Source organism: Camponotus vicinus, unplaced genomic scaffold, assembly GCF_025532165.1.
Source record: "Camponotus vicinus isolate PSW18456_S1 unplaced genomic scaffold, iyCamVici1.0 SCAF_1, whole genome shotgun sequence".
Classification (NCBI taxonomy): Eukaryota; Metazoa; Arthropoda; class Insecta; order Hymenoptera; family Formicidae; genus Camponotus; species Camponotus vicinus.
Window position 1 is genome coordinate 24,509,001 of NW_028141945.1, and position 144,179 is coordinate 24,653,179.

Here is a 144,179-nt window from a genome sequence, read left to right on the forward strand (position 1 = left end):
GCATATGATCGAGAAAACGAAAGAAAAAATACGAGGGAGTGCAATAATAATAATGCGTATATGTATAAACTATTATCACAGGCATGAAAAAGGGAAAGAGAAAAGCGATTTTGTCTGTCCTTGTCGATAAAAGTTTAGATGGCAGTGCCCTTTATCATGCTATCCGTTAACTAATTTTGTTTGGTTTTACTCTTTTGATATCGATACTGTACACGCACGCACGTACACTAAACAGTTCGATCATATATCTTTTTATACAAGCTTCTAAGATCATTTCTTTTACTTCTGTATTATTCTTTCATGTTATCCCAAGTGAGGACGCTGTGTCTTTTACACAGACAAACTGCAAAACTTATATATTAAAGCAATATTGTTACGACGTAATGCAAAAAGTCGGTAACACGACTGTAATTAACACTGTAATTATAAGTAACTTTGCTTGGTTTTTTGCATGAAGTTATAGCGTCCTCACTTCGTTATTCTTAGTACTTTAATTGTGGAAAAGGATTTATCTATCTGTGCAGCCAATAAAAAGATATATCATCGAACTGATTCTTCGCATTTTGTCGGTAAAAAAGTGGACTTTAGGATCCCCTTAATTCGATATAATTGCGAAGCCACGAGATTGTAAATTGTAGTATTCGATGTATTTTTGTTACACGAAGACTGTAACGCGTACATTGCTGCAGGTTGCGGTAGTGTATCACGTAACGCTTCTTATCGTATAACGTTGCAAGAAGCTTGTCTTGCCGCTTGCCGGGCGGCTTGTCGCGTGTCAGACAAAACGAAAGGTCAGTGTGTGTATCGTGAAGATGTTGCGGATACTCTAAATCTACCTCCAGAGGATATAGCCTGTAGGCGAATCTAGCGCGATAGATGATGCGTCAAAATTCGACACGTCATCAACCCATCGAAAATCAGCGTAAGGCAACGGTTGACACATTGCCCATCCGTATAAATTATTGACGTCAAAATACATCAAATACGACGATGGTTTCGATGAGTCGTACGACTCCATGTACTTATTAACATGAGCGTATCTGCTTGAACATTGACTTAGACCGCCGCGTATACCACGTTCGGTAAACATAACCATGTCGATATCTGTAAGCAACTCGAACGTAATTTTCGTATATTTTAGCATCGTGTCCCACGTATACCCGGGAAGAGTATAGTAATACGCGGGGTCGAGTCCGTAACTTTCGATACATTTATCGCGAGTTTTCAAAAATATCGACTAATAACTAGACATCGATTTTAAGATATAAATCGCTATATTCGCCTAGCGCTCGAGTGGAGAATCGCGTCCAGATGTTCTCGACGTGCGCGTAATCGCTCTCGGATATAGTTTCATCGGACAAGGAATTGTAAAACGATTCGCGCGGTGGTAAACACGTATCTTGCAACCTGTTTACAGAGTCGATGTATTCGTATGGAAAGACACCTTTCCGTGTTAATAAATTGAAATTTTCTCGATAAATTTTGAAATTCCGATTTTAAAATATTGAGTTTATCTTTATTTAAAAATGATGCTAATTTATCGAGACTCGATGCAAGATATTTAAAGGAATCGATAAAACGTAAATTTACATTATTTTTTGATTTTTCTTCCTTAATGTCAACATTTTTCGTAAACGATATATATTTCTCTTTCGTTATCGGAAATAAATCGATTCTCCCTTCGTAGCTATTTCCTTAATCATAAAATGCGAATCGTAACCAAATAAATTGTAAAAAACTATGGGAATGCAGAAAGATTCTTTATAATTTAGGTTACAATTTGAATGCGCGGGACCTCTGTACCGCCTGGTCAGATGGCAATGATCGTGTACACATGTATCGTCTTGCGCGAACGGTTTTTCACATATATAACATTGAGTAGCGTTATTAAATTTTTCCCACTCTTCGGATGTTAAATCTACTATGGGGACATTAGTGGTTAAAATATTTTTTACAAATTGCTAAATTTTTAAGGTCTTCGACGAACCATGCTATGCAATCGGCATTGCGACAAGAGTGCTACACGGATAATGATTCGTCGTACGAGCAATGTATAATAAGCTATACTGAATACCTGATGGTGCTGGTACACGTTCTTTTCTTCCTCCATTTTGATCAAAACGCATTCCAAATCGGCGTATACGATGAATGGAAGCCGCTCCTTCCGATTAAAGTTTTTGAACTCGAGCCACTTGTCGTTGTTGCTCGGTAATCGGATAGCAGTCATTCATCTTTCCGCAGCCGACAGTATGCGACTGCAACTTGTCATTCGAACTAAAGTAATGCAGGCATCTGTAAAAGAAAATTTTTTAATTAAAGATTTATATATACAGGGTGATTCATTTTAATCTTAACAGGCAAATATTTTGAAAAATATGCGAGATACGAAAAAATGTTTCAGATAAAAGTTATATGGTTTCAAAGGAGACATAAGGTGGTGTCATTAATTTGACCTTAAATAGTTACTTGAAGGTCACGTGAAGGTCACCCTCAATTTTTTAAACGGAACTGCCTATTTTTTATTACATATTCTTATAGCTTATCTCGAGAGCTTTCCAAAACACTATAATTAAGTTAGTTTTCATTAAGTACTTTCCGAGTTATGAGGCTTGAAATCGTTTCTTAATTTTACATAAACCGTAAAATATTTTGTAAAATATTCTTTTTTCGATTATACCTCACCTTAATATTTTTATGTACAAAATAATGAGAGGAATCAATTGGTGTAAAGAAAACACATAGTTATTTTTAAGAAAAAACATATAATTGTTAATTGCAAATTACATATGTTTTTTTCGAAACATGGCGGCTCTTCGGGGAAGAGCCGCCATGTTTACATAGAAATTATTGAAGAAGATTGGCACCAAGAAGATTGCAACCAAGAAGAAGAGGAAGAGGAGTAGGAGGACTTGGTAGCTCCAGGAGGCTAATGTATATATTTCTTTTTACAATTTTTTATTATTAATTATTAAGATAAAGTAAGTCTTTTTTCTCTGTTTTAGAAGCGGTCTCCTCTATATTTGATATTTTTTATACTTTTATATTTTATATTAATTTTTATAAATTTTAAATTTTTAAAATTTTAATTATATTAAACACACACACACACATGTATATACATTTTAATTAACTTATATTTAAAAAAGAAAATTGTAATTATTTACGCGTCTCTCCTTGTGCTATCCTTTTCCCATCTTTTGCGCTCTCTCTCTCGCGCTAATTATAAGTCTCGCTATCGTTCTCTCTCGCACGCGTTGTCTTGCGCTATCGTTTTCTCTCTTTCGTACGCGTTCTCTTCGCGCTATCATTCTCTCTTTCGCACGCGTTGTCTTGCGCTATCACTCACTTTGCGTCGTCCTTCTAGCACCTATTATATTGGGGGAGAGGGGTATACCGCGAGAGCACAGAGCTATTTTGTTTGCGAAAATATGTCCCGACGCGATAGTCATCCCCAAGATCCAATCCTCTTCAAAGGAATACCGCTGTTTATATTGTTTATCAACCGGACATCGGCATATGTAATACAATATTGTTTATACTTGCGACAAAACATCCAACACGTGCGCCGAAACAAGCGTCCCTCGCCCCGCACCCCCCGCGCCTTCGAAATCCCCTCCGTTCCGCGTGACGTCATTCCCCCGCGTCTCGAAATCCCCATCGCGCCTCACTCCCCTTGAGAGGACCTGAGTTAGAACCCGCCTTATACACCTACTATCAATTAATAGCACATAATTTATTTTGTACTTGGCTAATTATATTGATACATATCATTTTAAAAATTTTTCATTTTTGTCACTCTTTTAGATTTTTTAAAACATTTTTCATGTACTTGACGTGTTTTTTTTTTACTTTCGTGAGATTTCCTCAGTGGAATAACTTTAACTTTACTTTTTCATTGTTTTCATGAAATTTGAGTTTTGTTGAATGATAAAATCAATCGAAAATCAATCACAACATCAATCAAATATAAACTAAACATAAAAAAATTAATCCAAAAAGAACTTACCGTTAATACAAACGTGCTGCTGATAAAGTTTCCTTATCCAAAATTTCTCGCTGAATGTTATCTGATGTAATCTCTTACACGTGGATTGAAGACTCACGATATCCTGTATGCTGATGTTCTTGTTTTTCAAAATTGTAGTATTATTTCATCGAGCAAATCTGTTATCCGTGGTCATCGTAAAATTCAACGGTTTACAAAAAGCTCCCAATCGATGTTATTTACTTTCGCACTACTAATTTATATACTTATATGTATAACTAATTAGCGAATAAGAGCACAAATTTTCGTGTATTCAGTATGATCGCAATGCGGCTGTAACATGCATTTCGTTCGATATGCTTCTGCAGACTAAAGATGTATTTTTCTTAGAAATGTCAAAGAATTTGGTTTACCAACCAGGACAAAAGGGATACAGATTCCTCAGTCCTGATCGGTCAAAAAAATCAGACAATAGAAGCAGGTACGTAACAAATTTTTGGAAAAAATACCTTTTTTCGCTTCTTGGAACCTATAGTTTTATGGTCTTATTTCAATGTCATTTTAATAGAATTTTTTTGCTTTTTTGAACGTTATTTATATATGTGTGCTGCGATCATATTTTCTATCTTAGGATAATCTTATAAAAATTTCTTCCTTCTCAATTTTATTATATTTACGTTATAATTACTTCTTCAAGGAAAATTAAAACAATTAATAAATGAATCATGATCGCGAAATTGCGAAGAATCATCGAAGTGGACAAATGTAAGTATACGCAAATCTTTATATGGTATAAACTCTACGATAAAAATTTTCAATTTTAATTTACGAATACATTCAACATTGAAATCTATTTTCGATCTTCTTACACCGCTTTTCTTTTCAAAACAGATAAAAGAGAAATCAATTTTTTCTTTTTTTACATACAAATACTTTGCTCATTTGTAGATTTTATATCGTATTTATAAATTTTGAAAGATTTTATTTATTAAATTTATTCTATTTTTATTTATATTCTATCATTTATATAATTATTTTATTTAATTATTTTATATAATTATTTTATATAATTATTTTATATAATTATTTTATTATAATTAATAGAATATAAATAATATATTATATTATTATAATATATTATATTATTTATATTCTATTAATTATAATAAAATAATAATTCATAACATAAGGTTTTAACATTACAATCTTTTCCTCATTGTTCTGCCTAATGCATTTCTGACGTCGAATTTTTTAATATCCGCGATAAATATACACACTTACACTGGTATACACGCCACTGTAATGCTCCTCTCTTCGTATTATTGAATAAAATCATTATTAATCATAAAATTATTACTGTTTATATTCGACAATTTAACAGTAATCTGTATTTATCAATCTGCATTTAACAATCTGTATTTAACAATATCTGTATTTCTTGTTTCTTAAAATAATTCTCTCATTGTTTAAACTTAAAATAAATCTCAGATTTGAATTTTCAAATCATCTTAACATCAATTATATAAAAGTTGAGATTATTATAATTTAATTGCATGTTTATATTACAAATTGTATATTTAAGACAATAAACTATAGTGATTAGAAAATATTTTAAGAATTGCAATAGTAATCGTTTGGCTAAACTTTGGCTAAACTCAAGCTTTCATATAATACAATATGAATACCTTTGAATTAGAAAAAATATCGAAAAAATATATATATTCAATCTTTAAATTATTGAACCATTATTTTGGTGGACATATCAATATAGCTCATCAATATATTTAATCAGTATATTTAAAACAAAACGATAAATTTTATATTGTAAAATTGAATGATAATAAAAGATATATAATTTATAAGGATTCTGTTAATATTTATACCTGTTACACATAACAGTTGATCATGTTTGGTGAGAATTATTAAATTTTGTAATTATTTGATACTATTTGAAAATTCCCTACATCTACAGATGTGATATAGTATCTTACAACAAGCTAGTATATCTCACAACAAAAATTATTATCCTACAACGTCTGTTGACGATCTCCGTAATATAACCTTGAAATAAACACAAACACACATTTGCACTAAGAAGTTAAATATGTATCGAGCAAGAAGTATTTGTTAAACTATATTTTTGAACAAATTTATATAGATATTTAAGAAATTATTATTAACTGATTAACCTGCCCTCATTGTCCAGTCTAAAAATTACATGTGATTTTGTGTAAAAAAGATTAGATTTTCTCGTAAAGAGACCAAACGCAGATTCAAATAAAATAGGATAATACCGACCCTAAACGTCCGTTTACTTGTTTTTGGGCCTTACAGTTTGTTCGATCCGAATGATTCACCACTGACTGGATGACTTCGGGAATACAATTGTTACGCCCTCTTTTCGACTCATGTTTCTCTCGGTTTGGACGTAACATATTTATAGAAGCAAATAATATTTTGTTATTTATATTTGAGAAAAATATTCTTTAGCGTAAAAGATCTCTACTAACGACACTTTGCGTCGAGCTTATTAACTTTACTAACGGTACTTTGCATCTCATTTGACTTGATTGATACATTTTAGTAGATATATCGATATAAGGTCTAACAAAAGATATACACAATAAAGATGAAAGATCATACTCGTAAAATAATGTTATTTATAAAAATATTATAAATTTTCAAATCATACCTTGTTGTAACAGATTCTATTTTTAGAGAGAATTATGTAATGCGATTGATGGAAACTATCTGAGATTTTATGCATAGGAATTGATATAAAAATTTAAAAGTTTTCGTCAATTTTCTTTTGAAAACCCATTTATATAATACCAGCAAATTTTTACATCATAATAATGTTTCTTTCCTTTATTTTGAGGGAAATATTATTACTGTAAATGTGATACGATAATTCCAATTGCAAATCTGATTTTGTCCTTCTTTTCCTCATTTTCAAACCTTTCTTTTAATTATCTTTATATTACAATCTTTAATTTGTAAAAATATAATAACAACATTCAAATAATATCAAACGATTTAAAATAATGTAATGATTTAAATTTTAAATACTTTTATAGTTAGTATAATTTCTTTGTACATTGATATATGGACAATAAAGTATATTATACGCTGTGTAATATCATATCTCTAATATTTGTATAATTTTTATGTAATAAAAACATTTTATATTATGTAAATTATTCTATATAATATTCTATATAATAAAATTCTATATATATAGAATTATTATATAGAATATATATAGAATATATATAAAATATATATATTCTCCATATTTATATTTTAATTGATTTATGAGTCGCACATACCCTTCTTTTATATCATCTCATACGTATTTCTTTCGTTTTAATAATTTATATGAAAGCATCCAATATAAAACAAGCAATATAAATATTCCTCTACATCATTTACACTTGAAATTAGAATTGTTTTTTTTATAAAATAAATTAAATTGAATATTATATAAATTTAAAATAATTAGCAAGATTTTTAAATATAAAATATTATATTAAATCAAATAATATTTGATTTGATAGAAAAATAAATATATAATTAAATCTATTAAATCAAATATTTGCTTTTATTTATAAGTATATTAAATGAATTTCTTTGAACAAAAAAGAATTAAGATATGTGATATTAATATTCGGGTAATAAGAGCCTATCGCGGATGTAATTGCGCGAAAATTTTTCTTTGATACAATGATCAAGACTTTACTTGGAATAATCTCTTGGTTTGAGATTTAATTCCAACAAATTCCCCTCTAACCCCCCTAGATGGAAGTAGGCGAGAAAAATATCGGTCCGAAAGTCGCTGAATCGGGAGAAAAGAATTAAGTTATATTCACATTTATTGAATTATATTTCGAAGTATGAAATATTATTATTACACATTTGAATTAAAAATGTATAATGCTAGAAGCTAGAAGTACTTATAAAATATTCATTTAATATTATTAGTTATGTAATAGAATTGTTATTTATGTGTTTATATAGATTATTATACATTATGTATTTTATATACATTTTTCCTTGAGATATTGCGTGTACATATGGTTTGCGAAAAAGACATACTGAAGACAAGACTGTGCGGTTCCTAGAAGAAAGACATAAAATAAAAGTTAAAACATAGATTTAAAATTATAAGGCAGTCATTCTACTCAAGCTCTTAGAATTTGCATGAAACTTTTTTTTTTAATTATATACATCATATAGTGCTTTAGGAATTAAAGAAATCTCAACTCATTTAGAATCTTAACTCATTAGGATTACAAATTAAGAGCACATAATTTACTTTGTATTTGGCTAATTATATTGATACATATCATTTTCAAAATTTTTAATTTTTATCATCTTTTTAGATTTTTTAAAGACATTTTATATGTACTTGGCCACACAGCACATGATATCAGAATTATTTTTTACATGAAGGATCTATTTTTTTATTCTAAATACGCATACAGGGTGACCGTGGTATCACGTGCCCAAAAGAAAAACCATAAGTAGATCTCGTTAAACCGAACTAAAAAGTCATATACCATTTTGAAATACACCACGTATAATTCGAGATATTAATTAAAAAAGATGGGCCAATGCGCGTGACTAGAAACGTGCGGCGGCGAAGGCGGTCTCACTAAGGGTGCGGACCCATGCAGCGGAATAGCGGAACGCGGAACGAGAGCGAAACCAATCGCGAGCGTTTCGCGTTTTTCAGCAGCTTTAGCGGAATAGCTTTTTCGCAGACTGCGTAATCAGCGTAATATACACATATTGCATGTGTAGCATGTAATCTCAAAATACATAAGTGCAATAAAAATAATAGAGCAATAAGCGGCAGTAAAAGAAAAAAAACATGAGTAATATTCAATTATCACAATTAGTAAGTATATAATATTAAAATTAAGAAGAATTATAGTTATAATCAATTAATAGTTAATGCCAGTTTGCTTTAAATGAATAATGTTTTGAAATATTTGTTTTCTGTATAAAGAAATATTACATTTAGGAATTATTGAATATTTTATGAATCACAATTGAATTATTTTCATATGTATTGTATTTGATCTTATTTACGTTTTTCATATACTTCATATATGTAAAATACTCGGGAGACTAAACTTACTTTTGTATATAAAATTCTGTAACTTCATACTTACATATTTTCCATTATCTGTATGTATTAAATGTATTAACAATTAATCTGTACAGAGCAAAAAATGCGGATACTGTGGTTAGATTATAACAAGTAATATGGAGTTGTTACAACATTCATGTTTCTCTGAATATGACGAAGCTATAAACACAATCGTTATTGATGAGAATATTGTGAGTATAGATAAGTTTATCGTTATTTATGATTCGTGAATTATCCGCTGAGCGGACAGTATTAAAAAGAAATGCTTTGTGGCAAGAGGTCTGCAATATGATGGGAGGTATATAATTGTAAAATTTATACAAAAATCAATTGGATGTTTTATACAATCAGTATTCTAAATTTTTAACTGTATACTGATTTTATTGTATTTCATGTATTATATGTATGTATTGAAATATATAATCTTTTGTAATAATATCTTCAATACCACAAAGAAATCATGGACGTTGCCAAAAAAAGATGGAAGTACTTGAAAGACTGTTATGCAAAGGAAAAGAAAAAAAACAATGAATACATTCCAAGTGGGTCGGCAGCTCCTCCAACACGAAAAAGTGCTTTTCGCTTTTATGAGGCCATGAGTTTCTTAAGCGACTGTATGGAAACGAGACAGTATATATATCACCTTCTTAATGACTAAGAACTAAAAATGTAGTTTTGTTGATCATATCAAGTTGTATTTAAAAAATTGCATGCTTTATCATTATTTAATTTTTTAATTCAATATTTATTTTAAGTTTTAAAAATTAAACAGAAAATGTCTTTATGTTGTATCATATTTTTAAACATGTATTTTTTAATACTTTTTAAATAAATTTTTACAATCTCTGAAATAGTAGTAAGGGTGATTGTATATTCACGATAAGTTATTAGCTAATTTTTCAACTTTTATTTTTTTTCTTTATTTCATTAGGACAGTAAGTACTCTGCCTAGAAATTCATCGATATCATCTTCATCGATATCACCGTTATCACCGATATCATTCGCATCAGATCTCAATATATCGAGAAATACTGCACCGATATTGCTTGCGAATGCAGAGGAATGTTCTACATCAAGCTTAAGTAGCAGTTCTAATTTGCATTCATCGAAAAGTATGTACAATTACTCTTATATGTATAATTTATCCTAAATGTTTGTTATAATTTTGTTTCATGTTAACTGTAAATGTAAATCATATTGTAAATTATAAAAATCTATTTATAAAAGCGCCTAGATATATATATTCATTTTTCAATTTTAAACTTACAAGAATCTGAATTCAAAACCGAATGTTTCAATAAGTTTTTGTTTGTTGGGTAAGATAGAAACTCATTTTTTAAATTAGATATCAATCTTATGTATTACTTATATGTTCCTTTCAGGAAGAAAATCATCGAAAAAAGATGAAGGCAATTTAGAAGCCTTCATTGCGACACTGATGACCGAGCCAGTGACGCAAAATGACCCGACATCTGGCTTTGTGCTAAGCTTAGCCGAAGGGCTTCGTCGGCTCCTTATAAGGAGAGAGCAAAATTGCAAATAGAATTTCTTAGCAGGGTAATGGAAATTCAGAACAGATTAGGTAATAATTGCACATATATTAGTATATGTATGTATATAATAAGCATATTTGTATGTATAGACAATAAGTAATAAGTATATTCGTATGTATATAGACTTATATGTGTTCTGCTTTTTTTTCGCATCCATTCTACCAAACAAATATTTTCATTTCAGATTCGGAACTCTATCCATCATAACATTATGATGTTAGTGACAAGTTTATGTGATAATTTTTTCACTATTTTTAGTTATGTTATAATTATTTTTTCGTATTCACTGTTTCATTACAATTATTTTTTTCATTTATTCATTATTACATACATATATAAAAAAATTGAAAAGTTATATAACTTTTGTAACTTTTACTAAAGTTATATTATATAAAGTTTATTATATACATATGTAAAGTGTTACTACATATATAAAAATTAGATATTTATATATTTTAATAAAATAAAGTTGCTTAAATATAATTAAATAGAATTAATATATACAATTAAATATAAATTAAAAGTACAAAAAATAAACAAAAAACAAAGAACAAGGACACATGTTATATGTATTATGAGAATATAATATTTAAAAATCATTGTTCAGGCCTTATCCCACTGTCATTCGATTGCACCGGTATTCATAAAAAAATCAGCATAATTCTCTCGCACTTGTGTAGCATATTGATCTGTGAGCATATTGGCATGTGAATCTGTATTGAGCGCATCCATTTCTGTAAATGCACCTGCGTGAATCAAGTTCCCTGGCGAAAATAAGAAACTTTATAAAGCGTTAACAACCGTTGAGTGAGGGTTTTCTGAGAGTTTATATGCTTTTCAAACTTTGTAAGAGCACTTACATAACGCTGTTGGGTTTTGAATGCTTATCAAACGCTGCAGTGTTGCAATTTTTGTTCTACAAACTCTTTATATAATGTTACATGAAAGTTTTGCAATGCTGAGGTAACATTTTTCAGAGTACGTTCAGTAAACGTTGATACATCTTCGTGTACAGAGTTTACTCAGACTTTTCAAACGTTTACGATTACGCTATAACGTACAAACGTCTTTTAAACGCTAAAGTGTTGCAATTTTTGTTCTACAAACTCTTTACTAATCGTTTTTAAACTCTCGACGAACTTCCACAAACGTTCATGTAAACGCCAAACAAACGTCTCATTTTTGCCAGGGTTCGTATTATCTTCTGTGCTGTTCTTAGAGTAGATTCTTTTTGCTGAAGGTTGTGTCGCCTCATATTGTATAATATAATTATGCAAAGCTGTTGTAGCTTGCATAATTTTTACCGCTGTGGTTAAAGAGGTGTTAATCGGTTTCCGATAAATTCTCCACCGAGCTGCAAGCAATCCAAAGGCACTTTCGACTACTCGCATCGCTCTGCTTAGACGATAATTGAATACTTTTTTCTTTACGTCAAGGTGTTTGCTTCGAGGAAAAGGTCGCATCATGTACGGTGTTAAAACAAATGCATCGTTGTCACATTAAACGCAATACTAACACTCAATCAGTTATCACTAACCATAGATTGAATTTCGACCATGATTTTAATTGGGAGGATGTTAAAATTTTAGACCAGGAGCCTTTCTTGAGCAAAAGACTAATTTCTGAAATGTTATTTATTAAGAGACAAAACAATGGTCTAAATCTGTAGACGGATACCGAACGTTTACCCGAAATTTATTTAAACATTGTTAATAATTTACCAAAAATTTAATAGTTATATCTTTTGTACCATATTTGAATTTTTGTGACTTTGCGCATGTGTATATTTATATATTATTATCGACTCGCTCTGACTCGTTTATAAAGTAGCCTCGTTACGTCTCGAGGACTAGTCAAAACTTTTGTCGTTGAGATGATGGTCGGTCTCTCTTCACCTTTATTGTCTGCCAATGTTTTCGATGTCTGGAAGTAAGTGAATTTTTTAGTGTTCCTTTATACAATTTTAACTCCGTAATTTTTTAATTTTTTTAAATTTTAAAACTCTTATTTATTTATTTTTCTACATTTAGTCTACTTATTTCTCCTAATTTATTTAAGCTATTTTATTAATTCAAATTGTTGTTCGGTTTGATGTAATTTATTTACTGAAAGATTCGGATTGTTTAAATTGCAGACATCGTCAAAACAACAATGAGACACCGCATCATTTAACTGAAACGTATTTTTAGACAGCACACTTATGCTTGACTCCAAATTTGTAATATTATTTCATTACCTAGTTCGTTTAAATTTGCGCTGAAGATGACCCAAAAATAGGGTCGAAACGTTCGTAATCCACTCACATGTATATTTATTATATGTATATTTTTATATGATTGTCTTTTGTACAATAAATAACGGTGTAATAATTTCGACACTAGACTCGCATTGCTACTTATACCAATTTATACTTTTAATTTTATATTCACGAGTCCGACATTTTTAATAGTAAATTTTAAATATTCTTATAATAATAATGTATTATTGATTACATATATATATATATATATATATAATCAATAATACATTATTATTATAAGAATATTTAAAATTTACTATTAAAAATGTCGGACTCGTGAATATAAAATTAAAAGTATAAATTGGTATAAGTAGCAATGCGAGTCTAGTGTCGAAATTATTACACCGTTATTTATTGTACAAAAGACAATCATATAAAAATATACATATAATAAATATACATGTGAGTGGATTACGAACGTTTCGACCCTATTTTGGGGTCATCTTAATTTTACATAAACCGTAAAATATCTTGTAAAATATTCATTTTTCGATTATCTTACCTTAATACTTTTATGTACAAAATAATGAGAGGAATCAATTGGTGTAAAGAAAACACATAATTGTTTCGAAAAAAAAAATGTAATTTGCAATTAACAATTACATTTTTTTTTTCGAAACAATTATGTGTTTTCCTTACACCAATTGATTCCTCTCATTATTTTGTACGTAAAAGTATTAAGGTAAGATAATCGGAAAATGAATATTTTACAAGATATTTTACGATTTATGTAAAATTAAGAAATTATTTCAAGCCTCATAACTCAAAAAGTTCTTAACGAAGAGGTACTTAATTATAGTGTTTTGGAAAGCTCTCGAGATAAGCTACAAGAATATGCAATGACAAATAGTAGGTTCCATTTAAGAAATTGAAGGTGACCTTCATGTGACCTTCAAATAACTCTTCAAGGTCAAACCAATGATATCATCTTATGGCCCCCTCGAAACCATAAAACTTTTGTCTGAAACATTTTTCTCTAAAATGCTTTGTTTCCGAAATAATTGCGTGCGTTAATTAAAATGGCTCACCCTGTATATATATATATATATATATATATATATATATATATATATATATATCAAGAGACACGGTAGTGTCTACTTCACTACAGCTATAACATGGACGTGGACACAGCGAGTGACAATACATCTATCGACGACAAGATAGATGACTTTTGCGAAAATCCGACGCGGGATGCATTAACGGAAGGTCTTATGAGTCTCTTGAATCCTACGGTGGATCAACTGGACGAGAGAATTCGCGCCACAAGGTGACGTCAAGTTTTCTGTTCAGCGCGCATGCAATAATAGTAACATTTATTTTTCGCGTTTCTTCTTGCAAATTTACGTATATTTATTATTCTTATATTTCTTTCACAGTACGTACTATTTATTGCAAAATATATGTTTATTCATCGAATTGTAACGATAAAAAATTGCGATTTACTTACACAAGCAACATATATATCTTATTGTTACCTATTTTACAAGAATTCTTGAGCATTTTGAAAATCATTTTCAATTTTCATATATAATTATTGGAATGTTATAAAAAATTGTGCTTCTATCATGTACTACAAGTTGCGTACAAAAGTTGCGAAGAGTATTATTTTTTATGCATAACTATTCTCTTTGTTATAGGATATGTCAAATAGAGCTGAAGCAGCGGATTGTTATTACTTAACATTGATTACTTTGCAAGTTTTATAAAAGAAATTTCTTACAATTGTCACCGTAAATTATGGAAACTCCAGTAGTTAATTTATCAGATGAAGAACTCAAGACAGTTTATGATCCTTCTGAGGATTCGTATCTTTTAATAGATGCTTTGGAAGAAGATTTAGACATTCTGCATGCGATGAAACCTGTGATTTGTTTAGAAATAGGTAGTGGTTCTGGTATAGTCATCACAGCTCTAGCAATGGCATTGAAAAAATATAATGCTCATTTTATTGCAATTGATATAATCATTATAACATAGAATATTGAAATTCAAAATTTCAAAATTAAAAATAATTTATGCTTTGCGAAAGAAAATTAAAAATGAAAAGTAGTTTATGCAAAAGCATAGAAAGAAAAAATAAATACTCTATGCTATGATGATATTACATACACACGCACACGCATGTACACATATACAAACATATTTTTATATCATCATAACGTAGAATATTTAAATTTTCAAAATTAAAAATAGCTTATGCTTTGCAAAAGGAAATGAAAAATAAAAAGTAGTTTATGCAAAGCATAGAAAGAAAAAACAAAAAGACACATTTATAAAAAATATTCTATGTATGATGACACACACACACACACACACACACACACACACACACGCACGCACGCACGCACGCACGCACGCACACACACGCACGCACGCACGCACGCACACACACACACACACACACACGCACGCACGCACGCACGCACGCACGCACGCACGCACGCACGCACACGCATACACATTTAAATATTAATAAAAATTAAAAATTTTATTTCTATAGCGGGCTGAGGTTCTTGGATTGGAACTTCGGCCTCGGGCTCGTCCTCTCGACCGTCCCGCTCTAGCCCATCGTGCACGCGGTTGTTCTACAATAAAAGAAATATTTTAATGTTATTTTATTTGAATATAATATTTAAAGAAGAACTGCACGGATTAACTATATTGAAAGTTAATAAATCTAATTTTAATATATGTACATTCAGATTCATGAATTTAACATTACGCAAAATACTTTTAGCCTTTTAAAATATAAAAATAATTATTTGTGAATTAAAAATTTTTTTTGTAAAATATAATTTATACGACACAAAAATTCATGAAAATACAAATTTTAATTCTATAGAAGGCTAAAAATACTTTGGGCAATGTTAAATTCGTAAATCTGAAAATGTAATAGATTTATTAACTTTTAACATAGCTGATTCATTTAGCTGATTCCTTTATAATTAACGTGCCAATTATATAATTCAAAATTATTTACCTCTTACTTGCCCCGCTGTCGTTATCGGTGACGACGGCGGCGGTGGCAGCGGTGACGACGCTGACGGCGATGGCAGCGGTGACGACGTTGACCGCGGCAGTGGCGGTGGTAGTGATGCCATCGTTGGTGGCGGCGATTCTTTTTGTGTTTCCATTAATTTTTGTGTTTCCATTAATTTTTGTATTTTTTTTTTAAGTATTATATTTTCTTTTAAAGCCGCTTCAGCCTCAACACGTAAAAAGGACGACAATTCAATTTCTGGCTCCATTTCTTCCATATTGTAGGTTCTGAAAGAATGGAAACATATAAAATATATATTATAAAATATGTTTAGAAATGATAGTAGAAATGATAGATAATAAATGATTAATCTTCATTTTAATCTTTTATTGTAATGCATATATGTATTGTGTGTGCAACACAAATATGAATTACAATAAAAAATAAGTAATTACAATAAGTGAATTACAATAAAAATAGTAAAATAAATTTTTATTCCCTTGTTATCTATCATTTCTTACGCATATGTATTAATAATATAATGTGTTACACTTACTTTTTAGGATTTTCTTCATTTTCCTTTTCGTTAGATCTGAAAATAGAAATGTATAAAATATATTGTACAATATAAAATATTTTTGTATTACAATAAAAGATTAAAATAAAAATTAATTCTTTGTCATCTATTTTTATTATATATTTCTATATTTTTATTATATATATGTATTACAATATGTATTACAATAAAGTGTTAAAATAAAAGTTAACCAAGTATTGTGTGTGCAATACATATGCATTATAATAAAAGATTAAGATAATAAAATATTAAAATAGATTATAAAACATTTTTATAATGAAATAATAGATTGTTATCTATCATTTCTATAAAAAATTTTATAATATTTTATTATTTTATATATTTTATTATTTTAATCTTTATTGTAATGCATATGAGTTGCACACACAATACTTGGTTAACCTTTATTTTAATCTTTTATTGTAATACATATATATGTGTTATACGCAGAAGTACATATAGTTACGTATCGCAACAACTAATGGTTAGTTTTAATTTTAATGGTCTATTTTAATCTTTTATTATAATGTATTTGTATTGCGCATGCAACATATAGTAATATATATGTATTATAACAATCATTAGTTATTGCGATGAGTAATTATATGTATTTGTATGTATAATACATATATGAATTATAAGACATTTAAATAAAAGTTAAACAGTATCATGCGTGAAACATATATAATAGAAGATTATAATAAAAGATTGAAATAAAATATATAAAATAATAAATTATATTATAAAATATCTTTATAGATATTATTAATAATCATTGCTTACCTTTTGTGAGTTTCATTATCATTAATTGCTGGTTCTTTTTCGTTTCTGGAACTGTAAATGTATAATATAAGTTATAAAATATTTGTATAAAAATGATAGAAAACGTATTGGTTTATCTTTATTTTATTCTTTTATTGTAATACATATGTATTGCATGCACAACATATACATATTACAATAACGAATTAAAATAAAGATAAACTATTTCATTTCTATAAAGATCTTTTATAATATTTTATTATTTTATATATTTTTAATCTTTTATTGTGCATATTTGTTGCGTGCACAATATTTAGTTAACTTTTATTGTAATGCATTTATATTGCTATATGTTGCGTGCACAATACAAATGTATTATAATAAAGGATTAAAATAATCATTAATTATTGCGATGAATAACTATATGTATTTCTGCGTATAACATATATTTTATGTATTATAATAAAGGGTTAAAATAAAGATTAGCCAAGTATTGTGCATGCAATACATATGCATTATAATAAAAGATTAAGATAATAAAATAATAAAATAATAAATTATAAAATATCTTTATAGAAATGATAGATAAGTGATTAATTTTTGTTTTTATCTTTTATTGGAAGTGAAAATATATAATATAAATTATAAAATATTTTTATAAAAATGATAGATAACGTTTTATCTATCATTTTGGTTTATCTTTATTTTAATATTTTCTTATAATATGTATCACGCGTGCAACATATAATGTGTGTATTACGATAAAAGATTAAAATAAAGGTTAACCAATATTATCTATTATTTGTATATTAATAAAATTTATTATATATATATATATATATATATATATATATATATATATATATAATGTATTTATATTCATGCTTACCTTTTGCGATTAGCCATTGTAAAAAGTGGATGACTCTCGATAAAGTACTTATAAAGGAGGTTAGCCAAAAGAGAAAGGGGATTACCCGATTAGACACAGTACGATTAGACACAGCCAATCATATCGACCGATGCCTAGGGTAGCACGATCAAGCACGATTAGCCAATGAAAGCCAGTTGTGTCCAATTGTACTGTGTCTAATCGGAGGTGTCTCAAAGAGAAAGCACAATGGTTGCCTTTTATTCCATAAACATAAAACTAATTAGAAATGAATCTCTATAAGGCCATCTGTTCAATCGGCAATCACTTGCGTAAACACAATTGCACGTATAAAATTAAATGTTATTAGATTTGGTGATCGCGCCCCCATCACTTTGTTTTTAAGCGCCAAATCTGACAATACTGATGCATTGTCTGCTCACGTTATCATAGAGGGCGTGATAATTATATTATTGTAATCTCTATATTGTTGATAATATGTGTATATATTATTGCCAATGTTCAGAAAGTGAATATATTAGCGCTAAAGAGTAATAAGAACGTGATATTTTTCTCTTGGATAACATTTCTAATATTTTAATTAGGTAATTATTTTACATTACATCCATACTATTTATTATAAATAAATCAATACATATAAATAAATCATTAATGCATATGATCTTATACATAACAATATAAAATAACTTGTGATATATGCAGTGTTACAAAATACTTTGATCTATTTGAAACTAGAAAGAATTATATATAAGATATATTTATGATATGTATTGTTTATTTATTATTTAGTTTTATTAAACGTATGTATAGATATAGGGTTCAAAATTATTAATCTACTTTATATATTGCAGGAAGTTTGGTTATAAACAAATATCACACTGGTTATATATAATATTTCTGGATAATTTATCAGGTAATTACCTCTCACATTACTTTTTATACATACAAGTAGTATTGATTTATTAGAAATAAATATAAAAGATAACTTATATATATGTTTTACATAATGCTTTACATAATAACTTTATCCGTTAAAAAGTTGCAAAAACTGTATATATTGTTCGTTTAGTTTTAATAAACGTATGTAGATAAAATTTAAAATTATTAATCTAATTAAAATATTACAGGAAGTTTGATTACAAACAAGTGTCGTTATACACTTTATTGTGGACTCAGTCAGGTAATTACTTTATTTTATTTTTTACACATTGTATCCATAGTATTTATTTGTTATAAATTGGTATATATTTTCACATATACAACATAACTTATATAATACATACTTTACAAAATAATTGAGTTTGTTGAAAAGCAATAAGAATAATATGTTTCTATATATTATAAACATTTTTATTTAATAAAGGTATGTAGATAGGGTTCAAAATTATTTATCTAATTTAAATATTGCAGGATTTGCTTATATAAAGAAGTGTGGCTATATTCTTCTGGTAATTCGTCAAGTAATCATTTCACATTACTTTTTATACATTTGAACCCTATCTACATACCTTTATTAAATAATATATTCCATAAATATTCTATGATTTTTATTGTTTAAAATTATTTCGTAAAGCATGTATTATACAAGTTATTTTGCATATGTAAAAGTATATACATTAATAATTTATGTCTAACAAATAAATACTATATACAGATGTAATGTGTTTGTAAATTTAATTTTGCAAATATATTTTACTAAGATAATTTGTCATATTGTTATAGTTTTATCGAAATACTATTTAGAAATTAAATGTGCAAATAGTTATAAACATTTTTTAAAAGATCAATATTTTTATATCTATTTTTATAAATATATCTCTATAATTGCAAATCTTAAATTTCATACAATTTCAATATATTTAAATATACAAAAAAAAAGTAATAGCTTCATTATCTTAAAAACAACTTCCTGTAATATTTAAATTCATAAATTATAATGAATTTTAAATCTTACGTATTTTAGAATTAAATAATGTTAAAATAATTATTAAAATAATTATTAAAATAATTTTAAATTGCACATACATTTGCTTGTTGCAAAATTTATTGCAAAATTAAATTTCTATATATTGGATATATTTTAAGTGATATAACTTATGAATTGGATATTTAAAGTATTGATTAAACCTTCAGCCGTTGCGCACGATCTTTAACAAAATACAATACTTAATTGTTTAATCTTTTCGATATCTTTCTGGCAAAAACTCAGTTTTTTGCGAAACGAGAATGTACCGTTTAATTCATTAGGAGCTCTCAAAATTCCACGTGATTCGTGAAAAATCGCACGATTGAAGGATTAAAAAGAGATATGTATTTTATTTTTATTAAGGAAGATGTTGAAAATGTGATATACTGTACAATACTGATATTTATATAGGGTGTTACGCAGGTTTTTTCACTTTTCTTCGTTGAGAATAGAGGTAAGTATAAAATTTTATTTTTTAACTTATTTTATATAAGGCTGCTGTGCGCCTATAAAGAACGGCTGCTGTGCGGTATTATAGAGCTGCTGTGCGCCGTTATAGAGCTGCTGTGCGCTCATAAAAGTGGCTGCTGTGCGCCAATAAAAGGCTGCTGTGCGCCTATAAACAACGGCTGCTGTGCGCCGTTATAGAGCTGCTGTGCGCTTATAAAAAGTGGCTGCTGTGCGCCAATAAAAGGCTGCTGTACGCCGTTATAGAGTTGCTGTGTGCTCATAAAAAGGTGTTATACATAAATAAAACTAATATATATAAAGTTTTTATAAAGTCTATATAAAGTTGTTGTTTGTATAAAAAACGTTTACTTTATATATACAAAATGTCTGTAAAGATAAACAAACAAATAGTCTTAATGCCTAGAGAAAAAGATATAATTATTCGAGGCAATTGGTTAACTGACATTCATATGGAACATTTTGGTCATCTTTTACAAAATTGTTCAGATTATACACCTGTCGAAACCTGGCGAGTGCAGTGTCTTGATACTATTCAATCTATGCCAAAAGATAAAAATCATATTCAAATATTGCATAGTTCATCAGGTCCGTTTGACGGACATTGGGTATGTAGTTACTATAACACAAAATATATATTTATTTATGATTCGTTAAATTCTAAAAGACTGCATAAGCATCATGAACAATTTTTAAAAAGATTATTTCCAACATATGACTTTGAGAAATGTCTTGTTAGATTTCCTACTGTGCAACAACAACCAAATGGTAACGATTGTGGTGTTTTTGCAATAGCATTTGCGATTTCATTATTATTTAATATTAAACCTGAAAGAGTAAAATATAATCATAGTTTAATGCGTTCACATTTGATAAAAATTTTTGAATCAAATATAATTGAACATTTTCCTCAAGATCCACGATATGTTCCTCAAAAAGTGCTTCCATTAGCAATAGTAAAATTCAGAGAAATAGAAGCTGCTCGTGCCCGTAGTATACGGCAATATGAGACTGAATCACAAAAAGAAAATCGGTTAAAAATACTTGCTGATATTCGTCGATCTAAGAAAGAATTAACCAATAATTGCATGAAAACACAATCCCTCTCAATCAAATGTACAAATTTGGAGAATAGCTGCGCTAAACAGCAACATCAATATACAAAGGATGAAACTAAGCAACAAAAAGAAAATCAGTTAAAAAAACTTGCTGATATTAATCAATCTAAGGAAGAAATAACCAATAGTTGCATGAAAATACAATTGCCTTCAATCCAATATACAAATTTAGAAAATAGTAGCATTAAACAGCAACATCAATATATACAAGATTTAGAAAATAATCGTGCATTAAAGCGGCGTCAAAATCAACAGAATTTAGAAAATAATCGCCTTAAGAAACGATGTCGATATCAACAAGATTTAGAAAATAATCGTACTAAACAGCGACAGCGATATCAACAAAATTTAGAAAATAATCGCCTTAAGAAACGATGTCGATATCAACAAAATTTAGAAAATAATCGTACTAAACAGCGACAGCGATATCAACAAAATTTAGAAAATAATCGCCTTAAGAAACGATGTCGATATCAACAAGATTTAGAAAATAATCGTACTAAACAACAACAGCGATATCAACAAGATGTAGAAAATAATCGCCGTAAGAAACGATGTCGATATCAACAGGATTCTGTAAGACAATGTGAACAAAAACGCATACGTTATTCTATAAACTTTCAGCGTGAACAGGACAGACAAAAAGCATTAGATTCTAATCGCAAATGGCTTTATAACAAACGATATTATCAGAAAAATAAAAAATCTGCAATAAAAAATAACGATGTTGGAAAAAAAATTATAAAAAAATATGAAAAGTTTTGGTCGAAAAACACCATAAAACTTCAGCATTCTTTAGAAACATTTACTAAAAATATTGTTGAGAAACTCGGTATTAAAAATCATATCGAAAAACGATTAAAAGCCGAAAAAATCGTACGTTGATGTATGCATGTTAGAAGAAGTTATCTTCGTAATATTTACAAAATGTTATCTTTGATTAAAAAAAAAACAGAAGTATATATATATATATAAGTTTGACTCAAGCCGTAAAATGTTCCACAGTTGAAGAGAAATTAGATGTGTTATGTGGCGAATCCAGCCATACAGCCTCATCTGAAAACTATTTTATTGATTCTACATATCGTCATGTAACTTCAAAGGAAACTTTGGTAATGAATGCAGAAGAGAAAGTAGCAAATCTACCGTTAATAAAAACTGCATTGGAACCTTTGGCAATGAATGCAGAAAGACAAGTAGTAAATATATTACCGTTGATAGAAATAGAAGCGAAAAAATCGTGGTCGTGCAATACTTCATGTAAAACTGACGATCCATTTTTAATTAATCGTTATCAGAAATTTCTTGAAACTATAAATACATGTACTTTAAAGAATGTACCCAAATTGATAGAAAATATTCATAAATGTACTATGAAAATTTCAAATGAAAAATTGGGCCATACGCGTAGCTGCCATATTGATTTAACACTTTGCGAAGGAATGTTTCTTCCAATTCAACTATTATCGCCTTATTTTCCACGAGTAAGATATATTAAGCGTTTAATTTATCAGCTTACAGATTTTTATCGAAAGATGGATAATCTGGATGAAGCATTAACTCATGCTGATTTAAACACATTAAATGAAATTGTAACTTCTGCACAAGAAAAAGCAGATATGTACAAACATCAACAGGCAGATACAATTCTGAGCGATGATGATATTATTTTTAAATATCATCAAGCGTTTAAGGCCTTGGTTAAGCGGTCAACAGACACACCACGGCATGTTTGCGTATCATGCGAAAAATTGTGTTATAAGAGAAATGTTTCTGAAGTCAATATTCTTCGAGAACAAATAAATATTCAAAGTTGGAGAGGTTTAATGGCACATATACAACAACAAGAAAATAATGCGCAATATATATGTACTTATTGTGCAGGTAAATTTCGTAAAGGCTTAATGCCTGCGTATTGCATCTTGAATAATCTCCTTACAAATGATGTACCCAAAGTAATATCATCTCTTAATACATTTGAAAAAATGATTATATAGAGAGCTAAAGCGTTTCAAACTGTCGTCAAAATGGGAATTGTTATTAATAAAAAGTTGCCTCAAAGGCAAATGGTACAAAAAGTTAAAGGTAGAACATTTCATTTACCACTTCCGTTACAGGAGACGTTGAATAAATTATGTTTGAATACTGACCCAATAAATATTAATAACGAATTATATATTTTAGTTAGAGGTATTCCGACCAAATCAAAGATTATTTGGGAAGAGATGGTTGATGTTAAAAAAATATTTGACGCTTTAACGTGGTTAAAGCGCAACAATGCTTTATACTCCCAAATTATACTGCCAAATGATCATAATGAATTAAACATTTTAGAACAATTAAAAAGTTCAGAGTTTCAAATGGAAGAGACAGAAGCGATATTAGGTGACGAATCTGACAATGAGTCATTAAATAATCTGGTAGAAGAAACGAAAAATGATGTAGAAGTTACATCAGCAGAAGGCAATGTTAACTCAAGTTACTGATGAAAATGATGGCTATTATGAACAATATACTATTTATCCCTTATATGAAAAGAAAGCAAATAAAACTTCGACAGACTTGTATCAAATGATAAAAATTCAGAATGCGCCTTTGGATAATCGTGAAAAAGATTTAGATTTAATGTGTTTTCCAGATTTATACCCTTTTGGTATTAATGGACAACATGAGATTAGGGAAGTTAAACTTCATGATCATGAATTTATTAAATGTCGTTTGACATCTAAACATCCACAGTACAGATTAAATCAACAATACTTATTTTATTTGTTGAATAATGCGAATATGCGTCAGTTAAGCCGTGGAATTTATCATAAATTGAATGTAACTAATCCTCAAGTTCGTTATACGGCTGCAGAGTATTTAGAAGCAATGTCAAAAGAACAGTTGGAATCTGATCTAACAACAATATTTTCCACACTTCGAAATACGGAACAATATTGGCGTAAACCGAGAAGTAATTTAAGGTGTATGACGCAGCATTACCTGCGACATGGTTTTTAACACTAAGTCCGAGTGAATGGTTATGGGAAGATTTAGGTGAATATATTCGTGAAGTAAATGGATGGCATGATGCTTCCTTATCCGTTAGCGTACTTGTTAAAGATTCTGTATCAACGTCCAGGTTTCTCGATAATAAATTTCGGGCAATGCTTGACTTCATTAGCTCCAAAGATCATCCAATTGGAGAAGTAACGCACTATTTTTGGCGACGAGAATACCAAGGTAGAGGTATACAACATTTCCACTTATTAATTTGGATTAAAAATGCACCGATTTTTGGTGAATCTACAATTGAAGAAGTCTCCAAATTTATTTTACAATATACAGGGTGAGCCATTTTAATTAACGCACGCAATTATTTCGGAAACAAAGCATTTTAGAGAAAAATGTTTCAGACAAAAGTTGTTTGGTTTCGAGGGGGCCATAAGATGGTATCATTGGTTTGACCTTGAAGAGTTATTTGAAGGTCACATGAAGGTCACCTTCAATTTCTTAAATGGAACCTACTATTTGTCATTGCATATTCTTGTAGCTTATCTCGATAGCTTTCCAAAACACTATAATTAAGTACCTTTTCGTTAATTACTTTTTGAGTTATGAGGCTTGAAATAATTTCTTAATTTTACATAAACCGTAAAATATCATGTAAAATATTCATTTTTCGATTATCTTACCTTAATACTTTTATGTACAAAATAATGAAAGAAATCAACTGGTGTAAAAAAAACACATAGTTGTTTTGAAGAAAAAATATGTAATTTGCAATTAACAATTCCATATTTTTTCTTAAAAACAACTATGTGTTTTCTTTACACCAATTGATTCCTCATTATTTTGTACATAAAAGTATTAAGGTAAGATAATCGAAAAATGAATATTTTACAAGATATTTTACGGTTTATGTAAAATTAAGTAATTATTTCAAGCCTCATAACTCAAAAAGTACTTAACGAAAAGGTACTTAATTATAGTGTTTTGGAAAGCTATCGAGATAAGCTACAAGAATATGCAATGACAAATAGTAGGTTCCATTTAAGAAATTGAAGGTGACCTTCATGTGACCTTCAAATAACTCTTCAAGGTCAAACCAATGATACCATCTTATGGCCCCCTCGAAACCATAAAACTTTTGTCTGAAACATTTTTCTCTAAAACGCTTTGTTTCCGAAATAATTGCGTGCGTTAATTAAAATGGCTCACCCTGTATAAGCTGCAAAATGCCAGATGAAAATATTTCACCATTATTGTATAAATGTGTTGATACGCATCAGCGACATAAACATAACGATTATTGTCTTCGCTCTAAAAAAGTAGGACGTAAAGTTATTCGTCGATGTCGTTTTGGATTTCCTCGTCCCGTTACTGAAACTTTCAATATGAGAGATGTGGCAACTTCGATAGCAGGTAGAAAACAATTGAAACATAAAAGTAGGCTTTATGATCTTCCTCGAATGGATAATGAAGTTAATATTAATGATTATAATCCTGTTCTTCTTACTGCATGGGAAGGTAATATGGATATACAATTTATTGGTGAAAAATCATCGCTTCTTACTTGGTACATTACTAAATATATAAATAAAGCGGGAAAATGTGAGTTGTCTGATTCTGTTCTTAATATTGAAAATAATAAGAACAAATCATTAGCAAGTCGTCTTTGGAATATGGGTTTGCGATTTATGAATAATAGAGAATGTGGAGCTCTAGAAGCTGCTGATACATTGTTAAGTATTCCTTTGTATGGAACTGATCGAAATACAACTATCAAATGGTTAGATGTTAACCAAATACGACGTAAAAGAATAAAAAACTGCAAGGAAATTGAAGCTCTTGATCCTGAATCTATAGATATATTTTATCCATCTTTAGTAGATGATCTTTATCCACATAGACCAAATGAACTAGAAAATATATCTCTTTATGAATTTGCACAGTGGTATGATATCGAAGATCAAACCTAAAAATAAGTATGTTGAGTATTATAAAATAGATAATGGTAAATATCTTAAGCGACGACAGCGTGGATATCTTATTGATCATTATAAAGTTAATGTTAATACACAACCAGAAAATTATTTCTTTTCGTTATTACTTATGTTTAAACCATGGCGAAAATTAGAAGATCTTAGAAACGGAGACGATACTTATGCCGAATCGTTTCACAAAGAAAAACTGCATCTTGTAGAAGCGTTGCGATATCATGAAAAATTAGAAGAATTGCAAAAAGCATTTGAAACCGCAAAACAGTTAGTTCAGCAATGCCTAGACGACGATTTACAAAAACAACAGTCTCAGGATGATCCTGAAAATCCGATAGGTGTTCAAAATATAGAGGCTGGTGAAGCAATGCAAGATTTTAAAGATCTTGGTGATAAAGCAGTTCGCGAAATTGATGTATCTGAAATGATAGCAAAATTAAATACGGATCAAAAACGTGTATTCGATAAAGTTATCAATACTGTAGAGTCAGATGAATCAGTATTACGATTATATGTTAGCGGAGAAGGTGGTACTGGAAAAAGTTTCTTAATCAAGACTATTAAATGCTGGATAAAACAAAATCTCAACAAAGATACTGCTGTAGCAGCACCTACTGGTATAACAGCATTTAATATAGATGGTTTGACAGTTCATAGATTGCTTCAATTACCCGTTGAACATGGTCATACTCCTAAATATAAACAACTATCTGATCATGTATTGAAAGTTTTACGAGCAGATCTTAAAGATGTTATTCTTTTTATAATTGATGAAGTGTCAATGATATCTAATTTGACTTTAATGTATATACACCTTCTAGGCATCTTCGATTGTCTGAAATATTTGACACTAGTGATTGCGATGATGGTTGGTTTGGTCGAAAGCATATTCTTTTATTTGGAGACTTGCTTCAACTACCTCCTGTACGAGATGATCCTATTTTTAAACATTTATCAAATGAAAAAATTGCTAAATATCTTAGTTCCTTAAATGCGGTTAATTTATGGACTACAGTATTTGACTATGATGAATTGACAATTAATATGCGCCAGCAAGGAGATGACTCTTACCGCGAGTTATTGTCGAGAATTCGTATCGGTTTACTAACAAAATCTGATTGTAAGATTCTGGAAAATAAAAAAATTTCTTTTAAAGCTGATTCCTTCGAATCTAGATTAAATGAGTTATGTACTTTCATTAACAATCTGTCATCAGACACCGTTTGTTTACTACCCACTTGTCATATGTGTGATGTTCTCAATGATGCAATGTTAAGCCGCATTGTTTCTAAAGAAATAATATTAATTGCTGAAGACACGATTGACTGTATTTCATATGTAAAAAAGAAAGTATTAAAAGTATTATCAAATAATGATGATGATAATTCTAGAACAGCTGGGCTTTCGAAAAAAATTATAATTAAAATTGGAGCGAAAGTTATGATACGGCGTAATATTGATGCTAGTTTGGGTCTTGTAAACGGTACAATTGCTAAAGTGATTTCAGTTGTACAAGATAATGATTACGTAGGAAAGATCAAACTTCTTTTACCATCAGGTTTAGAATATTTAATTGAAAGAGTAAGTGTTAAATTTGAGGTAGTGGATAGAGCGTACGTTGTCAGAAAACAATTTCCATTATCTTTGAGTTACGGCATCACTATTCATAAAAGCCAAGGATTAAGTTTGCAAAGTGCTATTATGGACATTGGTAACTCTGTATTTAATTGTGGCCAAACTTACGTTGCATTATCGCGAGTAACATCTTTAGAAGGATTATATTTAATTAGCTAGCTATTACCGATGAACTTCGATCCTTCATCGGTAATAGCTAGCGAAGACGCAATTATTGAATATAATCGTCTAAAACAGATACACAAACCAAAAGCAGAAATTATTGCCATGTCAAAGGAACAGTATTACAAAGTGAAAGATGTTTTATGGGCGTTACCAAAAGTAATTGCTTCTGTTCAAAAATCAAGTTTAGATCAAAATGTTCGACAAAGTACTGCTTGGGTCATGCATGGTTTCCAAAATACAGATAAGGTTTCATGCTATGCAAATGCAGTATTACAGTGTTTATTGAATTTAAATGCCATTAGGCAGCAATTGTCCAATTGTGATAAATCAGATGTTTTACGTGTGTTAATGCATCGATATGAAAATGGAATATGTAATCTAAATACATACGCAATACGACAATGTTTAGGAGAATATTTTTCAAGTCCCGTAAAACGAAATGTATCTGATTTTTTTATGGCTCTTTGCGAAAAATATGATTGTATAAAAAGTTTGGTGAGGCATCAAATAACTTCTATTAGACGGTGTAAAACTTGTGATAATACAAAAACTATTGTTGATAATAATATTATTATTTCTGTTCCTATTAATAACTTGAAAAAGAAAAGTTATAATCTTAATGATTTGTTAAATATTACGTTTTCACATTGGTGTCAGTCGCATAATGAATCGTGTGAATATTGTACTGAAAGTAATATAATATTAAAAAATGAAATAATATTGACAAAAAAGATAGTTGTGATTCGTTTAATATTTTTATCACAGGATAATAAATTAATGAAAGCAACACACAACTTTAATTTGAGTGCTATTCCAACAACTAAAGTATTAATAGATGGACAGTTGTATAAAGTGATGAATGCTATATTTGATCATGGCTCAAGTATCGATGAAGGTTATTATATAAGTATGTGCAGAGAAGGAACATCTAATATTTGGATCGAAGCTAATGATGCTCAAGTTAAAAAAAGACAGTGGCCTAGAGGTGCTAAAAATGTTTACTTACTTTTTTTACAGAAGATGGCTAGTAAATAATATATATTGAAAGTTATAAAATAAAGAAGCAGTTAAAAAATTCTTTATTAAAAATATATTTATGTAATATCTAACTTGTGATTAATATTTAATTATTTAATAATTGTATTTCGATCAGTCCCATATAAAAGAATGTTGTAATGTATCAACAATAATTTCGTGAAGACTGCTTCATATTCTGCATTATTTATGAACTGTGAAAAAATATTTAGGTAAGTTGCCAACACTACCGTGTCTCTTGATAATTTGTCTTTATTTTCCTTACTATTAAAAATAGAATTAAATAACTCACTTTTTCTCCGTTCCATTTATATATTCAATGATAAATTAGATAAGCAAAGCAACGATTATTCATTAATGGATTTATAAGTATTAATTGTGAATAATAAATGTAGATTTCTAATGACATATTGATTTGTAATTATCCGTTATTTTTGCAATAAGAATAGCAAAGAAGTTTGAAGGATCTGAATATCTATATAGTAAGCAAAGAGGACCGTCGAATTTTAATGAAATATGACGGGGGTGGTGGCGGGTTCTTTGCTCATTTATTTAAAGATGTTTAACATATAGTACAAAAAAGAGTGATATCCCTAAAAAAATTACCCTTTTAAAAAAAAGGTAAAAAAAGGTGCTAAGTCCGCGTAAAAAACAGTATATGTATTTGCAAAATAGTGTATTATTAACTGTAAAAAACTATTGTAAAAAACCTGTCTCCAAAATAGTGTTATTTTGAAACTGTAAAAAACTACTGTAAAAAACCTATCTTCAAAATAGGATTATTTTAATCTACAAAATAGTTATTTTAATCTGCACAAAATAGTGTTATTTTAAACCGTAAAAAATTGTTCTACAAATTATTTTAATTTTGTGTAAAATTGTATATCCTACAAAAATAATGATATCAAAAAAATTGCGCTAAGTGAAAATAAAAACTTATAAAAATATTTTAACCAAAAAAAGTTATACAAAATAGTTGTTTTAATTTTCTACATTATATCCTAGAAAAATGATGATATCCAAAAATTACGCTAATTGAAAATAAAAACTTAAAATATTTTAACTAAAAAAAATTGTACAAAATAATTGTTTTAATTTCCTACAAATAATATTAAAAAGTTGCGCCAACTGAATAAAAATTTTCACTATAAAATATACATTTCTTTTTTATTTCCAATATAAAAAGAAAAATGATATTAAATGAATTGTAATATATCTATTATAAAAAATCGTTGAAAATATGAACAATCATATACATTGCAATAATCATATGCATATATCCTGAAAAGTTTAATTAAAAAAAAAAAAAAAGGAAATGATAATACAAAATACAAAATTAAAAATTATCAAAAAAATTAAAAATTAGAAATTAATAAAAAAAAAAAATTTATATAAAAATTAAAAATTAATACATATAAAAAAATTTTAGTTAAAAAACTTAGCGCTGCTACGTTGAATAATGTGCTAATGAAATTAGCAGCGCTAATTTTTTTAACTAAAATTTTTTTATATGTATTAATTTTTAATTTTTATATAAATTTTTATTTTTTTTTTATTAATTTCTAATTTTTAATTTTTTTAATAATTTTTAATTTTGTATTTTGTATTATCATTTCCTTTTTTTTTTTTTAATTAAACTTTTTAGGATATATGCATATGATTATTGCAATGTATATGATTGTTCATATTTTCAACGATTTTTTATAATAGATATATTACAATTCATTTAATATCATTTTTCTTTTAATATTGGAAATAAAAGAGAAATGTATATTTTATAGTGAAAATTTTTATTCAGTTGGCGCAACTTTTTAATATTATTTGTAGGAAATTAAAACAATTATTTTGTACAATTTTTTTTAGTTAAAATATTTTAAGTTTTTATTTTCAATTAGCGTAATTTTTGGATATCATCATTTTTCTAGGATATAATGTAGAAAATTAAAACAACTATTTTGTATAACTTTTTTTGGTTAAAATATTTTTATAAGTTTTTATTTTCACTTAGCGCAATTTTTTTGATATCATTATTTTTGTAGGATATACAATTTTACACAAAATTAAAATAATTTGTAGAACAATTTTTTACAGTTTAAAATAACACTATTTTGTGCAGATTAAAATAACTATTTTGTAGATTAAAATAATCCTATTTTGAAGATAGGTTTTTTACAGTAGTTTTTTACAGTTTTAAAATAACACTATTTTGGAGACAGGTTTTTTACAATAGTTTTTTACAGTTAATAATACACTATTTTGCAAATACATATACTGTTTTTTACGCTAATATTTACCTCAACGTCTACGTGTTTACCATCTACTGCTCCAATACAGGGATAATTCCACAGATCCAGTTTTCTGCCGTCGGATTAAGGAAAACTTTTTCCCTTAATTCGTCCCAAATGCATTGACACGTTTCAGAAATTATTGTCGATACAGTATTCTTTCCTACACGGAACGCATACAATACAGATGCCATACTGTCTTCGCTGGTTAAATATCGTAAGGTAAGTTCCAATCGTGTCCGTGATACAATTGGATCTCGAACTGCATACTGCTTCTGAATTTTTGGTCCAATAATCTCCAACAGTTTCTCGAATAATACCGGTGTCAATCGCAAGAAATTACAATATTTTGGGTCATTGGAATGCAACATTTCGGGGATCAAGTTATCACTGGCACCCTGCAAAAATCTTCTTTCGGGCGTGAAAATAGGACGAACCCCAATTTTTTTTTCCTTTTTTTTCATTACATTCTCACGTTGTATTTTTTTATATATTATATATAATTTGAGCAACTTCCTCTTTGGTTCGCTCTCTGATATGTTGGAGATTGTCTTAATTTCTTCCAATACTTATACAAGCATAATAATGCAATTTTAGAATCCATCGGATTTCCTTGTAGCTGTCAATACATAAATTATCACATAAAATTACAATATTCATACAATATATATTGTTAATATATTATATATTTCATTGTATATGATACATTGCCTGCCAATTATTAAGTTTCAATTTTCTTTTATCCCTCAACAATGAGTAATAACTTGTAATAATTAATAATTTACCTTTGTATTACCTTCTGTATTGACCACGCTGTTCCGTAAATTCGTTGTCACGATGAATTTATATGTGTATACACTACCGCTCAAAAGTATTTGGCCACCCTTAATTTAAGAGAAAACTTGAAAACGAAATTGTGTCTATTGCCTTTCATCGATGTTTATTGTTTATGCGCTAACGGAAAGTCGTTCTCAATAGCTATATTATAAATATCACTTCATGTTTACTAACAGATAGATACAAAGACAAATAAGGTATTTATGACTCTTTTCCTAGAATGGATACTTTTAAGTTTTTACTACAAAGGCGCGTGTTTCATGGAATTTTTTTGTTTATTTGATATTTTAGAATGTAACGGATATAGATTTGCGTCAGTTATCTGCTGCCATTTGAACAGAAAACACATCTCTTGACGCATATTTTGCAAAAATAATATATAGATAGAGAAGATATAGATAGATATATAGATAATATATATATATAGATAGATATATAGATAATATATATATAATATATAGATTAATATAAATGAATGATTTTTATTTATTTATAGTCATTTAAACACAATTTACCTAGGTGGCCAAATACTTTTGAGCGGTAGTGTACATATATACAGTTCTGTCATTTTTGTTGCGCGGAAACATGGGCCTCTAGTCCCTATGTAGCATAAGTAAACTTTGCGCAACCAATCATGAGTTATTATTTCAAAAGTGTTGAAACACGTTAAAATTTATTTGACAGATTTTAACATTTTCAGTCAATATTTCCGATAAGAAACGCATTTAATTTAATATTTATATACATGATAATAAAATCGAGCGATAAAAACAATATTTAAAAGTCATTTTAGGGACGTGCTGCTCGGACTGCTTACGCTCATTCCGCTCCATGGGGATGGGGAGGATTTGAAATTCGCGTAATGAAAACTGCTCGCGATTAGTTCCACTCTCGTTCCGCGTTCCGCTATTCCGTTGCATGGGTCCCCACCCTAACATAATGGCGAAGCGGTGAGTGGAGAGGGAGCCGTGGACGGACTCTCCGAAACATGATGGCGGCGCGCACTTCTATAGCCACGTGCATTGGCCGATCTTTTTTAATTAATATCTCGAATTTTATGTGCATTTCAAAATGGTATACGACTTTTTAGTTCGGTTTAACGAAATCTACTTATGATTTTCTGGGCAGGTGATACGGACACCCTGTATATACATATAGTCTGTTTTTTATATTCATATATAATTTATTAGTGTAATATGCTTAAAATATTCTAAAAGTATACTCATAATACACTGAGAGAAATTCTGAGTATACTGACTAATGAGTAGGTTTCTAAGCCAGATATAGAAACATCCTCCGTACATTCTCAAAATATCATAGTACGTATATTGAATATTAATGGGATACACAATCTATGTTTGCGATATACTGCGTACATACTCAGGATCTACCTGTGCTGTATGGGAAATAAACATAAAAAATTTAATCTAAAAAACATCGCTAATACAAACCATCTTATGAATAAATTTCTTTATCAAAAATTTGCAGCTGAATGTTATCTGATGAAATCTCTTACACGTGGATTTAAGACTCGCGATGTCCTCTAAGCTGTTGTCCTTGTATTCCAAAATTATAGTAATAATTTCATCAGGCAAATCTGCTATCTTAGTCATCGTAGAATTCAACGATTCACAAAAAGCTCCCAATCGATGTTATTTACTTTCGTACTATTAATTTATGTACTTATAACTAATTACGAATGTAACCACACAAATTTTACTCCTGTTTCTAGGTAGGTCGCCTGTCGCGACGCGTCTTAACATGCACTTCGATGTGGTTCAGACTAAAGACAGTATATATTATGAAGACTAGAAACCAGGAGACCGAACTAGGCTTGATAGAGTAAAGCCGAAATCTGTACATGCATCAGCAGGAATGGTGTCCCGGTATGCTTGTGTGACGCTCATATGTATTGCCTGATGTTTTTCCAGATTTTCTTTTCCTCCTTTTTACATTCTTCGTTGTTTGCTCATGATCGTTGTTTTCTCTCGTAACACTTATTCACTCACGAAAATATTATTTAATTATGACTAATTGAATATGAAAGACACTTTGCATAAGACTCTCGATCGCGAAATAATCATACGAAATATGCACTGTATTATATCGTAAGAGAGCAATACGACATTTATATGAGACCAAAATCATGCTATTTGCTACAACAATGCGTATTATTACTATTGATATATGTACGTATAGTATACGCTATGTATTAAGCTAGTGAATGATAAAGTAATGAATGAATAAAAAAATTAAAGTAAATGAAGTTATGATTTAGCAATTGTTTAATTAATAATTAATTTACATGTTCACATTTTAGAAAAATTTATCGTATATTTAATTCTACGTAAGTATTGTTAAATAAATAATTAATCAAGAATCGATAAATGAAGAACCATAATGAAAGTTGTTTCTATTCCTTTTATTTTTACTTTTACTAATGAATGTTTGCCCTTCTATAAAGATTTATCGTCGCGATATAATTTTATGTCGTTTATCAAAAATTAATTAATTATTAATCAATAATCACAGCTAATTATATTTAAATATTACTTGCGATCGCGTTTAGAAAAAGAAAGAATTTAACAGTTATAAGGAAAAATGTTTCGTACGACTATTTCACTGTACAAAAGTGTCACCTCATTCTTCAACTTTGAAAATAATTATTAGAGTTCTGGGTACCCCCCCCCCCCGTAAAGTTGTAGAGTTCGATTTAAAATCAAAATTGAAAAAGTTCTCGCCGATTTTCGTTTCTCGGGTCGAGAACTTTAAATATAATTTTTGTAGTATTTTGAGCAGAACTATTTTTGAAACTTATCTAGAACTATAGAACTATTAGAAATCTATCCAGAACTCTGAAGAAATTTGCATTTTTTATATAATGGAGGCGTCGTGAAGTTAGCCCCCCCCCATTTTTAAAATGGTATTTCGTTTACTTTAAATGACGGAACTTTTTCTAAAATGGATTGGGAACTCTAGAACTCTACGGGGGGCACCCAGAACTCTAATAATTTTTTTCAAATTTGAAGAATGAGGGGCCAACTTCACAGAGGTGAAAGTGTCGCTGTTCGAATAATGACACACAAGATTGTGTGCTACATAAATAATAGCGTCCTTTAACGCTTGTTTATACTGTCAAGATCATACATACCATGTTAATGAAAATTCGTTGGGACTGAAATATTTTACGTATTGTGTGTAACGTACATATGCACGGAATATTAAAAGTAAAAGTATTTTAAGTTATAAATTAATTATTTATTAAACGATCATGGAGAACTTTTTGTTATGCTAATTATTCGAATGCTTTGATTTTATATTTTAATCATCGAAAACTAAATTATTTAGTTACGATGTTTATGAATAATAATTACTTCTTTAATAATACGTGCAGTCAAATATATGTCGTGAAAAGTATAATTTATTATTTTAGGTTCCTATAACGATTTTTAATTGAAAGAGAGAAAGAGAGAGAGAGCACACAAAATTTATTTATAGTAGAAATTTATTTAATATACAGGGTGGACCATTTTAACCTTTAATGGAGAATAACTCGAAAACCAAGCCCGGGAGAGAAAAATATTTCAGACAAAAGTTGTTTGGTTTCGAGGGGGCCATAAGATGGTATCATTGGTTTGACCTTGAAGAGTTATTTGAAGGTCACATGAAGGTCACCTTCAATTTCTTAAATAGAACCTACTATTTGTCATTGCATATTCTTGTAGCTTATCTCGAGAGCTTTCCAAAACACTATAATTAAGTACCTTTTCGTTAAGTACTTTTTGAGTTATGAGGCTTGAAATAATTTCTTAATTTTACATAAACCGTAAAATATCTTGTAAAATATTCATTTTTCGATTATCTTACCTTAATACTTTTACGTACAAAATAATGAGAGGAATCAACTGGTGTAAAGAAAACACATAGTTGTTTTTAAGAAAAAATATGTAATTTACAATTAACAATTCCATATTTTTTCTTAAAAACAACTATGTGTTTTCTTTACACCAATTGATTCCTCTCATTATTTTGTACATAAAAGTATTAAGGTAAGATAATCGAAAAATGAATATTTTACAAGATATTTTACGGTTTATGTAAAATTAAGAAATTATTTCAAGCCTCATAACTCAAAATGTACTTAACGGAAAGGTACTTAATTATAGTGTTTTGGAAAGCTCTCGAGATAAGCTACAAGAATATGCAATGACAAATAGTAGGTTCCATTTAAGAAATTGAAGGTGACCTTTATGTGACCTTCAAATAACTCTTCAAGGTCAAACCAATGATACCATCTTATGGCCCCCTTGAAACCAAACAACTTTTGTCTGAAACATTTTTCTCTCCCGGGCTTGGTTTTCGAGTTATTCTCCATTAAAGGTTAAAATGGTCCACCCTGTATATAAGCAGAAAGAAGCCTACTCTCTAAATTTCTTAGAGTGAAAATGCACTCGAAAAATTGAGTGACTGGTCAATCTCTCTAGTTAAAGTGATTTTTCACTCATAGGAGTGAATTCTTCTCACTTTTTGTTGTAGAGTAAAAAATTCACTCTGCAAAATAGAGTAAATATGTATATTCTATTTTGTAGAGTGAATATTTTCACTCTATGTAGCATTTTTACTCTATATAGAGTGAAAATTTTTACTCATGAAGAGTGAGTAAAGCGCATGTGAAACGCGCATGAGTCCGCCATTAGCAACACTGTCGTATCGTTGTCTCGCAACGTTATCAACTCGTTGCACGTGTACTTGGTATACAAGACATATTAAAGTAACTTCTTAGGAATATATCTTTTTATTTTAACATATTTCGAACGAGTGTAAACATATTTTTTTTTGTGTAACGTTAAATATATTTATATAGCTGTGACAAGAAAAAAGGAGATTTATCGGCTTTTACACCGACAATGAGATAACATGTTGTGTGCGATGTTCAGCTTCGATTAATTCAAGTAAAAAGCAATGATTGCTTCTCATTTCAACTAATCGAAGCTTCACGTCATATACGTAACGTGTTATTTTATTATTAGTGAAAGACGGCTTAGAATCTCACTTCCTAAGAGTGAATCTGTTCACTCGTAATTGAGTGAAAAATAACTTGACGAAAGTGATGATTCCACTCTGATTGAGTGAATTATTCACTTTGAACCGAGTGACACATTCACTTTACGTTCAGAGTTAAACAGTTCACTTTTGTGAAAAGTGAATGTTCACTAATTACGAGTGGCAGTATTTTCACTATCACTTAGAGTGAATATTCACTCGTTTGGAGTTAGATTTCACTCTAAGAAATTTAGAGAGTAAGAAGGGCCATATGCCATTTTTCATGTGATGGTTTTATATCCACAATTATGTATTTAGTACGGACCAATTAATTATTTAGTATGAACCAATTGGTCGTTTTACCATGACACCGAAAAGTGGTTCTAGCCATGTTACGTCTTCCACCATGTCCCAATTCCGTCGGCTCTAAAATAAATCGACGGGGCGCCATTATACGACTTATTATTATTAAAACCGTCACACGAAAAACGATGGCATGGCCCCTTTAATATAAATTTTAAATTTTTTTTAGAACGTGTTTTATAAATTTTTAAACATATTGAACGCAGTTATTTATAAATTTTAAAACTCTACGAATGCAGTTATTTATTATCATTTTTCACGAAATGTACATACAATCTATTGATTCAATAGTTATCACATTATAAGAAAGTGATTTAACATAGGGATTGGAATAAAAAAATTAGATCAGTATTGATAATATTTAAATTAGCAAAAAGAAAAGATGGTGCCAACAGTACATTGTGTTCCCAAGCGGTCACCCATCTAAGTACTAACCATGTCCAACGTTGCTTAACTTCAGTGATGGGACGAGAACTGGTGTTTTACAACGTTGACAATTATCAGCCTTTCGTTACTGAAGATATAATTTTTAAATTTTTAGATTTTTAGAATATAATTTTTAAATTTTTAGAATAGTATTTTATATATTTTTAAACGTATTGAACGCATTTATTTATAAATTTTCAAACGTTGTGAATGCAGTTATTTAATTTTCACGAAATGTGATAAATATTTACCTTTCCACAGCCAGCCCCAAATGACTTGACCTTGACATATATTGTAACATTGTTAAATACTTAAGATTAATCTCAATGAGATGTTGAATTACAAAAATCACATAGATACATACCTCGGAAAGGCTTTACGACCCTTCATACATCTCAAAAGACTATTTTATTCAAAAGATCTTTAGCCAGAAATTAAAATAATCTGTTATCAATTATTAGTAAGATCTGTATATGCGGTTGTCCTATATGGTTCAATATTAATGTGTCTCTCACGGAGAAAATTAGAAAGTTTGAAAGAAAATGCTTGCGTGCATGTTTGAACATGAAGAATCTGATTATACGAGATACATTAGCAATCAAAAATTATGTAATAAAACAAATATCCCCCGAATTGACAATTTTATAATTTACTTGATTCGAGAATACTATTTACAAGCAAGTAAAGAAACACAAAATAGTTTAATATATGGTGTGTTATCAAACCCCATCGTACCCAAATCCCATGAATTATAAAAGAACATTCAGGGGATTCAGAAGGATGTTGCATTCAGAAGAATTTTTATAAAAATACCGTTCGATTTTTGTGATTATGGCTTTAGTTTATTAAATATTTTTATTGAAAGTTTTCTTGACATGAAATTCTGGATAAGCTATCTAATAGCGCCGTGACCTCTGTACATAGACAAAACTGTTGACAAGCCGCAAAAAAGTTTTTATATACTTGGTGTTGCGACGCTACTGCGTCGCTTGATAATGTTTCAGTTATGATGGAAAATTATGTTGAATTTATAACAGTTATTATGTACGATTTTTTTACATTATTCGCGCAAGACAAGTATAAGCATATCTTTTATCTTTATTTTTAATTACTTATTATATATCCAAATTATATATATGATGACTATAAACGTATAAGTTATAAAAATTAATCACATTTATTACTCTATTTTCACTAACTATATTTAATGAAGATGAGAATAATATGTATAATATGTATAATATTTACACAATTACGACTTATCATTTCGAAAAATCAGCAAGTTCGTTAATAGATGTCTTAGTCTAGATTAGTCGGCGAATATAATTAAATTTCGATAAATCAAGTAGATTTTCATTATAAATATAAAATAATTTATCTTGAAAAAAGTATGCGGAAAGAAATATTTTACATTTTAATTTCTTTCTGATACGCAATCAACTTTTCCAATATTTGTTATGATTTGTTAGATTTTAATTACATAAATCGTTTAAATTGGATTGTTTTCCTTATCTTTTTTGGAGACTTGACACGGCCCTATTTAGAGTCCATCCACTACTGTTATTGGCATAATGGGGATATTGACACATTGGGAATATTATTATTTACTACAGGGATTTTGAGGGATGTGGTCACTCTACAGCGTTGTGCTCGTCGGTGCCGTTTCTTACGGAAGACCAGTCGGAAACCAGCATGCAGTACACGCGAATACCTGCACCGGCACTTATTTGGTTAACGAGCGACCTTTCTCTTCGGGTCCTCGGGAAAATATCATTGTTATGTCTTTCCTTCGACCCATCCTTCTCCGAGCCAAGACGTAATATTCACATTGCACTTTTAATTTTACAATATCCACAATATCATATCTCATAGACAAAAGTTAAAAAATATTTATATATGCATAATTTAAAAAAAATATACATATATATATATATATATATATATATATATATACTATAAATTTTAAATTTTACTATACACACTATTGATTAGAAAATATTTCGTGCATAACTGCAATGTCAGTCGGATAATTTCTTGCTAAGTTTTCATTTGGTATGTAATGAGTAACTTCGAATTTAGAAAAGTATCGTCCTATCTCTACATTTTTTATGAATTTTGGTGGACCTATTGATACAGTATCTAAAATAAAAAAAATTATATTTTTAATATGTTGCGTGTACATAGATGAAAAATTATATAAAATATATATAATTTATAAAAGAGAAAGCTACTAATAATTTATACATACCTTGTGGTACATAACATATTTTGTTATTTTCTGTAAGAATTATATAGTGTGGTTCACTGGAATTGCAAGTTTGAGATATACATAAACATACGTGCTGATTATTACAGCATTCACTCAGATGCGGAACTAGAGAATTCAATTTTTCTCGTACAAACATAACTTTGCATTTGTAATGCCATCCAATTATTACGCCAGTGTGATGATAACATCTTTCAATCGAATACAAATACGGTTTCGTTGAGTGCGTTACAATCATACCAATCGTAAATTTAATTTCTTCCTTTCTTATTTCCAGTTGTTCATTTATCACGATGTTAGATTTATCCTGTATATGTACATAATAAATGTATATAATATGTAATAATATTTAACTAATAACTCTCTGATTCAGTGTTTTTAAAAGTAATTACTGTAATTTCTTAAATTATATACATAGTTATATATATAAATTAGGTTAGCCAATAAGTCCGTGCGGTTTTTTTACATGTAAATGATGAATATGATATTTGGAATGATATTTGGAGAACATCTGCAATCTCTCGCGTCGTATAGCGTTTATTGGTATCGATTAACGTCTTTACTTTGTCTTGATCAATCTCAACTGGCCGGCCCGAGCGTGGTGCGTCTTGGATAGAAAAATTTCCGGAACGAAATTTTGCAAACCATTTCTGGCACACACGTTCTTTCACAGCATCCTTACCATATACCGCACATATCTTCATAATTCCTCGCTCGTAGAACTTCTTGTTTTTTTTTGTCGAAAAACTATTTTAAGTGCCGTTTGATGTCTTCTTCGAAAGTAAAGCGCCGTCCATTCAAGGAATTTTGTAGGGAGCGAAACATGTGATAGTCCGAAGGAGCAAGGTCTGGAGAATATGGAAGATGCGGTAGGATATCCCAGCCCAGCTCCAATAATTTTTGCCGTGTTTGTAAAGACGTGTCGGAAAAAACCGCACGGACTTATTGGCCAACCCAATATATATATATATTGTTGCGTCCGCGGAACGATTTCTATCGATCGCGCGCGACACAAAGAACGGCACCCGCGTACTCGCTCGCGCACACGCTCGCGCACTCGTAAATAAGAACTCGTATTTAAAAGAGAATACAGGAACTTTAATAACACCAGAATGCAACGGGATAAACAATAATATTAGCTCGGGAAATCAAGACGCGTCCGCACAGCTTGACAGCTGGGATACGATTCGACTGTCATTCGTCTTGTCAACATTCTTCTTGGCAACGCGCTCCAAGACGATCTTCTGCCGAATGTCACGGGTGACCAAGTAATCCGCAGGGAAGGAACACAGGGACGCAACAATATATATATAGCTATCACTATATATTGACATCTGAACTACTCATATGTGTGTACATATATATGTATACATGTGCATATATTTTATAGAATATCATAGATATGTTATATATTACCTTTATTAAACTTGTAATATTTCTGTATTCATAATTCATTTGTATATCATCAATATTATTATCGCTCAAGCATCGTGATAAGAAATTTATCAAGTTCTTGATTTTCCAATTGTAAAATATATTATAATACGCTTCCAATTGACAATGATTTGTCAATTCACAGAAATCACACAGAAAATTAAACATCGACTTTTGCATTTGCTGAAAAACGATATATATATACAATATTTTAATTACAGAAAAGGAAATGAAAGAAAGTTAAATTTTGCTCATAGAATATATTGACCCATTAACAAACGTATTATTTATAAGACTTATAATTGATTATTAGATTTATTAAAACTAATTTTTCTCTCTTATTAAAGTTAATAAATAAATTATATGTAAAAAATTACCGATATATCACATAATGGATCTATTGGATAGGGAACAAAATAACTCCTTCTGATGTTTGAGGGACGTATCCATAGGGATGTTTCCATCATATAAGAATACTCTTCCAATTGACAATCTTCTGTACTACTGAGAATAATAGAAATAGTATTACTAAAAATAATTATATGTATAATAATAATAAAAAAATAATTATATCAAATAGATTAAAAAGTTTTCAAATTAAAATTGTGTACTAACTATTTTGGTTTCCATATAATTGCCGTTACAAAAAGCTCTCCGTCATCCGTAACGTTCAGAAAGCAGCGTATACCAAGTCTTCTAGCGACGCTGTGATACGTAATAGACAGTAGACATTTTTCATAATGTTCTATAATCTATCAAATCATCAAATTTTATTAGAAAAATTATAATTATATTATTATATTTATAAGACATAAAACACATAGTTATGTGCATAACAAAGTATCATTACAATTTAATATAATGTAAATTAAAATAACTTACATAATCTATATATTTAGCTGGGACATCTAATGTTATCAATAATTGGTATAATTGATGAATACCTAATTCAGAAAATATAGTTTCTTCAAGAATACTGATAATTTGATTTGCGTCTATTGGATTCCAAAAGTTATCGTTGATATTATTGTTTCTCCAAAAAGTAAATTGCTTAGAAGACGTCGAGAATACTGAGTGAGTGGCATATTTATTTTTCAGGCGAGATAATACAATTTGCACAATATCATTTAACCATCGATCAATAATTGAATAAGATATGTATGGATGAAAATATTGTGCGATAATAATAATTTGCTTTTCTAAGAGCAACTTTTCCTTTGACATGCGTATAAATTTGGTTTGTTTGTATATTAACCGATATTGTCTTATCCAATGAAAAATTAGACCAAAATTATATATAGGCGTCAAATTGGAATCGTACCTGAAAATAATTTACATATTAATTGTACAATATGTACATTAATTTATAATGTTAATGGAAATTTGGTTTATTACATACCATGATAATTGTGTAGAAATAATTCTATATATATCATCCAAAACAAAACAGTAAATTATAAAATTTCTAGCTATGGAACGCAGAAGACTATTCATTTCCGTTTCTTTGGTACCCCGTAAATTATTATTAGACATTAGTGATACATAATGCTGTAATTTTTCGATATATTTTACACTTGTTTCCAAATGATAAAAACTTTTCTTCAATATCTCTTTGTTACGCTTTCTTTTCGAAAAAGGAAATCTAAAATTAGAGAAAAAAGATTTTTAGAAATATGTTAAACAGCAAATATCAGCAATAAATTATAGATAATATACTTTTAAAAGTAAATATATATTTTGTAATTATACGAATATGAATATGTAGGATGTATATATATATTTTTTTAAGAAAAAATATGTAATTGTTAATTGCATATTACATATTTTTTCTTCGAAACAATTATGTGTTTTCTTTACACCAATTGATTCCTCTCATTATTTTGTACATAAAAGTATTAAGGTAAGATAATCGAAAAATGAATATTTTACAAGATATTTTACGGTTTATGTAAAATTAAGAAATAATTTCAAGCCTTATAACTCAAAAAGTACTTGAGGGAAAAATATTTTATTATAGTGTTTTGGAAAGCCCTCGAGATAAGCTACAAGAATGTGTAATAAAAAATAGAGAGTTCCATTTAAGAAATTGACGGTGATTAATACTTTTATGTACAAAATAATGAGAGGAATCAATTGGTGCAAAGAAAAAATATAGTTGTTTTTAAAGAAAAATGTAATTGTTAATTGCAAATTACATATTTTTTCTTCGATGGTAGGTTTTTCAGTCAAACACATGTTCACGCTCGACAGCGCTGTTAAACCGTAATCACAATACGGGTTGTGGGCTTGGTTGCGGATGGAATTGATCAATCAGAGTAGCCGGCCGACAAATTGCTATGTTCTGATTGGTCAATTTCAACCGCAACCGAACCCGCAACCCGTAGTGTGATTACGGCTTCAGTACCTTAACCTACTGTAACCTACCATAACCAAAAACTGTTTTTACCGCTGTTTATGGCTGTTGCCGGGTAAATATCGTCGCGTTGTCGCGTCGTCGCGTCTTGTAATAACGCGTATGTGCGCGTGTCTTTCTTTAATCGAGTGATTTTTAATTGCCAACAGTGATTATTTGACAGTGATTGATAGTGATTAGTGATAATCATTGGTAAATTTCTCGTCTTATCGAGTGAGTGAATGAATGTGATTATGTTGAAGTTTATAAAAGAATACAGTTTATAAAAAAAAAAAGACCTTTCGATTAATTATTTCGTGTGGATCTCTGTTTCTTAGAACGTGATATCTACGTTCAATTTGAGTGAAAGTACGATCTATCGGAAAATTCATTTCTCAAGAAATTACAGCAATACATCGAACAAGGTAATAATAACTATTCTTTGGTGTTGTGTGAAAACAGATTTCAGGATGTCAAATAAACAGTGTTAGAAAAAATTCGCGAAAGAGAAGGGATTTTAGTGGGTAGGGAGTACCGAGTTGTTAATTCGACTTGGTACTCGAGTCCCACATAACTCATCGGACCGGCCGGTGAGTATGCATAAAATGCATTTTCCCTTCTCTCGTTAAAAAAAAACCAATTTAAAAAATAATAATAATTAAAGCGAAAATGTAAATAATAATAAAAAGTAAATAATAATTTAAATAAGAGTAATAATAACTTCAAGTGAGTAAGCAAATGTGAGAGAGAGAGAGAGAGAGAAAGAGAGAGAGAGAGAGAATGAGAATGTATGTACTCGCATGTGTGTGTATGTAGCGATCAGATGATCGCAGCAGGCGCCCCGCGTAAGCACCCGCGTCTGATGGTGAATCGCGTCACCCTTGCCTGCCTCTTGTATCCGACCCGTCATAAGTTAATTACTTCCTTTAATAATTCAAAAACTAAGCGTCGGACGAAATTTTGCCAAAGGAAGAATCGTCTTAGAATTGACTCAAGAATGTGTCATTTCAAAAACAATATATATATATATATATATATATATATATGTATATATATACACAGGGTGTCCCTGAGCACTACCTCACACACTTGTGAGGAGGTACAGCGCAGTAAATTAAATAAAGAAGTCTTATTCCATGTAACGATTTTTGTAATAATAATAGAAATATTAATTATTGAAATCGGACACATATATATGTATATATATATATATATATATATATTTATTTTAAACATACATACATATATATATATATATATATATATATATATATATGTATGTTTATAATTTTTAGGTTTTGCTTTGTTGCTTTGCTTCTCGCTCTCGCTATCATCGAAGATTTTGCCAATCTTGTTATCCTTCTCATCTTTCATTTTTATCGCTTGGACTTTGATGGATTTTTGGCAGTGGCAGCTTTATGCAAATTTCGTTTGGTACGCTCCTGATGAGAACGTCATGCTACATCATCAGGGATAGAACATAGGTGAGCATCACATGTCTCATGAATGCTTTTGGCGGGGAGAGTACTCATTAATCGAGTGGATTATGTTTGCGTTTTACTGCGTTCATTTATTTGCATCCTCGGCGTTGTGTCTTATTATATTTTTTGCGGTGACATCTCTTTCGTTAGGCGTTTGAAATGTATTTATTTACCTGTCTCCATTTAAAGTTTTTATATTGTACGACATTGAGAAGGGTCTGGAATAGACCGAAGCGTTTGTCGTCGTATTTGCGAGATTATTTGTAATCTTATAATTTCGATGTATAACGTCACGACTTTTATATCATTTGTGCTTTTGATATTCTTGCACTTTTGTAATTAAACGTTTTAATATCCACGTCGGGGTTTAAAGCCTTTATTTATTATTATTTTTATATAATTTATTCTCACGACCCTTTGTAATAAAACTTTCATTTTTATAATTGAAATAATTTTAAAAAATTTTAAAATATTAAGGAATCTATTAAAACATAAATAAAATTTATTTTTAAATCTACGTTTCTAATAATTTAAAATAATCCATATTAAAATACATTTTTAATTGTTATAATTAAAGACAATAATAAAAAAGGGTATTTATGTTTTTAATTTAATAATAAATGCACAAGAAAAGTTTAAAATTATTCTACGATAACAATCAGTCATATGTCTCGTGCGAGCGAATCATAAACTAATATTATCTCAATAATATAATTTAGAAATAATTCATAAAGTTTATTACGACTTGTCGAATCTCTACACAGAGAAAAATATATACTGTATTCAAGTAAATATTATTTATTCTAAGTATATCATAAGTTTGTATATCCGCAAATATATCACAAGTTCACCACAAGCATTAAATTTAATTAAATATATTCTAAATTTTAGTAAGTGCATTTTAATCAAGAATATTAAATTAAAACAAAATTTTTGTTTGCTTACCACAAAGAGTTGGCGTAAAGTAAGTTTCATTTTTTTTATACAACTACAATATTTTTGAAGAGAAAATAAATTCTTCTTTTGAGTACATGATAATGAGATTTTCTAACACTTGTGATGAGTATATTTTAAGACTATTATCAAGAATATATTCTTTGTTGAAGAAAATGATTATATACTTAAAAAAAGAAAAATAAACTGAGTAATTGCTTTTCTTGGCAGTAGAATGATATTTTTTTCTCTGTAGACTTAAAAAATTTCAGATTTATTGAATTTTAATCCTTTACTACGATATTAAACTGTAACATTAGAAGCTCAATATACAATGAAACAACAAAGGCGCAATATAAAATAATTAATATAATAATGTAATTTTTAACATTACTTTTTCATTATTATTTTTATGAAGGTTAAACTTCGTTAAGCTGATGAAAATCGACTAAATATAAAATGAACATGAAAAATTTAATAAAAAAATACTTATAAATAAAAACGTACCTCTGATAAAATTTCTTTTCCCAAAAATTGTTACTGAATCTTATCTGATATAACCTGTTACACGTGGATTTAAGACTCAGAATATCCTCTACGCTGACGTTCTTGTTTTCCAAAATTATAGTTATTACTTGATCTGGCAAATGTGTTATGGTAGTCATCATAAAATAATCATAAAAAATCCAATGATTTACAAATAAGCTCGCAATCGATGTTATTTACTTTTGTATCACTAATTTCGTTTATGTATAATCATGAGCGTACAAATTTTACTCCTGCTTTTAGCACGTGTCTGTAACGTACATTTCGTTCAATGTGGTTCTTCCGACTAACGACGACTTTAAAATTGATTCATAGCATTTGGTTAGGTTTACCAGAACAAAAGGGACACCTCGGTCCTGATTGGTCAAAGAAATCAGAGGGTAGGAGTAGAGAAGAATGACAAATTCTTTGAAAAAAATTTTCTAACAATTTCTTTTCTCTTGAGACTTTTTGAGATTTATAGTTTTATGGTCTTATTCCAATGTTATTTTAATGGAATTTTTTCCTTTCTTAACCGTTATATATATATATATATATATATATATATATATATATATATATATATATATGCGATTATATTTTTCTTATTGGAATTATAATCTTATCAAAATTTCTTGTCTCTTAATTTTATTATTCTTATATATTTTATTATAATTAATTATTTAAAAATTAAAGAAACTAATAAATCACGATTGCGAAATATGCGAGGAATTACGAAAAACTGTTGAAATAGACAAATAAATAAGTATTTTCAAGTAAACTCTATGATAAAAATTTCTTATTTTAATTTGCAAATATAGCAACACTGTGTGTGTGTGTGTGCGTGTGTGTGTGTGCGCATGTGTGTGTGTGTGAGATCTATTTTCAATCTTCTTATTTTCTTTTTCTCTTCAATGCAGATAAAAAAACAACTTTATCTCTTTTACATAAATACAACAAATTATAGATTTTAAAAGATTTTATTATTTAATAATTTATTCTATTATTTATATGTTGTAATAACCTAATTTAATAATATAACATAAAGTTTTGAACCTTCAGAATTTTTTCCTCATTATTCTGATTATTGACCGTCAAATTTTTGTAATATCCGAGATAAATGTATACATTTACACTGACATACACGTCATTGTAATGTACGGCTCTTCTTCTTACCGTATTATAATATAATGTAATATAATATAATTGTTATCATAAAATTACTGTATATTCGATAATTTAATAATAATATATTTTATATTTTTTTACTTTGCTTTATTTTTTATATTAAATAATGATATTTGATTTAATGTATAATTCATTCGATTAATTAATTGTTCTTTTCTATTCTTTGATAGATCGCATAATCTTAGCTCAAATAATAGAGATTTGACCAGAAAAGAATCACTGAAGCAACATTCGAAACAAACATCGATTCTTCCAGTAAAGATAGGGATGTATATGGAAGGAGATCAGACGTGTCTACACGTTCATTGGGTAAACGAGAGGCAGAATTCATCCGTGGCAACGGCATCGACGTACATATATCCTGTGAACGAATAATTGTTAGAAAACAATATTCGTGAACTAGAAAAATATGTAAGGTGCAATTTGCTGGATCGGAAATCGAACCCGAATCTTTCGCTTTTCGGGCAACTGCTCTAGACCACTGAGACATCTAATGACGCTTTTTAACACAGTGATATGCAACTCCAGAGTTGGCATCTCGCTCGATAGATGCAATGCCGATTGTCATGGAGAATCCCTGAAAGGTTGTTCGCTGGCCAAATAATTGATCTGTATCTTCGGATCTGAAATATTTATTCGACCCCGAGCAGTACGCTTCAATGTATCTGATTTTAGGAAATACTTATTTCGCCTTTCCATTGACTTGTGCTTTTGTAGGTCTGAACATCAATCACAATATTTTAATTACTTAAGATTAAGACAACTATTTTAAATTTACAACCTTTGTTGAAAGAGAGAGAGAGAGAGAGAGAGAGAGAGAGAGAGAGATTTTTACTTTTCTCTTTCTAGACTTTCTTCCAGTCTTTCTAGACTTTTCTCTTTCTATTCCATTTTGAATACTTCTTTTGTCTTTACAAGAAACTTAAAATTTTGCATTCACCAGACACTTAAAATTTTATACGAAATTTTGAAATAGCAGAACCTCTACAGATACAATTTCCATTAAATATAATTTTCTTTTTAAATACATGTACAGAAAATTAAAAGATTTCAATTATAAAATATTTTAACATTCAGTATTTTAATCTTTTTAATTTTCTAATGAATATTATTAATAAATACAATTACTTAATGTGTATAGTTATTTGCATGAATTTTTTTGAAAATTCTTGCCAATGTGATTTTATCGTTGTATTAAAAAAATATAAGTAACTCAAGCAAATTCTGTATATATACTATATATAAAACTATATATAAAAATTGTTCTGTAAAGCAAGAACAGAAAAAAAACTGTTATTTTAAACTAATTTCTCTTTAAAACTGCACTGTATATAAAATCTATTAGTTTCGACATTTTTATATAGGATTTTTGTCTTGAAATGTTCTAAAGAATCTGTCATTAAGAGAAAATATCATTAAGATAAAATGCCATTAAGAGAAAGTAGTTTTAATATACATACATATATACAGGGTGAGCCATTTTAATTAACGCACGCAATTATTTCGGAAACAAAGCATTTTAGAGAAAAATGTTTCAGACAAAAGTTTTATGGTTTCGAGGGGGCCATAAGATGGTATCATTGGTTTGACCTTGAAGAGTTATTTGAAGGTCACATGAAGGTCACCTTCAATTTCTTAAATGGAACCTACTATTTGTCATTGCATATTCTTGTAGCTTATCTCGAGAGCTTTCCAAAACACTATAATTAAGTACCTTTTCGTTAAGTACTTTTTGAGTTATGAGGCTTGAAATAATTTCTTAATTTTACATAAACCGTAAAATATCTTGTAAAATATTCATTTTTCGATTATCTTACCTTAATATTTTTACGTACAAAATAATGAGAGGAATCAACTGGTGTAAAGAAAACACATAGTTGTTTTGAAGAAAAAATATATAATTTGCAATTAACAATTCCATATTTTTTCTTAAAAACAACTATGTGTTTTCTTTACACCAATTGATTCCTCTCATTATTTTGTACGTAAAAGTATTAAGGTAAGATAATCGAAAAATGAATATTTTACAAGATATTTTACGGTTTATGTAAAATTAAGAAATTATTTCAAGCCTCATAACTCAAAAAGTACTTAACGAAAAGGTACTTAATTATAGTGTTTTGAAAAGTTCTCGAGATAAGCTACAAGAATATGCAATGACAAATAGTAGGTTCCATTTAAGAAATTGAAGGTGACCTTCATGTGACCTTCAAATAACTCTTCAAGGTCAAACCAATGATACCATCTTATGGCCCCCTCGAAACCATAAAACTTTTGTCTGAAACATTTTTCTCTAAAATGCTTTGTTTCCGAAATAATTGCGTGCGTTAATTAAAATGGCTCACCCTGTATATGTATATATATATTTAATTTAAAAAAAAGATTTAATTCGGAAAAATATATGGACGTTACAAGCATTTAAATTTTAAAAAATTAAAAAATAGAGTTAATTGCTTTAGCTCATGGATGGCTCACATATATGTATAGATAATGGTCAAAAAAGCCAAAAATATATATATGTATAATGTGTTTTGGACTATTTTTTAGTCAATTTTTAGTGTAACTTTAATATCATTGTTAAAGAATATCGGATAATAATATAACATTTTGCAATCTGCACAAAAACAAACAGGAAGATTACAATACTGCATTCTGCAGTAATCTCGGAACATTTCCCTCGAATTGTCCGAAAACAATAACGGGACTTGTCTTGTCAAAGTACGTTATGGATTAGTATAATGAATAGGATTGTTCCGAAAAATATGCTCTTAGATTACTGCGAAATGAAGCATTGTAATCTTCTTTGACTAATAGCTTATGTTAATAGCAATTTAGTTTCTTTAATTATACCGTAATGATTATGTAAAAAATATTTCTATTTATATATATATATATATATAGATCATCTGTAATAAAATAATAAATTATATATATGAAATTGTGGAATGCACAAGTAAATGTAATCCTTTTTTGTTAGAATACAAGAATTTATTATCCAACATCAGGAATATATAAGTGATAAAGTTTTTATATATTTTACACTTGCATTTGTTTGTTTTTTAAAATTTATTTCGTAAAATGATTTTTTCATATCTTTTTGTGTCATACATTTTTTTCGTAATAGGGCATCTAAAATGAAATATAATTAATACTTTCATTCTTAAATTTTATTAAAGTATCATTAAGATAAAATACCATTAAGAGAAAGTAGTTTTAAGACATTCTGTATGTATGTATATATATATATATATATATATATATATATATGTATATATATATATATTTTTTTTTTCAGTGTACATATATATATATATATATATATATATGTACACTGAAAAAAAATGCTGTTAAATTAAAAAAAAATAAAGTTGCTTCAATTAAACGGGGATGTTACGTGCTGCCATCAACATAAATAGTTCATTTAATTGTATTTGTTATTGATTTTTATTTTAAATATGTATATTAAAAGAACAATATATAAATTTCAATTAATAACATAGGATATTGCATTAAACATATATTGAATTGTAAGAATGCTACTAAATTACGAATTGAATTATAGGAATTGTAGTTATAGGATAATAATATATATGATTATTAGAATGACATATGTTATTCTTTCATTATAAATTTTGCTGGAATCAACTCATTTGAAATTAATATTAATTAATTTTATAGTAATATACAACAAATGTTGTATTGGATCAATTCACAATGGATTAAATGCAACCGTATTTTTACTTAAATCTTGTACAAGTTATATTTTCTTTGATTGGACATATAATGCAATAAATAAACTGTATGTTTTGTTGTTTTATATATACGATTGATTTAATCATTGATACTTGCCCTAAGAATAAAAAAGTGATTGTTTTAAAAATATTTTTATTTGAAATGTATCAATTTGTTTTAAAAGTAAACACAAAATTATTTCAGTGAATTTTGTATACATTTGAAGCTACGTTACGTATAATTATATTAAACTTAAAAATATTTTACTTGATTAAATATGTTATTAAATATATAACTTACACGTTTTGTTCAATTATATTAACGATTAAATGAACCATTGATGCTTGTCCTAAGAATAAAAAAGTGATTGTTTTAAAAATGTTTTTATTTGAAATGTATCAATTTGTTTAAAAAATAAATACAAAAATACTTAAATAAATTGCGCATGCAAATAAAGCTACAATACATGTAATCATATTAATCTAATTATATTTTATTGGACTGGATATATTATCCAATAGACAAATTATACGCTTCCCTGGATTATATTTAGGATTAGCTGAACCACAGATACTCTCTGTAAGATTAAGAAAACGATTGTTTTAAAAGCAAGTGAATTTATTATAGATTATTTAATATTGTTGTCGAAATTGTATATTGCGTTGTTTGTAACACAATTTCTAGTTGCAACTATTATTCATGTTGTCACATTAAAATAATGTGATGTTAAAACTGCTATCATATTCTATTGCTTTAAGAATATGTGTAATTAGCATTATTATTAATGTCAATTAATGTGATTACTAAATAACATAACAATATGCTTGAAACATATAATCGTTGCTGTTGTTTTAAATGGATGTAGAATTCGTACAAGCTGTTTATGTATTATTCTTTAAAAAAGAGAAAATTATAATTTTCAATTCAATGTAAATAATTAATCCTTTCACTAAATAGGTAAAGAATAATTGTTTATATTGAATCGAAAGTTATTTGTAATTTCCTCTTTTTTTAAAAAAAATACATAAATAGCTTTTACGAATTCTACATCCATTTAAAACAACAATAACGATTGTATGTTTCAAATACTGTCATACTGTCATGTTATTTGATAATTACATTAGTAGAAATTAATAATTACGCAAATTACACATGTAATTTAAATAATAGAATATGATAGGAGTTTTAACATTACATTACTTTAACATAGCAATATGAACAGTTGCACTAGGAATTGTGTTACAATAAAACAATTACCTAAAATAACAGAAAAAATGGTATTTCAAGCACTTTATGATTAGTATTGACAAATATCTTTACGTAATTGTGAAAGGTGAGAAAGTTCAAGAAATTATAAATGTTTTTCTATTACAAAGAAATTTATTATATCATATTAGAATAATCACAAAACAAAACACTTATGTATGTGTTTATATAATAATACAGCATAACAAACTATGAACACTTAAAAGTACAAAGGAAAATAGCTTTTATCCTCAATAAAATGCTTAATACAAGCTTTATACGTAACAAAAAATTTCGTAAAATATCATTAAAAAAATACTTATACAGGGTGATTCTGAACAGACGTTTGTCTTTAAAAAGATAAATTGTCGAGTCTATTCTAAGACGATTTTCCCTTTACCAAAATTGTCTACGAGGCTTAGTTTTTAAATTATTAAATAAAATAGTTCGCGAATTACGGAACGAGTACAAGAGGTAGACAGGGACGGCGCAACTCACCGTCCGATACAGGCGATCATGTGGGGCGCGCGACGCGATCAGCTGATTGCTGCACACGATGAGTGTAACAATCAGTGTGTGTGTGGAAGGGGGTGTATTTATGCACGCGTATCCACACATGCACCGTACTCTCTCTCTTTCTCTCTCTTTCTCTTTCTCCCTCTTTCTCTCACTCTCTCACTCACTCACTCACTCACTTATTCTTACCTTAATAATGAGATTCTTCATACTGCTGATAAATAGCAGCCTCTAGCGCTGCCAAACATAAACGTGTAGCATTACGCGCTAGTACTAACCTGACCTGCTTGTCGTCGGTCGTCGCGTCGCGCGCTTTGCATCGAGTATCGCGTTCTGTTAACGCGTTTCTTTAATCGAGTGTGTAATTAATAATTAAATGCGTTAACCGTTTATTAAATTCGTACCGTAACCGTTGGTAAATTCCTCCTTTTATCAATCGTGAGTGATTAAGTGCGCGAGTAAATTTGTAAAAATGTCGAAAGTGATGAAAGAAAAAACTTCGCTTATTTGTGTCAGACTGCGTGTTGAAGAAACGACGTCTCGTCGACGACGATTATTATCGTGCAACACACTGGGCACTACTATTTATCAGCAGTATGAAGAATCTCATTATTAAGGTAAGAATAAGTGAGTGAGTGAGTGAGTGAGAGAGAAAGAGAGAGAGAGAGAGAGAAAGAGAGAAAGTACGGTGCATGTGTGGATACGCGTGCATAAATACACCCCACACACACACACACACACACACACACACACACACACACACACACAGATTGTTACACTCATCGTGTGCAGCAATCAGCTGATCGCGTCGCGCGCCCCACATGATCGCCTGTATCGGACGGTGAGTTGCGCCGTCCCTGTCTACCTCTTGTACTCGTTCCGTAATTCGCGAACTATTTTATTTAATAATTTAAAAACTAAGCCTCGTAGACAATTTTGGTAAAGGGAAAATCGTCTTAGAATAGACTCGACAATTTATCTTTTTAAAGACAAACGTCTGTTCAGAATCACCCTGTATATACGTACTTATATAATAAGGGTTTTGAAAATCGTTAAACTATAAACAGTTTTAAAGCACTGGAATATATCTTTTCCCCTCAATAAAATGTTTATTACAAGTTTTATACGTCTCAAGTTTTGACTGAGACATAAATACCCAAGACTGTGTGTCTTCTATCTCATATGCGTAAAAATGAAAATTAAACTCAACTGTTTTTAGTTCCTTACATATAAAGAAAGTTTCATGTGAATCATTTTTTATAATATATTGAATATTGCCAAATTTGCTATTAGTTTTATCTATTACAATAACCATGTTCGGTTTATAAAGAGTTCCATTAACTTTTATCCAAGATACACATTTATAACTATCAAAAGAAACAAACGATAGTATACGCTTAAAATTATTGAAAAGGTCGATATCCATCAAAGTGTCATGTAAAATGACACCCCACTTTAAACGATTTTCAAAACCTTTATTTGAGATAAATCTACAATTAAATTGTAGTTGATGTTTCATAGCTAATGAATATGCAGGATTTTTTCTAGATGTAATAGCATTTGCAGTCTGTTTAAGTTCTTTATGTTTTGCTTCAAATCGTATGGACGACATATATTTGAGAGGACCTATCTGTTGCATAACTCGTGGGTAATGAAGTAAAAGATGATGCTTCGGTTTTAATACATCATCAAATAAATTTATATATAATTTATGATGTTCACTTGTTAGCTTTTTCAATAAGCTACAATTTTCAACGGTTACTTCTTCTGCCATTATAATAGACATCATTTTTCTAAGAAGTATGTATAATTTCCAAGTTTTATTTTTTTTGGTATAAGATCGCCAATTATCAAACCTAAATATTGCCAAAGACATGCCATTTCAGCTGCAGAATAAATAATATATTTATTTTTTAAAGCATTTATGTTAATTGAAGGCGGTATGTTTGTAGAATGATTATCCCCGTAATCAAAAGAGTAAATTCTATTATTTAATCTTTGAAGAGAAAATAATTTATCCTTATTTATTAACCTATTTAACAATTGACCTAAATCGTAGCGACAAATTCCCTCATATAAATCATGCATGACATCGACACAGAGATTTTTTGTGATGTGAAAATTGGTTATCGAATGTAAAGTACATTCCTCGGTAATACCATGATTTCTATCATTGACATCTATTGCATAATTTTCAACATTTCGAAGTAACTCAACATCTTCAAGAATCTGTTTTTGACGAGTTAATGTATCTACAAAGCATATTCTACAGGAATAATTAGAATTGAAACTCGCGTATTTAATCCGAAAATAGCATGAAGCCCTAAATTATCTCTAAGAATATTCATTAGTGCAAAATTTACCTTTTTTTCTGAGTTTCCGATATTTATTGTTATACCGTTAATCTGAAGTTTATTAATCTCGTTAATGAGAGGTGCAAAAATCTGCTTATTACCAACTTGTACGTAATCAGTAACATTATGTAGTTGTATCAAAAAAATATTTTCAAGCATACTCGCGTATTGTTCCTCGATACCACCGATACTGCAATATACTACTCTAAGCTTATGTAAACCTCGATGAGTACCTAAAGGATTATTTATTTCCAATTCATCGTAATAAAGAATTAAAGGTAATAAATCGTTGTTATGCTGTTGTTTAATAGAATGCCGTTGTTTAATAGAATTTAATAGAATTTGCAATATACTTGTTATTTTGTTCTGTTCACTTTTTATAATGTTTGACATTATTTTGTTATATACATCTGGCAACTCTAAAAAGGTCTTAACATTTTTCCAAGAGGTACAATGCATATTTTTCGATTTTTTACGAGCATTTGTTTAGCAGTATTCATAAGTTTAGAATCAATAAATGCGCCGATGCATATCTCTTGCGGTACTATTAAAGAATTTAATGATTTAAAATAAAGCATTGTTTGATATTCTGAGGAATGATCTGCAAATGCATTACTTAAAATATCAAACATAGTACTTAAATCTTCATTAGGATTCTGCTCAATTGACTTGTATTTTTCCTCTATAATTTTTATGCAATTAAGAAAATTTTTTATTGATTCTATTATTTCCTGACAAAGTTTACGCGGTAATGATGGTCGAGAGTATAAATTTGCAATAAATAAAGATGAAATTTGTGCGATCTTTTCTGTAAATTCTACAACAGTTATGTCTTTAAAATTGTTATCGCTATTATTAATAGCACAAGAAGTAGAAGGCATTGATTGTGAGGGTAAATTACTAAATGTGATCTCTTCTATAAAACTTTTATCAATATCTAAAACATTATTGTCATTGCAAAATGTCTTATTATTGGTTTTAATATTAGTTTCTAAATGAGTTTTGGATAAATGTTTAAGAAAACTATAAATATCACTAAAAGTGCGACAACACAACATTTTTGTTGACAATTCTGTTGACACTTTTGTTGACAATTCTTGTCGACATCGAAAAAATGAATGCAGTTTTGTAGAATGTTTTAATTTACAATGTGCTTTCAAACATCTAATAGAGCCATACGATTCAAAATGGGCAAGAATACATTATAAAAAATTTTTGTTATTAATTATTAATAGAATTTTAATTTTAATATAATTCTATTTAAATTAATATTATTAATTTAAATAGAATGTAAAAGAATTAAATTTTAAAATAAACTATATTTTTAAAAACAAAATGTTTTTTTTATACTTAATATCGCAGAAATGAAATAAACTTTATAAATTATTAAATGTCAAATAAAAGGAACTATGTGTTTCTAAATATCAAATAAAAGGAACTATATATGAGACCATGGTTATATCAATAATAATATTTGTAACTTTTGTAATATTTTAAACTGTATCATAAATTTTAAGAAATATTTTTTAACGTACTGCGACGCTTGTTATTTTTAATTTTTCAATCCTCCTCGGGTGTTGGAGGGGAGGATGTGAAAGAGGGAGCGAAAACGCCGTCAAAAACACAAGGCGGATAGAGATACTCGTGCTCAGAGGAACTAAGATGGAGGGTGTTCTCGCGCGAGCCGCGGCGAAGCGAAGGCCGTCTCGAAATCTCGAAGATGGGCGCCAGATACGGCCTTTCACGTATCAATTCGCAAAATCGTCAGAATAACGCGAAAAACATTAGCCTGTTTCGCCACGGGCCGACTAGCTCACCTAACGGTAGAGGGGCAGGGTCCGTTGAAAAGGATATTGAATTATTTTATGCGAGGCGGTCGGTGATTACGAAAATTGACGAACACAACGGGATTTAGCGCTCACGACAAACGAACACTCAAATAAATTACGCGAATTTAATAGAAAAGATAATATAACAAATTTATTTAAATAAATGAAATATAATAGAAAAGAATATAAAGTAAAAGAAATAACGAGTTCCAGATAGAAATAATAATAATGACATAAATTAGCGAGACTGAATTATCGAAATATAACTGCGGTTAACATAATTTCGAAGATTTGAAATAGCGGAACGTACCACAGAAAATTCTTCGACAACGGTGATAACAATAACAATACGAAGTCGAGACCATAGGAAAGCTGTGATATTTATCGTCCTCTGGGCCCGTTTTTATGGCCGGACTTTGCGAAACCGAACGGCGTTTCGAGATCGTAACGGAAATTTCGACAATCACATTAACGACTCAATTTTACCGATCTTTATGCATTATTCTTTCGCTCGCTCATTTAGTCGACAGCAATAGATTCGAAAAGAGGCTTAACATTTGAGCGAGAACAATCCAGCAATCTGCGAAGACGAGAAATTGTCGCTTGCGACGAGCGCGTTCGATTCGATCAATATTCGATAGCCGTCGGACGCTGCTTCACTTCTCTTCGGCGTAACGCTTTTTATCTATGCGAAACCTTCGAATTTCGACACTTTCTTAATTCGCTGAAATTTATTATACACCGCGACACACTCACACGTACGACAAATACCTCGCGATAAACGCAATTCATACAAGTACCGAGTGCGACGAAGACAGCACTACATTTGTCACGTCGCGATACGCTCACATACACGCTAATTAATAACGAAAATTGCCCGAAGATCGATTGCGGGGACGTCTTACGCGGCTTCGACAACTCTTTTCGACAGCACGGATAGCGAACGCATTCCTCGTGATTTACCGCGCACGTGGTCGATATACGAGAGCCGGTCACTACGCGTTTTACGACACCCCGAATCCCGGAGAGAGACGAACGGTTCCTTATCAGCTACGGCCGACGTTACGATCGTCCTTGATGCCTCGGTCGCTTGTCTCCGGTCGCCCGAAATACACGAAAATCGCGAGCTCGGTACAATGCCCGAGCGACAACGAGACACGAAAATGGCGACGGCGACAGAACGGCCGGTCCGCGGACGAAATCGCGTACGTGGCTTACAATTTAGCGATGGGCAACCTCACCGATACTTTCTCCCGTGGCCAGGGGATGATCCTCGGCTCGTCCTCTCGACTGGATCTCGACAACAAAGCACAAAACGACAACGACAATTTTTGGCGACTATCTGCGGAGAGCGCCCGCACCAGAATGATTCCCTGGATCTCGCGATCCAGGGTCGATAGCGGCGTCAATCCTGCGCGCAGGGGTGCGCGGATTCGTGGCCAATAGCGCCGCGATACGCGAGGTATTACTGCGCCCCGCGACAACGCCGTATCGGGGGCCGTAACGGCCCCGATAATTTAAAATTCCGAATCTCGGCGACCCTGCTATCCGTGGTCTTCCGGAGGCAGGTCTATCGTCCTCCGTCCTCGGAGGGTGGCGCCGATCCGGTCCGGTTATCTCGGTTCAAGACAGCTGGTTCTTCGCCGCTTTTCCATCTTTAATTGAAGGGGGCAAAATCCACCCACGAATCTGCGCTGTCCTGTTCCTCCGGCGCCTTCTCCGTTCTCAAGTCGGAGGTAGGAAATGTCGTATCGGCTGTCGTAACATGGATTCCTCTTGGGCCTTTTCCGGTTTCCTTCCGGCGGGTTGCCCGACGTCAAGAAAAGGATACAAACAAAAAATAATTAATAATAGCGCGAAATATACTAATGGCTCGTCTCTCCGGAGATTTCGATACGGCTCTCGCAATCTTTTTCTGGCGCGGCCGCTCGGCTCGCGCCCCGTCAAGATTTCCGGGGTGGATGGACGCGCGTCGGGACGGCAACGTCACAGTACTTATTATTTCTAAAATATGTGACGGTGTTTTATCGTATTTTGTTGTAAAGTTATACAACTCACGTTGGATCAGTACCCATATATGATGAGCTGCTGCCGGATATTCGATATTCAGCACATGAAAGATTTTGAAGCAAGTGTCAATTGCTCTAAACGCAGATGTTACGTTGTATAAGACCTTGTCCACAGATATAAAAAACGATGATATTTCAGCCAAAGTAGATCCTACGACAATAATATATGATTGAAGTGTCAAATTCATTTGGTACATCGCACCAATTCGTTTTTGTCGAATATCACTTACATCTCCAACAGTCTGAAAAAATCATGATTATAAAGTACATGCATTATTTTTTGAAAAAATTAAATAAAACTTTAAATCATACCTTGACGTGTACAACAAGACTTTCTTCAGACTCAATCATTGAAGGTTTCCAGTGACCCTTCTTTGTTGTTGTAACTCGTCCTCTTAGAGGAATCATGTATGACAGTGCACACAATTGCGCAATAGCTTTAGATTCTGTTTCCGAAAACGTTGTACAAATGATACTTTCAAGTTTATAACTGCATAAAAATTATTATACAATAATATACAAATAACATACCATCGCTTTGATCACTTCCTATTATTTGTAATAGTTCATTTACTCGAGGAATTTTCTTCTTCTCAAGAGGACAAACTTTTAAAACGTTTTGGAAAAATTGAGGCCACTGACTAATAGCGTCTTCTGTCGAACTTAATTCGAAATGTTCAAAATCCTGGACTATTAATAACCAGCCCATTGGATGAGTTAAAATCGGCCATTTTTCTAATATTTCGGATAGCGAAGTATTCCGATTGTTTCGATTGTCTTGCAAACGAATAGTAGCAGTAGCCTTCCAGTGGCTTTCAACCATTTCCCACGGTTCTCGATTAATTTCCAACCATTTGACGCTTGTCTCCAACACTTCACTTGTAACTAAAAATAGAATTATAGATCATATTATATAATTAAGAAAATATTTAAAATCTATTGAAATACTTACCGTCATTAGATGCTTCACTTTCTTGATCAGTAGAACTTGTAATATCAGAAATATTTGCCAGTATACGTTTATTTTATCGCAATTTATTTCGATATTTGTCTACAAGTTTCCCGCGTACAGAAATTGATTTCTTATTTCGAGAGTCCTTTTTAGATATTGGTGCAACATAATATAAATTTATGTCCTCCGATGGGAATACTTCTATTATTCCTCGACCAAGATGCATAAAATCATGTTTATTGACCGGGCTATTATAAAAAAAAATTATTTAACTAAAGTATATTTTATACTTATACTAAAAAGTAAAACATTTAACTTACCCTTTAACAGTATTTAATAAATGTGAGATTAATAATTCTATAAGAATATGTCTGGAATGCTTCGACAGTGTCTTGGTTTGTGAATAACTTCGTAATATCAAGCGACCTTGTTCATTTTCTTTTAATATTTCACGGACAGTAGGCCGTTGAAGTCTTCTATACATCTGTGTTCCAACAAAATATTTTTGTTTTTTCAAAGGTGACTCAATGTTTTCTTTTGATTCGCAAGAACTATCGCTCGCTGTATCGGTATCGTGGTCTTGTTCCTGTGTGCAATGTATTATTTATAAAATTATTTACAAAATTAAAAAATCTTGTAATAATAAGAAAAAAATATAATTACATCATTTGAATTTCGAAAATGTTCCTTCCATTTCGTTATGAAGCGCATCAAACCAATCGTTGGAATCAATTCTTTTATTAAATCGTGTGTTAAATTTTGCAATAAAGTGAAATCAATTGCTTGTGCTGTTTATACCAAAAAATAATTTATATATAATACATAGGGTGTTGGAAAAAAGGCTTCAAGAAAAAAGGCTTATTAGGTAAATAATATTTATAATACTAACAATCAGTATTATACATAAATAATGTACAAGAATTACATCAGAGAATTCAAGATGCAGTTGAAGTGATTCGAAGACAAAGAATTTTTGAAAGTTTGCAATTCAGTAGTACGAAAAAATTAAGCGTGTGTATAGAAATGAATGTAGAACATAAAACACTTTTTACAAATATCAAATTAATAACAAAATAATAATATGATAAATTATTCATTTATTTACCGTGCGTGATCAAATATCTATCCAGTAAGTTTTGAATAACCTTTTTTTAACACAATGCATATAATCAGGATTGGGTAGTATACAGTTAAAAAGTTATAAGTTAAATAATCAAGTTAAAAAGTTAATAACTTTTCACTTAACTCAGTTAATTTTAAATGAGAATTTTTAATTTTAATTAATTATTTTTAAAACATAAACTTTAACTTAATAACTTTTTCCTAAGTGAAAAATTTATATATATAAAAAAGTTTTTAAAAAAATACATTCTTATATAAAAACAATGTTTCCTTGTTATTTTATATAAATTTAACCCTCGCTTGACACTTTGGGGTCCCACGGATCCCAAAGAAACATAGTAAAACAGAGTTTTTTCTATCGTTTACTTTTTTTAACGCGTATTTTTCGTTAATTATTTTATTGATCAATTAATGTAAATATTACTATCATAATGTTCAGAAAACGTACGAGGAATTTAAAAAAAAATAAAGTAAAATCCGTTGATTTTTTTAATACTTATAAGCAAAAAACTAATATTGGGGTAAAAAAATAATTGGGGTCCCTTGTACCAGTACCCCAGTGTGGCAAGTACGTATACAAAAAATAAATGTGGCAAGCGAGGGTTAATTTACAAATAAAATATTAAATTTATTTGATAATTTATATTATAATTATTTTGAGTAATCCAACTTTAAAAAATTACGACATTTTAACTCAATAAGTAATGCTTTTCAATATTAACTTTTAACTTAACTTTAGTTAATTTAATATTAACGTAACTTTTAACTAAGTTAGTTTTTTGTTTATGTTACTTTTAACGTAACTAAAATAACTTTATAAGTCATTAACTTTAATTTAATTTAGTTTAAAAATATATTACCCAACCCTGTATATAACACATAATATTTCATAAAATATAAACGATTATATATATATATATAAAAGATATAAAACACACTAACTGAAGAAAGTTATTGTAAATTCCGTTTAATTTTATTATATTGCATATTGTTATATGAATCAATTATTTTGTGCGTATTTATGTAATAGCAAGGAACTATAGATATATAAATCGAAAAAAATTTACATAATAGTAAAAATAATATGCGAATCAATCAATAGCTCTTGTACATTATTATTATACAGGAAAAAATGCTATTGTTTCTATTAAAGTCGACATATGCTGCCACATAAATAGTTTCTTTAATTGTATTTACAGTTAATTAAAAAAAAAAGATTATTAGAATCAATTACAATGAAATACAGTCACTAGCAAATACAGTTGAATGAACTATTTATGTGTGTGACAGCTCGTAACGTCGATAATTAATCGAAGTAACAGCGTTTTTTCCCATGTATGTTTAATTAAAGATAGACGAAAAACGTTAACTCAATTTAGCAATTACACTATTAACTGAATATGCTCACCTAATAATAATTAAAAATAAGATATTTAGATAATAATAATATTTACCTTTGAAATGTTGAATAAGGTTATCTTCGAAGCCCCAATCTTTCAGAAGATTGACTGTCTCTTTATCAACCATTATAATGTTCTTACATATATAATCTTTTTACAATACGACAATACGACACAGCAGTATTTTTACTTTGACTGAAACACTAAAAACAAATTTGTGGCACTTGATAAACCATAAGCACTGTAAAAGGGCCGAGCAAAGGCGACCGTTATAAAACGTGTTCAGTCTGGTCTCTCAAATAACAAAAGAATCAGCAGACTCGCGATAAAGAAATGTTATGTCTACTGGTCGCACGGATGGCGACATGAGAGTGCACATAGACTGTACTTACAATGTCCGCCGGTCATGCCGAAGACAATGTACAAGAGAGGCATATAAAATGCACGTACAAATGTCGATCTGATGGCGCAGGCACGAACACGAACGTTCAATATACGCCGGTCGCAAGGATAGCGACGGCAAGAAAGCAGCGCGCACAACGACACAATTACAATGTCCGCCGATCGCACGGAAGCGACGGCAAGAGAGCAGACACGCATTAACTCGCGTGAACTATGCCCGCCGATCGCACGGATAACGAAAAAGAAGTTGGGCACGCACTAGCACGCGCGGACGGGATACAATGACCGATACCGCATGGTCGACATGGTCGTTCGGTGAGCTCTAAGCAGAGCTGCCAGATCCGAGACGCAAGCAACCGGCAACCGTGAGTGGAGGGGGTAACGGGCATGTGCGAGCGTGAGCTCACACGTACGCTCACGTTCACATGCCCGTTACCTCCTCCACTCACGGTTGCCGGTTGCTTGCGACTCGGATCTGGCAGCTCTGGCTCTAAGGTCCCTTTCGCAAGAATGTTCGCGAAACTCGCGATCACGCGATTGGGCGATGCGTAAACTAATCGAGGAGCTCGGTGACGAAACACGTGATTCGTCATCGACTCGCGATTGTGTAATACGGGGTGTCCCGTTCAAACAATATCCAAACACGCATGAATCAATAATATTTAAGTGTAACATCTGACAAATAATTCATTTGTACCAATATACAAAATGTATACGGATGAAATAAATTGTGTTTTAATCAACAAGATAATGCATATGAATTGATCATAATGATATTAATTGTGTCGTTGACTTGCTTTAAGTATTTTACGTAGTTAAATTAACAGCATTATGTATGTCAGGTGTTATAGTTAAATATTATTGAATCTGACAAATAATTCTTTTGTACTAATATACAAAAAATATATAGATAAAATTAATTGTATTTCATTCAACAAGATAATGCAATTGTATTAACCACATTAACGTTAACCCTACTGTTAATTTACTTTAATAATTTCACACAGTTGAGCCGACAGCAGATATAGTTACATGGATTACATTATATTCAATTATATATCAAGCAAGTTATTTAATTTAAATGTAATTATAATAAAGAAAGATGTGTATAGGATGAGTAGATATGTGATTGATACAACAAAATATTTCAAATACAGTAATATTATTAGATCAAGTATTTGAATTATTAAAACAAGTATTAGATGTTTTTCGTTCATTAATATTGTTATTGCATCAACCAAATTTATTTCAATTACACTGATGTTGTTGATACATCATTTCTTTTTCCATGTATATATTCACAAATATTATGTTTCGCTTCGATTACTCGCAAATATAAATTAGCGTATCAGTATCACGTTGTTTACAATCGTAAAAATGGATATGATATTCTTTAATAATCAAAATTTTTCAGAAGGTAAGATTAAAAATTTCTCTTATCTTCAATAATAAATCTAACATAATAAGATCAAATCCGAAAATAATAAAATCAATTATCTGGAAATATTTTCCTACATTAAGATTTATTAGGTTGTTTGGAAAATAAGATAATATTAATATTATATTAACATTAAATCGACTAAATAACATCGACTGAATTCAGTAAGGCATCTTTTATGTTCTTTCTTAATGCTATAATATTTTTCAGACAAAGTTTGAAATTTGGTCTTGCATTCGCTGTACTCCAGCAACGCAGCATCAACTGGTACAACATTGACGGAAGTTAAGAGTCATCGGCAATCTGCCTCCAGCACGTACATAAGTTATCACTTCTTCATTAGTTTTGGCAATGTAAGGTTGTTCACCCAACGATGTAATTTCCCACATTAAGGGGATCCTAAAACGACGACCGAACTCCGACGGGATAGCGCCCTCATCTAAGCGTAATTAAAATTGTCGATAACACCGACAATTTTAATTTCGCCATTACCGACAATAGTATATATACATAAACCATATATGTATATTACAAAGAATAATTTTTAATCGTGTTTAACATATTAAAATCAGATAACATCTTTCTGCTTCTTTATCGCACGCATATCGAAGCATGTAGGTAACAGAAAAATATAGATGTGTCTGGCATGTCATATGTATAATTTAAACCAGTGCTGGGATTTATTTGCAACTTTTGGCCAGATTTCTTAGCTTACGCCTACTGTTCCCCTCCTACCGCTCGCGCCTTAGCGACCGCGCCACCGGTCGCTCGTAACTAAGGAGCGCTCAGGAACGTGCGCGTCACAAATGTAATGTGGCAATCTATCTGATTGTAAGTTCTCTTTATTGTTTATTAATAATAAAAATAATTATTCTATTATTAATTACGTATATGTTCTGTAACAATTTAAAATATTTGTGTTTTAAACGTAATTAATAATAGTGTGGGTGATCTCGGGATATAAGAAATTAACGCTTCTCAGTTAAATAGCTCCGAATTTATTTTAATCTATAATTTTTTAGTGTCTTGTATACTGTGTGAAGTCTCGTGTGTACTGTGTGAAAGCGCGATGTGAACCCCTCGAAAGCGGGATACCGCATGAATTCTGGAAAATCAGGATTCAGCATGCATGATCCGGGAGAAAGTTTTATGGTAGGAAAAATTCTCAAAGGGACGAGTGATCGTTGCGTAAGGAAAAGCCGTGTGCTTGCCATATGTTAATTGGCGATCTAAGGGATCGATGGAAGGCTGCGTAACATGCAAGGGTTGTAAATCTCTATAGAAATGAAAGCGGATGTTGGATGCATGCATGCAGGGATTAGAAAGTTGCATTTCCTAACATATGTGAAGATATGTAAATTTAGAATTTATAGATTTAATATAATATACATGAGTAAATATGTACGTGTGTGTGTGTGTGTGTGTGTATATGTATAACAGAGGCGGAGTAGGAGACAATCGTCCCTACAATAGAATAATTATTTTTATTATTAATAAACAATAAAGAGAACTTACAATCAGATAGATTGCCACATTACATTTGTGGCGCGCACGTTCCTGAGCGTTCCTTAGTTACGAGCGACCGGCGGCGCGGTCGCTAAGGCGCGAGCGGTAGAAGGGGAACAGTAGGCGTAAACTAAGAAATCTAGCCGAAAGTTGCAAATAAATCCCAGCACTGATTTAAACACAATTTCATGATTATTCATGACTATACATATATATATATATATATTATATTGATTATGTATCTTCTCATGTATCTTATAAGAGCAATAACACATTTGACCATTTGTGTACATATGTATATATAAATATATACATTTCTATATGTTATATTCTATGTATTCTATATTTCTATATATTTTTTACAATATAAAATATAAAAATTTATTATTCTGTTACGAGTAAGACCATGTATTGTAAATGTTTGTAAATTTCTATTACAATTATATAAATAATTATACATATATATAATGAAAGAAACATTTACATGAAAAAAAATTTAATTTCATCAAATGAATTTTTGTTAATTCCATTATACTGATTATGTGTTAAAAAAACAATCTGTACTGCATAGATTGTAACTTATATAATGCTACATTATACATACATATATATATATATATATATATATATATATATATATATATAATGTAGCTTTATATAAGTTACAATCTATGCAGTACAGATTGTTTTTTTAACACATAATCAGTATAATATATATATATAGTAGGTATTATCACACATGTAACTTTTTATAAAATACAATCTATGCAGCACAGCTTGTTTTTTTCACATATAATCGAATTAGAAAAAATATTATATGAAGTCACATATTTTAATCATGTGTACATATTTGGTTTGTTACATGTGTGTACAAATGTTTATATTTATAATAAAAATTTACAAATATTTACAACATATTATCTCGATTGGGACAGAATACATTTGTAAAAAATATGGAAATATAGAATATATAAAATATAATAAAAGTGCAAAAATATAGAAAAATATAGAATGGGCCCCTCCATCGCCCATTCCCGTGAGAACGCTACCAAAATATTTTATGTATTTAATTCGTCTCTCCGATAGTAATTTATAAGCGAAATTGAGGCGCGTTTTTTATTCGTCTCACTCTTACGAGTCAGAATATAGATCTTTTTGTTAAATTATAACATTTCATTTTGAAAAAGGCAACAGTTTATTGCTTTTTATAATTTTATAAAAATGTCTATATTTTTTTAATAACCAGCACACGAATAGATTGCCTTTGGATTACATTTTTTTAATAACCAGCACACGAATAGACCGCCTCTGGATTACATTTCTTTAATAACCAGCACACGAATAGACTGCCTCTGGATTACATTTCTTTAATAACCAGCACACGAATAAAGCGCCTTTGGATTACATTTTTCTAAAATAACCAGCACACGAATAGATCGCCTCTGAATATTTTTTTTTAATAACCAGCTCACGAATAGATCGCCTCTGGGATAAACTATTTTTTTCATAATCAGAGCGCACATGCAAACCGCTTCTGACAAGAAATATTTTCTGAAACAACCAGCTCACGAATAGATCGCCTCTGGGATAAACTATTTTTTTCATAATCAGAGCGCACATGCAAACCGCTTCTGACAAGAAATATTTTCTGAAACAACCAGCTCACGAATAGATCGCCTCTGGGATAAATTATTTTTTTCATAATCAGAGCGTGTTGTTTTCATAATCTGTGCATGTTGTGCATAACCCTAATTATGACAACAAAGTTCTACCTTTTAAACCATCCTCTTTTTGTTGTAGAAAATCGGCGAGCATACAAAGGTAAACATTTAGCGCTATACGTCACTACCATTGTACGTATAAAAATAAATAAATATACAAAAAATAATAAATATATGTAACTTTCGTAACTTTCGATTGAAAACGTCACTAGTCACGATCGACTCTTTTTCCGCGCTGCCTTGTTCTTACGCGTAAGTACGGCGCGACAACGAGTCGAGTACTGTCGGCGAAGTAAATATATCACAGCATGATTCCGCGTTATACTATAGAAAATACAAATTTTATATTTTATATTTTTTCGATTTGAAAATAATTGCAATAGATTAATGAGATTTTTCAAATTAAAATGACACCAAACACGACATAAATCGGATCATTTTTAATTAAATATATAATTAAAATTTAATAATTAATTTGATTAAAAGTAATCCGATTTATGCCGTGTTTGGTATCATTTTAATTGTAAAAATCTCATTAATCCATTGCAATTATTTTCAAATCGAAAAAATGTTAAATAAAAATTTTAATTTGTACGATATTTAAATCTATAACAGTTGTTATAGATAAAGAAAGGTCTCCGATTTGAAGAGAGAGCGAGAACGAGTAAAGAGCAAGCGAGATAACGAGTCATAAAAGAGTTCCGAAGTCCCGCTCGCCAGGCTCGCTGTTTCTTATCTTTATAGGTATACATGTCATCTTATTATAAAAAATAAAATTTTTATATTTCGCATTTTTTCGATTTGAAAATAATTTCAATGGATTAATGAGATTTTTGCGATTAAAATGGCACCAAACACGACATAAATCGGATTGTTTTTAATTAATTACATAATTAAAATTTAATAATTACTTTAATTAAAAATGATCCGATTTATGTCGTGTTTGGTGTCATTTTAATCGCAAAAATCTCATTAATCCATTGCAATTATTTTCAAATCGAAAAAATGCGAAATATGAAAACTTTATTTTCCATAATAAGATGACATATATACGTATAAAGATAAGAAAATACGAGCCTGGCGAGCGAGACTTCGGAACTCTTTCATGATTCGTCATCTCGCTTGCTCCTTATTCCTTCTCGCTCTCGCTTGAAATCGGAGACCTTCCCTTATCTATAACAACTGTTATGGATTTAAATGTCATATAAATTAAAATTTTTATTTAGCACTTTTTCAATTTGAAAATAATTGTAATGGATTCATGAGATTTTTACAATTAAAATGACACCAAACACGACATAAATCGAATCATTTTTAATTAAATAAATTGTTAAATTTTAAATCTTTCTCGTTCACTACGTAGCGCTTGTCAGTTTCATGCTTCATTCTCTTACATTCGCACTTCTCTCTCTCTCTCTTTCTCTCTCTCTCTCTCTCTCTCCCTCTGTCTCTGTTTATTTGCCCGGTATTCTTCCATTCGCTTATGTCACTTTTACTTTTCTGATTCTCGTTTCTCCATATAAAATTAAATTTTATATATATATGCATTTTTATTTTATAATACTAACGAATTATAAAATATTAAATTTGTCTCTATTTCTTTCTGTTTTGTTATAATAAATACACCTATGTAATACAATTAATATGTATTTTTTACATTTGCAGTAAGAAAAACGTTTAGGACAATTGATCATAATTTGCAACTATTTACGAACAATAAAGTTGAATGTATATAGAATCAATTTACACAAAATAAAATTTGATAGATTTTATCAATTTATATTATTAAACATGTATAAGCGTATTCAATTTTATTTTAATTATTTATTTCATACAATACAATAATAATAATCACATGATTTTTATAGCTGATAAGTATGTATTTATAATTTATAAGAACTATATAGTCTATATTTGTCAACAAAACAAAATTTTCTTAAACTAAAACTTGTATATTTCATTATTATATCATATGTTGAGGTAATTCGTAGTAGTGATTTTATTAATATATATATTTGTGATGCAAATTGATTCTACTAAACTTTATTCTTGGTAAATAGTTGTGAATTGTTATCAATTATCATAAAGATTATTCTTACTGCAAATGTAAAAAGTATATATAAATTGTATTACATAGGTGTATTTATTATAACAAAACAGAGAGAAAGAGAGACAAATTTAATATTTTATATTTTGTTAATATTATAAAATAAAAATGTATACATATAAAAAGCTTTTTTTGATATAGAGTAATAAGAACCAAAAAACAGTAAAAATAACATGAGCGAATGTAAGAATATAATACCGAGCAAAAAAACAGAGAGAGAGAGAGAGAGAGAGTGAGTGAGCAAGCGATAGAGAAAGAGCGAAGAAGCGAGCGAGCGAGCGCGAGAGAGAGAGAACGAGCGAGACAAAGAGAGAGAGAGAGAGAGAGAGAGAGAGAGAGAGAGAGAGAAACGCAACATGTAATGTGAAGCATGAAGCTGAGCTATATGTAGTGAGTGAGAGATTAAAAAGAGAGAGAATGAGCATATGATCGAGAAAACGAAAGAAAAAATACGAGGAAGTGCAATAATAATAATGCGTATATGTATAAACTATTATCACAGGCATGAAAAAGGGAAAGAGAAAAGCGATTTTGTCTGTCCTTGTCGATAAAAGTTTAGATGGCAGTGCTCTTTATCATGCTATCCGTTAACTAATTTTGTTTGGTTTTACTCTTTTGATATCGATACTGTACACGCACGCACGTACACTAAACAGTTCGATCATATATCTTTTTATACAAGCTTCTAAGATCATTTCTTTTACTTCTGTATTATTCTTTCATGTTATCCCAAGTGAGGACGCTGTCTTTTACACAGACAAACTGCAAAACTTATATATTAAAGCAATATTGTTACGACGTAATGCAAAAAGTCGGTAACACGACTGTAATTAACACAATTATAAGTAACTTTGCTTGGTTTTTTGCATGAAGTTATAGCGTCCTCACTTCGTTATTCTTAGTACTTTAATTGTGGAAAAGGATTTATCGATCTGTGTAGCCAATAAAAAGATATATCATCGAACTGATTCTTCGCATTTTGTCGGTAAAAAAGTCGACTTTAGGATCCCCTTAATTCGATATAATTGCGAAGCCACGAGATTGTAAATTGTAGTATTCGATGTATTTTTGTTACACGAAGACTGTAACGCGTACATTGCTGCAGGTTGCGGTAGTGTATCACGTAACGCTTCTTATCGTATAACGTTGCAAGAAGCTTGTCTTGCCGCTTGCCGGGCGGCTTGTCGCGTGTCAGACAAAACGAAAGGTCAGTGTGTGTATCGTGAAGATGTTGCGGATACTCTAAATCTACTTCCAGAGGATATAGCCTGTAGGCGAATCTAGCGCGATAGATGATGCGTCAAAATTCGACACGTCATCGACCCATCGAAAATCAGCGTAAGGCAACGGTTGACACATTGCCCATCCGTATAAATTATTGACGTCAAAATACATCAAATACGACGATAGTTTCGATGAATCGTACGACTCCATGTACTTGTTATTAACATGAGCGTATCTGCTTGAACATTGACTTAGACCGCCGCGTATACCACGTTCGGTAAACATAACCATGTCGATATCTGTAAGCAACTCGAACGTAATTTTCGTATATTTTAGCATCGTGTCCCACGTATACCCGGGAAGAGTATAGTAATACGCGGGGTCGAGTCCGTAACTTTCGATACATTTATCGCGAGTTTTCAAAAATATCGACTAATAACAAGACATCGATTTTAAGATATAAATCGCTATATTCGCCTAGCGCTCGAGTGGAGAATCGCGTCCAGATGTTCTCGACGTGCGCGTAATCGCTCTCGGATATAGTTTCATCGGACAAGGAATTGTAAAACGATTCGCGCGGTGGTAAACACGTATCTTGCAACCTGTTTACAGAGTCGATGTATTCGTACGGAAAGACACCTTTCCGTGTTAATAAATTGAAATTTTCTCGATAAATTTTGAAATACCGATTTTAAAATATTGAGTTTATCTTTATTTAAAAATGATGCTAATTTATCGAGACTCGATGCAAGAAATTTAAAGGAATCGATAAAACGTAATTTTACATAATTTTTTGATTTTTCTTCCTTAAGGTTAACATTTTTCGTAAACGATATATATTTCTCTTTCGTTATCGGAAATAAATCGATTCTCCCTTCGAACGCCCTTCGTAGCTATTTCCTTAATCATAAAATGCGAATCGTAACCGAATAAATTGTAAAAAACTATGGGAATGCAGAAAGATTCTTTATAATTTAGGTTACAATTTGAATGCGCGGGACCTCTGTACCGCCTGGTCAGATGGCAATGATCGTGTACAAATGTATCGTCTTGCGCGAACGGTTTTTCACATATGTAACATTGAGTAGCGTTATTAAATTTTTCCCACTCTTTGGATATTAAATCTACTATGGGGACATTAGTGGTTAAAATATTTTTTACAAATTGCTAAATTTTTAAGGTCTTCGACGAACCATGCTATGCAATCGGCATTGCGACAAGAGTGCTACACGGATAATGATTCGTCGTACGAGCAATGTATAATAAGCTATACTGAATACCCGATGGTGCTGGTACGCGTTCTTTTCTTCCTCCATCTTGATCAAAACGCATTTCAAATCGGCGTATACGATGAATGGAAGCCGCTCCTTCCGATTAAAGTTTTTGAACTCGAGCCACTTGTCGTTGTTGCTCGGCAATGGGATAGCAGTCATTCATCTCTCTGCAGCCGACAGTATGCGACTGCAACTTGTCATTCGAACTAAAGTAATGCAGGCATCTGTAAAAGAAAATTTTTTAATTAAAGATTTATATATACAGGGTGATTCATTTTAATCTTAACAGGCAAATATTTTGAAAAATATGCGAGATACGAAAAAATGTTTCAGATAAAAGTTATATCGTTTCAAAGGAGACATAAGATGGTGTCATTAATTTGACCTTAAATAGTTACTTGAAGGTCACGTGAAGGTCACCCTCAATTTTTTAAATGGAACTGCCTATTTTTTATTACATATTCTTATAGCTTTTTTCGAGAGCTTTCCAAAACACTATAATTAAGTTAGTTTTCATTAAGTACTTTCCGAGTTATATGTATATATGTATATATATATATATATATATATATATATTAAAATGAATAATAAGAGGCAATAAGGAGCCAACGCGGTTGTTGGGCGTGAAAAAAAATTTTTCCTCCAGACAGTCAATTGAAACGATCTTTCTTCTTTATTTCATACGTTTCGGCCTCATTTCGAGCCATCTTCAGTGATTCTAATACAATCAAAAAATGCCAATTAAGACAGTAAAAAGGATGCGGTGTCAATACAAAAGAGAAAAAAAAGCATAATCACATACATACAATAGTCTATAGGAGTGAACGCTATCCCATCCAAGTCGATCCACCCGAAAAAGACCGATGCAAGCAGCACTCTCAACGGTAAAAAGCGCGAGGAGCGATGCACTGACAAAGTAAACATAACAGAGTCATATATTTGCAATAAAAATTGATTGACAACAGTCAAGGGCTACTCACTCGGACAACGAGAAGACCGACAGAGACGAAACGAACATCCAGCACGCAAACAATCAACTAAGTCGAAAATTCAAACAACAACGGAAAGCGCTATCAAACTGTGGTCGAACAAAAACAATCCATGTACATGGAGGGCAAACATCAGCTCATTAAATCTTAGATATGTTTTCAATAATCGACAGACACGATGTGTTCAACTTTAAAGTATCGCTTTGGAGGTTCAACGAATTCCTTTGGCGCTTGATATGAATCATTTCAGATATTAGTCTTTTACCTAAAAACATTTCCTCATCCAAAATGTCAACCTTATCAAAATCAAAAGTGTGATCAAGCGCTCTATGTTCCGCGATGACGGACGTAAGATTCCTTCTATGTTCTTTGATTCTCGTTTTCAACAAGCGTCCAGTTTGTCCCACGTAAGAAGCGTCGCAGTCCATGCAGTTAATTTTATACACTATATTACTGCGCGAATCTCTCTGCAAACCATCCTTACCGACCTTAATAAATCGGCGTAAGTTATTGATTCCCGTGTAAGAGAGCCTAACATTAAGATTCCCGACGCAATGTCGAAAACGTTCCGATATGTTCCTCACATATGGGACATTAAAATATGTAACCCTGCTTCCCCCACTAACATCATCTGTCCCGATCTCACAGTCCGTCAGAATGTTATTGCATTTGTCACTGAATCTGTGAAACAGAATATTAAGCCGGTCAGCAATAGTGTGAAAGATAAAAGAGAGCGGATATCCATTGTTCAAAAGAATGTTAATGACAAATTCAAAATTTTCTTTATGGAATCTTGGATGAGAAAGCCAGAAAACCTTATCCGTCAAGCCGATTATCGTACCCTTCTTCTGGCAAAGGGGGTGTCGCGACTCAAAGTGGAGGTATCTTCCGGAAAAAGTCGGTTTATGAAACCAATTAAATTCGATAAATCCATTTTCTAAAATGATTGTGATGTCAAGAAAATTCAAACGGTTGTCGACACTCTCCTCCATAGTAAACTGCAGCCTAGTGTGGAACGAATTGAACGTGTTCATAATAGTATTAAGTATCGAGGGGGGAGCCGCCAACACAATATCGTCAACGTATCTGAAATAAAATGGAAGATCCACATCAAGAGTCGCGATCGCCCTAGCTTCTAAATCTTGGAGCGTGATCTCCGCGATGATCGGGGAAAGAGGAGAGCCCATGGGCGTGCCAAATGTTTGTTGATAGCAAACATCATTAAACATAAAAAATGTAGAGTTCAAAATGAGGCGAACTGCCATTAAGAACTCATCGCGAGGTATCTGGCAATTCCCTACTATATAGTCCCATCTGACACAAAGACTGTCCAAGGCCATATCTAACGGTACGTTGGTGAATAGAGAGACGACATCCAGTGAAATCAATTTTACATCACCATCGACATATCTACCCTTGAGTCTGTCGACAACTTGTGCGCTATTGATAATTTGGCTATCAGGTCTCGGAATAGACTTGTAAATAATGTCATGTAAAAATTTGGCGAGGCCATAAAGAGGCGTGTTCTTAGATGAGACTATAATGCGTAACGGATTATTTTTCTTATGAATTTTCGGCAGCCCATAGGCCCTCGGTAAAACGCCATCCGTACAATTTAACGCTCTATATCTCGCAACAGAGATGTAATCACGAGCTCTCCATCTCACTAACAAATCATGCAAACTGCTAATCACCTTATTAATCGGGTTCTTATTTACTACTCTATACGTGTTTTTGTCTGCTAACAAAATAGACATATTAGAAAGATAATCGTCCTTATTCAACGCGACTGTTATATTGCCTTTATCGGCTCTCGTGAACAAAATGTCAGGATTCTCCTTTGTGAATTCTTTTACAGCATTCAAAGAACTCAAAATAATTTCATCAACAGGAGACTTTTTTGAAAAGGAATTATAAAAGGTACTTATAATAGGGAAAGATCTGTTTCTCAACGTCGAACGTATCTCTGTGGGCAGCCTGTTGATGTTATACTCCACATTCTTCAGTAATTCGACAGTCGTTCTTTCCTTGTCAACCACCGGTAAACAAAATTTCTCTCCAAGTTGTAGTAAACGTTTCACATCATGGGGTATGGGCGCCGAAGATAAATTAACAAACCATTCGTCTCTTAATTCCAAGATCGGAGAAACACGTGGCGAGAAAGATGAAGGATCAAGGTTGATACAAATAGAAGAGGGGGAGGGTAGGGGATTAAAGGAAAAATTCACATTATTATATATTGCTGAAGATTGACTAACTGGATGCGTCACAACTGCAGATTTATGATTCGGATGCATGTAAAAATAACGAATCGGACGAATATCTTTCAGTGTCTCTTTCAGTTGTTTATTTAACAACCATTTAAACTTCTTGTCTAGTTTCGAACTTACATAGAGATAGAAAGCGCGCTGAGACCTACTCTGTTTAACAAAAAAATTATTACAGATAGATATCGGTAAATTGTTAGATATAAGTCGAACAACAACAAACATCTCGCGGCGCAATGCTCGAATGTGTCTGTACGAATCCTTAATTTCGTTCTTCAATATATCCGTAACGAACCTAGACCTTAAATTAACATGTCGCCTGCGTGACACGGAATGGTGTAATTCATTATGATAACGGTTACAAAAACTCAGATGTTGTGGTGTTACATTGTGACTAATGCACTTCCTCAAAAATATAATACGCAAATTTAATCTAGACAACCGCTTGTTAATCCAAACCCATTTCTTTAAATAAGATACAGTCCTAAAACCGAAATAAAAGCTAACAAATTGAAAAAAGGTTGAAAAACGCATATTTTCAGCCAGCGCAATATTAACATAAAATTACACAAAGTTAAACGCTCCCCAAAATTAACAAATTAAAATGAATAATAAGAGGCAATAAGGAGCCAACGCGGTTTTTTTATTCATTATTCATTTTAATTTGTTAATTTTGGGGAGCGTTTAACTTTGTGTAATTTTATGTTAATATTGCGCTGGCTGAAAATATGCGTTTTTCAACCTTTTTTCAATTTGTTAGCTTTTATTTCGGTTTTAGGACTGTATCTTATTTAAAGAAATGGGTTTGGATTAACAAGCGGTTGTCTAGATTAAATTTGCGTATTATATTTTTGAGGAAGTGCATTAGTCACAATGTAACACCACAACATCTGAGTTTTTGTAACCGTTATCATAATGAATTACACCATTCCGTGTCACGCAGGCGACATGTTAATTTAAGGTCTAGGTTCGTTACGGATATATTGAAGAACGAAATTAAGGATTCGTACAGACACATTCGAGCATTGCGCCGCGAGATGTTTGTTGTTGTTCGACTTATATCTAACAATTTACCGATATCTATCTGTAATAATTTTTTTGTTAAACAGAGTAGGTCTCAGCGCGCTTTCTATCTCTATGTAAGTTCGAAACTAGACAAGAAGTTTAAATGGTTGTTAAATAAACAACTGAAAGAGACACTGAAAGATATTCGTCCGATTCGTTATTTTTACATGCATCCGAATCATAAATCTGCAGTTGTGACGCATCCAGTTAGTCAATCTTCAGCAATATATAATAATGTGAATTTTTCCTTTAATCCCCTACCCTCCCCCTCTTCTATTTGTATCAACCTTGATCCTTCATCTTTCTCGCCACGTGTTTCTCCGATCTTGGAATTAAGAGACGAATGGTTTGTTAATTTATCTTCGGCGCCCATACCCCATGATGTGAAACGTTTACTACAACTTGGAGAGAAATTTTGTTTACCGGTGGTTGACAAGGAAAGAACGACTGTCGAATTACTGAAGAATGTGGAGTATAACATCAACAGGCTGCCCACAGAGATACGTTCGACGTTGAGAAACAGATCTTTCCCTATTATAAGTACCTTTTATAATTCCTTTTCAAAAAAGTCTCCTGTTGATGAAATTATTTTGAGTTCTTTGAATGCTGTAAAAGAATTCACAAAGGAGAATCCTGACATTTTGTTCACGAGAGCCGATAAAGGCAATATAACAGTCGCGTTGAATAAGGACGATTATCTTTCTAATATGTCTATTTTGTTAGCAGACAAAAACACGTATAGAGTAGTAAATAAGAACCCGATTAATAAGGTGATTAGCAGTTTGCATGATTTGTTAGTGAGATGGAGAGCTCGTGATTACATCTCTGTTGCGAGATATAGAGCGTTAAATTGTACGGATGGCGTTTTACCGAGGGCCTATGGGCTGCCGAAAATTCATAAGAAAAATAATCCGTTACGCATTATAGTCTCATCTAAGAACACGCCTCTTTATGGCCTCGCCAAATTTTTACATGACATTATTTACAAGTCTATTCCGAGACCTGATAGCCAAATTATCAATAGCGCACAAGTTGTCGACAGACTCAAGGGTAGATATGTCGATGGTGATGTAAAATTGATTTCACTGGATGTCGTCTCTCTATTCACCAACGTACCGTTAGATATGGCCTTGGACAGTCTTTGTGTCAGATGGGACTATATAGTAGGGAATTGCCAGATACCTCGCGATGAGTTCTTAATGGCAGTTCGCCTCATTTTGAACTCTACATTTTTTATGTTTAATGATGTTTGCTATCAACAAACATTTGGCACGCCCATGGGCTCTCCTCTTTCCCCGATCATCGCGGAGATCACGCTCCAAGATTTAGAAGCTAGGGCGATCGCGACTCTTGATGTGGATCTTCCATTTTATTTCAGATACGTTGACGATATTGTGTTGGCGGCTCCCCCCTCGATACTTAATACTATTATGAACACGTTCAATTCGTTCCACACTAGGCTGCAGTTTACTATGGAGGAGAGTGTCGACAACCGTTTGAATTTTCTTGACATCACAATCATTTTAGAAAATGGATTTATCGAATTTAATTGGTTTCATAAACCGACTTTTTCCGGAAGATACCTCCACTTTGAGTCGCGACACCCCCTTTGCCAGAAGAAGGGTACGATAATCGGCTTGACGGATAAGGTTTTCTGGCTTTCTCATCCAAGATTCCATAAAGAAAATTTTGAATTTGTCATTAACATTCTTTTGAACAATGGATATCCGCTCTCTTTTATCTTTCACACTATTGCTGACCGGCTTAATATTCTGTTTCACAGATTCAGTGACAAATGCAATAACATTCTGACGGACTGTGAGATCGGGACAGATGATGTTAGTGGGGGAAGCAGGGTTACATATTTTAATGTCCCATATGTGAGGAACATATCGGAACGTTTTCGACATTGCGTCGGGAATCTTAATGTTAGGCTCTCTTACACGGGAATCAATAACTTACGCCGATTTATTAAGGTCGGTAAGGATGGTTTGCAGAGAGATTCGCGCAGTAATATAGTGTATAAAATTAACTGCATGGACTGCGACGCTTCTTACGTGGGACAAACTGGACGCTTGTTGAAAACGAGAATCAAAGAACATAGAAGGAATCTTACGTCCGTCATCGCGGAACATAGAGCGCTTGATCACACTTTTGATTTTGATAAGGTTGACATTTTGGATGAGGAAATGTTTTTAGGTAAAAGACTAATATCTGAAATGATTCATATCAAGCGCCAAAGGAATTCGTTGAACCTCCAAAGCGATACTTTAAAGTTGAACACATCGTGTCTGTCGATTATTGAAAACATATCTAAGATTTAATGAGCTGATGTTTGCCCTCCATGTACATGGATTGTTTTTGTTCGACCACAGTTTGATAGCGCTTTCCGTTGTTGTTTGAATTTTCGACTTAGTTGATTGTTTGCGTGCTGGATGTTCGTTTCGTCTCTGTCGGTCTTCTCGTTGTCCGAGTGAGTAGCCCTTGACTGTTGTCAATCAATTTTTATTGCAAATATATGACTCTGTTATGTTTACTTTGTCAGTGCATCGCTCCTCGCGCTTTTTACCGTTGAGAGTGCTGCTTGCATCGGTCTTTTTCGGGTGGATCGACTTGGATGGGATAGCGTTCACTCCTATAGACTATTGTATGTATGTGATTATGCTTTTTTTTCTCTTTTGTATTGACACCGCATCCTTTTTACTGTCTTAATTGGCATTTTTTGATTGTATTAGAATCACTGAAGATGGCTCGAAATGAGGCCGAAACGTATGAAATAAAGAAGAAAGATCGTTTCAATTGACTGTCTGGAGGAAAAATTTTTTTTCACGCCCAACAACCGCGTTGGCTCCTTATTGCCTCTTATTATTCATTTTAATTTGTTAATTTTGGGGAGTGTTTAACTTTGTGTAATTTTATGTATATATATATATATATACATATATATATATATATATATATATATATAAAATATATAAATAATATACAGGGTGTCCTAGACCACCCGTACACCCCTTTTCTTTCAAAAACTAAGCATTTTAGAGAAAAACGTTTTCGACAAAAATTGTATGGTTTTGAGGGGAACATAAAATGGTGTCATTGGTTCTCAAATGTAATTGTTAATTGCAAATTACATTTTTTCTTTCGAAACAATTATGTGTTTTCTTTACACCAATTGATTCCTCTCATTATTTTGTACATGAAAGTATTAAGGTAAGATAATCGAAAAATGAATATTTTACAAGATATTTTACGGTTTATGTAAAATTAAGAAATGATTTCAAGCCTCATAACTCGGAAAGTACTTAATGAAATCTAACTTAATTATAGTGTTTTGGAAAGCTCTCGAGATGAGCTACAAGAATATGCAATAAAAGATGGGGGGTTCCCTTTGAAAAAAACAACTTGACCTTGAAACAACCCTCAAGGTCGCTGTCAAGGTCAAAGTTACCATGAGATGCTCCGTTTGATATCTTACAACTTTTGTATTTGAAGTTTTCCTCCATAACCCTTAGTTTCCAAAATTTTCGGGGGTATCCAGACTTTTTTCTAACCCTGTATATACTTTTATATACAAAATAATGAAAGGAATCAATTGGTATAAAGAAAAAACATAGTTGTTTTTAAGAAAAAATATGTAATTTGCAATTAACAATTCCATATTTTTTCTTAACAACAGCTGTATGTTTTCTTTACACCAATTGATTCCTCTCATTATTTTGTACATAAAAGTATTAAGGTAAGATAATCGAAAAATGAATATTTTACAAGATATTTTACGGTTTATATAAAATTAAGAAATGATTTCAAGCCTTATAACTCAAAAGTACTTGAGGAAAAAATATTTTATTATAATGTTTTGGAAAGCCCTCGAGATAAGCTACAAGAATATGCAATAAAAAAATAGGGGGTTCCGTTAACAAATTAACAAATTGACGGTGACCTTCACGTGACCTTCAAATGACTCTCCAAGGCCACCATCTGATGGCCCCCTTCAAGCCCCATACAACTTTTGTTTGAAACATTTTTTTATTTAACGCACCGTTTCGGAGATATTTGAGCGTATTATTTAAAATGGGACACCCTGTATATAGCGACGTAATTATTTTTATTTTTTTACAATCCTCGGGTGTTAGAGAGGAGGTGAGGGAGCGAAAACGTCGTCAAAAACACAAGTACGAGATAAGATACTCGCGCTCAGAGGAACAGAGAAGGGTGTTCTGCGCGAGCCGCGGCGAAGCGAAGGCCGTCTCGAGATCACGAAATTGGGCACCAGATACGGTCTTTCACGTATCAGTTCGCTAAACGCCAAAATAACGCGAAAAACATTGCCTGATTCGCCACGGGTCGACTAGCTCGCCTAACGGTAGAGGGGCAGGGTTTATGGAAAATTTAATTGTTTTATACGAGGCTTTGGAAATTCAGAAATTCGACAAACACGACGAAATCCACATTTACGAAAGGCCAACACTCAAATAAATTACGCGGACTTAATATAGAAAAATATAACACATTTATTAAGAAAAAAATGGAAGATAAAATAAAAGAAATAACAAATTAAAGAGAAAATTAAGAATAACATAAATTAGAATATTTGAAGTGACGAAATATAACAGATAATCATTCGACAGCGGTGATAGTAATCATTCATGCGAAATCGAGAATCTAAGAAAGCGATAACACATTCCTGGTATTTCCCGAGCAGAAATGAAATCAGGCATGCCCGATGTATGGCTAGGGCCTGATCGGGAAGCAATAAGGTGTGTCCTAATAAGAGATTCCCGACATGTGCCTGATCCGGTACGCAATAGAAGATATCTAACCTGCATTTCTCTTATAGGTTTTAATATTGGACCACAGATGTCTATACTATAGGACATCTGTTTGTTGGATTAACTATATAGTACCTAACCTGCAATTTGGCAAATCATCTACCCAGATAGCACATGGACATTCGATGAATGTCCATTGAACGTCTACTTTTGGACGTCGGACGTCCATTTTCGGTCCAAAAAGAATCCGTCGGACGTCTGATAGACATCCAAAGCACATACGTTTGACACAACTTTGGACATCCGTAGAATATTCGAAATAGAACTGTTGTCGAACTTATTTTGGACTTATCTTGGATTATCTTAGGACTTACTACGAGATTCGAAGTAAATCCAAAATAGGTCGAAAACGATCTTATTTCGGACATATCATGGACGTAAATTTTGGGATATATATAATGACTCGCGAATCTAATAATAACTTATTTAAAAATAATAAAATAATTGATTTGTTTTAAATATAGGCATTTATTAGCTTTTGAGCTTGGCATTGAAAATACTGTTTTAACAATATGCATAATAATATATAAATCTTTATATATATATATATATATATATATATTATAATGCGTAATATTGTGATATTTCCAGGAATGGAAAATGATAATTCTTTGATACATATATTCTTTGATATATATATCTTATATAAAGACCATACACACATGTTAGAGTTCCATAATTATCGTCTTTTATAATTAATATATAAATTGTTCTCAAATATATACATATATGTATGTATATATATATAATTTTTATATACAGGGTGTTTCATTTTAATCCGACCAGTCGAATATCTCGAAAACCAAGCCCGGGAGAGAAAAATATTTCAGACAAAAGTTGTTTGGTTTCGAGGGGGCCATAAGATGGTATCATTGGTTTGACCTTGAAGAGTCATTTGAAGGTCACGTGAAGGTCACTTCAATTTTTTTAAATGGAACACCCTATATATTTTTGCACACTCTTGTAGCTTATCTCGAGAGCTTTCCAAAACACTATCATTAAGTACCTTTTCGTTAAGTACTTTTTGAGTTATGAGGGTTGAAATAATTTCTTAATTTTACATAAACCGTAAAATATCTTGTAAAATATTCACTTTTCGATTATCTTACCTTAATACTTTTATGTACAAAATAATGAGAGGAATCAATTGGTGTAAAAAAAACACATAGTTGTTTTTAAGAAAAAATATGGAATTGTTAATTGCATATTTACATATTTTTTCTTCAAAACAACTATGTGTTTTCTTTACACCAATTGATTCCTCTCATTATTTTGTAAAAGTATTAAGGTAAGATAATCGAAAAATGAATATTTTACTAGATATTTTACGGTTTATGTAGAATTAAGAAATTATTTCAAGCCTCATAACTCAAAAAGTACTTAACGAAAAGGTACTTAATTATAGTGTTTTGGAAAGCTCTCGATGTCAGCTACAAGAATGTGCAAAAATATATAGGGTATTCCATTTAAGAAATTTAAGGTGACCTTTATGTGACCTTCAAATGACTGTTCAAGGTCAAATCATTGTCACCATCTTATGGCCCCCTCGAAACCAAACAACTTTTGTCTGAAATATTTTTCTCTCCCGGGCTTGGTTTTCGAGATATTCGACTGGTCGGATTAAAATGAAACACCCTGTATATTTTATACATTTTTATACATATATATGGATAAAAATAAAATTATATATATATATATATATAATACATTTATTTTTATCCATATATATGTATAAAAATGTATAAAATATATATAAAAATTATATATATACATACATATATGTATATATTTGAGAACAATTTATATATTAATTATAAAAGACGATAATTATGGAACTCTAACATGTGTGTATGGTCTTTATATAAGATATATATATCAAAGAATATATGTATCAAAGAATTATCATTTTCCATTCCTGGAAATATCACAATATTACGCATTATAATAAATCTTAACAACTAAAAATTAAATCTTTGGACATGGTTACATATACATTAGTATCACATACGTACGTATTATAAAATAAACTTTAACAACTTAAAACTAAAACTTTGAACGCTATTACAATGTTAATATTACACATCATGTGTGTCATATGTAGATAATATATATGTAGATAATATATCAAAATTTATTCGTTTTCTTCTTCTTGTTCAATTCTTTGTTTATCTTCCTTCTTCTTCACGGCATCCAATCTTTCTTTGGCTCTTCGCAGCCATTTCTGAATCGCCTCTTCTAAAACCTTTTTAGTATATACGGAATTACTCTCTTGACCGGAAACTGTAATAAAAATCAGCATTTTGTAAGCAGTAATTTCTTTTTTGATTATACATGTGGTTTTATTAAGATTAATCATTTAAATAAGAACAGTTTTATTAGTAAACAAACAAATAGCATTATGTATATTAGACGCTTACCAATTAACAAGTCAGCGAGTCTTAAATGACAAAACTTTCGCTTCTGTTTTGCTCCAAGCCAACTATATTTTTCTGCTAGCTCGTTGGTCAGTAAACGAGTACAATTGCGCTTAATAAATTCATAAGGATGTTTTCCCCCAACTCGAGATACTTCTTTAACCTACAATAAATGTTTTGAATACATTTTATTTTGAAAATTACAAGTGTAACAAATATGTTTAATATTAATTTAATAATTTGAATGTTTATTATTAATTTTAGTAATATATTTTCCTAGTAAACACAAATTAGACTTACAATGTAATAAAAATAGAATTAAAAAGAATTGAAAAAAGAATCAGTTTCATTTTTTGAAATTTATATACTAATTTATATATTAATTTGATTTAATAAATTTTTATTTCCAATTTGAACTTATTTACTGAGTTAATTTGTGTTTTATAATCAACACACCTATTTACAATTATAGATCAATTAGCTGTAATTGTCTTTAAAATATTTATGAAGATCTATACTATTGTAGATAATTTAAAATAAAAAATTAACAGCATATTATACATGAGAATTGCAACAAATTCTGTGTATCATGAATATACAGGGTGTCCGACTCCTGAGTGACCAAACGAAAAGTAGTGGTAGAATGGATCAAACTGAGAAGAAAAATCCTGTACCATTTTGAAAAATTCGCAATAATTATTAAGAAATAAGCAAAAGTGTCTCAACGAACGAGAAGCGGTAGACCGCTTGTAGTATCCGATTACTGAGTGATCAAACGAAAAGTGGTGGTAGATTGGGTCAAATTGAAAAGAAAAGTCCTTTATCATTTTGCAAAATTCGCAATAATTATTAAGTTATAGGCAAAAATATCTGAGTGATCTATCGACCGCTTCTTATACTCTGAGATATTTTTGCCTATAACTTAATAATTATTGCGAATTTTGCAAAATGATAAAGGACTTTTCTTTTCAATTTGACCCAATCTACCACCACTTTTCGTTTGATCACTCAGTAATCGGATACTACAAGCGGTCTACCGCTTCTCGTTCGTTGAGACACTTCTGCTTATTTCTTAATAATTATTGCGAATTTTTCAAAATGGTACAGGATTTTTCTTCTCAGTTTGATCCATTCTACCACTACTTTTCGTTTGGTCACTCAGGAGTCGGACACCCTGTATAATTATACTATCCAACTACTACTAAATAGTTACAGTTTAATGATAATTAACGAAGTATTATTACCGATGTTTCGAAATTATTTGGCTGGTTTAAAAATTGCTCAACATGTTCTTCTAAATCTTCGATAGAATTGAAAGGAAGATGGAGAAAAGAAAAAATAGACTCTTCTCTTTGATTATTGCCATTTGGCCGTTGACGGACTTGTTGCATCAGTTCATTTTTCATGTCTCTTAAATCATCTGCTATTTGCCATAATTGTGTCCTAAAGTATGACTGCTGACGGATAATTTCTTTAAAATACTGAAGCACTATATTGTAAATAAGAAAAAAAATAATAAAGATTAATTATTAAATTTCCAATTTTTTAAAGACTATTAAGATTGTATATGTATATATTGTATATAGAATAGATTCTTGTTCGTGCTATTAACGTATACCATGACATATTTTATTTATAAAGTGCAGCGACAAAAAATACGATCACAAAAATCTTCTTTTTGTATAACAAAATAATAAAAATAATGAAAACATGATAAAAATATGAAGTTAATATAATTAAGATAATGATGAACATGATGAAGATAATGGTGATAAAAATGATAATAATAATATTAATAATAATATCAAAAAATAGAATAAATAGTAATAATAATAATTATTTCTTCACAGTTATAATGTTTACTGATAACACAGCTATGAAAGATCATAAAGCTAGTTTTAAAGAATATAAATTATGTACCAATTTTATTGTCGACATCTTTTGTTTTATTATTTTCTATGTTATATTCATTGTCTTGCAAAATATAATTATTATTCGAAATGTTTAATGATCCATCCGGTAAGTGCTTCATGCGTTTATCCTGAACTTCATTAGATAACTGATCCTGAACTAATCTTGATTGATTGTTGCTGTTTGCATTTTTGCGACTTGTACTTTTTGATAATTCTATGTATAAAAAACAATTATGATATTAGTTATGTTACCTTTATAATATAAAAAAAAGTGAACATATTTTATAATCTTATAGCATATTTATTTTATAATAATTTTATTTTATTAGCTTTTATTAATTTATTAATAACCTTTTTAATTTAAAAATACAACAAGTTTGACTTTCAATAGGCCGTAAGAGCCGAACGCGGATGGTGGTGCGTGAGTTTCAACGAGAATTAAGTTTTTGTTGAAACTGATGTACGTGCCCTGGGCACAACTATTTCTTGGTACGATACCAAGGAATTTAAATAATTCTCGTTACTTCGAGAAATTATTTTGATTTCCCCTCTGTTCCTTCTATAACGAGAATTATTTAAACTCCTTGGTATCGTACCAAGAAATAGTTGTGCCCAGAGCACATACATCTGTTTCAACGAAAACTTAATTCTCGTTGAAACTCACGCACTACCATCCGCGTTCGGCTCTTACGGTCTATTAAAAGTCAAACTTGTATTTTCAAATAGAGAGCCTCATATAATTCCTTACTTTTTAATTTATTAATTTTATTATCATTTTAGTATTATATAATTATATATATATAAGATTCTGCATTGGTGAACATAACATAATAGGGAATTCAATGCTAATTCTGAAATGGTAAAATGTTGGCTCTCCTAACTATTTTAAAATAAAATTCCATTATCTATATTTTTTAAAAGGCATATCAAGTATTATCGTATGAAATTTAAAAGTTTTTTTATTGACCATTTTTAAAATATTGTTAAATACAATCTTTTTTATCTCTTTCTATTTTTCAAAATCCAATCGAAATTGTATTTTAAAATATTGCTATTTAACAATATTGACTTCGTCAATAAAAATTATATAAATTTCAACCAACTAATCTTGATTTGCAAAAAATTTAAATAGAACTTTGCTCTAAAATAATTAGAGAAATCAATATTTAACATTTCACAATTGACATTAGATTTTTTATATTGTGTTCGCAAATATAATAGCTAGTAATCTTTTAATTGAACCTACAGAAGAGCTTGCATTTATATCGATAAATTGTAGTTGCTAAATTATGTAAAGCAAATTTTTTCCGAGAAAAAGTATTTGATAATATATTATATATATTATATATACACTCATTTGCAAAAAAAATCACGCACCATGAAGAAGGTGTCGCTTTGCTGCAAAACTCGGCCTGCAGGTATGTTTGAAGCAGATATGCGAATGATTAGAGTTGTGACGCGATTAGATGAACGGGCTTGCCGCCAGAGGGGGAAACAGTACTTCGTGTGTTGCAATTCAAAAAGGCTCTCGGAGGCTACTTGTCTGTAGTTTTCCTGTTGTGGAGAGATCTTTGATCACTGGACATGCCTTTAAGACGCAATCGAAGGGAATTCGCCCAGTTAACAGAATTTGAGAGGGGCCGCATTATTGGAATGCGAGAAGTTGGATGGTCGCATCGACGAATTGCCCGGCACCTAGGCCGTTCTGACCAAACTGTTAGGAGGTGTTGGGATCAATGGGTGAGTGAGGGTACTCACACACGGCGATCGGGCTCAGGACGCCCTCGACAAACCACTAGTAGACAAGACCGTCTGATCCTCCGACAAGCACGAATACTTCCAACTTCTTCGTTGTCAACCATCCAGAGGCAGGTGGCACCATCGTTACAAGTCCCAGTCTCTGCTAGTACCATTTCAAGGCGCCTTGCTGAAGGACATTTGGTTTCACGGCGCCCATTACGTGTGCTACCATTGACACCCACGCACTGTCGCGTCCGTTTGCAGTGGTGTCGTTCACGAAGGAACTGGACTGCTACGGAATGGAACCGAGTTGTCTTCAGCGACGAATCCAAATACAGTATGGCCAGTGACGACGGCCGTGTTCGTATCTGGAGGCTTCCTGGTCAGCGCCTCAATCCTGCCTTTTTTGTCGAGCGCCACACGTCCCCCACAGCTGGTGTTATGGTCTGGGGAGCCATCGCATACGACAGCCGGTCTCCCCTAGTAGTGATTCGAGGGACAATAACAGCGCAGCGATACGTTCAGGACATCCTGCAGCCACATGTGTTGCCTCTCATGGCAGGGCTCCCTGGAGCCATTTTCCAGCAGGATAATGCTCAGCCGCACACAGCAAGGATGTCACAGGCATGTCTCCGCCAAGTTGCTACATTACCTTGGCCTGCACGGTCGCCAGATTTATCGCCAATAGAACATGTATGGGACCATATTGGACGCCAACTTCGACAACCTACCAGTTTGCACAATCTAGAGATCCAATTACAGCAACTGTGGACAGATATGCCGCAGGACACCTTAAGAGACCTGTATGCCTCCATGCCGGCCCGTATTACATCTTGTATCCAATGTAGAGGTGGTCCAACAGGGTACTAGAGCCTCCTTTCATGTGTTCATTTTTTCGCAATAAACTATCCTTTTGCTCCGATGTTGTAATCATTTACTTACATTAACGTTGCAATCACACATACAAAGTTTTCTTCGATTCCGACAATTCCTTCATGGTGCGTGATTTTTTTTGCAAATGAGTGTATATATTATAATATTAATATATAATATTAAAACATACTTTGTGTGTGCATATTTGGAGGCGTTGATAATTTAATACACTCTTCAAGAGATTCATCTGGTGATGAGGATGAGGAAATTTGTCTTGGGATAATTTTTCTTTTCGAAACGTTATCATAATCAGTATCAGAATTTAGTTCAGATGTTAATTCAGCCTTTTTGGCTTTTTCCCTGGCTGTTTTATAGTTATCTGAAAATTTGCAAATAAATATTTATATTATTATAACAGAAAGTAACAATTATGTATTTACTGATTACAAAAGTATATTTTATTTGTGGCATACATATATATTTAAATATTAATTTTTTTTATATTAACCATAACTGCTGTTTCTAAAAGTTACAATATCATATGAAGGCCAACATGTATTTGGTTCAGCATGTTTTTTGATAGTCGCTACAATTTTTTCCATTTGAAACGGCGGCCAATAACATTTATTATTAATAATCCAGGTAGATGGGACTGCTTCAACTGTATCTTCATCAATGAATCTTACAATTGTCCATGATTTCTTCATTTCTGTACATGTCATCAAAAAATTTAAGCAGTATTTTATTCCAACAAAAAAACTTTACTTATAATTTACATATATAAAGACGAAAGTTTTCAATAACTTATTGGAAAATTGGACAGGATATCGGAAACCGATTGACATCCATCAATCCATTTCCTTTCACACTTGACACTCACACCATACACACGCATACACATTCAAATGCACATTTACATATAAGCATACATACACATACGCACAAATGTATACATACGTACAATACATACGTTAGGTGTGAGAGGAAATAAGTTAATGCATTTTTCTAGCGAAGAGCACAAGAGAAGAAGAAAGATTATTCTGAATGCAATAAAGGAAAAACTACATATTTATTTTTATATTTTAATTTAATACATTTATTTGCAATTTGCTCTAAATCCCAAGATTCTAAATTCCCAACATCATTGATTACATATATGCCTAATTTTGACGATTCACATGGTATGGTATAAAAATCTGTAAGCATCTTATATTTCTTTCCGATTACAAAAAGGCCCTCATTATTTACAACAAAATTTCTAATAAGAATAATGTTTCCATCTTTTAAGCTACAGCAATTATCGGGTTCATTTATTTTTAAAATAAATTGTTTAAACACCACTTTGCCGAATTGATTACAATTATGAAAATTAATAAGTGGACCGTTAAAATGTGGATTTAAAAATTGAGGCTCATTACATCTCACTTTGAAATTAGAATTTATACAATAGTTTTTTTCACTTATACGACAAACAATTTGCTCTAATTCCTTATTATTTTTGCGAATCATTTTTAATATAGATTGTAAATAATTTTCGAACGGAAAAGCACTGAATTTTTGAAGAGTTCCAAATTTTTCTGCGTCATCACAAATATGTAATAAATGGTGCAGGTTGTGCGATGCATTTTCTTTACCATATAATTTAATAAATGTTTCTACAAAATATTGCAATAAGGATTTGGAATAATTTAAATATTGTTCCATATGCTTTGAATTTGACAAGATAGTGATAGCTACATGTAAAGTTAAAAAATTTAAATATTGATTATAATTTAGAATAGATTTTAAAACAACAGATCCCGTATATAATAAAAAAGTTCTAAATTCGGTTGCCTTCCATCTTTTACTTTCAAATAAAGATCTTGATTTTCTATTAAATTCAAAAGGTATATTTTTTTTTTGATTTTCTAATAACTTTGATATTTCAGACATTTGACAAAAGGATAATTTTGTTTTAGGTTTCCCATAACACCATAAAGAAATCAGTTTTTTAACAATTCCCAAGAATATTAAATGCATTGGATTTGATGGAAAATCATTCACCATATTTATATTAGGAATCGATTCAATTATTGATGTACCTGTATGATGGGTTTCCTGTAATTTCAATCGGAATTCATTATCTGTTCTTAAATGACAACTATTCAAATACGGATACGTCATTCTATTGAAGTAATATTCGCCTTTAGCTATACATTTAGAACATGCGTAATAACTCGAATGACCCTTTGTATAAGTAATAAAAGATTTAGCAGGAACATCGCATATAAAAGATTTAATTTTAAAAGAATAAGTGCGATCTTTAATTTTTATACCATGAATAGTTAAATTTCTTGCTTCTTCTGTGAAAGATTTTAAAAATACATTGGCATCTGTGGGTTTTTCATATCCATGATAAATTCCAATAACATCAACTTCATTGTAATTTCCAATTAAATTGCATAAAATGGGATAAACTTGACTACTTGAACTTTTGAATAACGGTAGGCCATCAATGTTAATGTTAACTTCAATACAGTGTAAATTTTGAAAAGAACATCACGTTAAAAGTGTTTTGATGCAATTACCTAAACCGAAATGATAGTAATGTCCTGGTGCAACGACGTCTACATTAATTTTCCTGGGAGTTCCTAATAAACTGCGAGCATTTCTAGGCAATTCTGGATATTTAGCTTTTATATTAGATATTAATTCATTTAACGCGATATGAGTTATATTATTTTTAATTGCCCATTCTTGCAACCAAGATATAGAATTTGGAGAATCATCAGTGGAATTTGTAGATTCAAAGTTATTTACAAAATTGACATGTTCTATATAATCATCGGGATCACTATCCGAATTATAATTACTTGTGTCTTCTAAATTATTATAGTCATTATTGATATGTTGAAAATCATTGCAATCCTGGTAACTTAAGTCATTATTATTCTCCAAATTATTACTTGAAATTAAAGGTGTGTTTCTTAATAACGGCATTAAATTCTTATTTTGAACAGTATTAATTACTAGATTAGTTACCTCTTGTGCTATTCGATAATATTTTCTCCTTACTTTTGGCATTTTCTAAATTAAGTAATATATTTTCCTACCTGTGATTGATAATGATTGTTGATTGACGAAAAAATAATCGTGCGAAAAGAAAATTCTGCAAAAACAACTGTAAAGACAAATAATACATTTTATTAGTTTACTACAAACTTAGTCACATTTACATTTAGGCATTCAGATATACATATATACATATTCAGATATACATATATATACCGTTTATATATTGAGTGATTATTATCGAATTATAGATTATCGTTAGAGGTTAGATTATAAAAAACGATAGTCCAATCAATTAGTGAGTGAAGCAAAATACAATCAAATTAAACTAATCACTTGAGAATTTTATGTGTGTGAATAATCCCAGGTAGCAGAGTGACGTCAAATGACATCTTAATAACGTTTTAATGACATCATTGTACGTCATTAAGACGTCTGGAGATGTCATCTTGCTACCTGGGATGTGACAAAACTATTCTTATGATACATTAAATATGTCTTACCTTGATAAATTTGTAGCAAAATGTCCGCGTGTTCGTAACCTCACAGCACTACACTACGCGTACGCGTGTACCAAATACTACACTATCGCTATTAAAACAAGAGCAGTGATTCGCGCTTGTTACGGCACGCACCGCACCCTGCCAGCGCCAGTACCGTTAATTCTGGCGGGACATTGTGCCTCGGAAGATAAGTATATATAGCAACATAGATATATGGCAATCAAGCTTTTCAAAACACAATTATATACAATTTGTATATAAATATACCCAATTTATACATAATGTTTTAAAAAAGAAATTTAATAAAAACTCAATTATACAATTTTTTAATTTAAAAATACATTTTTTTCTAATACCACCTAACCACAGATATATATGTATTTAGAAACAATTTTAAAATAACTAAATTTTCTGGACAATTTATAATTAATATTTAATATTAAATATTTTGATCATGATATACAAAAAACAGATTTTGTAATATTAAAAATTTCTCAACAAATATAATAAGTTTATTTAACATTAAATAATATTATAAACACATTTAAAAAAATTTGTTTATGAATATTAAATATTTTGTTATATATACGAAGGTAAATGTTAAAAAATATTTGTTGCGATGTTAATGATATACTTTCAATAATAAAAAATAATGAAATTTTTGAAAAATATTTTAAATCATTTTATAATAATGAAAGACAAATATTTTTTAAACGTTAATATAAAAAGATCAGCAATTTTAAACTTGAACATATATCGAATGTCCATAGGATGTACTGATTAGGACATTTGATTGATATCCAAAAGAGGACATCCAATTTATGCCCATGGACATGTGGACCCTATTTATGTCCATGGACATGTGGACATAAACTGAACTTAAAATGTACGTCCATAAGACATTCAGTGCTATCTGGGTATTGTCTAAGTGGTGACAAAGTATGTTAAATATCTATAATTAATAAAGTGATTATTAATGTTTATTATGAATACAAATGAAAAAGAGCGTTTATTGACACGCATTCGCATGAGAAGGTTACGAACTGCTCGTCGTACAGTATTTTATTCAAGATTTGAATCGTACGGTAAATATGTATCTAAGTGAAATATAATTTTATTTTACGATATTTTATTTAAAAATCATAAATTTAATAATAATAATATGTAATTATTGGTTAAATTATTAATAAGTTAATAAAAATAGTACATTTATTAACATCTATAGTAAAAAATTTTATATATATATATATATATATATATATATATATATATTGTAATAAAAATATAAATTACATTTCCACACAATATCTCAGTAATCATCAACGAACAGTAACATTACAACTTTAACATCAATATTAAAATTTCCAACTCAACAATGTAATTGTTATGTATAATACAACATATATTGTTGAATAAGAAATTATAATATTGATCTAATGTTATTGTTTGTTGATGTTTACTGACATTGACAATGAATATAACGAATTAAAATAAAATAAATAAAATAAAATAAAATAAAATAAAATATATACATATAATACAGTAAATATATTGTTTAAAATTATATATCAAAATCATATATAAAATTGTAAGAACTAAAATAATTAATTATTATTCAGATAATAACTATCCAAATTCAAATATTTATGTAGTGGCATCAACATCCAGAGGTCATAATTTGATGGTATCTAATTTTAAATCCGACGATGGTTCATCAAGTGAACTCGGTATTAACTCAAATGAAGAACAAAATGTGAATATTATACAAAGTCATATAAGCTCTCAAAGTATCAAAGATCATGTAAATAATGCAGAATGTGAAAATAATGATTTGGAAAGCGAAAATGCTAATGAAGACAATGGAGGCATTAATGAGGGAATTGAAAACGAAAGAGAAGGAAACGAAATAAGAGAAATCGTAATAACAGATGTTAGTGATAGCGAAGACAACAACCACAATAGTGAGAAAACAAATGATAATGAAAGCGATGAAACATGGGATGAAGTAACACAGCTTCGACAATGGGCAATTCAGTCTCATATTGAACATTGTTATTTAGATTCATTGCTTTGGATTTTGAGAAGACGATTAATTCCAAATCTGCCAACAACATCCAAAACATTTTTGAGAACGACATCGGCTAATTATCAGATTAAAGAATTCAGAGCAAACGATGGCGCGATCATAGGTGAATTCGTATATTTTGGAATAACTGCAGGTCTTCAAAGGTGTGTAAATAAAGAAGTACATCAAACAGATATACTCGATTTGCAAATAAATTGTGATGGCCTTCCTTTATATAAGTCCAGCGCGAAAGAATTTTGGCCGATTTTGTGTAAAGTCCACAACATTCCGGACATATACAAACCTTTTCCTGTGGCTATATTTTGCGGTAATGGAAAACCTAATAATTTAAACAATTATTTAAATGACTTCATAAGGGAAATGAACGAATTGACACGCGAAGGTATTATAATCGAAGAACGAATCTTTAGGGTACGTATTATGTGCTTTGTTTGCGACAGACCCGCACGTTCATTTCTGAAATGTATAAAAGGTCATGAAGGATATAATGCATGTGAACGATGCTTAATTCCTGGACAACGATGTCAAAATCGAACTGTTTATCCCTCCGTGATCTGTGATAAACGAACCGATAAATCATTTAGAGAGCAACAAGATCCTGAGCATCACGTCGGCATCTCTCCACTTCTTCATTTAGAACCTCCGATCAATATGATAAAACAATTTGTCCTTGATTTCATGCACCAAGGTTGCTTAGGTGTTACAAAAAAAATGATACTTGATTTTTGGTTGGAAGGAAGTCTAACTACAAGACTGAGTCTCTCTCCAAGTAAAAAACGTCTGTTGTCACAAAGTTTAACTGAATTACAATCACAAATACCAGTAGACTTTCAGCGAACAACAAGATCAATAACAGATATTTCCAGATGGAAAGCAACGGGAGTACAGATTGTTTTTGCTTTATATTGGTCCTATTGTTTTACAGCAAATATTGGAAAAGAGATATTATAATCATTTTCTCCTTCTTCATGTTGCATGTAGAATCCTGAACTCAGATAACTTATGTCTGAAATATAATTTTCAAGCAAAAGTTTATTTGAACAATTTTGTTATGCTTACAAAACAATATTATAATACACAAAGTTTAGTCTTAAATATTCATAGTCTTAGTCACCTAGCCGATGATGTCAAAAACATGAAATGTTCCTTAAGCAATTATACAGCTTTTCCATTTGAGAATCTATTAGGAAAAATGAAGAGAATGCTTCGAAGTGGGAATCGACCACTCGCACAATTCTGTCGACGGCAGCATGAATTACTTTATGCAGTGTCAAAGAAAGTGACGTTACCACAGACTGTCATGATATTAAAAACAGGCCTTTCTGAATCATGTGGACGAACTCCTATCAAAAAGATCAAATATAAAGAAACTATATTAACATGTAAAAAACCAAATAATGGTATCTCTCACAAATAAAGATATAATAAAAATCAAGACAATGTATAGCATACCGCAAAATGGTAGAAAAGAGGATATTATATTGACTGGATATAAATTAAAAATTGTGAAACCAATATTTACGTATCCTCATAATTCAGGTAAACTTGATATGTGGCAGGTAGTTGAAATTAAAATCAAAACTACATGTTTACTCCAGTCCGTTACTTGTAAAATGGTCTTCTTAAAAACTACGATTTATGAAAATGATGATGAAGAGAATGATGACGAAGAGAAAACAAAGACTTTTGTTGTGCCACTTCTTCATATGTGAGGTTTCATATGTAAGTACATATTATGTGCGAATATCAAACATCGAATACAATATTAACTAGAGATTCTATAATAAGGTTATACGAAAAAGAGAGAGAGAGAAAGAGAGAGAGAGAGAGAGAGAGAGAGAGAGAGAGAGAGAAATATATTGTGTAAGTGAAAAATATATTATATTACTGTTAAAATGAAGATTTACATGAAAAGACATGTATATTGAATAGATTATTATTTATTTTCATATTTTTTTCAATAATAAGATTCAATAACTAAGTACAATGACAACGATTTGATCAGCTTAATCCTTTTTTTACTACACTCGAATATATTTGGGCAGAAAAAGCCTACGTCCGAATATATTTGGGCTTATTTTTTTCATTTATACAATATAATTGTTTGAATATAAATTGAAAATAATAAATATATAAGATGGAAATTGATGTTCACATTACTAATTAGGTAGTAAATACGTTTTTTAATGCATTTACTTTGATTAAATTTCTTCGTTTGCGATTGTAATTGAATTAATGATTAATTAAATAATTGCTAATTATAAAATGATTAATATGTGTTTTATAAATCAAATCAAATATTGCTCTGAAATTGTTATAAAGTAATTTATGTCTTTAAATAATTTAAAAAAGTATGGCAATAAAATTGTCATACTTTTATTAATTATTTTTAAAAAATTACAAGTAAGAATAAGAACGTCAGTTAAATCCGCACAGCATTTAGTGCATATCTAGAGAAGATTGTAAGAAAAGAATTAAGACGGTCTTAAATATAAGAACTTGTCTATAATTACTACTTATTATCACATAGAAAAACTTAAGCATTTAAAAAGTAAAAAACTCGACCGATTATAATTAAATATTTTTTTATAATTACATTTTGCAATTGATCAATTTATTTACTGCTTAAGTCTTACTACTTTTTCTACTGCTATTGGTCTCATCGAAGTTTTTGGCGCCATTTAGCCACTTGAGATCCAAGGAAATACGCAGTCGCGCTGAATGGCTTTTGTTTAGTAAATGTATCTTCTTGGATACCGAGTGGCTAAATGGCGCCAAAAACTTCGATGAGACCAATGGCAGTAGAAAAAGTAGTGAGACTTAAACTGTGAACAAATTGATCAATTACAATATGTAATTATAAAAAGTGTTTAATTATAATTGGTCGAGTTCTTTACTGTTACTGAAGTGAGCGCACATACACGTGTAATGCAAACATCTGACGTATAACTTCTCTTTAGTGTGTGCATCTTGTCTCTCACCAAGAACACGTTAATTGTAGCAATGAAAAAAATGATGTCTGGAAAGAAGAAATTCTCACAAACGGTGCATACATATATTTTTATTTTCTGTGATTCTCATTTTTTATATTTTATTGCGATTTTAACCTCTCTTGTAAAATTTTTTAACCTATGTGAATTAACCTCTAAATTGTAAAACAGAGAAGACAAACAATGCATGATACGTTTTGTAAAATATGTAAGTAAAACGTAGAACTATCGAAAAGGCCTCTTTCCAAATGCCTAGTTGCGACTCATTGTCAGTGGCAAAGTGGCTGCTTGAGAAGAAAATAGATTTCTCTCTCTTCCTTTCTTTCCCTCTCTCTTTCTGGCTCTTTTTCTCTCTTTTATCTTGTTTTATATTTTTGACAATATTTTCTCAATTTTCTCAATTTGGTAATATTTTTCATTTATGATGGGTATTGCAATTATATATGTCAATATTCATTTGCATTATTATTCAGTTAATGTGATATTCCCTTTCATTCTTAATTCTAATAAAATTAATAAAAATAATATTTATTTTGTAGAATTTGGAAAAATCCAATGGAATTTACAAACTTATTGAGTTTATAGCTAAAGATAAATGCAAAGGTCGAAGTGTGGATATTGTACCATGTGAATGGATTGTTTATGATAATGCGACTGGAAACTTGAAGACAGTTTTCATGCCACCACCATATAAAACTAAAACAGCAGAATTATTGTACTCTCTTGTTAAAAATAAGGCAGAGCCATCAAAGTCGTGGCCATTATATGAAATAAATATTGTAGGTGAAGCCAGTAAGTTTTTACTAAGCTTTTTCTGGTATAATTGAAATTTTATGAGCAATTTATTCTGTTGATATTCAGATACACAACTCTTATTCTTAATCTAGTATCAATTTATGATACATGATAAACTGTTTGAACACATAATCATTTTTATCATGTCAATTTTATTTTTGTATTTCTTAAACATTGATGTACTTCTAGAAACTTACGAATTAGCTGTGATTAAATTAAAAGAATTGAACGTAAAGGAATATGTTTATTCCACAGAAAGTGATCACGGTGAAATCCGATCACTTTCTGACAGAAAAAAATACAAACTGAAAGCGATTAAAACTGACTATAATTTAGAAAAAACATTATTGAATGTTCCACCTTTACATAGTGATGATGATACCTGCAGCCGGTTTAGTGATTCTAGTAAAGAGAGCGAATGTAAATATTTTAATTAATTTATTATCTATTTATCCAATGAATAATTGTCTATTTTTTGATTTACTTCAGCAATTTTAAATGATGAAGATACAGAATCATGTGCAATGCAAAAGTGTGAAAAAACTTATAAATGTAGTGCAATAAAGACTAGTATGTATTTATTTTATTTTTTAAATTTTGTTATTGCATATTTATTTTAATAAATATTTGTTTATATTGTATTTTTCGATAAAAATTATGTAATTTTTATATATTGCAGCAATCTCAAAAAATATGGAAAAAAAATCAGGAACTTTAAACAAATGCAATAAACAAAAGTTGAAGAAAATGGAAAGTTTCAATTGTACAACTAAAGGTTAATTGTTTATTTATTACGCGATTGTTTTAACATATATTTAACCATGTTCCGATACACACTGCTAATATTCTAAAAATCTATAGTATAATATATGTAACTGTTTTATACAACTGTTTTTACTTTAAAAGATGTTTTTGAGGATATATATGTATGTACAATATTTTTATTTTACTTCAAAGTTGCAAATAATTGCTTATATAAAAATAACGTTAATATGTAAAGTGATGTTATATTTTAATTGTTGGTTTCTAGGACATGAATACAATGATGACGATATTATCTCAAATACTAAACATAGTATTGAGAAAAATAGTTCCTTTTGTCAGCTTGACGAGAGAAAACACACTATTAATAGCATGTTTTATTAATATTTATTTTATTGCGTGATTATTTTATACTTAATTTTAATTATTGCATTATATTACAGATTTAGAGCGCTTAATGGCATCCGGATTTAGAAGTATATGTACACAGTTAACACAACTAACTTTAACCATAAATGAGTTGAAAAATACTTTAGCCTTTGAAAAGAACATTTCTCGTCAAATTTGCACTGATATTCAATTTGCTGAAAAACATGGTATAGAATTTCCATGTAAAACGCTACCAGACTTCATGGAATTTGAAGAAAATCTAAAAAACAATACATTTCGACAAGATTTTGTAAGATGTTTTTGCTTATCTACTTATTTTGCATTTATAATATTGTATACTTAATTTTAAATGTATTTATTTACTACTTATGTGTTTTTAGCAACTAAATTTATGGAAAAATGTCGACACAAGCATGACTTTATTAAAGTCATTGACTAATATTTTAAAAAAATATATGTCGAGAGATTTAGCTATGGCGTTTACGGCTGTTAAAAAAATGGAAGGAAAGCAGATTTTAAAGACAACTATTTTCTCGTCATACGTTCAAAGTAATTATTTTTTGTAATTTATACATATCTGTATTTTATAATTTTTCAATTGTTGTGCTATAAATCGCTTTTAAATTTCCTTCGTAAATTACAGAAGTTGTTGTCGAAGAATATTCAAAATCAAATGCTCATCCGCCTATTACAGACAAGGTGTATTATTCAACATTAAGCAGCGTACTTAACAATGCCAAAGATTGGGAAGGTCATCGATTAATGCGACAAAAAAAATTAAACCAAATTCATACTTGTTATCGATATGAAGAGTCTGTTGATGATGATGATTAAATCTTCAACGTAAAAGAAATCTTCAGTGAAATTTTATATTTGTTACAGTATATTATGTTTACGCTTATATGTTTTAAATGTAAGATATATTCACGTGCTAGGATAAAGCTCATTAATTTTTTACAAGACACATACAATGGCAAGTCACATTTAAGCGTTTAATTATTTTTATTTCAATTATTTGTAACACATGTTCATGCAGCTTTTCGCTCTCTTTCGTTTTTCTCATTGATCATTTTAGTATTTCCGTAATACTGGATTCGCGTCGCTGCAGAAATTTCAGCAAGATACGATTATTTTACAAACTTTTAACTGCAAATTTTAAGCGACATTGCATTATTTATATTTGCGATCTGCGCAGCAGAAATCATATCTGGAAAATGTTAGATATTATTTTCATGTTCGAAAGAAGAAAGGACAATGTTAAAAGGATGTTGATTTTGGCCCTCAAGTGAAAATATCCTGAAAAATCATATGACACTTGGCGGCCAAATCGACATCTTTTTAACATTGTCCTTTTTTGCTGCTGTTCTCTACAGAAGCGACCAATTAAATATGCCATTTAAACGTTTAGTCATACATATGTGATATTATTTATGTATAATAAGTGTTAAACGGTTTAATAACATTATTATTAAAATATATTATTGAAATATTATAATCTAATCTATGATCAATAAATAAAATATTTTATCGATATAAGCCTATTGATGCCCTACCAGTACCCTATTAGAAATATAAGGTGCAGCAAGGGGCAGTTATGAGGTCCTGATAAGGAAAACCTGATCAGGCAATGTTAATTCTCGACGTCACATTTATGGTCGGGGCCCAACAAGGGCTACCGGATAAGCCCCTGATCAGGCATTAGGGCATGTTTATCAGGCCACTATTAGGGCCCTTCTAAAATTTCTACTCGGGTTCTTCTAGACCGTTTTTATGGCCAGACTTCGCGCGGCTGAACGGCGCTTCGAAAAACGTAACGATAATTCGACAATTCAATCGTCATCTTATTTTACGGGAATTTTCCCGCAAACGCACTTTTACTCGCTCTAATTTTTAATCTTGATACTCTCATCGACAGCAATCGGTTCGAAAGAATGCCTAATGATTAAGCGAGAATAATTAATTAATTTGCGAAGACGATAGACCTCGCTTGCGACGAGCACGGTTTCTACGATCGATTATCGATAGCCGTCGAACGCCGATTACGCCGCTCGTACTTTACTTTTCGGCGTAACGCTCTTTACTCATGCGAATCTCTCGAATTTCGGCAATCTCGCAATTTGTCGTAATTAATTACGCACCGCGACACACTCACACCCACGACAAATATCTCGAAATGAGTGCAGATCATACAACGTAATTAGCGCGACAAAGACGAAACGATACTCGCAAATTCACGACATGCAATGCTCACACACACACACACTAATTAATACACGAAAATCGCACGAAGATCGATTGCGGGGATGTCTTACGCGGCTTTGACAACTCTTTTCGACAGCACGTATAGCGAACGCATTCCCCGCGATTTACCGCGCACGTGGTCGATATACGAGAGCCGGTCGCTACGCGTTTTGCGACACCCCGGAGAGAGACGAACGGTTCCCTATCAATTAAGGCTCACGTTACGATCGTTCTCGACGCCTCGGTCGCTTGTCTCCGGTCGCCCGAAACTCACGAAAATCGAAAGCTCAGGGCACAGCCCGAGCGACAACGAAACACGAAATGGCGACGGCGACAGAATGGCCGGTTTACGGACGGAATTGCGTACGTAGCTCACAAATTAGAGATGGGCAACCTCACCGATACTCGCTCCTTCCTCGAAGGGGATGATCCTCGGTTCCGTCCTCTCTGTTCTCAGCACAAGACAAACTCGACACGCACTAAAGACAACAACGATCAAAAGAACTCTTCTCGATAAGCGCCCGCGCCAGAGTGAGTGCCTGGATCTCACGATCCAGGGTCGATAACGGCGTGAATCCTGCGCGCAGAGGTGCGCGGTTCCGCGGCCAATAGCGCCGCGATACGTGAGATATTATTGCGCCCCGCGACAGTGCCGTATCGGAGGTTGTATTGGCCCCGATAATTTGAATCCTCGAATTCTCGGCGACCCTTTATTGACGGTCTTCTCATGTCGATCGTTCGCCCTCCGTCCTCGGAGGGTAGCGCCGACCGGGCCCTGCAATCCCGGTCTTAAACAGCTGTTTCTTTTTAAGATGTTCTTCCTTTCGTCGCTGGGGGCAAATACCACCCGCTCTGTGCTGCCCTGACTCGAAAATCCTTGGGCGTTATCGTAGCGTTGGCGATTACGGCTGGAATTAAGGCGCCGATTTGTTTGGCGAAGAATTCCTCTTCGTCCTCTTCCCGATGTTGTCCGGCAGGTTGCCCCAAGTACAAAATAATATATAAAAAAATAATACGAATTAAAGACGCGAAATAACAATTATCGCTCGTTTCTCCGGAGATCTCGATACGGCTCTCGCAATCTTTTTCTGGCGCGGCCGCTTGGCTCGCGCCCCGTCAATATTTTCGGGGCGGATGGACGCGCGTCGGGACGGCAACGTCACAATATATGTATATATATATATATATATATATATATATATATATATACAGGGTGTCCCATTTTAAGTGTCCACCCCAAATATCTCTCTCATTTTTTATTTTAGAGAAAAATGGTTCAGACATGTTTTGTATGGTTTCGAGGGGGCCATAAGATGGTACCATTGATTTGACCTTGAAGAGTCATTTGAAGGTCACGTGAAGGTCACTTCAATTTTTTTAAATGGAGCACACTATATATTTTTGCACATTCTTGTAGCTTATCTCGAGAGCTTTCCAAAACACTATAATTAAGTTAGTTTTCATTAAGTACTTTTCGAGTTATGAAGCTTGAAATCATTTCTTAATTTTACATAAACCGTAAAATATCTTGTAAAACATTCATTTTTCGATTATTAATTGTTAATTGCAAATTACATTTTTTTTCTTCGAAACAACTATGTGTTTTCTTTACACCAATTGATTCCTCTCATTATTTTGTGCATAAAAGTATTAAGGTAAGATAATCGAAAAATGAATGTTTTACAAGATATTTTACGGTTTATGTAAAATTAAGAAATGATTTCAAGCTTCATAACTCGAAAAGTACTTAATGAAAACTAACTTAATTATAGTGTTTTGGAAAGCCCTCGAGATAAGCTATAAGAATGTGTAAAAATATATAGGGTGTTCCATTTAAAAAAATTGAAGTGACCTTCACGTGACCTTCAAATGACTCTTCAAGGTCAAATCAATGGTACCATCTTATGGCCCCCTCGAAACCATACAAAACATGTCTGAACCATTTTTCTCTAAAATCAAAACTGAGAGAGATATTTGGGGTGGACACTTAAAATGGGACACCCTGTATATATATATATATATATATATATATATATATATATATATATATATAATATATAACGTAATAGTCGTCATTATATATATATATATATATATATATATATATATATATATATATATATATATATATATATATATATATATATAATGACGACTATTACGTTTCGCTTCGACTACTCGAAAATATAAATTAGCATTAGTATTACGTTGTTTACAATCGTAAAAAGAATATGATATTCTTTAGTAATCAAAATTTTTCGGATGGTAATTTTAAAAATTTCTTTTATTTTCAATAATAAATCTAACATAATAATATCAAACCCGAAAATAATAAAGTCAATTATCTGGAAATTTTTCTACCTTAAGATTTATTAAGTCGTTTGGAAAATAAGATAATATTAATATTATATTAACATTAAATCGGCTAATAACATCGACTGTATTCAGTAAGGCATCTTCTATGTTCTTTCTTAATGCTATAATATTTTTCAAAGTTTGAAATTTGGTCTTGCATTCGCTGTACTCCAGCAACGCAGCATCAACTGGTACAACATTGACGGACAGTTAAGAGTCATCGGCAATCTGTCTCCAGCACGTACATAACTTATCACTTCTTTATTAGTCTTGGCAATGTAAGGTTGCTCACCCAATGATGTAATTTCCCACATTAATACCCCAAATGACTAAACATCGCTTAGAGAAGTAAATATTCCGATCACCAAAGATTCCGGTGCCATCCAACGAACAGGAAACAAACCTTCTCCTTCCTGAAACATGATTTAAACAAAAACCTAATTTTCTAAGTTTCAAGTTCTGAGTTACAATTCAAATTGTTCATTGTTAGAATATATGCAAAATGAAAAACGTTCATTTATCTCTTGCTTTATATAAATGAAAATAATTTATTTATATTTAATATTATTTTAAGAGAAAATGCAAAATATTATTATGATAAAGAAAAAATGAAAAGCATTTTCAAAAGAACTCACTTTTTTAATAATTAATTTTTTAAATACCTTGCGATAATAATCATCTTTGTAGATATCTTTAATTAGTCCAAGATCTCCAATTTTGATGACACGGTTATCGTAATTTCTTGAAGATACTAAGCAATTACGACACGCTAAATTTCTATGTACGAAACGCAACTCTTCCAAGTAGCAACAGTCTCGCGCAACATCTTCGCACATGGGGAGCAAATCCTGCAAACGCAGAACATGCGAATCTGATGCTTGCAAATTTCGACAATCTTTTAAATATTTTAACATATCACATTAAATATTTTAACATATCAGTTTCCATCAATTCCAACACTAGTAATGGCGAATCTCTATCTAAAGAAACGGCTAACAAACTTAATATATGTTTATTTCGAAAGTGATTCATAAGTCTGGCTTCTTCTAAAAATTTCTTTTTCTCATGGGAAGAAGCATCTTTTCGAAGCACTTTTATCGCAGCGGATCTCTGTGCCCGATCTTTCTAAGTCCTTCACATTTCCTTGAAACACCTTCGAAATATTTTACACAAATATACATGCGTATTTCATTAGAAAATGTATAGTTTAATGTCAAGTAACGTTGTATTTTACTTTATATTAAATAATTCAACGAAAAATACATAATAAAGTGAATGTATATTGTTTCACCTAAATTTTATATTATAATCTATTACAAAAATTCATGTAATTTATTCTTTATTAGAAAATGTATATCTGTTTTATTGATCTAGAAATTGATATCATGAAACATTGTTTGAAAAAATAAATTTTTACCATTCTGAATGTGCCGCTACCAAGACGTTTTGTTAGTATAATTTGTTTACGTTTGATTTCGGTGATTGCATATTTATTCGGATTATAATGTAACATAGGACTGTAAATCATATTGAATTGGATGTTTCGGCAAGGTACTTCATGTAGAATAACTAATTCCATGTTCGTAATTATTGAAGGCAAAAATTGTTTATTATTATTTCTGCGTTGCCGATATATTGTAATAAAATTTCAATTTTAATTATGTAATAATATGCATTATAAAGTAATATGCGTTATAAAATTTATCGCTTTTTAATAGTATTTATTAGTTTAACTTTATATAAATAAATTAACTATTTTCAATAAATCTCTAGATATTACATCTGATATACTGGGTGTTAAAAAAGTCTGGTCACGGTCGAATATCTCGATAAGGAAGAGTTTTACTAGAAAGTGTTTCAGACAAAAGTTGTATGGCTTCGAGGGGTACATAACATGGTACCATTGGTTTGACCTTGAAGAGTTATTTGAAGGTCACATGAAAGTCACCGTTAATTTCTTAAACGGAACCCCCTATTTTTATTACATATTCTTGTAGCTTATCTCGAGGGCTTTCCAAAACACTATAATAAAATATTTTTCCCTCAAGTACTTATTGAGTTATAAGGCTTGAAATCATTTCTTAATTTTACATAAACCGTAAAATATCTTGTAAAATATTCATTTTTCGATTATCTTACCTTAATACTTTTATGTACAAAGTAATGAGGGGAATCAATTGGTGTAAAGAAAACACATAGTTTTTTTTAAGAAAAATATGTAATTTGCAATTAACAATTACATATTTTTTCTTAAAAATAACTATGTGTTTTCTTTACACCAATTGATTCCTCTCATTATTTTGTACATAAAAGTATTAAGGTAAGATAATCGAAAAATGAATATTTTACAAGATATTTTACGGTTTATGTAAAATTAAGAAATGATTTCAAGCCTTATAACTCAATAAGTACTTGAGGGAATAATATTTTATTATAGTGTTTTGGAAAGCCCTCGAGATAATCTACAAGAATATGTAATAAAAAATAGGAAGTTCTATTTAAGAAATTGAAGGTGACCTTCATGTGACCTTCAAATAACTCTTCAAGGTCAAATCAATGGTATCATGTTATGTTCCCCTCGAAGCCATACAACTTTTGTCTGAAACACTTTCTAGTAAAACTCTTCCTTATCGAGATATTCGACCGTGTCCAGACTTTTTTAACACCCAGTATATACGTATAATGTACAATTCAAGTCAATGTACAATTCAAGTCAAATCACGCGCGTATATCAAATATACTTACAACTATGAAAGTAGCAGACGCAGGTTACAATAACTATAACGATAAAATTTAACATCAATGGTAATATACATCATAGGTAATATTTTGTAGCTAATATTCCAGGAGTGCTCGAAATATCACTTATAGGAGGAGTTCTCCTAGTAGCGGACACTTAAGGTTTTTTGTAGATAAATTAAAAAAATGTATTTTATTTCTTTTATATTTTGCATTAATTATTAGTTAACAATATTAGAAATGAGAATAAATGAACGGACTAATCAACTTTTCTATAATATAATATTTAAATCAGTGTCAAACTTTGGTATAAAATTTTGTACGATCTTGAAGTGGCGCCTAGTACCGGACATGGTTAAAATAAATCCCCTAAATACCGTATAATTTCAAAATAATTTATAATAATCACAAATATAATGATCAGAACACTCAGGGATATCAGCATATGCCTCGTGAGCCCATTCCTAGCAGCTGGAGTATTGAATTCAATCTTTTTCATTGTTCTCTAGGCAAACTACACAGGTAGTATCATCGTTTGTATGTTTAGATGTTAGTGTTCTAGTTTTCTTTATCTTCTTTGATTGATTTGTCTTTTTAAACTTATTTCTTCACAGACATGCAATACTGACATTTTTAGTATCTGGCAAGGTTAGAACAAAATATTCTATCCGAGCCAGGGGACAAAAAATGTATTAAAAAATAACGAATTCGTAAAAACTAGTTTACTTTATGCAAAAAGCACATAGATATTTGAAAACTATTTATCAAAATACTTCATAATACAAGAACATGTATTGTAGACAACAAATCTTCGTAAGTATGACCTGTTTCTAAATTATACAATGCAACGTTTTATCTTCAAACGCATCGATTAACAGTCCTCTTAGCTTGCGTATGCAAATCTGGAGTGTGTCGCATCCTGCACGTGGATCACTATACTTTCTCCGCCCTGTCACCGAAATTACCACTCGATCGCGTTTTTATTCGCATAGATATGACATATGTCCGGTACTAAGTGCCGTCCGGCGCTAGGAGAACTCCCCCTATTACGCAAAAATATAATTTTAATATCTTCGTGTGTATGTGTTTTATTTAAAAACTTATTTCTACTTATAACTTTATTATAAATATTTAATTTTTTAAATTTTACAGGCCTTTTAATATCCAAGAAAGTAAGAATATAATATTACAATATCCATATCGCACAGAATATTACAACTACTTTGTGACAATGTTGCAATATTGGAAATTGCAATACAACATTACAGAAACATTGTAGAAATATATTGTAAATTAACAAAATGTTTGTTAGATATTAGCAATACAATATTTATATTTTGGAAACATTGCAACAACAATCTTTAATTTATCTATAAAAATAATGTATATACATATATACATATATATACGATGATTTTTAACTTTTTTGCGGATAAAAAAAAAGTCAAATGAATTAATAACTCAGAAATAATATGAGTCGATTAATATAATTCTAAGCTAAAGATAAGCATTAGTATTTTTTTTATTAAAGGATATAGATAACATTTTATATCATCGTTATATAATATATTTTATGATATATTAATATCCCGATAGCAAGATGATATCTGAAGACGTCTTAATAATGTACTATAACGTCATTAAAATATTATTAAAATGTCATTTGACGTTATTCTGTTACCTGGGATACACTCATGTATAAATATATGATATTAATGAATTTTAATATATTTTTTTATTATATTAAGAATAGGTAATATTTTATTTTTATATGCATTTTTATATATTTTTCACATGCAAATATATGTAAAAAGTAAATATAACGGAATTTTAAAATTTTCAAATAATAAACTATAATTAGTAATAATAAATGCATAATTAATTCTAATTAATGTTTATATATTTATCCAATTATAGGAATATATAAAACATCTAAAATAAAAAAAGTGATTCGTACAAATATTTAAAATCCAAAATATGTATCCAAAATATAACATTTTAAGTTATATGATTATGTTTAAATATAATTTTACAATATATTATCTTAGATATGAAGTTGTTGCAAACTTCTATTTATATCAAACTTTTTAATTTAATTATATGTTTCCATATGCTTCTGGGGCCCGTATTTATAATCGTGATTCTGCTGAGAAACTCAGCTAAAACTAATCTTGAGATGTGATACGGTTTAATAAATGAATCTTAAGAATCGATATGATATTCATTTATAATCTCGATTCAATAGAGATACTCAGAGGAAGTTTGTCTTGAGATGCAGCTTGAGCTATGTTCATTGCATTTCAATAATCGATACTTGAGAAAAGATTATACGTGTACATATTAATAATCTTTGGATTTCGTATCAGCTAAGATTTGAGTCGGGAAAAATTGCGTATCACTCAAGTGTGGTTCGAAGGTGACTTGAGGAAAAGTTGACAGAATTTATAAAATAATTTACACAGATTAATCATCAATTGATTCATAGAAGTACGTTTTTATTGTAGTTTAATAATATATAAGTGTACCTAATAATAAAAAAGTAATATAATAAATAAATAAATATATAATAAATATATAAATAAAATAAATAATATAATATAAATAATTAATATATGATTAATATAAGTAATATAAATAATATTTTTACTTCATAGTAAAGAAGCACTTAATAGTGAAAATATTTTTATTACAAAATTTTTGACAATGTACAGAGTGGGGAAAAATTATTGGTCAAGCTTTTGCCAGTCGATTCTACTCGTCGAGATCGCCAACATTGCATCATAAACATGGTGCCGCAAAATTAACTTTCAAGGTCATTTTCAATGTCAAATTTTTTTATTGGCTTAGTCGATTCTACTCGTCGAGCTGAACAAAAGTCTCAAAGGGACCATATGCCGGAAATCAATATTTCATAGAGAAATCTTCGTTTCAAGTGTTTTTGCCTGAAATTTCCAAAAAATCGATTTTTATGAAGTCAGAAAATAAATCTGATGCTTATAAAGTTCTTAAAATCATGTTCTGAATATCCTGATCATGATTAGCGAAAATCACCTCCCAAAAATGACCCTGAAAAATTCGTTTTCAAGGTCAAAAATCTGCTTAATTTACTCTTAGCGCTACCCAGGAACAACGACGTGGACGTGGTAGATTTCTGTTCCCTTCGGGGTGACTTGATTATTGTAAGTTCCCCTCGCCTCTCACTTCGGGGTGACTTGATTATTGTGAGTTCCCCTCGCCTCTCACTTCGGGGTGACTTGATTATTGTGAGTTCCCCTCGCCTCTCACTTCGGGGTGACTTGATTATTGTGAGTTCCCCTCGCCTCTCACTTCGGGGTGACTTGATTATAGTGAATTCCCCTCGCCTCTCACTTCGGGGTGACTTGATTATTGTGAGTTCCCCTCGCCTCTCACTTCGGGGTGACTTGAACTCACAATAATCAAGTCACCCCGAAGTGAGAGGCGAGGGGAACTCACAATAATCAAGTCACCCCGAAGGGAACAGAAATCTACCACGTCCACGTCGTTGTTCCTGGGTAGCGCTAAGAGTAGATTAAGCAGATTTTTGACCTTGAAAACGAATTTTTCAGGGTCATTTTTGGGAGGTGATTTTCGCTAATCATGATCAGGATATTCAGAACATGATTTTAAGAACTTTATAAGCATCGGATTTATTTTCTGACTTCATAAAAATCGATTTTTTGGAAATTTCAGGCAAAAATTTGAAACGAAGATTTCTCTATGAAATATTGATTTCCGGCATATGGTCCCTTTGAGACTTTTGTTCAGCTCGACGAGTAGAATCGACTAAGCCAATAAAAAATTTGACATTGAAAATGACCTTGAAAGTTAATTTTGCGGCACCATGTTTATGATGCAATGTTGGCGATTTCGACGAGTAGAATCGACTGGCAAAAGCTTGACCAATAATTTTTCCCCACCCTGTACAGGTTAATTAAAATGAATTGGATTGAAAATTATAAACAATATGATATTTATGAAAATTATGATCAATATGATACATATGAGGAATTACGCGAACGTTTATCAAAACGTTATATTAGAGATGCACGAAATCCCTTCGAATGGTGGTCTGAAGAGGAATTTATTAAGAGATACAGATTTCGAAAAGAATTTGTAATGTATTATATTCTCTCTCGAATTGAAGAGCCTCTTCGCAAACCATCAAGAAGAGATCTTCCGATATCACCGATTAAACAGCTTCTTTTATGCCTTCGATTTTATGCCACAGCATCCTTCCAAGTTAGCTAAACTGATTTTTGAAAAAAAAAAGATATTTCTGTATTGAAAAATTTAAATGCTGTTTATATATTCTTACATATATGTATAGTATATGAATTTATATTTCTATAGATAATATGCGGTGATTTAGAAGAAATTTCTCAACCCAGCCTTCCATATCTTTATACCCCCATATTGAATCCTCGGACAGCTCCAGAAATACGATATAATCGTGCTCATGTTAAAGCTCGCAATGTTGTAGAGCGCATGTTTGGAATTTGGAAAAGAAAATTTCCATGTTTAAATCGAGGAATGGGAAACAAAATGGAAACAGTATGCAACATAATAGTTGCTTGCGCAGTTTTACATAATATTGCTCTTATAATTAAAGACGCTTTAATAAAAAATTGATAATAATATTCCTCTTGAATTGCCCATACCAATAGATCCAATACCACCACATCCTGGAGAAGGTATGGCTGTCCGTCAAGCATTAATTGAGACACATTTTACTTAATTTAATATATTATATACATATATATATATATATATATATATATATATATATATGTATATAATCCACATGTTTATTTTATACTATTCTCGCTTTTTAAAAAACTTTTAAATATGAATATGTAATGTTCTTAAAATATAATTGCCTATATAGTTCATAAAATTAAAAGTAGGTATACAAGGCGGGTTCTAACGCAGGTCCTCTCAGGGGGGGTGAGGCGCGAGGGGATCTCAGCGGCGCGGGGGAATGACGTCACGCAGGATGGAGGGGGTTTTCGGCGGCGCGGGGGAATGACGTCACGCGGGACGGAGGGGATTTCGTAGGCGCGGGGGCTGCGGGGCAGGGCGGGGGACGCTTGTGTTGGATGTTTTATGACAAGTATAAACAATCATAAACCGATTGATAAACAGCGGTATTTGAAGAGGATTGGGTCTTCGGGCCGAGACTAACGTGTCGGGACATGTTTTTCGCAAACAAAATGGCTCTCGCGGTACCCTCCCCCTCTCCCCACAATATAAGTAATTCTAGATTTTTTTCGAATTAAACAATATAAGCGGTATTCCTTTGAAGAGGATTGGGTCTTAAGGCTGACTAACGCGTCGGGACATGTTTTCGCAAACAAAATAGTTTTGTGCTGTTGTGATACACCCCCTCTCCCACAATATAAGTAATTCTAGATTTTTTTTCGAATTAAACAATATAAGCGGTATTCCTTTGAAGAGGATTGGGTGGATGGAAATGCGTGCGAAGAAATTACGTCATGATTTAGACTTAAAACTTTATTTATGTTTTATGTATATATATATATATATATATATATATATTTTTTTTCTTACGTACTATGAACTAAAAACTAAAGCTGCCAGCTCACAATCGACGAGCTGATGCTTGTTGAAAGCGTCACTCGCGCGTATTACATTAGATATTTCTTTTGGATTTATTACAGTAGACGCGATATTGGAGAATTGCGTAAACTTGACATCAACTGTTTCGATAATTTTACCCAATCGATCAAAAGTTACATCTATGCATTGATCGAGATCGAACATACGATGTAATGTCGATTCGACCATCATCAAGCATACGTTTGAAGATTCGAGACTTATGAGTTTGACGTCGTTAATCGTACGAACTCTCACTGTTAGCGGTCCAACGCTTATGAAATTGTAGTCATCTTTAGAGTTGTTCCAAAGTAATTTTTGAATATTGCGACGTTGCTCGTAGAGTCCCTTCCACGTTTCGAGAGATAATATCAGTTCCTTTCCTCGATGATCTCCTATGGCAATCTCCACGTAACTCGGTGGACCCACGTTGATACCAATTTCGAGGAATTTGAATTCCGTAGCTGTCAATGCGTATCGTCTACCTAGTATACGAACCGCACGACGTTCCAACGAAATGCTACAGAAAAATTAAAATTAAAATAATAGTAATAATACAATTTGTAAAAAAAAAATATATAAAAAATAGAAAGAAGTTAAATGAAACTTACTCGTCACATTTGTTCTCAAACGATGGAGTTTTATCACGACTCGGTACGTAATTATTCACACGTCCTCCGATGCCGCTGTTTCCGTTTCTTTCGACGTAATACATTTCTCTGGGAGTTATGAAAAGTGAACCACGAGAGCGGTGTTAACGCGACACTGATCGTATAAGAAATAACCGAGTATACATGACGCTCATCTTCCAAAAGTATAATGTGGTGGGGGGATCAATGCTTTGAATTTTAGGAGAAGGGGGATAACGCTCAGACAAAAAATTCTTAGAAACGCATGGAAAGGTCTAGGAAGGGGAAATAAGAGATAAAACATATTAATGTTTACATATTTTATTTTCTTGCAATTCTTTCTGGCGTTGCGACCACCAGTTAAATATTTTGAATACATTTTGTAATGCGCAATTCTTAACATGTTTTCCACATCGCATACTATTGGTAATATCTAATTTATTTAGAGAATCAATATCTTCATAGTCTGCATCCAAGGTTTCAATAATATAGCCGTTTCCCGCATCGTCTAGTATATCGGTCAGCCATTTTCGCTTTTCAAGTCCTTTAACGTACACGACAGACGATTCTTCTTCTTCTTCTTCGTGTATCGTACCATCGACAGCTGTTGTAATTACACGCTGAGCCAAGCCATACGGAACGTTTCCGTCTTCCCATTGTAATCCATGATGATTTCTAATCACCCATGAGACTTGACATCGCTCAGATTTTGTAAGCACGCTCCACGGTACGGGACTTGCGAAAAAGTAATGCGAGAGAACATATCCCTTTCTCAGAACCGCAGCTTCCTTCACGACAAAATTTCTCCCGACAATAAATCCTTGCAAATCCACAAACGTTGGTACGGACATGACGAGATCTCTCTCTCTCTCTCTCTCTCTCCCTCCCCGATGCATCAGTCAAGAGGAATGGGAAACTCTAAAATCATCTCGCAGCACTTTGATTTATATCCTGCTTCTCCTCCCCTCTCTCTCTTGTGTCGATGTTATCGCTTAGGTGATTTTGCGTACAACGTTGGTCAACGGATTGTACTGGATCACACGATCGTGTATGATGAGACAGTACGCAGTGGTATTCGCCGGCACGTTCTCCTTACATTCGAATTCCAATCTCACATCCACGGTTGCGCTCTTGACCGATTCGTTTTGTCGAGAACAATCGATAATCACGAACGGACCATGACGTTGAAACTGTAAGATGGAGAGACTCGGCTCGAGATACTCGTATCCGTAATAGATCTTGCAGAAGCGCGCGTACGTGTCGTAGAGAATGGCACATCTGCCTTTTTCGAAATCCAGATTCATATCGTCGTACGGATAACATTCCGAATTCAGATAGAGTTTCACGTTGATTAATTTGCAGTGGTCGAATCGACTCGTATCCTCAGACATGATATTTTTCCGGTTTGTCTGCAGAGCGAAGACAACGTATCGTGGTTTCTCCAGTTGAGTCGCGGTCTTAATGGCCCACGAATGCTTGGTTGTAAGCTGCAATAGCGGAAACTCGTATAGATCCCACGAGCGAAAACCCATGCTGAGATATCGTCCGCTTTCCAGAGCACGCAGCATCGACAGTTTTTCGATCTCGCTCAACAGCACGTGTGGCATTCGCCATTGTATCTTGAATATGTTGATCACAGGTTCCAGTGTCGAATCTCCAAACAGACAATTATTATTGTTGCGCGATCGTATTAAGATCAATTCGTGACGAGCGTTAATCACCACTCGTTTATAATCCTCGCAAAATCCCAATAACATGTGGAGCGGTACGCAAAAATTGAAATGTCCATTCTCATAGGTCCACGGATCCCAGCCAGCGTTTTTCATAATCACGTTTCTATCGGATGATACCGTTACATAGTTTTTGAGCGTAGTAGTTATTCCTACGTTTCTATTGCGATCAATCTCAACACCATCGAGTTCGTATCGAATCTCATCGAACATGAATGCGGCGCAATTATTTGCCAGTTCCACATCACTTCCTTCAGCTGGTTTGGTTTTCGTTAGTTGTCCCTCGATGTATAGGAAACTCTCATACGGCAATGTATACAGATCCTGTTGTTGTATGGGTATTCTTATTTCATCACTGTGTCCGAACGTTGTATTGGCGAACGGGTTGTACGTGTGAGTCTCGATCTTGATGATACGATTGTCAAAGATCGGTTCATCACCGATGTTGAGAATGTCGGTCATCGTTCAGCTGTTTCGCACCGCAAATCCCAAAGATTGTAAAAACGCAACGTTCGATGCGCTGAGTTTCTTTTTCTTGGATGATTTGATATTAGCGAACGTCGACGTTGTTGTTGTTGTTGTTGTCGGTGGTGTTGCTGGTCTCGTAAAGATTGCGTTATCTCTCACGTCTTTCGATCCGTTCAATACGAGCATCTCATACGTCGCATACGTACGTGCAATCTTACGGTGATCTCTTCTCCTCGAAAATCGAGCAATCGTCCGTTCTGGTCGACAACGCGTAACGTTAAATCCGTAATGCTCCGCGCGATGATCGGCAGGTAAATGATCTGTGCAGGCGTTTCCGATATCTTATATCCCGGTGGTACCCTCGGTGAAAATTCATGTATCGTATGAACGAGTATGCCGTTGTTGTACGCACCCGCGGTCACGTTACACTCTATACGGATAATATTCACGTTGAGAATGTTAATCGGCATGTTTGATTCGTACCATTTTCGCGGCTCGAGAATACGATTCGAAAATCCTAGCAGCGATCCAATGTTGTCGGGTTTGGTAAAGTTTATTCTGTAGGCACATTTGATCTCGCTCCTCATTGTATTGTAATTAGCGCGGAGCACTATCGGATATTCATCATCTTCATAGTCAATGTGTTTCTTATCGCGATGTTTCCGTGAAATTGCTTGTTTCAAAAATTCATGTATATTTTGCAACTCATACGATCCCTCGGGAATCGTAATTTCCTCGTCGTCTTTGCCAAAGTAAAATTTATTATTCGAGGAATTCACATTCGGTATCGTGTGATAAGTCTCAAAATCCGTTAGACCGAGCTCGTATTCGCCGTCGCTCAAATCTATGGTGGGAAAGAAGTTTGCCGTGAGAACGCTACTCTTCCCAGTCAATGTGAACGTCATAGACATGTCGACGAAACTGTTTAACGAATACTGAGTTAAATAGCGCAATATCTGTCTTTAAATTCACATGCATCGACCGTTCGAAGAAACTGCAAGCACAATTGTCCGCAGATGCTCTGATCATAAGTTTGAACAGGTGTGTAATTGTACTGTATCTTCGTTACGTTTCGTCCGAGATATCGCACCAATTCATTCGGTGGTCGAAGATTGCCGAAACTGTCGAAATATATAGCGCGATTCCCCCTCTTTGCATACGCTACCCAATGAGTACCTGATCCTTCGACGCTATCCAAATTTACAATGCCGCTCTCGTTTTGATATATACCACCGATCGGTAACGAGTTGCGCATGGAAACACCTCTAAAATATGGAATGTGCATACGTTTTGCCAGTTGTAGCAATTGTATGTTGGTAGTTGCGCCCTGCGGCATTTTTAGCGTCTCTTTGACGTTTTTTTTTTTCTCGTTGAGGCTCCTCGTCCGTATTTGTAAGGAGCGAGATATAATCCGTGACCTTCCATAGCGCGATTGTGACGTAGCATCTCTTGCAACTGACGTTGCGCGGCTTTTCCGTCGTTCACCACCTTCGCTACACCAGCCGCTCCACCGATCAGGGATCCGAGCGCACCCAACATTGGTAGAATCGGCAATACACCGCCGCATTTCGCTACCGGAAGTATCCGTTTCTTCACCGTTTTTTTCTTCGTCTTCGTCTTCAGACCCATACCGAGCTTCGTCTTGGCTTTCATCGCTGTCCAGACAGCTGTGGCGGCGGCTCTCTCACCGAGAGTCGAATCTCTCGCAACGATGCGATTCCGCGCTTTCTCAGCGAGTATCTTATCCGCCGCGTGTCTCTCGGTGAGATCGTTGCTCCGAGAGTATGCTATATCGTGTTCGCGACACGCCGCGTCCAATGGATTTATACCTCGATCGCCTCTGACTAATCGCTTCTCCAACCGTGTGCCTGGCCCGCAAAACTGATAGCCGGGAATATGGAATTCGATCGGAAGTGTGTTTATCGCGTGATTTAATAGGCCTCTACCTATTTTCGTTGACATTCGCTGCAATTCTTTATCAATGGTGCCGGACCGTCGATGTGTGTTTTCTGCCACGGCTGATTGTAGTGTTCGTAACAGCGACGATACGTCTGAACCTCCGGATCCGCTTTTATGTGTTCCGGAAGTTTGTCCCACACGTAGTGGACGTGATCACCGCACATTCGCAACAGAACAGCTTTTGACACAAATTGTAGTTGTTCGACGCTCAAATCGCGAATGTCGGAAGGACTTGATAGCAGAACGAACATTTTTTCTCTACTGAGCGACTCGTGATTTCGCGCACCTATAAATAGGCAGGCGTTCGATCCAATCGGTAGTGTTGAAAAAATGAGATTCGTGCGACAACCTTTGACGATACGCGTGACGAATTGCGACGACAGATTACGATCAATGAAGGACAACGCAGAGATGCGCAGACACGGTACGATGCTACCGACTACTATACGCGCGATCGTTTGCGGCCCCTCGAATTGTGGTAAAACCAACGTTCTGATAAGTCTACTGGAAAGCCCGCACGGTGTACGTTTCGAGAACGTGTACGTGTACTCGAAGTCGCTGCAACAGCCGAAATATCGATATCTGGAGAATTTGTTGACGCCGATTGACGAAATCGGCTATTTTACGTTCTCCAATAACAGTGACGTCATTCCACCGAGCGAGGCACGTCCAAACTCGATTTTCGTCTTCGATGACGTGGCGTGCGACAAGCAAAATACGATAAGAGAGTACTTCTCAATGGGTCGTCACTCGAACGTCGACTGCTTCTATCTCTGTCAGACGTACGCGAGAATACCAAAACATCTTATACGCGACAACGCGAACCTGCTGATCTTGTTTAAACAGGACGGTACCAACTTGAAACACGTGTACAACGATCACGTGAATACCGACATGTCGTACGGGGATTTCAGTGAATTATGTCGTACTTGTTGGCAACAAAAGTATGGATTTCTAGTGATAGATAAGGACAGCTCATTTACGAACGGGCGATACAGAAAAGGATTTAACGTGTTCGCGATACCGCAAAACGATTAGTCGCTGCCGACACTCTGTCGACATGGCTGAAAGCGATAATATTCGCGAGCGTGAAAAGATTGCGAGGGAGATTGAGAAAACGAGCGAATCGATCCGCAAGAAACATCGCGCTTTGAAGACCGGTAAGATCGACGACGATATCGCGGTCAAGACTCATTTTAGACCTATTATCGAGCCACTACAAAAAATCGTCGACCACTCTAGCTTAATCGCGGTGAAAAACGAGCCGGAGAGTAACGCTATAATTAAAACGTTACCCATCAAGCGGTACAAGGAAGAAGAGGAGAAGGAGGAGGATGAGCATACGACACCGAAAAAAAGACAACGATTGAAGGCGAATCGTTTATCGACATCGGATGAACCGCTGATAACCTCCACACCGTCCGCGACAACGAGAATCGTACAACCCACGATACCCGAATCACTCGCAATCGAAAATGTTTTCGAAACCACGGGCAACCCGCTCGAATCACCATCTGTTCGAAACATGTTACAAACGTTGGAAGGTCAAAAAATGTTACGAGAGTACTTCGGGCCACTGCCACAAAAGTACATGAGCGCTTTCCTTAGTGGCGACGAAAAAAATCAGATCGATCACGTGTACGGTGTCTATTTCAACGAGAATGAAATGTGGCTCGGTAACAAACGATTCGACATCGACGCAGATGACTCTATAATCATAGACAAAGTGAGGTACATTGGTACACCTGGATTATACGAGTTGATCTTCAAGAGAATTCCCGATGATGACATATACACTGAGGAGGATATGCAAAAATATAAGAGCATATTAATGGCGACGAGTGCGCATAAACGCCAATATGATGCGCAAGGTCAATTAAAGAGCAACAGGGGATACAAGTATAAACACATAATTGCACCGTTGATGTCGATCGAATCGAAAAAGAAAAAATGCGGTACGGGAGTATCCATGCCTCGCGCGATGACGCTAACCGACAATAAGATCGATTACGTGCACTGGGACGATCCCAACGAGCTAGTGGATCGTCTACGATTGCTCGATGCTTCGCGCCGAGCTGGCCACAACGCTCACGACAACGAGATCCTGTCGATTATAGAGGAACTTCGCGAAGTCGGCCTTATTATAAATTAAACGGTGTCTCAACGAAACTGATCAGTCGATCGACGTCACTCGCATCGAGAAAAAAAAAATGCCCATCAACAAATTTGGATTATTCGAACAGAGAAATGAAGCAATTAGAACAAGCGATCATTGGGATAAATCGGTGACAAGTTACTTGCGTCAAAACGCTCTGTGTCGCGTCGCTACGTACTATGACGCGAGGTCGCGCAAGATTCGCCGTGTAGCGCAACCTGAGGCTGATACCGATGCAGTCAACAAACTGTACGTGGAACAATGCGTTAAAACGTTGAAGAATCAGCAGAAAGAATCAGACGAGAAGCTGACTGCGTTCGAGAAGGACGTGCGAGCTTTGCAGACTGCGATAAACGAGCTTCAGCGTGCGATTAACACTAATTCAGAAACAGCTACGAGCGGCTAAACAGCGGCTATTGAACATCTACAAAGGCTTATCGAACTACAATGAGTGGCAGTGATCGAAGAGGAAACGGCTGTGAACGAGGCTACGAACAATTCAAGAACAGTTGCGAACGAGGTTATGAACACCTCAGGAACGGCTGCGAACAAGGCTATGAACACGTCAGGAACGGCTACATACGAGGCGGCATACAACTCTGGAACGGCTACGAACGAGTCAGAAACGATTGCCAACGAGGCTGCGAACGGGTCAGAAACGACTGTGAACGAGGCTACGGACTACTTAGAAGCGACTACCAACAGGGTCAATCACGGCAACAAACGGGTCAAGAACGGCAGTGAACGGCTCAGAAACGACTATCAAACGTGTAAGGAACGACTATCGAACGGGTCAGAAACGGCTAACGAACGGCTATCGAACGGATCAGAAACGGCTATCGAACGGGGCAGGAACGACAACTAACGGGGTAGGAACGGTAACGAACGGCTATTGAACGGGTCAGAAACGGCTATTGAACGGGTCAGAAACGGCTAACGAACGGCTATCGAACGGGTCAGAAACGGCTATCGAACGGGGCAGGAACGACAACTAACGGGATAGGAACGGTAACGAACGGCTATTGAACGGGTCAGAAACGGCTATCGAACGGGTCAGAAACGGCTAACGAATGGCTATCGAACGGGTCAGAAACGGCTATCGAACGGGGCAGGAACGACAACTAACGGGGTAGGAACGGTAACGAACGGCTATTGAACGGGTCAGAAACGGCTATCGAACGGGGCAGGAACGGTTATCGAACAGTAACGAATGATAAAACGCACGGTGATACTCGGGGCACACATCGTTTGATCGACGAATCGAAACAACGATGGATCGGCGATCGGGAATAACTGAGGAAGCGAAGAAACAACATAGTTTAGAGAAACAGCAGTTGGTGAACGAATTGCACGCGCCGGCGAGAAAAAATTTTCCCCGAAGACATGTCATAGTGCGGGGATACGATGACTTGTGGCAAGCTGACATTGTCGAGATGCGTCCGTACTCTCGTTTCAACAGAGGTTACCACTACATACTCACAGTCATCGATGCGTTGAGCAAGCACGCGTGGGCCGCACCACTCAAGAGTAAAGGCGGAAGCGAGACAGCTGACGCTATCGCTGAGATAATTCGAAATAGCAAAAGATGTCCGAAAAACTTACAGACTGATATGGGGAAGGAATTTTATAACGCTGACGTGCAACGGCTCATGCGGAAACATGACATCAATCATTATTCTACATATTCAGTATTGAAGGCATCGATCGTTGAGCGATTCAATCGCACGCTGAAAAACGACATGTGGAAGATGTTTACGCTGAACGGATCTTACAAGTGGATCAGCGCGTTGCCGCGACTCGTATCGGATTACAACGCGCGCAAGCATCGAACGATCGGTATGCGACCCGTCGACGTTACCCCCGCGGTCGCTGAAAGACTCTTGGCTACTGTGTATAATCGTGTAAATATCGCGGGTCCGGCAAAATTCAAAGTAGGTGACTCGGTACGCGTTAGCAAGTACAAGACAATTTTTGAGAAAGGTTACACGCCAAATTGGACAACCGAAGTGTTTAAAATTGTAAAAGTGCAGCATACTAATCCCGTAAGCTATCTACTTGAGGATTATCGTAAAAAACCTATCGCTGGAGCGTTCTACGAGCACGAGTTGCATCGCGCGAATTATCCGGACGTGTATCTCGTGGAGAAAGTACTGCGTAGGAGGGGTGACGAGGTTTACGTGAAATGGTTGGGATTTGACAATTCGCACAATTCTTGGATACATAAAGACAATGTGATTTAATTCATACAGTGTTTATTTTTAATTTTCTGGAAAAAATATATGTGTATAACATATATAATATTTGAAAAATGAAAATATACATAAAAATCCTTATCAATATTCCTTGCGATAGTACATGTATTTTTTAATATAAGATGTATGAGATATGCATTACAAAAATATATGAAATATAAAAATACAAAAATCTTTATTAATATTTCTTTCACACACACACACACACTTTACAATGGTATCTTATAATGCCCCCACGGTAGCGTATCGGTGGTTTCGGGTACGATATACCGCTTGTCGTCGTACGGACTCAGAGCAATTTTTGTCTCGCGGATTGTGTATACTTGGTGCAATTTCGATCGTATACACGACTGCTGGCGCGTCATTTCAATTTCTTCTTTCAAACACCGTGTGTAATCGTCAAACGTTATCGTTCTCGCGACAACGTTGCTCTTGACGCCTTTAACTTTCTTCGTATCCTTTTTTCCATCGACTCGTAATGCGTACATTTTTGCTCTGAGCCCGGCAAATTCGGTCATTATGGCACCGTTATTTTCATCCTTCATTAGACCCGGTACCTTTTTATTTACGAGCGGCATACCGTACGCATTGTTTGCAGCATAATCGCTAGTGTCGAATCTGCTGACGTCGCGCTTCATATTTTTGTACATGTCTTCGCACTCAATGTGATATATGAGACTATCGGTATCGGTGTACATGACCTTACATTTGTCGCGATACAGGGGAGACATATACTCATGATGAAACTCGTACAAACATGTCTTGGATATGTCGAGTATACACATACCCACGTAGATTGGTTTGTAGAATTTCACCTCGAGTTTGCGCAATTCCACAGCTATTAAATTTTCCGAAAAGACGCTTCTGCTGTGGAAATTTGGTTTAGCGATCATTGCCTCTGCGCCGTATCGTCCGTCCCACTTTGTTAATAATTTTACGTCGACACGATTACGCACATTTTCCATCGTCTTGCCAAATACCGCGTTATTCATAAGTTTATATAAATTTTTTTCAAAATCATTTTTCGCGAGTGTTCTAAACTGTGTATTTAATTCGATATAACTGCGAAGCCACGGAGATTGTGAAAACTGTAAAATTCGATGTATTTTTGTAACGCGAAGGCCGTGTCGCGTACATTGCTGTAGATTACGGTAGTGTATCACGTAACGCTTCTTATCGTATAATGTTGCGAGGAGTTTGTCTTGCCGCTTGCCGGGCGGCTTGTCGCGTGTCGGACAAAACGGAAGGTCAGTGTGCGTATCGTGAAGATGTTGCGGGTACTCGAGATCGACTTCGAGGATATAACCCGTAGGCGAATCTAACGCGATCGATGCTACGTCAAAATTCGACACGTCATCGACCCATCGAAAATCGGCATAGGGCAACGGTTGACACATTGCCCATCCGTATAAATTATTTACATCGAAATACATCAAATACGACGATGGTTTCGATGGATCGTACGATTGTTGCATGTACTTGTTATTAGCGCGCGCGTATCTGTTGGAACACTGACTCAGACCACCGCGTATACCGCGTTCGATAAACATGACCATGTCGATGTCGGTAAGCAATTCGAACGTAATCTTTGTATGCTTCAACATGGCGTCCCACGTGTATCCGGGAAGAGTATAATAATACGCAGGGTCGAGTCCGTAACTTTCGATACATTTCTCGCGAAAGTTTTCAAAAATATCGGCTAATAACAAGACATCGATTTTAAGATATAAATCGCTATACTCGCCTAGCGTTCGAATGGAGAATCGCGTCCAGATGTTCTCGGCGTACGCGTAATCGCTCTCGGATATAGTTTCACCGGTTAAGGAACTGTAAAATGATTCGCGCGGTGGTAAACATGTATCTTGCAACTTGTCAACGGAATCGATGTATTCGTATGGAAACACACCTTTTCGTGTTAATAATTTGAAATTTTCACTCGATAAATTTTGAAATTCTGATTTTAAAATATCCAGTTTATCTTTATCTAGATAAGATGCTAATTTGTCGAGACTTGCCGTAAGAAATTTGAATGAATCGATGAAGCGTAATTTTACTTGATTTTTTGGTTTTTCTTCCTTAAGATCGACGTTTTTGGTAAACGATATATATTTCTCTTTCGTTATTGGAAGTAACTCGACTCTCCCTTCGAACGCTGTGGCTATTTCCTCGATAATGAAATGCGAATCATAACCGGATAAATTATGAAACACTATCGGAATACAGAAAGACTCTTTATAATTTAAATTACAATTTGAATGCGCGGGACCTCTGTACCGTCCAGTCAAATGGCAATGATCGCGTACGCGTGTATCGTCTTGCGCGAACGGTTTTTCGCATATATGACATTGAGTAGCGTTATTAAATTTTTCACACTCTTCAAATGTTAAATCTACCATAGGGACATTAGTAGTTAAAATATTTTTTACACGAAATGCTAACATTTTAAGTTGCTCGACGAACCATGCTATACAATCGGTACTGCGACGCGAATGATATGCGGATAATGAGTCGTTGTACGAGCAATGTATATAATATGCTATGCTAAATACTTGATGGTGCTGGCACATATTCTTCTCTTCCTCCATCTTGGTCAGAACGCATTCCAAGTCGGCGTACACGATGAATGGAAGCTGCTCTTTCCTGTTGTAATTGTTGAACGATAACCACTTGTCCTTATCGCTCGGTAACCGGATAGCGCAGTCATTTATTTTTCCGCAGTCTACCGTATGTAACTGCAACTTGTCGTCCGAACCAAAGTAATGCATGCATCTATAAAAGAAAATAAAAATTTTTAAAAAATTAAAGATTTATGCAATGCATTATATTTTATAATTACATAAATTATTCAAATTATACACACCGATCGCAGATATATTTTTGATTCTTGTGTTTGCTCAGTTGCGAGCTCACGAGTCGGGATAAGTTCTTGATCCATGCGAAATGTCCGACATTGTTGTCGTCTTCCACGTACAACAAGTTGACATGCTTGTCCCGCTTCTGCTGCGAAAGACGTATCGGAACAATGCTGTTCTTCTCTTCGATGCTGTAGACGTTGATCGAAATATCGTTGACAAGTTCAAACTTTTTTAGTTGGTTCAACGTCATCGGAAACTCAATATTTTGTACATTTAACACCGTCGTATAGTGGGGATATGAAGATTCCCGATTCGTGTCTCTTTCAGCGGGATATAGAGCGGCGACCACTGCCCACGCGAAACACGCATTGTCTTTTGATTGTACGTTAATCACTGCTCTCTTCATCATAATCTCCCGCGACAATTTTATATGGCATCCCGCGCGCATAGGATTATACTTATTTATATTTACAGTTAAATTCTGTATTCGTGACAATGCCCAGCCACTATCGCGTTCCTGAAATTCTTCCAGCGATGCTAGAGTGGGTTCGATAACGCGACGCTCGTACCACTCGTGTAAATCGGATGTGTGAAAGAGTTCACAGTTTCTCGTATTGGTACTTTTATTTGCGTGCTTATCACCCGACACAAATTCACCATTGAATATAGTGTTCACTTTTACACTGTTGTGTCTTCTTATAACGTCCTGCACATGTTCTATCACAATGTCTTTGGCGTCATCGAGAAATTGACGAGGTTCGATATGGTTTGCGTTAATCACAGCACCGGTCAGAATACGGTTATCGAACGCGGTATCAATCTCGCGCCACACAAGTTCATTTTGATGCGCGCTACATCCGGCACCCGCGTTATTGTCGCCACTGTAATTACCACCACTGGGCATAAACTGTCTCTGCAATCGAGTCTTTGCACCTTCGAGTCGCGCGATCCGAGCAATCAATGATTGTTGATTCCCGATCGATAATCGTAGTCGTTTGATCCGACTTTGCTCTTCCAGCGACTCGATGTACTCGTTGCATCGTTGTAGCCATGCAAAATATTCGCCCAAGGTGGCAATTTGGTTGGATCGCTCCACCAGGTCGCGTTCAGTCTGTTCGATATTTTCCATTTTTTTTTCACTAAGTGCAAATTGGGCACATATTGCATGGAAATCTTATATACAACGGCTCGCTACACCTTGAACAAAATCGGCCATCCATCGCATTAAGTGTCTCAATTTTATGTTTTCTAATAGCATACATCATTTGGCTATCCACGCCTTGCAATGCAATCATACACGAAGGACATACAGCTAGAGCACCACCCGTGGAATAATAACTGTATATGATACAAAATTTTGTACTACGTGCGTTTAAAGCATTAATTTCCGCAACAGACACTATTTTCTCTCTGAATTCCGTGGAGTTCTCACTGCAGTCACTAATGCAGTCACTGTCAGATGACAACGCGTGATCTTCGTCTTCCATTTTTTTTTTTTTTTTATATATATATATATATTATCACACAACACTGACAGAACACTATACTTTTTGACTATACTTTTACTATACCGACGCGACGTGTCGATGCGCGTTCAAATCATGTACTGTGACTTGATGCGCTTCAATCCTCCCTGTATTTCGTCTAAACCTTTTCATCTTTGTGTAAAATAAATAAGTGGTGTATCATAATAATCATTTATTTACATCTCAGAAAGAATTCGTTCTCTCTCACGCGCGACAAGGGCACAAAGCAGCCGAATATCGGCGCTGATACGTTGCAATTCTTCCTAGAAAAAATATGGAAAATAATTCTGGCCCTAATATTCAATCCTCTTCAAATACCGCTGTTTACCATCTGGACATCGGTTTATGATTGTTTATACTCGTCATAAAACATCCAACACATCCCCAAGCGTCCCCCGCCCCGCCCCGCAGCCCCCGCGCCTACGAAATCCCCTCCGCCCCGCGTGACGTCATTCCCCCGCGTTTATATTGTTTATGTTAAAAAATATATATAATGAAGAGGAGTCTGCTGCACTAGAGTGTCATTTCTTTCGTTGCTCTTCTGTGTTTCGGTGGTCTTGTGCAATGGCTGAAGAAAACGTAATTATCATCGACGACGATACGGATGATGATTACGATGATTGGATGGATCCAGCTGTGGCGGAGAGGATGGAGATAGAGAGAGAGGAGAGAGAGAGGAGAGAGATGGAAGATGATGAATCTGATATAGAACCCTTGGCGAAGGACAGTGATTATGATAGTGACAATAGTGTCGATATTCTTGATGAACGGTTACAAAAGAAACAGCGAGATTTAAGCATACCTGAAATAATGACATACAACGAAGCAACAAAGATATGTTGCATTTCCTATTACTACATGGAAAATGGATCGAAATATTGTATCGAATGCTTTCTAAGTGTACCGTATCAGTTTGAAGAAACTAGTGCTGTTCGAGAACATAGAACCATAGCTTATGTTCATTTGGAAAATTCGAGTATGTCATGCACAGGGTGCAGAAAATGTTTGAATCAAATATTGGCCTGCAACATGTGCCCTATTTGCACAAATTAAATAAATGGATCATGGATAACATTGTAAGTAACTTACAATTTATTATATATCAAAAGTATCTTAAAATAAATTTTTTTTTTTTTTTATTTTAATTAAGATAAAATTAATCTAGCGTTTTTCCTGTTTCAGGAGCTGCCTCTCCCTTACAGCCCGGCGCACCGTCCGCATTATTTTATATTCATCTTTTTTTTTCCTCCTATATTTTATTAATTTTTAAATTTTATATAATTTTAATATTAAGTACACACACACACACACACACATACACACACACACACACACACAATTTGTAATACTCATACACACATTTAAATAAATTATATATATTTTTAATTGTAACAAAAAAAATTGTAATTATTTACACGCCTTTCCCTTGCGCTCCAATCCTTTGCATGCTCTCGCATTAATTATAAGTCTCGCTATCGTTTTCTCTCGTACGCATTCTTTTCGCACGCGATATTATCGTTCTCTCTCACACGCGCGGCAAGGGTACAAAGCAGCCGAACATCAGTGCTGATACGTTACAATTCTTCATTAAAAAAATAAGATAAAATAAAATAAGATAAAAAAATAAAAAAAAGGGGAAAATGATTTTGGGTTAGGCCCGAAGACCCAATCCTCTTCAAATACCGCTGTTTATCAATCGGTTTATGATTGTTTATACTTGTCATAAAACATCCAACACAAGCGTCCCCCGCCCCGCCCCGCAGCCCCCGCGCCTACGAAATCCCCTCCGTCCCGCGTGACGTCATTCCCCCGCGCCGCTGAGATCCCCTCGCGCCTCACCCCCCCTGAGAGGACCTGCGTTAGAACCCGCCTTGTATACCTACTATTAAAATTGTCTGTTTATTATATGTAACATGTAACAATATTAATTATAATTTATAATATATAACATTATAATAATATAATAATAATAATAATGTAATTGATATAATAACATAAGATAAGATTTTTAACTTAACTTTTTAAAACTTCTAATTCTAATTCCGCTATATCTGTTCGTGCTTTGGCTTCTCTCTGCTTTTCTCTTTTCGTTCGAATTTGTTCTTCTCGTAACTGCTTGTCTAATTTTATTAATTTCAATCTTTCTTCTGCTTCGTTTTCTATAATTGTACTTTTCTTGTCTTCGTACAGCATCTTACGTTCGTGTATTGAAAATGGACAACAGTTTTTGCAGGTGATATGTCTATTTTCTTTTCTTTTATTGGTGTTACGTCTATTTTATTTTTCTTTGGTTTTCTCGGTTTTATATCTAACAATTATTTAAAAAAAAAGCAAATAGATATTAATAATAAAGAAAATTTATATATTGTAATAATAACATATTATGTACATGATATATATATATATATATATATATATATATATATATATATATATACAGGTTGGCCCATTTTAATCCATCCAGTCGAATATCTCGAAAACCAAGCCCGGGAGAGAAAAATGTTTCAGACAAAAGTTGTTTGGTTTCGAGGGGGCCATAAGAAGGTACCATTGATTTGACCTTGAAGAGTCATTTGAAGGTCACATGAAGGTCACCTTCAATTTCTTAAATGGAACCTACTATTCGTCATTGCATATTATTGTAGCTTATCTCGAGAGCTTTCCAAAACACTATAATTAAGTACCTCTTCGTTAAGAACTTTTTGAGTTATGAGGCTTGAAATAATTTCTTAATTTTACATAAATCGTAAAATATCTTGTAAAATATTCATTTTCCGATTATCTTATTTTAATACTTTTACGTACAAAATAATGAGAGGAATCAATTGGTGTAAGGAAAACACATAATTGTTTCGAAAAAAAAAATGTAATTGTTAATTGCAAATTACATTTTTTTTTTCGAAACAATTATGTGTTTTCTTTACACCAATTGATTCCTCTCATTATTTTGTACATAAAAGTATTAAGGTAAGATAATCGAAAAATGAATATTTTACAAGATATTTTACGGTTTATGTAAAATTAAGATGACCCCAAAATAGGGTCGAAACGTTCGTAATCCACTCACATGTATATTTATTATATGTATATTTTTATATGATTGTCTTTTGTACAATAAATAACGGTGTAATAATTTCGACACTAGACTCGCATTGCTACTTATACCAATTTATACTTTTAATTTTATATTCACGAGTCCGACATTTTTAATAGTAAATTTTAAATATTCTTATAATAATAATGTATTATTGATTATATATATATATATATATATATATATGTAATTAATAATACATTATTATTATAAGAATATTTAAAATTTACTATTAAAAATGTCGGACTCGTGAATATAAAATTAAAAGTATAAATTGGTATAAGTAGCAATGCGAGTCTAGTGTCGAAATTATTACACCGTTATTTATTGTACAAAAGACAATCATATAAAAATATACATATAATAAATATACATGTGAGTGGATTACGAACGTTTCGACCCTATTTTTGGGTCATCTTCAGCGCAAATTTAAACGAACTAGGTAATGAAATAATATTACAAATTTGGAGTCAAGCATAAGTGTGCTGTCTAAAAATACGTTTCAGTTGAATGATGCGGTGTCTCATTGTTGTTTTGACGATGTCTGCAATTTAAACAATCCGAATCTTTCAGTAAATAAATTACATCAAACCGAACAACAATTTGAATTAATAAAATAGCTTAAATAAATTAGGAGAAATAAGTAGACTAAATGTAGAAAAATAAATAAATAAGAGTTTTAAAATTTAAAAAAATTAAAAAATTACGGAGTTAAAATTGTATAAAGGAACACTAAAAAATTCACTTACTTCCAGACATCGAAAACATTGGCAGACAATAAAGGTGAAGAGAGACCGACCATCATCTCAACGACAAAAGTTTTGACTAGTCCTCGAGACGTAACGAGGCTACTTTATAAACGAGTCAGAGCGAGTCGATAATAATATATAAATATACACATGCGCAAAGTCACAAAAATTCAAATATGGTACAAAAGATATAACTATTAAATTTTTGGTAAATTATTAACAATGTTTAAATAAATTTCGGGTAAACGTTCGGTATCCGTCTACAGATTTAGACCATTGTTTTGTCTCTTAATAAATAACATTTCAGAAATTAGTCTTTTGCTCAAGAAAGGCTCCTGGTTTAAAATTTTAACATCCTCCCAATTAAAATCATGGTCGAAATTCAATCTATGGTTAGTGATAACTGATTGAGTGTTAGTATTGCGTTTAATGTGACAACGATGCTCGTTAATTCTGGTACGTAGTTGCCTGCTGGTCTGTCCCACATAAGAAGCATCACAGTCAGTGCAATTTAATTTGTATATGACATTCATAGAATCACAAATAGGAAGGGGGTCTTTGTGGACTTTGATGAAATTACTCATTTTATTAATACTGTAGTAAGATAATCGAATATTTGGATCCTTGACAATATCTTTAACACGCTCAGAGAATGTGGAGACATAAGGTATGGTAAAATATGTAATGGAATTATTGGCATCTGTGATTAGAGATTTGTTGACGTTGGAATCTGTTTTAAAAAAGGGTTTTTTAAGGCGGTCAGACCATGTACTGAAAATAAAATGGAGAGGGTAATCATTATTCAGCAAAATATTAATAACACTTTTAATATTTTTCGAATGAAAAGAGGGATGAGACAGAAGAAAAACTTTGTCAATTAAGCCAATTACTGTGCCTCTTTTTTGGCATAAGAGGTATTGAGAAATGCAGGTATCTATCGGAAAAAGTATCTTTACCAATCAAAAATAATATAGTTGTTGTCTAAAATTAAAGTTACATCCAAGAAGTTAATTCTGCTGCCCACTCCAATTTCCATAGTAAATTGTAAACGAGGATGAAAGGAGTTGCATGTGCCAAAAGTATGATTAAGTAAGGAAGGAGGGACCGCTAAGATTACGTCATCAACATATCTCAAATAAAACGGAGGGATGAATTTTAAGGAGGCAAGCGCTTTATTTTCTAAGTCTTGTAAAACTATGTCCGCTACTGTAGGAGACAGGGGAAAACCCATAGGAGTCCCAAATGATTGTTTATAAATGATGTTATTGAACGTGAAAAAAGATGATTCCAATATAAATTTTAGTGCTGAGAGAAATTCATCGCGTGGTATGTCACAGTTTGGAGAAATATGATTCCATCTGGAGGAAACACTGTCGAAAATCAAATCAGTCGGTACGTTAGTGAAAAGAGAAATTACATCCAACGAAACTAATTGGAAACCATCTTCAAGATACATGTTAGACAATCTCTTGACGACTTCATAGTTGTTGGAAACATGGCTAGGAGAGACAGGGAAGCTTTTAATCATAGTTTTATGTAAAAATGTGGATAAATGATATAATGGACTATTGATAGAAGAAACAATTAATCTGAATGGACAATTAGGTTTATGGATTTTGGGTAAACCATATGCCCTTGGTAGAATGCCATCGCTGCAATAAAGAGTCCTATAAGTGGAGGCTGATATAAAATTCAAATTTTTCCATCTCTTTAAAGTCTCGCGCAACCAACTTGATAATCTTTTAACAGGGTTTCTTCCAACAATTGTGTAAGTGTCAGAATCTCCTAGTATATTTTCGATTTCATTGACATATTTATTTTTATCTAAAGCCACAGTAACATTACCCTTATCTGCGCGAGTCAAGATTAGGTCCTTATTATTCCTGAGGAACTTTTTTATGGTCTCCACCAGCCGACCGAGCATCTCACTAAATTTATCTCTCCCCACTGAGTAATTAGGTAAATTATTAATGATATCCAATGATCGATTTCGAATGGTTAATTGGTTAACTATAGGGAGCTTTTTCATGCTGTTTTCAAAACTCTTAATAAATTCCATAGTTAGTTTGTCTTTATTATGTATGGAGAGACTGAAATTCTCCCCCAGTTGTAACAAAGGTTGTACATCTTTAGGAAATGACAATAGACGACAAATTAACAAACCATTTCCTATTAATATTAGAGAAGGAAAAATAATTGTTGTTAAAGGAACCAGAATCCACTTTAATTTCAACAATGTCATTCAGACAAACGGATGGTTTAGGAGGTTTAAAGGAGAACTTTATGTGGTTAAGATCTCCGAAATTTCCAGGTGTAGAGGACAAGTTACAAAAATAATGTATAGACTCATAGCTTCGGTTAAAAGTATTATGTTTAGCTCTTAGAGAAACAAATTTCTTGTTGAGCCTATCCCGTCGACTACGAAAAAAGAAATGTAATGGTCTCATTTGTTTTGAAAAGAAAGAATTGCAGACGAACAACGGAACGCGAGAATATATAAACTTTGAAATCCTATAAATCTGAGCATATGCAAACTTAGATAAAGCATAAGTGTCATCAATTTTAATACGCAAAAGTCTTTTAGCAAACACATGTTTGAAGAATTTAAATTTATTAACGGTTTTAGGATGTGTGAAATTCTTAAATGTTTTGAAACAATTCTCGATGTGTGGTGGTGTGACATTGTACATAATACACTTACGTAAAAACTCGATTTTGACCTTACAGTTAATAATTATTTTCTGATATTTGATCCATCTTTTCAAAGAAAGAACAGCATCATCCAAATATAAATTTAATATTACTAAAGAACGAATAGGAACGCATTCTTGCAGCCAGCGTTAAATTAAAGTTATTAAAAATGTCAGACTCGTGAATATAAAATTAAAAGTATAAATTGGTATAAGTGGCAATGCGAGTCTAGTGTCGAAATTATTACACCGTTATTTATTGTACAAAAGACAATCATATAAAAATATACATATAATAAATATACATGTGAGTGGATTACAAAAATTATTATAATATATTTAAAATTTATTAATATAAAATCTCTAATATTTATTAATATTAAATAATTTAATTGTAATACCTTCATTTTCAGACTCTTCAATCAAAATTGGCAAAGTATCGTTTATATTATCGGATAAAGTAATTGATTCATTAACTGTAATATAATAATTATTAATAAACATAATAAATTATTAATAAATAATAATAAATATAATAATAAATAAATAATAAATATAACAATAAGAATAATAATACATAATGATAATAATAATAATACTAATAATAATTATAATAATCATAAAGATAAATAATAATAATATACAATAATCTCTTACGTTCAGTTTGGTGGAGATTATCGGAATCATTAATTGATGGAATTTCCATAATTAAATGCGGGTTTATAATTTCTATTAAAGGATCTATTTCTACATCCCCATAGCTTCTCCACCATCCGTGGCAATTCTATGTTGCCTTTTTTTAGCTAGTTCGCTTCGTTGGCGTTGTTCTAAATTTGCCCATAATCTTTGCAACTGTTTGTCTGTAACCTATATGTAAAAAATTAATTACTCAAATAATAATGTAATACATAAATTATATATAATAATGTAAATTATTTATAATAATTATTATATATAATTACATAAATTATATTATTATTATATTATTATATTATTATATTATTATTATTATATACAATTATATAAATTATTATATATAATAATTACCTTTTCATTAATATAAGTGCTGGCATTGAAAGCAGATGCAATCTTGAGCCATGCTTCTTGCTTGGCTTTAATGGAACTGCCATCCGTTTTTTTATTTTCAATAACATGTTTGTACTTGACCATGCATTCAAGTAAAAACTTTTTTTCAAAAGATGTAAAATTTTTATTTTTTTGTATCGATGACATTCTGTCACTTTTGTATTCACTTATGACACTTATTTAAAAAAAAGGTTACACAAACAAGCGCGTATCGCTGCTTTAATCAATATTTTAAATCTCAAGACGAATTGCATGTAAGTAATTATTCCATTTTTCAATTGAATACAGTCTCAAGTGATCTTTAATCAAAATGTAACTATTGAACCGTTCGTATCTCAAGACATAAAATCCTCCAATCTGAGTATCTCATCTGATACGTTCTTGAGACGAGACTCGAGAAACGACTATAAATACGGGCCTTAGGCCCGTATTTATAATCATGATTCTGCTGAAATACTCAGCTGAAACTAATCTTGAGATGTGATACGGTTTAATAAATGAATCTTAAGAATCAATATGGTATTCATTTATAATCTCGATTCAATAGAGATACTCAGAGGAAGTTTGTCTTGAGATGCAGCTTGAGCTGTGTTGATTGCATTTCAATAATCGCTACTTGAGAAAAAATCACACGTGTACATATTAATAGTCTTTGGATTTCGTATCAACTAAGATTTGAGTCGGGAAAAATTGCGTATCACTCAAGTGTGGTTCGAAGATGACTTGAGGGAAAGTTGACAGAATTAATAGGATAATTTACACAGATTAATCATCAATTGATACATAGAAGTATGTTTATGTTTTGCAATTTAATAATACAGGGTGTCATGAAAGTGAGCATGACTTTAAAAAATTAAGGTAGATTGGCTCAAAATTAGAAGAAAAGTCTTGTACAGTTATGCAATATTCGCAATAATTAACAAGAAATAAATTAAAGAAAATCGGCCAATGCGCGTGGCTAGAAGTGTGTGGCGGTGAAGGTGGTCTCACTGTAACATAATGGCGGCGCGCGGCGAAACGGTGATTGGGGAGGGAAGGAGCGATGAGGGTGTAGGCGCGCGGCGAAGACTCTTCCCCTCTCCAATCACTGCTTCGCCGCGCGCGGCGATTTTTTAACTATTTATTATCAATGACCGATTTTCGATCATTGATAATAAATAGTTAAAAATAAATAGGTGAAATAGATAAATAAATAAATAAATAGATAAAATAGTTAAATAAATATTTAATATTAATATTTTATATGATAATAGTAAAAGTAATAAATATTTTAAAAACACTTATTTAATCTAATTAATTTTTAAATAGATATCATACGATGTATGGATATCACACACATTCATGATAATAATAATATTAATATGTTTACCGCATTCTTCAGTCGAACACATGATCGCGTTCGATAGCGCCAGTAGTATACCTTAACCTACCACAACCTACCATGACAAAAAACTGCTTGCAGTCGTCGAATAATTATCGTCGCATTGTCGCGTCGTCGCGTCGTGTAGTAACGTGTCCGCGAGTGTTTCTTTCATCGAGTGATTTTTAATCGCCAACAGTTATTATTCGACAGTGATTAATAGTGATTAGTGATAGAGTCATTAGTAAATGTCTCGTCTCATCGAGTGAGTAAATAAATGTGATTACGTTAAAGTTTATAAAAGAATACAGTTCATGAAGGAAGAAAAACTTTCAGTTAATAATTTAGTGTGGATTTCTTGTCTTTTGCAACGTGATATCTACGTTAAATTTGAGAACGTACGATCTATCGGAAAATTCATTTCTCCTTCAAGCAATTACAACAATACATCAAAAGTCATCGAACAAGGTAATAATAACTATTTTTTGACGTTATGTGAAAACAGATCTCGGGAAGTCAGAGGGACAGTGTGTCAAAGGAAATTCGTGAAAAGAGAGGGATTTTTAGTGGATAGGGAGTACCGAGTTGGTAATTCGACTTGGTACTCGAGTCCCACATAACTCACTGGATCGACCGGTGGATATGCATAAAATGCATTTTCCCCTCTCCCGTGAAAAAAAAAAAAAATTACAGGTGAGTGAGCGAATAAAAGAGAGAGGGAGAGAGGGAGGGGGAGATAGAGAGAGAGAGGGAGAGAGAGAGGGAGAGAGAGAGAGAGAGAGAGAGAGAGAGAGAGAGACAGAGAGAGAGAGAGAGAGAGAGAGAGAGACAGAGACAGACAGACAGACAGAGAGAGAATGTATGTGTTCGCATGTTTCCTTGTTCAATGAGTGTAACCCCGTCACGCTGGGGAGCGGGGGGTTAAACCTCCGTTCCTGACAAGCATGGCGGGCGGGAAGTTCCGGTATTGCACAGTGGCGCCGGAACTTCCCTTCAATTTAGCTTTTGTAGATCAATACCACAATTGGTCAATTAATTGTAGAATTCGAATTATGATGCGCATTGCGCAGACGCGATGGCAGCTCCCCGGAAGTAATGCGTAAGCGGTTCCCGGGGAGTTGTTTTGACGGTTAGGATGCCACCGGTGAGGTTTAGCGGGTAGTCAGGTCTGGTTGAATGCAACCAGCCTGGAGTCCCGCACTACCCAGAGCCTTCTCGGGAGAGGGTGAAGGGTGTCCATAAAGATTGGATTCCTCATCGATAAAAAAAAAAAATAAAAAAATGTGTTCGCATGTGTGTCTGTATGTGTATAGCGACCAGCTGATCGCAGCAGGCGCCCCGCGTAAGCACCCGCGTCTGACGGTGAATCGCGCCAGCCTTGCCTGCCTCTTGTATCCGACGTACGTTAACTACTTCCTTTAATAATTCAAAAACTTAGCTTCGGACGAAATTTTGCCAAAGGAAAAATCGTCTTAGAATTGATTCAAGAATGTGTCATTTCAAGGACACTGGGGTTATTTTGAATCACCCTGTATATATGTATATATATGTAAAATTTTTCTTTTTTTGTGTCGACGACATTCTGTCACTTTTGTATATATTCACTTATGATATTTAAAAAAAGGTTACTCAAACAAGCGCGTATCGCTGCTTTAATCAATATTTTAAATCTCAAGACGAATTTCATGTGAGTAATCATTCCACTTTTCAATTGAATACAGTCTCAAGTGATCTTTAATCAAAATGTAACTATTGAATCGTTCGTATCTCGAGACACAAAACTCCAATCTGAGTATTTCACCTGATACGTTCTTAAGACGAGATTTGAGAAACGACTATAAATACGGGCCTGAGATATTCATCCGTCAGAAACAAAAATATTCTATATGTAATATTATTAGATGATATCCATAGCATTGCATTCTTTCAAATATATTACATTGCAATGTTGCTATAATATTTCATTGCAATATTATAAAAAAGAGGGCATCTTAACTTCGTCGCAATCTTATAACAATGATCTCAGCAAAGTTTTGCAATCGATTTACAATATTGCAATGTTTTAATAAAATTATTCTTCAATATACCTGCAACCTTTTGAGCTGTATGGGTATCTTCATTTGCTTACCAAGTATTGAAAAAATAAATCTTTCATCAGGCGGCCATATAAAATTTTCCTCACATTCGGGATATCAATATCAAGCGAAACTTGTATAAAGTTCCCGGTTAAAAATTTTTGATATGGCATGTTACTTCTTTGTTATAATTCATTTAAATATAATTCGTTCTTTGCCACCTTTCTGTTGCAACATCTTTGTACTCTAATACAGGGAAAACCGTCAAATTGATGCTTGAGTGAAATATCCATGCTATTTGTATTGACCTCTTTTAAAGTAATATTGTTTGGTTCTGAATATATGTGAACAATCTTGCTTAACTCTCGCTGTAGAAATCACTAAAATTAATTGCATACACACGCATGTATATCAAGTAATGTTTTACTGATAGCGGTAACTGAATCTTTGTGAAAAATGTCGTCTGCTATACGTTTCGACGTATTGATAAGTTGTTTGTTTTTTTGTTCCGTGCCATTCACTAGTGTAACTGACTTCCAATACACTTCGTAGATCACGCCGCACAGTTTAGTTTCTTGGGTGGCATCCAATGATCTATTGCTATAGTAGGCGTCAGAGCTTGAACACTTACGTCTTCCGGTGCATTGAGCTTGCCCGGATTGGTTTTTATTAGTATCACATTCGAAGCGAATGAATTTATCGATAATTTATCAAAGTAATAATTGCTTAAAGTAAACTTCAACATGTATTCTGTATACGGTGTTAAGTTCTCAATCTTATAATATTGCTCGTACGCTTGCGCATTAAATGCTTCAGATTTGTTGAGGTTGTTTACACAATGGCTTACAGAGATAGTATATATAGTAGTTGGTAAATTATATTTTTTGCATTCACTCTTTACAACCGGCTCCGGAAAATTTACAATGATGCTGTTTGTCGTTGCAATTACTTTCTCAAAATTGTAAATTTTTTCGGGTGTCAGACATCTCATTCGAGGATACGGTTGTAAAGATTTATCAAAAGCGAAATTGATGAATCCGACGAATTCTATCTTTTGGAGATACTATTATCTTTTGAACGTATTTAAATGCGTTTCGAGAAGTGCATACTTCTTTTTCAAAATGTAGAGATAATTCGTAAACCTAATGTTCGTAAACATTAAATTATTTATAAAACTGTAAATGTTTGTTCTGTCAATCTTTATAAAGTGGAATTCTACTGGATCACTCATGTTTTTGTTGTGTAAAATCATATTGCACATACAAACATTAATATCTGTCATAATGATGTAATCTTTCTTTACCCAGTAAAATTAATGGCTTCTCATTATTCATATCATCAATTTTCATGTAACTAAAGGAATACATATAAAATTGGCAGGAGCACATATTGGACGAATTTATCTGAATAATTTGCGCGTTTTTTCCATCAAGATCACATTGCATTATATCACATTCTTTTCATTAATTGAGTTGTAATATAAAATTCTAAAAAAATATATAATTAAAAATAATTACTTATTATAAAACATTAATTTAACAAAAACAGAAACTTATATGTAGTAAAAATTCAAAATTCTTATAATTATATGATAACTTATTATTTTACTTTTTTCATTACTTATGATCTTAATAATAAAACCACATAAAATTATAGAAAAATTACAAATTTGTGAAAATCTTTAACGGAAAATTATTTTTTCAATTATTTACTTATTATAAAACATTAATTTAACAAAAACAGAAACTTATGTGTAGTAAAAATTCAAAATTCTTATAATTATATGATAACTTATTATTTTACTTTTTTTATTACTTATGATCTTTATAATAAAACCACCATAAAATTATAGAAAAATTACAAATTTGTGAAAATCTTTAACGGAAAATTATTTTTTCAGATGAACTATAATAAACGTATCCCATAGATGATAATATATTCAAAAAATTCAATGTTAATGAAAGTCCTTCATGACAATTTATTCCTAAAATCGTATCATATTTAATTATGCCATTTTTTCACATTGTTAAGTCGAACTTTATAAGATGTACAGGTCCATCACATCGTACGTCTGGAACTTCCCAGTATAGATTTCTTGCTATCCAGTCAATGCAGAGATTATATGGATTATGATCAAAACTAGCTAGTCTTGTGATATTATTTTCATTAATCTCCAATGTCATTAGGTTATTTTCGTGGCTCCAATAAAATCTATGTTCTTGTATTGAGTAAGCTACATCTGCTATGAGTATTGATTTCGATTGTTTAACGAGATTAATAATGGTATTTGAATCTAAGTCCAATATGTCAACACCTTCAGTCGTTGCTAATAATAATAATTTAGGTATTGGATTTTCATGCGTAGTCGATTAAATCCGTGTAAGGACCAGCACTAACTTTAATATGCGCACGTACTCGGAAATAATATGTCGTGTTAGGTTTAAGATTGTGCACCATGTGCTCCAATTTTGTAGTTGTGATATTTTTATCGTCGCAGATTTGAATTTTTTTTAAGTCCTCGATGAAAAAACATTGCACTGTGTATCCTTGTACTTCATCGGTAAATTCAGATTGGTTCCATCTGTAAAAGAATAAAATTGTAATCTTTTTATATTTAGTAAAATTATAACAGATTTAGCGTTGTTATATGTCTATGTCGTTGAATTTAAGAAAAAGAGAGAAAAAAAATAATACAGACTGAGAATTTATGTAGATTCTTTACCTCAATGTCACAAAAATGTCGTCTACTTCCTTCGTGAATCGATGAGAGAATTCTACAAAAGCTCTGAGAGATGTTGGCTTGCTCAACCTGCTTTCTACGGATTCTAAGATCGTACATATTAACATAATTATGTATAAGATTAAGTGGATTACCTCAGTAAATCAGAATATTTGCGATTTTTTTAAAACAAAATAGCAAATTAAAAAAATATTGACTTCATCTTAAATCATTTTTACATACAATGTTATATTTATATTATACTTTTCTATCTTTTATTTCTCTTTTTAACAAAATAGCATTTATATTCTTCTCACTACTGGATAGTATTTTTAGATTTGATTTTCACTCTCTCTTGAATGTAAATTATATTTACATTTATTCGTCGTATATTTTTTTATTAATGTTTTATGCATTTTTTTACAATTTACCGATAGATTCTGGGATCATGGAAATATTTACAAGTGGAACCTCATCGACTTCTCTCATTTCTCACAGTCATACTATCAAAATGATTCCGATCAAGTTTGAAATTTAATATGTGATGATCACTTTTCTTAGACATTGAAATACCCTTAATAAAGTATAACATACGAAAATATTTAAATGAGTACTGTTGGAGCAGAAACGCAGTTGTTTCTTGTATTTTTAATGATAAATTATATAAATTATAAAATTAAACAAAAAATTATCATTCGTTTCTTGTTAATAATATCGATTTAATGATATCGGTTAATAATATCGATTAGATAAATACCGTTTCTAATTGATAATATGTGAAGTACAATATAGTTTTATTTGTGTAAAATCTATTTTTTATTTTTTTTTGAAGACATCTTGTATATTAATTAAACGTGAGTCATATATCAAAAGGAAAATCATGCAATAGGTTAATAAGAGTCAACAAAGATTTATAACTGCTATGTTCAGCAAATAATAAATACAAATAAAAGTGTAGCTCTTTCCACTTGTTAAAACAATTGTGCCTAACGATTTGATTCTTTCATGACAGGTTAGTCAATTCTTTTCCAATTTTACCGTAACTCAAATTTCTTTCCAAAAACTTTTCAATATCATTAAAGTTTTAATAATGTTTGTACTTTAAGATCAAAATGTTAAGAATATTATTTCTTTACAGTTATTAAATATTAGAAATTATATAAATTCTTTTATCTATAATTTTGTCAAATTTTTCCTATCGTTATATTTTTAATACATATAAATCCTGGATAACATGATATAATATAAATTTATATATATATATATATATATATATATATATATATATATACACATGTATTTTCGATAAATTCAGTTTTAACTAATCGTAAATTATTGTCTTTTAATATTATGTTTTTAAATTTCTCTTTATGAAGGGTCGATCACAATATATATCTTAGGATTAAATTATCGAACTCTTAATAAGTAAATAGTTTCTATTTTTTTTTAGGAGAACAAATGACAGTGCCAAACGATACATATTCATTTGATTGTATCGCGCGAACATGGGAATATAATTATTATCGGCTTTCCCCTTTAATTTCTTTTAACATTATAGTAGAAAAGCAGTCGATAAAAAGATAATCGCAATTAAATTATAGACGATCAAAGATATTATAGAATTATAGATCTTGTAATATTTTAATCCATACTCAAATGTATAGTGTAATCGAATTTACTTAGATATTTGCTATATCTTTGCTATCGTTTTATTAAAGATGTAATTGTGTCACTACGTATGCTTCTTAAAATACACTATTCGTACACAATTACACGTTTTTTGTGATATTCATATGATGTTTGAATCAAGCGATAAGTAACGCGGTAGCATCTTTTGGCTAGCGATCACAATAGTAACTGACTTCGAATGATCAAACTGCTCATGATTTTTTCCGCGGAGATACTCGGTGTTATTTCAAAAAGAATTAAAATCTTTAAAAATTGTTTATCAAAATACTTATACATATAAAACAAAAATAATTCTATATATAAATAAAAATATTTATATACATATAACTGTTCAATAAATCTTATTAAACTTTATCTCATTATCTTCTTATATTAATTTATTTCTGCGTAATTCTCTTTGTGCATAAGAGGCACGTTTACTATATAAAAAGATATTCTAATTATAAGAAAAGTAATAATGGACTTAAAGAAAGTGATTTACACATTTTCTGTGAGATTCATATAATGCATTTTAAATCAAGCGATACGTAAGGCGGCAGTGTTTTTACATTAGTATAAAAATAAATAAGTATGAATTTACAATAGCATGCAAATAACTAAAATGAATAAAATAATTGTATGAGCTGTTATTGTTATTCGTATTGAATAAGCTTATAATAAAACTAACGTAACTTTTTAATATAATATATATAATATAATATATTATAACAACAAAACTTATTATATTACTTTATTATTTTAATTATACTATTGTAATTTTATACATGGCGGTCTTTATAATATGCATTAGTGTACATTAGTGCATAAAACCAAATTCTCTCTTTCTCTCGCTATAAATCAATTGCTTTACCTATTTCCAAAAAATTGAGATAAACACATTAATCATATTTTGTTAAATACAATTGAAAACAATTCTGTGATGCTTAATCGGTCTCCTTTTATGACTCATTCAGTCTATTCATATATTAAATGATATATAACATTTTTATTTTTAAAAACGTTTTTGTACTAATAAAGAGATTTATTATGCATAAGAATATTTTTAAACAAGTGTTTATATAACTTTTCTTTTAAAAGATCTTTTTTTAAGTTCTTTCATAATAATAGATGCATTTTCAAATATTTTATAAATTTATAAAAACTTATTTTCTTCAGCAATGATATATGTACGTACAATAATTTATATGTATAATTTCAAATAGGAAAAAGCTCCAAAACTAAAATAGTATTAAAAATGCTTGAAGAGACTAATTATGCAATTATATATGTTAATGTTTATGAATTTACAGAATTGTTAATATTACATTAAAGCGCAAATCTTATATAAGTTACAAAAATACTCGAATGTCTAATAAATATTGTAAAGAACAAACATTCCAATATTAATATCCATCTACAATTTATATTCCTCAGTAATTAATTTATTTATGTCTGATTAATAATATCTACTGGATTTAATAAATCATCTCTTCTATGTCACTTCTTAGAAATGTAATATTTTCGAGATAAAATTTGAAGTTTGATTTAATTTTCGCTGCATTACAATAACACAGCAATATCAACGGACAGTTAACTTTTCAACTACGGCTGTCGTAGCGATTTTAAGATATACTGTGATGCCGGGATCGCTTATTTCAATTTCAATGATTCTGTTTACGTTAAGTTATCTCGGGTCTGTAGTTATTTATTTTATTTATTCAATAATTCATTTTATTTATTTATATTAGGAATACACCTCTCTCTCTCTCTTTCAGTCGATAGACTGAAAAATTCTATAAATATCTCGTTACATCTAACAATAGAATCGAAACAAGAGAAACAATAATTTTAATTTTACAGCCATCATCTTGCAACTTCTTTTTAT

At 32.0% G+C, this 144,179-nt stretch overlaps 10 protein-coding genes and 3 pseudogenes across 18 annotated transcripts; 5 read left to right on the plus strand and 8 right to left on the minus strand.

Moving 5' to 3' along the window:
- Positions 1–4,341: 4,341 nt before the first annotated feature.
- Positions 4,342–10,901, plus strand: LOC145960731 (uncharacterized; annotated as a pseudogene).
- A 3,133-nt stretch (positions 10,902–14,034) lies between these two features.
- On the plus strand, positions 14,035–15,359 carry LOC145959827 (SNAPIN protein homolog). The gene is made up of 2 exons (XM_083079014.1): positions 14,035–14,263; positions 14,634–15,359. Exons 1-2 carry the CDS (start codon positions 14,112–14,114, stop codon positions 14,674–14,676), a joined length of 195 nt encoding a protein of 64 aa, XP_082935140.1. The 5' UTR covers positions 14,035–14,111; the 3' UTR covers positions 14,677–15,359.
- On the minus strand, positions 14,733–18,594 carry LOC145959826 (uncharacterized). The gene is made up of 5 exons (XM_083079013.1): positions 18,205–18,594; positions 17,337–17,387; positions 16,533–16,568; positions 15,977–16,263; positions 14,733–15,581 (listed from the first exon to the last, which is right to left on the minus strand). The coding sequence occupies exons 1-5, from the start codon at positions 18,219–18,221 to the stop codon at positions 15,466–15,468; spliced, it is 507 nt and encodes a 168-aa protein (XP_082935139.1). The 5' UTR covers positions 18,222–18,594; the 3' UTR covers positions 14,733–15,465.
- Positions 18,595–22,789: 4,195 nt separating this feature from the next.
- On the plus strand, positions 22,790–29,576 carry LOC145972627 (uncharacterized; annotated as a pseudogene).
- A 9,790-nt stretch (positions 29,577–39,366) lies between these two features.
- LOC145959830 (uncharacterized) lies at positions 39,367–103,093 on the minus strand. 4 transcript variants are annotated; one of them, XM_083079020.1, is made up of 10 exons: positions 102,951–103,093; positions 73,647–73,864; positions 43,630–43,872; positions 43,113–43,551; positions 42,846–42,982; positions 42,608–42,734; positions 42,213–42,413; positions 40,779–41,103; positions 40,513–40,669; positions 39,367–40,363 (listed from the first exon to the last, which is right to left on the minus strand). In XM_083079020.1, the coding sequence occupies exons 3-10, from the start codon at positions 43,761–43,763 to the stop codon at positions 40,354–40,356; spliced, it is 1,530 nt and encodes a 509-aa protein (XP_082935146.1). In that variant the 5' UTR covers positions 43,764–43,872; positions 73,647–73,864; positions 102,951–103,093; the 3' UTR covers positions 39,367–40,353. The 4 variants fall into 4 exon arrangements, with proteins under 4 accessions (XP_082935146.1, XP_082935144.1, XP_082935143.1 ...); XM_083079018.1 differs by lacking the exons at positions 73,647–73,864; positions 102,951–103,093 and adding an exon at positions 47,544–47,919 and having other exon boundaries at positions 42,608–42,731; XM_083079017.1 differs by lacking the exons at positions 73,647–73,864; positions 102,951–103,093 and adding an exon at positions 47,544–47,919.
- Positions 57,961–64,685, minus strand: LOC145959828 (uncharacterized). 3 transcript variants are annotated; one of them, XM_083079016.1, is made up of 5 exons: positions 61,447–61,571; positions 61,026–61,379; positions 60,807–60,940; positions 60,725–60,736; positions 57,961–60,645 (listed from the first exon to the last, which is right to left on the minus strand). In XM_083079016.1, exons 2-5 carry the CDS (start codon positions 61,315–61,317, stop codon positions 60,583–60,585), a joined length of 501 nt encoding a protein of 166 aa, XP_082935142.1. In that variant the 5' UTR covers positions 61,318–61,379; positions 61,447–61,571; the 3' UTR covers positions 57,961–60,582. The 3 variants fall into 3 exon arrangements, 2 of the variants coding, with proteins under 2 accessions (XP_082935142.1, XP_082935141.1); XR_014435192.1 differs by lacking the exons at positions 57,961–60,645; positions 60,725–60,736; positions 60,807–60,940 and adding exons at positions 61,767–62,032; positions 62,110–62,234; positions 64,023–64,685 and having other exon boundaries at positions 61,244–61,379; positions 61,447–61,694; XM_083079015.1 differs by having other exon boundaries at positions 57,961–60,736.
- On the minus strand, positions 74,720–75,970 carry LOC145972633 (uncharacterized). The gene has a single exon (XM_083101376.1). It carries the CDS (start codon positions 75,967–75,969, stop codon positions 74,770–74,772), a length of 1,200 nt encoding a protein of 399 aa, XP_082957502.1. The 5' UTR covers position 75,970; the 3' UTR covers positions 74,720–74,769.
- Positions 79,085–80,335, plus strand: LOC145972641 (uncharacterized). The gene has a single exon (XM_083101388.1). The coding sequence runs from the start codon at positions 79,086–79,088 to the stop codon at positions 80,283–80,285; it is 1,200 nt and encodes a 399-aa protein (XP_082957514.1). The 5' UTR covers position 79,085; the 3' UTR covers positions 80,286–80,335.
- LOC145972660 (uncharacterized) lies at positions 84,734–93,376 on the minus strand. Of its 3 annotated transcripts, XM_083101438.1 has the most exons (8): positions 93,288–93,376; positions 92,826–92,893; positions 90,242–90,442; positions 89,924–90,112; positions 87,128–87,334; positions 86,452–86,696; positions 85,211–85,370; positions 84,734–85,073 (listed from the first exon to the last, which is right to left on the minus strand). In XM_083101438.1, the coding sequence occupies exons 3-8, from the start codon at positions 90,438–90,440 to the stop codon at positions 84,925–84,927; spliced, it is 1,149 nt and encodes a 382-aa protein (XP_082957564.1). In that variant the 5' UTR covers positions 90,441–90,442; positions 92,826–92,893; positions 93,288–93,376; the 3' UTR covers positions 84,734–84,924. The 3 variants fall into 3 exon arrangements, with proteins under 3 accessions (XP_082957564.1, XP_082957573.1, XP_082957556.1); XM_083101447.1 differs by lacking the exons at positions 92,826–92,893; positions 93,288–93,376 and having other exon boundaries at positions 90,287–90,931; XM_083101430.1 differs by lacking the exons at positions 92,826–92,893; positions 93,288–93,376 and having other exon boundaries at positions 90,242–90,931.
- Positions 94,969–97,085, plus strand: LOC145960803 (uncharacterized; annotated as a pseudogene).
- A 10,136-nt stretch (positions 103,094–113,229) lies between the features above and the next one.
- On the minus strand, positions 113,230–114,763 carry LOC145959831 (uncharacterized). 2 transcript variants are annotated; one of them, XR_014435193.1, is made up of 2 exons: positions 113,891–114,763; positions 113,230–113,764 (listed from the first exon to the last, which is right to left on the minus strand). XR_014435193.1 is itself a non-coding variant. In XM_083079022.1 (2 exons), the coding sequence occupies exons 1-2, from the start codon at positions 113,992–113,994 to the stop codon at positions 113,238–113,240; spliced, it is 666 nt and encodes a 221-aa protein (XP_082935148.1). In that variant the 5' UTR covers positions 113,995–114,762; the 3' UTR covers positions 113,230–113,237. The 2 variants fall into 2 exon arrangements, 1 of the variants encoding a protein (XP_082935148.1); XM_083079022.1 differs by having other exon boundaries at positions 113,230–113,799; positions 113,891–114,762.
- A 7,906-nt stretch (positions 114,764–122,669) lies between these two features.
- Positions 122,670–124,272, minus strand: LOC145959832 (uncharacterized). Its single transcript, XM_083079023.1, has one exon. The coding sequence runs from the start codon at positions 124,074–124,076 to the stop codon at positions 122,682–122,684; it is 1,395 nt and encodes a 464-aa protein (XP_082935149.1). The 5' UTR covers positions 124,077–124,272; the 3' UTR covers positions 122,670–122,681.
- A 918-nt stretch (positions 124,273–125,190) lies between these two features.
- On the minus strand, positions 125,191–127,236 carry LOC145959833 (uncharacterized). Its single transcript, XM_083079024.1, has one exon. The coding sequence runs from the start codon at positions 126,454–126,456 to the stop codon at positions 125,323–125,325; it is 1,134 nt and encodes a 377-aa protein (XP_082935150.1). The 5' UTR covers positions 126,457–127,236; the 3' UTR covers positions 125,191–125,322.
- Positions 127,237–144,179: the final 16,943 nt, after the last annotated feature.

What these genes read in the sequence shown, in the direction of transcription:
- LOC145959831 (XM_083079022.1), bottom strand. Translation starts at nt 113,994, where the DNA reads ATGTATTACGTCGAAAGAAACGGAAACAGCGGCATCGGAGGACGTGTG. An exon ending in TTTGAGAACAAATGTGACGA is followed by an intron (nt 113,800 to 113,890) that starts GTAAGTTTCATT and finishes ATTTTTCTGTAG; the next exon opens with CATTTCGTTGGAACGTCGTG.
- LOC145972633 (XM_083101376.1), bottom strand. Translation starts at nt 75,969, where the DNA reads ATGGCCTTGGACAGTCTTTGTGTCAGATGGGACTATATAGTAGGGAAT.
- LOC145972641 (XM_083101388.1), top strand. Translation starts at nt 79,086, where the DNA reads ATGGCCTTGGACAGTCTTTGTGTCAGATGGGACTATATAGTAGGGAAT.
- LOC145959830 (XM_083079017.1), bottom strand. Translation starts at nt 47,704, where the DNA reads ATGATGACTACCATAACACATTTGCCAGATCAAGTAATAACTATAATT. An exon ending in ATATTACAAGTTTAATAAAG is followed by an intron (nt 41,104 to 42,212) that starts GTAATATATAAC and finishes GTACATATACAG; the next exon opens with GATAAATCTAACATCGTGAT. An exon ending in AATATGTTATGTACCACAAG is followed by an intron (nt 40,670 to 40,778) that starts GTATGTATAAAT and finishes TTTTTATTTTAG; the next exon opens with ATACTGTATCAATAGGTCCA.
- LOC145959828 (XM_083079015.1), bottom strand. Translation starts at nt 61,317, where the DNA reads ATGGTTGAAAGCCACTGGAAGGCTACTGCTACTATTCGTTTGCAAGAC. An exon ending in AGGAAGTGATCAAAGCGATG is followed by an intron (nt 60,941 to 61,025) that starts GTATGTTATTTG and finishes TTTCGGAAACAG; the next exon opens with AATCTAAAGCTATTGCGCAA. An exon ending in GTCTTGTTGTACACGTCAAG is followed by an intron (nt 60,737 to 60,806) that starts GTATGATTTAAA and finishes TGATTTTTTCAG; the next exon opens with ACTGTTGGAGATGTAAGTGA.
- LOC145972660 (XM_083101430.1), bottom strand. Translation starts at nt 90,455, where the DNA reads ATGACATGTACAGAAATGAAGAAATCATGGACAATTGTAAGATTCATT. An exon ending in TCCAAATATGCACACACAAA is followed by an intron (nt 87,335 to 89,923) that starts GTATGTTTTAAT and finishes TTTTATACATAG; the next exon opens with AATTATCAAAAAGTACAAGT. An exon ending in ACTCGCTGACTTGTTAATTG is followed by an intron (nt 85,074 to 85,210) that starts GTAAGCGTCTAA and finishes TTTTTATTACAG; the next exon opens with TTTCCGGTCAAGAGAGTAAT.
- LOC145959826 (XM_083079013.1), bottom strand. An exon ending in AATGAAGAAAATCCTAAAAA is followed by an intron (nt 16,264 to 16,532) that starts GTAAGTGTAACA and finishes CCATTCTTTCAG; the next exon opens with AACCTACAATATGGAAGAAA. An exon ending in GACAGCGGGGCAAGTAAGAG is followed by an intron (nt 15,582 to 15,976) that starts GTAAATAATTTT and finishes CTTTTATTGTAG; the next exon opens with AACAACCGCGTGCACGATGG.
- LOC145959827 (XM_083079014.1), top strand. Translation starts at nt 14,112, where the DNA reads ATGGACGTGGACACAGCGAGTGACAATACATCTATCGACGACAAGATA. An exon ending in GAGAGAATTCGCGCCACAAG is followed by an intron (nt 14,264 to 14,633) that starts GTGACGTCAAGT and finishes TCTTTGTTATAG; the next exon opens with GATATGTCAAATAGAGCTGA.
- LOC145959832 (XM_083079023.1), bottom strand. Translation starts at nt 124,076, where the DNA reads ATGTTGAAGCATACAAAGATTACGTTCGAATTGCTTACCGACATCGAC.
- LOC145959833 (XM_083079024.1), bottom strand. Translation starts at nt 126,456, where the DNA reads ATGGAAAATATCGAACAGACTGAACGCGACCTGGTGGAGCGATCCAAC.